The sequence below is a fragment of the Zalophus californianus genome, chromosome 6 (genome assembly GCF_009762305.2).
Source record: "Zalophus californianus isolate mZalCal1 chromosome 6, mZalCal1.pri.v2, whole genome shotgun sequence".
In the NCBI taxonomy this organism is placed as follows: Eukaryota; Metazoa; Chordata; class Mammalia; order Carnivora; family Otariidae; genus Zalophus; species Zalophus californianus.
The window spans coordinates 57,512,636-57,634,531 of record NC_045600.1 but is presented as its reverse complement, the minus strand read 5'-3'; the positions used below and the strand labels follow the sequence as shown (position 1 = coordinate 57,634,531).

The following is a 121,896-nucleotide window of genomic DNA, read 5'->3' as shown; positions in this document are numbered from 1 at the left end:
TCATATATATTAATAGGCTTTCTTTTTTCATATATTTTGGGTACTATTTTTGTATTTTAAATAATAAACATGTTGATTCATTCAAAAGAGATATGCCTAGAAAACAAGGAAGCACTAGGTATAATGACAGTTGCTTGTGAACACTAGATTATTCCAAGGTGAGGAGGCAGTGTCTGGAGGAAGAGTGAATGTCTGGAACGATGAAGGAAAGACAGATGAAGGAAAAAAGCCATTTTCTATCTTATAACTGATAGCTATTTGTCTCAACAACCAAGAATAGAGATTACAAAGCCAAACTAAAGCAATATAGGGGTTTATGAACTGTTTAATATGGGCATACTGAAATATTTTTGCATCTGGTATAGGAACTGTAAAAAGTTCTTACAGTCTATAAATTATGTTTTACCATATCAATAATGTTCTCAATGCATAATACACTTGGGTTTTGTGCTAACCAGTCTGCTTTTAAGCTTGTATTTTGCTAAAGTTAGTTAAAAAAATTAAAACCCTTCAAACTATTTAACCTAAGACTTTTTTTTTTTTAAAGATTTATTTATTTGAGAGAGAGAGAGAGAAAGTGCATGAGCAGGGGGAGGAGGGGCAGAGGGAGAGGGAGAGAGAATCTCAAGCAGACTTCCTGTTGAGCATGGAGGCCGACTCGGGGCTCAGTCTCATGACCCTGAGATCATGACCTGAGCTGAAATTAAGAGTCAGATGCTTAACTGCACCACCCAGGTGCCCCTAACCTAGGACTTTTTATGAAATACTCCCAAATTTCAGCTTTGCTGCACCAGACTACAACAGTAGCTTACATGATTATACATGATATAAAGATTAGTTTAACACTCAAAGTTTTCATGCTTTGTATACAATAAAATATATTACAATGGTCACTTTTTAATGCTTTATTCATTGATTAAAAGAATATACATTTAACATAAACCATACAACATCAGTCATCAGGTCAAACATTCAGCTGGTTTCCTTACAGTTTCTGTCAGGATTTATTTTATCTGATCACATTAATAAGATAAAATCTCACCACATCTGGCATTTACACACACTGTGCCAGTGGATTCACACTACTGATGTACATATAAAATCCTCATGGTATGTGCTCACTGGAGACAAAACAGTGCACACCTGTCAAAAGGTCATTTTAATATAAGATGGTAAAACCATTTGTAAAATACATATAAACTTTTTCCATAAATAGAATCATATCTGGACATCTGTTGCATAAATTGTGTTTCCAAAGCTTACAATAGAGCAGCCAGGTCTCAGCACTGCTGGGCACCCACGTTGGCTACTTACTTTATTATTGCAGACTGTCCTTTAACATTAAATGCACAACATTCGTACCACTTAAAACTGGGGTCAGGTGGAAGTCTCACAGAGACCACGTCTGTACCGCGGTTGCCCTGAAACAGTTAAGTCGGCTTTTAAAGCCTCTCAGATATAACAAGGTTTTAAAACATACTTCATGGAATGTTCTTCATGTATCATAGCAGCTCATACCTGTGATAGAACAAGCTTTCAGTTTTTCCTTTCTTTCCTTTACATTCACTATTCACAGTGAAACAGGTGCATGGTTTTTTTTTCTTTTTTTTGTTTTGTTTTTTCAGAGTTCTGAGGTTGCTGACTGAGCCACAGCACAGCTGTGTACCACAGGTCGAAATTCGACCTTAAATATTACAATCTAGCAGTATCTGGCTGGCCAGAGTGGGCCGGCCCCTGCCAGCATGTGGGCACTTCTTCAGTTAAGTCTATTCTTTGGCAGCTGACACGCGCGCTGACAGAGAAAAATCCAGTGACTCGTTGCTAGGGATTTCACGACTAATGTGTGTTTGCAAGCATGTGTGTTTACAACTGTGTTTTTTGATTTTCTTTTAAGGAGGTTTTTACCCTGGAATACAGTTTCTTCCTCCACTATTTGAAATCTGGCCTAAAAAGCTAATGGAATGTATAATGTAATTGATGAATAAAATTATGTCAGATGTAGTTTTAAAAAAAGTCTAACAATTTGAGTATTCATGTTTATGTAAATGCAATTTTTTAAAAAAAAGGATTAAGCAGTGTTCTAACCTAGTACTATACAAAATTCAGAATGGTAATTGGTGATATCAACTATTATATATGTAATGGAAGTTAAAGTCTTGACTTTTCTGTTAGAGATAACTCATTTGGGATCATACTATCCTCCCTTCTTCCATTTCAAATAAAAATTAATGAAATGCTATCAGAAGCATGAAAGCGGTGCATTGCATACAAATCCACCAGGCTATGGATATATATCTATATATGTATAAAAATATTTTGGCTCCTGAGCTCTGAACTCTGACACACAAAGAATAAAGACATCAAAAGGCAGAGTAACTCAGTAAAAAATAAAGTTAGCCAGCAACCTCAGACAACCTTCAGTTGTATATCCTTAAGGTTTGATAACAAGTCCATTAACCATGAAAGCCCTACACATTGTCACTTTGAACTTCTAAACCAATACCCGACTACGTTCTTTGATCAAGAAGTAGAATATACATATATAATTCTATAAAGCTAATACTGATTAAACACAGCACAAAGGGATTAATTCACACTACTGAAAAAAAACATAATAGGACCCTACTTGCATATGTAACCACAGGAATTGTACATTTAAAAAAAAGCTAAATGTCTTCGCTGAAGCTTTGCATCTCTCTGTAAAAATGACGATTTGGTTCAGTGAAGACACTGAGTGATTCGATGTCCATGACAGCGTGCCAGGGTTGACCCAGGCCCAGGGATACCTGCTCAATAAGGTTATGCACTGGATCCACATCCTGGTCGGCCAGTTCACCTTGGTCAAAATCAATGCTTTCTTCAGTGACTTCAAGTACTTTTAGATCAGAGCCACGAAGACGAGCAATGGCAATGAGGTTGTGCGCCCACACTGTGTAACCTTCAAAATAAACCAAAGACGAGCACTGTCATTTCCTTGCATTTTATTTTATCTATTTGATAAGTTAGTCTTTTCTGCAAACTTGTATCTCACTGACCACTTTGGTCCTTTTCCTTTAAAAATATACTGAGATTGGAAAAGGAAGTATGATTGTTTAGCTCAAAAAAAAAAAAAAAGACTAAGTTTGATATTGTTTCCAACATCACTGTGGTTGGTGAATTGGTAGGTGCTGTAATCCTATTCTGATATCAGTACATTTAGTAAGATTAAAGACATTTAAAGTAAAACTTTATAGCTTTGAATAGTGCTATATCATAAATAAATTTTTATTTCATATATGTATCCATTAATGATACACAGGAAACTTATTTTTAGTGAGTAAAAAATCCTCTCCTACGATGCTTCACAGTCCAAAGTTAAGAAATGACACTTTAAACTCTTAATTGCCAGTAGAAAATATGTAAAGTAAAAAACAGTCATGGATTACCTCTGGTAATGAATAAAGGGGAATGGGTATAGGGGCTTCAGCTGTATCTAATATCTTATTTCTTATTTCTTAAAAGAAAATAAAAGCTTAGATTGGCTGAAATTAACCTTTAGTATATAGTGTTGGGTAATCTCATAACAAGTTGAAATACACTTCTTTGCTGCTACCTCTGATGACTGGCCAAATTATAAAGCAAAACTTGAAAACCAAGACGCACACTTCCTTGCACTAATGCAGGCCAAAAAATTAATTTAAAAAATAAGGAAACACAGCTAATAGAGTTTAAGACATTTGTATAGTCTATTTTGTATTCTGTAAATGTCTTACATGTTCCAGAAAAGGAAGTAAAATGTTCTAACTTGTCAGAATAGCAACTCTCTCTAAATGAGAATAGTTAACATTAAGATGAAAGGCGCCAGTAAGGAAAAAGCATATACCCAATCAATGGAATCATCATTTAAAAAAATATACAAATCAATATGTTAATATCTAGAATCTAGAAGATGAGGCAGCAAGCAAGAAAGAAATCATACTTTCTCTTCCTTCTGCATTATGTTTTTAAGAGATCTTGTGATTAGAGGAAGAAATATATCTACTGCAAGTAGATATGTTTTCTTCGATAGATCAATTAATTTCAAATGCTTTTCTCATGAAATACCATCAATCACATGGTGGAAGAAAAAAGTAACATGGAAGCCGGAGCAGAACCCTTAGAGTAGAGGGACGCCTGGGTGGCTCAGTCGGTTAAGTATCTGCCTTCAGCTCAGGTCATGATGCCATGATCCTGGGATCGAGTCCCACATTGGGCTTCCTGCTCAGCAGGGAGCCTACTTCTCCCTCGGCCCGCCACTCTCCTCGCTTATGCTCTCTCCCTCTGACAAATAAATAAAAAAAAAATCTTAAAAAAAAAGAGTAGCAATATGACTTTCTACTTGTTAAGTGGTATATCTTATAAATTATTAAAAAGTATAAAAACCCGCATTTCAGCTTTTTAGATTACTCAACACTATAAATGTTATTGCTATCTTTTTACTGGTTTAAAATAGTTTAGATGTAATATAAATAACAAACTGAACAAAAATCACCTACCGTGAATTGCCAGAAGAGAGAGCTTTGTGCACCTCCATGCTAATAAAACCAATGGATCTTCATTTCGGTTGTCACTAAGATCTGGAAAACCAGATGTGTCAATCACATCATTCATTAATATAAAATGAGTGAGGAACTTATCATACTGCCTGGATATAAGATCAACAATAGCTCCTGAAACACAAGTGATGTAACTGTCAAAATGAATCCTCTCTAGTGGTATACTGGGTTTCAGAATCTTTAACATATCTTCACTCTTGATATCAAAGGCCATTATGTAGACCCGAAGGCTGGTGCTCTTCCGTGACAAGGCTTTCCAATGCTCATCATTTGGCATGTTGTCCAGAGACTTGTGCATCACGGAGACATTGTGGACCAGGAGAGACAGTCGCTGCAAAGGCACGTGGTTGCTATCGGTTAAGACTCTTGCCATCTCAGCTGTAAAGTCACAGAAATCCAGGGCAAGTGAGCGCAGATTCACGAATCGCTCCAGTTCGACTGTGGTGATAAGGGTGCTGTTACCAGGAATATTGTTGTCCAGCAAGCTCAGGTGCTCCATGGTGTTGGCAATAGAGTTTGAGAGAGATGACAGTGATGTTGGGGTTACTATTTCCAGCATAAACCCACAGGACAGCCATTTCAGTTGCCTACTATTACTCAGTATTTCTTCAAACAGCTGCTGAATTCTGTATGGAAAACACATGCCACAACGATCCTGTTAATATTTAGTGCTAATCTTTTAACACCGACTTTTGAAACTGGGCAGCAGTTAAATGGCATGCAATGTTGAGATCCATTTTCTCTCAGTTAATTTCTATCCAACCCACAAGTAATATTATCATAAACACCATTAAAATTCACATTCAAATATAATGAATAAACTGTATCAAACCCATGGATATATTAAACATATAAAAATATATTCTTCACTCAAGGAAAGCAGCATTTTGTACCAGTATCGTAGAAAAGATTGATGATATGCAATTTATGTTACAAGTGAAGGCAAGCAGAAAAATAAGTTTTAAATAGTAATAATTACCCAGCAAATTCTGTCTTAAAGATTTATGATGTAGAATAGCATATTTCATAGGTAAAACATTTCCAATTTATAGGACATACATTCTTTTTAGAAAAAATATTACTCTTCTGATTGTATCTTACAATTTCTCAGAAAAAAACTAAAATTATTATTAATATAAGCCCCCTTCCACTAACTATATAACTTACTGTTTAATTTTTTTGCCATCAGGATCCACCTTGCTGAGGTATGTATTTGACAAACTTCCTTGCTGTTGTAGAACACTTATGTCTCCAAAAAGGCTAAACTTCTGGAGGTTCCTACAAGAAAAGTAATTTAAAATAACTATCTAATATATAAAAATATAAATACTAAAAATAGAAATGTAGAAGGGATATCTACAAAAGTTTCTACCTTATAACTCACTTAAAATCCACAAGTACTTTCAGATTGCTTTTTACATACAATGAAAAGCAATATAATACAGGAGAAATAGCAAAAGCTTTGTAGAATGAGGACTGAGTATAAAGCTTAGTTCAGGAACTCAGTATTTTAATGACCATGGAAAAATGTTCATGCATTGTTTCCCCGATTTTATTTAGTTGTCTATGTTCTCTTGCAAGTAACTGAGCTTCTTTGAGATGATTACCTTGAATTATTTGTCAGGCAAATCATCTCTATTTCCTTGGGGCTTGTTACTGGAGCTTTATTAGTTTCCTTTGGTGGTTACATGTTTGCCTGATAATTTTCATGATCCGTGTAGCCTGGAATTGGTGTCTGAATTTGGAGGAACAAACACCTCTTCCAATTTTCATAGACAGGTTTCTGCGGGTAAAGATCTCCTCCTATTGGGTCTCCAGACTGATGAGACTGCCTCTAGGACCACAGTCAGGTTAGGCTGAGGCCAGGTCACATGGCTGCTGCTGGGCCTGCGCTGGGGGTCTATGGTTTGTGGACCCCATTACCAAACACTTGGGCAGGCGTGGATCCTGTCTGATCTCTTGGGGGACAGGATTGCCTCTGAGTCCTTGGTCAGTAGGGCTGGTGCTGGGACAAGGTCTGCTAGTAGGTCCGCAGACAGCTGGCCTGTTACTAGGTGTGTGGGCAGGAGTGGTTTCTGCCAGATGCCTGGGAAGGCGCCTGTTCTGCCCCTGGGTGGGTCCCAGGGAGGGCAGGAGTACCCAGGATTACAGCTGGGAGGGGCCAGAACTGAGTGTCAGGGTTGTTTCAGGCTCCAGAGCTGGGATTCTGCAGACCTGTCTCCAGGGGCACTGACAGGTATGCCATCTGCTGGGTTTCTAGATGTGTGCGACTGCCCTAGACCATGGCTGAGTGAGGACGGAGTTGGTTCACAGGGCTGTTTCAGGATCCATTTAGACCAATGTTGGTGGGTCTGCCCTGGGGCATAAATAGGTATCTCCCAATAGGTTCCTGGGCAAGTAGGAATGCTCCTGGATCATAGCTGTACACAAACCTGAATTTTGTATTGCCGTGATTAAAAATCCCTAAGGGATCACACCCCAACTGGCTATAAGAAAAAGGCAAATGGCTAGCTTGATACAATGAGATCCTTCAAAATGTGGTTCACAAAAACCTATATGGGGCTACTTACTATTTTTTTTTTTTAAGATTTTATTTATTTAACAGAGAGACACAGCAAGAGAGGGAACACAAGCAGGGGGAGTGGGAGAGGGAAAGCAGGCTTCCCGCGGAGCAGGGAGCCCGATGCGGGGCTCGATCCCAGGACCCTGGGATCATGACCTGAGCCGAAGGCAGACGCTTAATGACTGAGCCACCCAGGTGCCCCTACTTACTATTTTTTTAAAATGTAATATTATTCACTCTCCTGGTCTGCCTGGTAAACCTCTATTCAGCCTTCTATACCTGAATGCCACCTACTCTACTAAAGTCTTTTCTGAGTCCAGTCTCTCAGCCTCTGTAGATTTAGCCATTCCATGGGACTTTGTAAAATGCTTTTATTAAACTAATATGCTTTACTGTGATTTGTTACCTAACTTTCTCATGAGGGGGGTAAACTCCTGTTTCTTATAGGTACCTAGCAATACTTTTTGGCACAAGATAGGTGTTCAATGAGTATTTGTTAAACAAATGAATACTTTGGGAAGGTAAGTTCAAGAGTTACCTAGATAGAAATTGTAATCAAGACCATAATATAAATGAGAACAATGGGAAATAGATACATAAGGGGAGGTGGGCCTGGGATAGATTTTGGAAAGATAATCACATCATATGGAGCATTACCTTAAGGGTAATGTTTTCAATCAATTAAAAAAAGTTTTCTTCTGGATAGATCTATGTAAAGAGAAATTAAAGATGAGTTTATGAGTACTGACAGCTATTCCAAATAACTATGTCCTCCATTACTTTGACTGTTTCTTATTAGGAGTTCTTTTATGAAATAGAGAACTAAATCTGCCTTAAATGGGGAAAAAAAGACTAAGTAAAAGGTTAGCACCTCAAAGGGCTTAGAAACACTTCTTCATGTATTTCCATAGAATAGTAAGGCAATAAATACTCAAAAAGTGAGTAGGAAATATTTCACTAAATTTACTACCAAGATGCCCCCATAAAAGTATTTAAATTTATTATTTATAAAAAGATACTGATAAAAAATTTTTTCACAAATAAAAAGACTTTTTAAGGGACCCATGATAGATGGGAACCAACCTGAATTATTAATATCATAGTAGTAATATTCTTCCTATATTCTAAATCTGCATCATTCAATATAGGAAATTATATTAGTATTATATTAGTATTTAGCTACTAAATACTTGAAATGTGGGTAGTCAGAACTGAGATGTGCTCTAAGTCGAATCATGGAACACTACATCAAAAACTAATGATGTAAAAATAAAAATAATACATTTAAAAGACTTAGTACAAAAAAATATAAAATCTCATTAAATTTTTTATATTGATCACATAATGAAAAGGTAATACTTGGATATATTGAGTTAAATATATTAAAACTAATCTCATAATTTCTTTTTAATTTTTAATGTGGCTACTAGAAAAATTTAAATTACATGTGTGGTCTATATTATATTTTTATTGAACCAGTGCTGCTCTAAAGAATATAATGTACACATTCTAGTTTTCTGGGTAGCTTCATTTAAAAACATACTGTCATCAGCAGAAATATAATTAAGGGTATATATAGCTAATACTACTGCTCTTATGGTTAAAATATTTAGTAGAAGGTCCACACTATTTTTCAGCTTTCTTTCTAACTCTTAAGACCAGTGACTAGTTTTTAACTATAAAAAAGTAGTTGACTTCAGAAAATGTTTTCCATAATTAAAAAAAATCCTATAACCCCAAACATATCTTGATTATACTGCTAATGTATGTTGCAGATATTATAAAGTACACATAGAAAAACACATGGTCTTCCCCCATTTCTCCCATTAACTCAAATACAAACCAAATGCATCAACTTGAAAAAAAGTACAAATGATCAAGAAGACAACCATTTTGAATGAGTGGAGCAAATAAGCTCACCTTTCTTCACGTGTGATGCCATTTCTGACTTTCCGTTTACTGTAACTCATTTATTTTGAAGACATCATATTTAATCTCCACTGTCTGTATCTCAGACCTGGAAAAATGCAGCCTGCCGGCTATGGCTGATTCAAAAGCAAATCCTCCCATAGGAGAGAGGAATCCTCATTTTCTTATTCTCTTGAGAGAAACAGGAATGGAAAAACATATAGGCAGGGGAAATGAAATTAACCATGGATTATATACTTCCTCTAAAGGGCAATTTTTCTCCACTTATTTACTATAATTAGGCCCACAGAATTTAGGATGACTATGCTGGTGTTTATTTTTTTTAGTTTTCCCAAACATTTCAATCTATATCACTGGCATAGGTCTGGATGTTCCTTTTTTCCTGCATTGTGCTGTCCCGGCTACAGTGGAGAGAGAGATCATCCACATTCTCCAGGAGATCTGTCCTCTAATCTCCTCTTTTTCTACTACTTCAATCCATTTAGTCCAAAAACTTCCTTAAGTATAATATCAAAGACTCCTACTTATCAAGGTGCCACAACAGAACACAGGGAGTTCATTTAATGAACTGTGGTTTTAATTTTGCTGTACTGTATGTGGTAAATCTCCTAGTGATGGAATATAAAAGTCCTCATAAATTAAAAAAACAAAAGCAGAAGAATGGTCTTTCACAATCATGGCTAATAGCCAAGACTATTAACAAAAAGTTTTGACATTTTGGCAATTCTTGGCATAATGGTGACTATATCTCCATCATAGTTATTAGCATTTAAAATTAAAAGTAGAGTTTAATAAAACATTGCCACAATTAATTTGTTTCACAGCTGTTATTTAGATTTACTGAATATAAAACAAAAGTTTTTTCTATCTCAGCTTTCCTTTTCAACTGTGACTAAGATATTCTTGCAATGTCATTTTCCTAAGCACTTAAATTTTATTGACAAGCAGCACTGAATTTCTTCAGCTACTCATCAATTTAAAAATCCTTATCATTCAGACCACAACTCAGTGCTTCTGTATGTAATCAAGTAATCTAGATAATATTACCTAAAAATGAACTTCACAATTCCACTACAAAATTGTGTATGAAAGATTCTGTCCATTCATTGTAAGTTCCATATCACACTTATCCCTCCCTAGTCCAATAGCTTTCCCTAGCTGGAATCTATTTACCAAGTAATGCTCATTGCTAAGCTCACACTGTTAAGTAATGATGCTCAAAAGTGTTAAATATTACATTTGCTTGGCACAAATATTTAAGTATTTATAATTCTTTTTCATATACTATCCACACTGGTCTGAATGAAGTACTTAGTGTCACTTCCTGAGACAATCAACATAAACCACATTATAATCAGCAAGAATAATGTTATCCAGATTTTTAAAGGGTTGCTCAGGAGAAATAAAAGTAGTGTGGAAAGAACACTGAGAAATCAAGTGTCCAAAATGCAAAAAATCCACTGACTGCAGTTTTCTTATTTGTGAAATAAAAGTTTTTAAATTACTTAAAAAGATAAAAACCTATCACATTAGCAACCCTAATTTCTTCTAAACATGATACTTTAGTCATGTTATTTGAAATCTTGCACACAAAATTAGGTAAAAGGAGAAGCAAAATTAAGTACATTTATGTTAGGACCAACACCTAATTTATTTTGGGCCTAGAGTGCTGAGTGTTTGTAAATTTTGTTGGCAAGTCTTCAGGTTCTAAGAAAAGGACTTTTCCATCAGAAATGCCACTTTTTTAAAAAGATTTTATTTATTTGTTAGAGCATGGGTCGAGAGAGAGTGAGCGAGAGTGAGCAAGGGTACAAGCAGGGGGAGCCGCAGGCAGAGGGAGAAGCACGCTCCCGGCTGAGCAAGGAGCCTGATGCGGGACTCGATCCCAGGGCACTGGGATCATGACCTGAGCCGAAGGCAGACGCTTAACAACTGAGCCACCCAGGTGCCCCACTTTAAGTGGTTTTTATGCTGTTTTGGTATTGTTCACATTAGCTCACAAGGTAATCTTAATTTCGGATTTTTAAAAGACAATTTAAAAATATCTTCATTCACATTTAGGTAAAAATCTAAGCGAATGGGCAAATTTAATTTACATTGTTGGGTTCTTTCACAGATAACTTGGTATATAAGATTAACTTAAGGGGCGCCTGGGTGGCTCAGTTGTTAAGCGCCTGCCTTTGGCTCGGGTCGTGATCCCAGATCCTGGGATCAAGCCTTGCACAGGGCTCCCTTTTCCGCGGGAAGCCTGCTTATCCCTCTCCCACTCCCCCTGCCTGTGTTCCCTCTCTCGCTGTGTCTCTCTCTGTCAAATAAATAAATAGAATCTTTAAAAAAAAAATTAACGTAATGGAAGTCTTAAGTATTTTCTATTTTTATTTGAGAAAACCATTTTATTTGTTGAAGTATAATAAACATACAGTGTTATGTGAGTTCCAGGTATACCATATAATAATTCAACATTTCTGTGTATTAGTACGCTCATCACAGTAAGTGCACTCTTAATCCCCTTTATCTATTTCACCCATCCCCCTACCCACTTGCCCTCTGGCAACCACCAGTTTGTTTTCTGTATTTAAGAGTCTGGGTTTTTTTTTTTTTTTTTTTTACTTTGTTCATTTGTTTTCTTTCTTAAATTACACATATTGGTGAAATCATGGTATGTATCTTTCTCTAATTTCATTTTGCATTATACCTTCTAGTTCCCTCTACGTTGTTGCAAATGGCAGATCTCATTCTTTTTTATGGCTGAGTGTGTGTATGTATCACTTCTTTATCCATTCACCAATTGATGGGGCACTTGAATTGCTTACATGTCTTGGTTATTGTAAATAATGCTGCAATAAACACAGGGGTGCGTGTATCTTTTTGAATTTGTGTTTTCATTTTCTTTGGATAAACACCCAGTAGTGGAATTACTGGATCATATGGTAATTCTATTTTTAATTTTTTAAGGAACTTCCATGCAACAGGACATGAAGGTTCATTTTTCTCCACATGCTCACCACTTGTTATTTCTTGTCCTTTTGAGTCTAAGCCTTTCTGACAGGGGTAAGGTGATTATCTCATTGTGGTTCTGATTTGCATTTCCCTGACGATTAGTGACATTCAGCATCTTTTCATGTGTATCTGTTAGCCAGTTGTATGTCTTCTTTGGAGAAATGTCTATTCAGGTCCTCTGCCCATTTTTTCAATTAGATTATTTGGGGGTTTTTTTGGTGTTGAGTTGAAGAAGTTCTTTTTATATTTTGAATATTAACCCCTTATCAGATGTATCATTTGAAAGTATCTTCTTCCATACAGTAGGTTGCCTTCTTGTTTTGTTAACGGTTTCTCTCACTGTGCTTTTTTGGAGTAGTCCCAATAGTTTATTTTTTGTTTTCCTTGCCTGATGAGACGTATCTTGAAAAATGTTTCTGTGGCTGTAAAGAAATTACTGCCTATGTTTTCTCCTAGGAGTTTTATGGTTTCAGGTCTTACACTTAGGTCTTTAATCCATTTTGAATTTATTTTTGTGTATGGTCTAAGAAAGTGGTCCAGTTTCATTCTTTTGCATGCAGCTGTCCGGCTTTCCCAGCACCACTTGCTGAAGAGACTATCTTTTCCCCATTGTATATTCTTGTCCTGCTTTGTAGAAGATTAATTGACCATAAAACCATGGGTTTATTTCTGGGCTCTCTGTCCTGTTCCATTGATCTTATGTCTATTTTTGTGCCAATAGCATACTGTTTGGATTACCACAGCTTTGTACTATATCTTGAATTCTGGGATTGTGATACTTCCAGCTTTGTTATTCTTTCTCAAGATTGCTTTGGCTATTTGGGGTCTTTTGTGATTCCATACAAGTTTTAGTATTATTTGTTCTAATTCAGTGAAAGATACTGTTGGTATTTTGATAGGGGTTGCATTTGATCTGTAGGTTGCTTTGAGTAGCATGGACATTTTAATAATACTGGCTATTTTCTTTTTAATAAGGAGTCTTCTTGGCTTCTGACTGGAAGCCCTTTACATACGAAAATATTTATAAATGCAAAGAAGTACAACTAAAGTTGAGGGTCATTTGTTTCAGACTACAGTTGGGAAATGGGTGGAAAGCATGTAAAACTTACAAATTTTTTTGTTTTATATTAAGAGTACAGTCGTAATTAAATCCTGGCATTTCTAAATCTGATTTTTTTCTTCAAATAAAACCAACTCATTCTTCATGTTATGAACTAATACACAAAGTGTCTGCAATATAAACGATTTTAGGGCTAATTATCCTTTGGGTTATGGAGTTTACTTCTCTGAAACCAAATTGTCAGAAGATGCTTTACTGATATAGTCATCTTTTAGAGCAGAATTTTAAACATACGTCTCTGTGTGTGTATACACACACACACACACACACACACACCTATCTTTTAAAATTTATTTTTAGAGCAATTTTAGATTGACAGCAAAACTGATCAGAAAGTACAGATTTCCCATATACTCCTTATCCCTGCATATGTATAGCCTCCCCCATTATCAATATCACTCACCAGAATGGCATATTTTTAAGCAAGGATGAACCTACTCTGACACATCATAATCACCTAAAGTCCACAGTCTAACTTAGGGCTCACTCTTAGCGTTGTACATTCTATAGGTTTGGACAAACGTATAATGACATATATCATTATAATATCATACACAGTTTTTCACTCTTCTAAAAATCCTTTGTGCTCTGCCTATTCATCTTTCTCTTCTCCTCACTCCTGGCAACCACTGATCTTTTTATTGTCTTCAGTTTTGCTTTTTCCAGAATATCACGTAGTTGGAATCATACAGTATATGGCCTTTTCAGATTGCCTTCTTTCACTTAGTAATATGCATTTAAGATTTCTCCATGTCTTTTCATGGCTTAATAGCTCACTTCATTTTAGTGCTAAATAATAATTCCACTGCCTGGACGTACTAAAGTTAATTTATACATTCACCGACTGAAGGACATCTTGGTTGTTTCCAAGGTTTGGCAATTATGAATAAAGATGCTATAACCATCTGTGAGCAGGTTTTTGTGTGGACATACGTTTTCAACTCCTTTTAGTAAATACCAAGTAGGACAACTGCTGGATTGTATGGTTAAGAGTATGTTTAGTTTTGTAAGAAACGGCCAACTTTTTTTTTTTTTCATAGTAGCTGTACCATTTTGCACTCCCTTTAGCAACAAGAAGAGTTCCTGTCACTCCACATCTTTGCCAGTATTTGGTATTGTCAGTATTCTGGAATTTTACCTTTGTAGTGCATGACAGGATTTTGATGATGTGAAAAATGAACAAGATATAATATTAAAGGAAAAAGGTACAAAACCACACATAGATTGGGCGCCTGGGTGGCTCAGTTGGTTAAGCGACTGCCTTCGGCTCAGGTCATGATCCTGGAGTCCCTGGATCGAGTCCCGCATCGGGCTCCCTGCTCAGCAGGGAGTCTGCTTCTCCCTCTGACCCTCCCCCCCATGTGCTTTCTGTCTCTCTCATTCTCTCTAATAAATAAATAAAATCTTTAAAAAAAAAAAAAACACACATAGATTATTATTCCAGTTCTGCAAAGATACATCATGTTTGCCAGTGATCATCTCTGGTGAACTTTCTACTTTATTTTTTTGTATTTTTCAAATATTCTATTTTACAAATAAATATTACTTAGGAATTCACAAAAGAAATTTATTTATTTGAGTATAGGTGACACACAATGTTACATCAGTTTCAGGTGTACAACTTAGTGATTTGATAAGTTTATACATTATGCTATGCTCACTGCAAGTATAGCTACCACCTGTCCCATTACATCACTATTACAACATCCCTGACTATATTCCTTATGCTCTGCTTTTTATCCTTGTGACCTACTCATTCCATAAATGGAGACCTGTACCTCCTTCTCCCCTTCACCCATTTTGCCCAACCCCCTTGCCCCCTCCCCTCTGCCAACCATCAGTTTGTTGTTTGTACTGTTTTCTTCGTGCACTTCTTTTAGATTCCATTTGTGAATGGAATCATATGGTATCTGTCTTTCTCAGTCTGACTTATTTCACTTAGCATAATACCCCTAGGTCCATCCATGTTGTCTCAAATGGCATGATCTCATCCTTTTTTATGGCTGTGTAATACTCCACTTTGTACATACACACACATATATATCTATATATATCACATTTTCCTTATCCATTTGTTTATTTATGGACACTCCATTGCTTCCATTCCTTGGCTACTGTAAATAATGCTGCAATAAACATAGGGGTGCATATATCTATCTACATATATATTTATCTTCCTCAGGTAAACACCCAATAGTGGAATTATTTGATCATATGGTATTTCTATTTTTAGTATTCTGAGGAACCTCCAACTGTTTTCCACAGTGGCTGTACCAATTTACATTCCCATCAATTGTGGAAGAGGATTCCTTTTTCCCCACATCCTCACCAACATTTGTTCTTGTCTTCTTGATTTTAGCTAGTCTAACAGGTATGAGGTATATCTCACTGCAGTTTTGAATTGCATTTCCCTAATTAGTGATGGTGAACAACTTTTCATGTGTCTGTTGGCTATCTGTATGTCTTTGGAAAAATGTCTATTCAGGTCCTCTGCCCATTTTTTAATTTGATTTTTTTTTTTTTTGGTGTTGAGTTGTATTTCATACTTTATATATTTTGGATATTAACCCCTTATCAGATATATCATTTAGAAATACCTTCTCCCATTCAGTAGGTTGTCTTTTTGTTTTCTTGTTAGCTTCCTTTGCTGTGCAAAAGCTTTTATTTTGATGCAGTCCCAATCGTTTATTTTTGCCTTTATTCCCTTGCCTTAGAAGACGTATCTAGAAAAATGTTGTTATGGCTGATGTCAGAGAAATTACTACTTGAGTTCTCTTGTAGGATTTTTATGGTTTCCGGTCTCACATTCAGGTCTCTAATTCATTTTGAATTTATTTTTGTGTATGATGTAAGAAAGTAGTCCAGGTTCATTCTTTTGCATGTAGATGACCAGTTCTCCCAACATTGTTTGTTGCAAAGACTATCTTTTTTCCCATTGGATGTTTTCCTGCTTTGTTGAAGGTTAATTGAGCATTTAACTGTGGGTTTATTTATGGGTTTTCTATTCTGTTCCATTGGTCTGTGTGTCTATTTTTGTGCCAGTACCATACTGTTTTTACTACAGCTTTGATTTATAACTTGCAGTCTGGAATTATGTACCTCCAGCTTTGTTATTCTTTCTCAGGATTGCTTTTGTGGTTTGATACAAATTTTAGTATTATTCTAGTTCTGTGAAAAACACTGTTGATATTTTGATAGGGATTGCATTAACTCTGTAGATTGCTTTAGGTAATACAAACATATTGACAATATTAGTTCTTCTAATCCATGAGCTTGGAGTATCTTTCCATTTCTTCGAGTCATTTTCAATTTCTTTCATCAGTGTTTTATAGTTTTTAGAGTATAGGTCTTTCACCTCTTTGGTGAAGTTTATTCCTATGTATTTTACTCTTTTTGGTGCAACTGTAAATGGTGTTTTTTAAAATTTCTCTTTCTGCAACTTCATTGTTAGTGTAGAGAAATGCTACCAATTTCTGGGTATTAAGTTTATATCCTGCCACTTTACTCAACTCATTTAGTATTTCTAGTAGTTTTTTGATGGAATCGTTAGGATTTTCTTTGTATTGCATCATGTTGTCTGCAAGTAGTGCCAGCTTAACTTGTTCTTTACAATATGGATGCCTCATTTCTTTTTCTTCTCTGATTGCTATGGCTAGGATTTTTAGTACTATGTTGGGAGAAAAGTGGTGAGAGTGGACAACCTTATCTTGTTCCCGACCTTGGAGGGAAAGCTCTCAGTTTTTCACCACTGAGGATGATGTTAACTGTGGGCTTTTCATATATGGCTTTTATTATGTTGAGGTATGTTCCCTCTAACACTGTTTTGTTGAAAGTGTTTTTTTATCATGAATGGATGATGAATCTTGTCAAATGCTTTTTCTGTATCTATTGAAATGATCATATGACTTTTATCCTTCATTTTGTGATATGGTGTATGATGTGATTGATTTGAGAATACTGAACCATCCTTGCATCCTGGGAACACATCTCACCTGATTGTGGTGAATGATCTTTTCAATGTATTGTTGTATGCAGTTTGCTAATATTTTGTGGAGAATATCTGCACCTAGGTTCATCAGGAATACTGGCCTGTAGTTTTCTTTTTCTGTGGTGTCTGTACAGGTTTGGTATTAGAGTAATGCTGGCTTTATAGAATATATTTGGAAATTTTCCTTCCTCTTCTATTTTTTTTTTTAAATATTCTGAGAATAGGTATTAACTCTTTTTAAAATGTCTGGTAGAATTTCCCTGTGAATCCATGTGGTACTGGACTTTTATTCTTTGATTGTTTTTGAATATTGATTAAATTTCATTACTTGTAATCAGTCTGTTCAGATTTTTTATTTCTTTCTGGTTCAGTTTTGGAAGATTATATGTTTCCAGGAATTTATCCATTTCTTTTAGGCTGTCCAGTTTGTAGGCATATAATTGTTTATAGTATTCACTTATAATCTTTTGTATTTCTGTGGTATGAGTTGTTACTCTTCCTCTCATTTCTTTATTTTTTCTCTCATTTCTGATTTTAGTTATTTGGGTCCTTTTTCTTTATTTCTTAATGAGTCTGGTTAAGGGTATATCAATCATGTTTATCTTTTCAGAGAACCAGCTCTTGGTTTCATTGAGGTTTTTGTTTTTAAGTCTCTATGTCATTTACATCTGCCATGATCTTTATTACTTCCTTTCTTCTACTCACCTTGGGTTTTGTTCCTCTCTTTCTCGTTCCTTTAGGTGTAAGACTGATCATTTGAGTTTTTTCTTGTTTCTTATTTCTTAGGCCTGTATTCTATATACTTCTCTTTTAGAACTGCTTTTGATGTGTCCCAGAGATTTTGGATCATTGTGTTTTCATTTTCATTTGTCATCATGTATTTTTTTATTTCTTCTTTGATTGTTTCATTGACCCATTGGTTTGTTTAGTGTCATGTTGTTTAGTCTCCACTGTTTGTGGTTTTCCCTGTTTTTTCCTTGTGGTTCATTTCTAGGTTTATAGTGATGTGTTGGAAAAGATGTTTGCTATGATTTCAATTTTCTTAAATTTATTGAGACTTGTTTTATGGCCCAATATGTGACCTATTCTGGAGAATATTCCGTTTGCACTTGAAAAAAATGTGTATTCTGTTGTTTTTGGATGGAATGTTCTGTATATATCTGTTATGCCCAGCTGGTCCAACATGCCATTCAAAGACATTGCTTCCTTATGAGGGTGCATGGGTGGTACAGTTGGTTAAGTGTTCAATTCTTGGTTTCAGCTCAGGTTGTGATCTTAGGGTTGAGATCAAGCTCCATGTAAGGCTCTGCGCTCAGCACAGAGTCTGCTTGCGATTCTCTCTTCCTTTTCCTCTGCCCCTCCCGCTCATGTGCAGTCTCTCTCTAAAATACATAAAATCTTTAAAACAAATCAAAACAAAAACAAAGACATTCCCTTATTAATTTTCTGTCTGAATGATCCATCCATTAATGTAAATAGAGTATTAATGTTCTCTGTTATTGTATTACCATCAATTTCTCTATGTACATTAATATCTGCTTTATGTATTTAGGTGCTCCAGTATCAGGTGCACAGATATTACAATTGTTATATCTTCTTGATGGATTGATTCCTTTCTTCACTATGGAATGCCCTTGTCTCTTGTTACAATCTTTGCTTTAAAGTCTGTTTTGTCTGACATAAGTATTGCTACTCCAGCTTTTTTAAACTTTCATTTACATGGTGAATGTTTTCCATCCCTTCACTTTTAGTCTGTAGGCATCATTAGGTCTGAGGTGAGTCTCTTGTAGGTAGCATATAAATGGGTCTTATTTTTTTTTTTATCCATCCCACCACTCTATGTCTTTAGATTGGAGCATTTAGGCCATTTACATTTAAAGTAATTATTGATAGGTATGTACTTATTGCCATTTGAAACTTTTACTTATTGGTTGTTTTTGTAGTTCTCCTTTGTTCCTTTCTTCTCTTGCTCTTTCTTTCTGATTGATTAGTATCTATAGGGTTTTATTTGGCTTTATTTCTCTTTACTTTTGGTGTATCTATTGTAGGTTTTGGGTTTGTGGTTACCATGGGGTTCATATATGTTACCTGAAGTAAAGAGCAGTCCATATTAATTTGATGGTCATTTAAGTTCAAACACATTCTTAAAAAAAAAAAAGAATTTTTTCTTTTTCCCCTTCTTTTCTCTTTTTACTCCCTTCTCCACTTTTTTTTTTTTAATTTTATTTATTTGTCAGAGAGAGAGAGGCGTGTGCATGCAAGCAGGGGAAGCAGCAGAGGGAGAAGCAGGCGAAAGAGAGTGACAGAGAGAGAAAGAACACACAAGCAGGGAGAGCAGCAGTCAGAGGGAGAAGCAGGATCTCCACTGAGCAACTGAGCAGGGAGCCTGATGTGGGACTCAATCCCAGGCCCCTGGGATCATGACCTGAGCCGAAGGCAGATGCTTAACTGACTGAGCTACCCAGGTGTTCCTCCTTTCTCCACTTTTGTGTATATGTCATATTTTACATGTTTTTATTCATTTTTCTTATGTTTAATTATGGCCATTTCTTTTCCACTTAAAGAAGTCACTTTAACATTTCTTGCAACATTGGTGGTGATAAATTCCTTTATCTTTTCTTTTCTGGGAAACTCTTTATCTCTCCTTCAAATCTGAATGCCAACCTTGCCAGGTAGAGCATTCTTAGTTGTAGGTTTTTCCTTTTAGCACTTGCCACTCTCTTCTGGCTTGCAAAGTTTCCACTGAAAAATCAGCTGATAGTCTTATAGTTTTTCCTTTCTAGGCAACTTTGTGTTTCTCTCTAGCTGGTTTTACGATTCTCTCTTTATCTTTAACCTTTGACATTTTAATTATTATGTGCTGTGGTGTGGACCTCCTTGGGTTCATCTTGTTTGGAACTCTGCTTCTTGGACTTGGATGTCTATTTCTCTCCCTAGGTTAGGGGAATTTTCAGATATTCCTTCTTCAATAAGTTTTTTACACCTTTCTCTCTCTTCTGGGATCCCTATAATGTGAACATTTGTTCACTGGATTTTAAGAGATCTCTTAATCTGTTCTATTTAAAAAATCTTTTTAATTTTAAAAATTAAATTTTTTTTCTCTTTTTGGATGTTTAGCTTGTGTGCTTTCTATTATCCTGTCTTCCAGACTGCCGATATGTTCTTCTGAAACCTCTAAACTACTGTTGATTCCCTCTAGGAAAAAAAACAAACACTGACAACTCAATGGCAGCTTTCGAATATACTGTGTTGAAATCAGATTATAGATCATATAGTGAAGCCAAGAAAACTGCATATAGCCTCCAGGTGGCTCACTATTGTTTCAGATGGTAAAAACGGACTGAAAGGAACATCTGACAACAACACTAGAATAGAACATACTGAACCATGGCAATAAACAGATGCCTCATTTTGAGGCCATGAGATAATACCAGTAATAAGGGAATTGTGCCACATAATCCTTTTACTTAAATATGAAATCTGACCTACTTTTTATTTATTTAGTTTATTTATTCCTTTATTTGTTGTTGAATCAGCAAATGAACTAAAGAAACAAACAGGGTTCTTTCAGGCACAATGTCTATAACATGCACTTGCTCAAAAGGCATGTAATAAAAACATACTGGGAAAACATTACAGTTTGTTACAAGTTTTCTTTCAATTCTTTAAATTAGTTTAGCTCTGTTCCTAAGGTAATATTAATAGTATACAACCTACTTACTATTACTAGCCCTTCTTACAACACATCTTAACTCTTTTTTTAAAAAAGATTTTATATTTATTAGAGAGAGAGAGAAAGACAGTGTGCATGAGTGCGTGCAACAGTGGGAGGAGGGGCAGAGAAGAGGGAGAAGCAGACTCCCCTACGGAGCAGGAAGCCTGATTCAGGACTTGATACCAGGACCCTGGAATTATAACCTGAGCCGAAGGCAAATGCTTAACGGACTGAGCCACCCAGGCACCCCTGTAACACATCTTAGATGTGTTGTGAAAGCACAAAACCATAATGTTTGATAATCAATCTCCTGAACCATGCAATAGGCCATACTACTGCTGAAAGAGAATGAATTTCTTCAACTTAATTGCATTTTTTTAATCCTATTTCAAAAAGCCATCAGTTTTAGATCTAGAGCTGTCAGATTATTAAGTACTTACAACTTAGAAACTCAGCCTATAGATTTCTCTCCTACTCTTTGTTCATTCAATTATTAAAATATGTATTATGTATCAATGATGTGAAAAGTTATGGCAGTTAAACTCCCAGTGTCCATGAGTTTAGTTTCTTGGCATAGAAATAAAAGTTTTAAAAGGACTCATTTAAAAAAAATTGGATGAGAATAAGGAATTATTAATAACTTTGTTAATGTGTATTAATGGCATTGTGTTTATATAAAAAAAAGTCCATAATTTTCAGAGCTTTATACTGAAGTGTGTAGTGTAAAAGGACATTGATATCTTGGATTTGTTTTAAAGTGCTTCAGTAAAGATAAAAAGAATGCAAATGTGGCAAAATCCTTAAATTACTGAATCTGGGTGATAGGTTGGTTCATTGTGTCTATTTTTTGTGTGTGTTACAAAATTTCATTAAAAAAATTAGAAAACCAGGCAGTCATTTCTCTGTATAACTGGCAAGTTCACTTAACTATTCTGTGATTGTTTCAGTGTCTGTAAAATAGCAATCACAGACCTGTACCTCTGAAAAATGAAGTGTGGGAAATCAAAGGGGGAGACAAACCATGAGAGACTATGGACTCTGAGAAACAAACTGAGGGTTCTAGAGGGAAGGGGGGGATGGGTTAGCCTGGTGATGGGTATTAAAGAGGGCATGTACTGAATGGAGCACTGGGTGTTATACGCAAACAATGAATCATGGAACACTACATCAAAAACTAATGATGTAATGTATGGTGATTAACATAACATAATAAAAAAATAGCAATAATAATGGTACCTACCCTTATGGTTGTTTAATACTGTTGTTTCTCTGGGAAAACTAGTTTAGCGTTTTGTGGGTTGTTAAGAACACATCTACTCCTACATCAAAGACTAATGATGTAATGTTTGGTGATTAACATAATAAAATTTAAAAAATGCAAAAAAAAAAAAAAAAGAACACATCTACTCAGCTCTCTGCAGTCCTGGCAATATGCCTGGACTTTACCCAGGCCCATGACTGTTGTGATGACTCTAAGGAGGGGGATGGCTTCAGAAGGTGGGTCTAAGCTATGGAAGATCAGTCTCTTGCCTCAGGTGACTACCTTTCTTCTTAGCCTTGAATCAAAATTGTCCTTTTGAGGTTTCTAAGAGTGAGATTCTGATTCTTTTTTGAAGTAACTAGCAACATCTAAATAAAAGGTAGCTCAATTCTGCCCTTGTTTCTTCCCCTTTTCCTTGTCCACTGAAGAGATGTAATAGAAAAGTACACATGATGAATGTCTGGGTAGGAAAACAAATTTATCTGGGCTTACGGTTACAGGTGATGAGACCAGTGATTTGGGGCAAAGAATCCTTGTGCAGAGTACTACCTGCTTCTTCCTTTCCACTTAGTCCCATCATCTTGAGCCCATAACTCATATGAGGGCCAGACTTAAGCAAATTCAAAGAAGTAATGGGTTTATATGAAGCAGGAAGTGAGGGAGGAGAAAAGAGGGAAAGGAAAATTCCAAGTGACTGCAGTAAGGAAGACCAGGAAGTTTCTGGAGCAATTCAACAGACTGATCAAAATTTACATAAGGCCTATATGAACAGGGCACTGTTTGAAAGTACTTCGTGGTACAAGGAGCTAAACAGCAAAGATAAGCCATGTTTTCAGAAAGCAAACTGTTCAAACCCTAGGCATTTTCTTTAAAAAAAAAAATCATTAACACAAAAGGAAAACAAAACGAATAAAAATAGCCAATGGAAAAATATTTTTAGACATATTTAGGGACTAATTAAAAGGATGCTGTAATATTAAACAGTTATGTCTAATTTTTTATACTTACATTCTATTTCTAGAAGGCATCCGGATAAAAATACAGAATCAGACTACCCATCACTTTCACTGCTCCCACACTGGTCCACAGCACCATCATCCCTTGCCTGGATTACTGTAAAGGCCTCCTGACCCAGCCTGTTGCTTCTTCCCTTGTCCTGCTACAAACTATTCCCAACAGAACATCTGGAATGTTTTTTTTTTTTTTAATCCTTTAATTTGAGTAGACACACAATGTTACATTGATTTCTGGTGTACAAAATAGATTCAACTTCTCTATATATTATGCTAGGCTCACCACAACTGTAGCTACCATCTGTCAACATACAATGCTATTGCAATATCATGACTATATATTCCCTATGCTGTGCCTTTTATTCCCATGACTTATTCATTCCATAACTGGAAGCCTGTATATCCTGCTCCCCTTTACCCATCTTTTCATCCCTCCATTCCCCTTCCCTCTGGCAACCATCAGTTTGTTCTGTTAGAATGTTCCTTTTGAAATATTAGATCCTGTCACTCCTCGGTTCAAAACTTTTTCATGGCTCCTCATCTCAGAGTAAAAATCAAAGTCCTTACAAGAGCATAATAAAGGCCTACTGATTTCTACTTCATCTTCCTCTTTATGTGGTAGGCAGTGTTCTATATCCCAAGGCATTTCCTGCTATTTTACTCAAGCATGCCCCTGGTCAAAGTCCCACAGTAGAGCTTCTCCACTTACTGCTACTTACTCTAGGAATCTCTTCCCAGAGAGACACAGAAGGCTGCTCCCTCCCTTCTTTTCTCAAACAGGTTGTGTGCACTTATCTTTTCAACAACAGTTTCAATATACATAATTTTCATATACATATTTAAGTTGTATGTTTTGCAGCATGTATACTGTAAATAGGTATATTAAAATTCCACTGAAAAGAGTTATCTTTTTACTTTTTAACATAAAAATTTCCCTATGAATTAACCATCACAACTTTTGACAGCCTTTTATAAAAACTTATACATATACAGGCATACCTCTGAGACATTGTGGGTCTGGTTCTAGACCACCACAATAAAGCAAATATTATAATAAAGCCAAGTCAAAATGAATTTTTTGGTTTTCCAGTCAGGACATATACAAGTTATTTTTACACTATATTGTAAACTATCAAGTGTAAAATAGCATCATGTCTAAGTGTACATAACTTAATGAAAAAATATTTTATTGCTAAAAACCCATCATCTGAGCTTTCACCGATTTTTTTTTTTTTTTTTACTGGTGGAGGGTCTTACCTCCATGTTGATGACTGCTGACTGATCAGGATGGTGGCTGCTTAAGGATGGCGTGGATGTGGCAATTTCTTAAAATAAAACAATAAAGTTTGCCACATCAATTGACTCTTCCTTTCACAAATTATTTTTCTGTAGCACACAAGGCTGTCTGATAGCATTTTACCCACAATGGAGTCAATCCTCTCAAACCATCCTGCTGCTTTATCAACTAAGTTTATGTCATAGTCCAAATCTTTTGTCATTTCAATAATCATCATAGCATCTTCACCAGGAGTAGATTCCATTTCAAGAACCACTCTCTTTGCCCATCCATAAGAAGCAACTCCTCATTCATTAAAGTTTTATCATGAGATTGCAGCAAGTCAGTCATGTCTTCAGGCTCTACTTCTACTTCTAATTCTCTTATTATTTTTCCACCACATCAGCAGTTACTACCTCCACTGAAATCTTGAACCCCTCAAAATCATCCATGAGGACTGGAATCAAGTTCTTCCAAACTCCTCTGATGTTGGTATTTTTGACTTTTTCAAGTGAATTATTATTGTTCTTAATGACATCTAGAATGGCGATTCTTTTACAGAAGGTTTTTAATTTACTTTGTCCAGATTATCAGAGGAATCATAATTCATGACAGTGAATGCCTTACAATATGTATTTCTTGAATAATAATACTTGAAAGTCAAAATTACTCCTCAAGCCAAGGGCTACAGAATGGATGTTGTGCCAGCAGTCATGAAAACAACATTGAGGGGCATCTGGGTGGCTCAGTCATTAAGTGTCTGCCTTCGGCCCAGGTCATGAGCCCACATGGGGCTCCCTGCTCTGCGGGAGGCCTGCTTCTCCCTCTCCCACTCCCCTCTGCTTGTGTTCCCTCTCTCACTGTGTCTCTCTCTGTCAAATAAATAAATAAAATCTTTAAAAAAAAAGGAAAACATTGATTTTATTGTACAGTTCCATCAGAGCTCTTGGGTGAATGATGCATTGCCATAAGCTATAATATTTTAAAAGGATTTTTTTTTTTCTGAGCAGTAAGTAGGTCTAAACAGTGGGCTCAAAATATTCAGTAAACCATGTCGTAAACAGATGTGCTGTCATCCAGTCTTCGTTGTCCCATTTATAGAGCACAGGCAGAGTAGATTTAGCATAATTCTTAAGGATCCTATGATTTTGGGAATAGTCAATGAGCACTGTTTTCAACTTAAAGTCACCAGTTGCATTAGCTCCTAAGAGAGTCCACCTGTCTTTTGAAGCTTTGAAGCAAAGCACTGACTTCTCCTCCCTAGCTATGAAAAGTCCTAGATGGCATCTTCTTCCAACAGTAGGCTGTTTTGTCTATATTGAAAATCTGTTGCTTAGTGTAGCCATCTTCATTAATTATCTTAGCTAGATCTTCTGGATAACTTCCTACAGCTTCTGCATCAGCAATTGCTGCTTCACCTTGTATCTTGATTTTATGGAGACGACTTCTTTCCTTAACTTCTGCTAGCTTCAAACTTTTTTTCTGTAGCTGCCTCACCTCTTTCAGTCTTCACCGAGCTGAAGAGAGTTAGGGCCTTGCTCTGGATTAGGCTTTGGCTTAAGGGAATGTTGTGGCTGGTTTGATCATCTATCCAGACCACTAAAACTTTCTCCATATCAGCAATTAGGCTGTTCCACTTGTGTGTTCCCTGGGGTAGTACTTTATTATTTACTTATTTGAGAGAGAGAAAGAGACAGCAGGAGTTGAGGGAGAGGCAGACGCAGACTCCCCACTGAGCAGGGAGCCCAACGTGGGGCTCGATCCCAGGACCCCGGGATCATGACCTGAGCCGAAGCCAGACGCTTACCTGACTGAGCCACCCAGGTGCCCCAGCGCTCTTAATTTTCTTTAAGAAGGTTTCTTTTCACAGCTTGGCTATTTGGCACAAGAGGTCTAGCTTTTGGCCTATCTCGGCCTTTGACATACCTTCCTCACTAAGCTTAATCATTTTTAGCTTCTGATTTAAAGTGAGACACATGACTCTTCCTGTCACTTGAGGCCATTTCAAAGTTATTAATTGGCATATTTCAATATTGTGTCTCAGGGATTAAGAGAGGCCCAAGAAGGAAAGAAACAAGGGATGGCTGGTCATTGGAGCAGTCAGAACACAACACTTACTAAGTGTACTATCTTATGTGGAAATGGTTTGTGGCACCCCAAAATAATTACAGTAGTAACATCAAAGATCACTGACCACAGATCACCATAACAAACCTAATAATAATGAAAAGGCTTAAAATACTGTGGGAATTACCAAAATATGACAGAGACACAAAGTGAGCAAGTACTGTTGGAAAAATGGTGTCAACAGACTTGCTCCATGCAGGGTTGCCACAAAATGTCAATTGCAAAAACAAAAATAAAACAAAACAAAACAAAACAAAACAAAAAAAACCCACCTATCTGCCAAGTGCAATAAAGCAAAGCACAATAAAACAAGGTATGCCTGTGGTACTCATTGGGTTAGTTTGGGCAATTCTTTGAAAAAAAAAAAAAAAAAACTAACCACCTATAAGCCAAAGAAATATTCCTTAAGTTCTAACTACAGAAGGCTAAAGACCTTTCAGCTTTTTTTCTGGGATTCTTTTGGACTATTTAGTACAACCGGGACCTAAAAGTTTGATATCTTGGTCATAATGACCTTGTTCTCTCTTTCATGGTTCAGAATTGGGGAACTTTATCTGTGGCAGTAACTTTAGCATGTTTCCTTCTATTTCAGAGGATCCAAAATTATTATTATTTTAGATTTTTTATTTATTTGACACAGAGAGACCAAGTGAGAAAAGGAACACAAGCAGGGGGAGTGGGAGAGGGAGAAGCAGGTTTCCCGCTGAGCAGGAAGCCTGATGCGGGGCTCGATACCAGGACCCTGGAATCATGACCTGAGCTGAAGGCAGACGCTTAACAACTGGGCCACCCAGGCACCCCCCAAATTATTTTTTTGATGTAATAAATAGTATCAGTGGAAAAATGCAAAACACAGCCACCCTGAATTAAAGTTAGTACAGCCAAGTCTAATTACCTATGGAAAAATTATACATGAAAACTTGCTACTTTAAAAGAATGTTCTTAAAAAGGTTAAAACCTTTCCCAATGCGGTAAAGGAGCTCATAAAACGTAATGTTTTCATTTTCTAAACAGATAGAAGCTAAAATAATCTACATCATTGCAAGAAATTCTTCCAGGTCAATTCCATTCTTAGTCCATGTTCAATACCAAGTATATTTACATCCACATAACACTTTTTATAACATATTTCTTCCTCTCACAAATGCTAATGAATGACCACAGCCAAATGAAACAAACAAAAACAAACACTTTAAAGAAATATTGTTCAGGGACGCCTGGGTGGCTCAGTTGGTTAAGCGACTGCCTTCGTCTTGGGTCATGATCCTGGAGTCCCGGGATGGAGTCTCGCATTGGGCTCCCTGCTCAGCAGGGAGTCTGCTTCTCCCTCTGACCCTCCCCTCTCTCATGTGCGTTCTCTCTCACTCATTCTCTCTTAAATAAATAAAATCTTAAAAAAAATAAAAAAAAATTAAAAATTAAAAAAAAATATTATCCAATAGAACTCTCTGCCATGATGGCAATACTCTGTTCATGCTGTCTAATAATGGTAGCCACTAGCCACATATAGCTATTGAGCACTTGAAATGTGGCTAGTAGGACTAATCTTTAATTTTACTTAAGAAATTAAAAATTCAAAAGCTACATGTGACTAGTGGCTACCAAACTGTACAGCACAATTTTAGGGACCAGATATAAGTCATCAGCCTCTCATAGTATTCCTTTATTAGTTTTATTAAGATCTGGTAGCTAAAAGCAATCTCCTAGCATTTGGTTTACAATTCACTTACTCAGTTACCTTCTGAGAATTACCATCATCCTCCAATCCCAGATATTACACAAAAAAAGTTTAAATATGACATTTAAAATTGTTATTGAACATGCTATTAAAATATCATTTTAACAATATAAAATAGACAAGAAAACTGAGTGCTTCTTAGAGTAATGATGGGAAAATATTTGATTCTCCCTTTTCTCTACATCCAAGTAGCACATCCTCTTGTCTCTACTTCCAAAATATATTCCAAATCTATCCACTTTTCTTCATCTCCACTGTCTCCACCATACTCTAAGCTACCATCATTTCTGTCTAGATTATTGCAAGTTTCCCAAGTTTCCCTGTGTCCTCTCTTCTTCCCTCTTATAATTCATTCATTACACAGCAACCAGAGTGTCTTAAAATGCACATTAGATCACATTACTCTTGCCCTTAAATATTTTTTAGTGATTTCTTTTATTCTTAGAATGTAGCTCAAACTTCATTCCACAAGCCCACATAACCAATCCCATTCGTTCCTCCTTCTACATCTCAGAAAGCATCATGACACCCCTCCCATTTTCATTCTCATGGTCCTGCCATACTTTCTTTCCTATTGCTCCAACAGGGCAAAAATTTGGCCCGAGGCCTTGGTGCTTAGTGTTTTTTTTTCCCCCCTGCTTAAAATGCTATTTGCTCAGATCTTCAGATGGGTGACTTGTGTCATTCACATTGCAGCTCAAATGTCCTTTTCAGACATGTTTTCCCTTGCTACTCTATTGTTGCCACCTAGTCACTATTACGTAGTCCTCTTTTATTTTCACAACTGAAATAACCTCTCATTTATTTACTTGTTTCTTTCTTTCCCCTCTAGAATGCTGACTCCATGAGAAAGGGAAGTTTGTCTTCACTGTTTGGCACATAGTAGGCTCTCAATATTTGGAGGAAAAAAACCCCAGATTTTTTGATAACTATCATTTTAGGCCCTAAATAAATTGATCAATTTGGGTGAGCTCTTTCAAGGCTGCCTCAGAACTAACACATTAAAATGGAAATAATTTAATCACTTCACTCAAAAGCTACTTCACAGCTTCATTTAACACAGAAAAAATAATATTTTACTTTAACAATCTTTTGCTGAGTTTTATTTCATATCCTCCAACTATCAGTTCTCAGTCATTGTAAGAATGTACCTATGGACTAGAGAGAACCCTAATTCTTCTCAGCAGCCCTCCCAGGTTGTTAGTTTCTTTAACAGGTTAGAATCTCCTCCTTTCTCAAAGACCTCTGGAACCACTTTATACTGTCAGTTTTAAGGTAAGCAGTCTTTTGGATATGCATCATCTCACCTTTCCTCTCTATGGGCAATCACCTCTTGGACAGTATACACTGGTCAGAGTCCCAATATACTTTATTTTTTTAAAAAGATTTTATTTACTTATTTGACAGAGAGAGAGACAGCGAGCACGCATGAGCAGGGGGGTTGGTGGGGGGAGAAGCAGACTACCCGTTCAGCAGGGAGCCCCACATGGCGCTCGATCCCAGGACCCTGGGATCATGACCTGAGCTGAAGGCAGCTGCTTAACTGACTGAGCCACCCAGGCGCCCCAGAGTCCTAATATATTTTAATATTTATTCTGCAAATGGGCTTTTTACACAAATAATAAAAGCTCTCATAAAAAAGATGCTATTATTACATGTATTTACTACATTATGAGAGGGGAAAATATTTCAAGAAAAATAAGGCTGAGGGTTGCTGAACACAACACCTTTAAGGCATTTCCTACCATGGTAGATAATAATATGAAATGTCCAAAGAATTTTTAAACTATTTTAAGATGCATTTTTAAATGGCCTTATCTGTTTTTGGATCTTGGTAAACTGATGTTGAGAAAATAATACAAAGGTAAGGCTTTTCTTCATTGCACATGCCAATCAACAAAACCAAACCTAAGAATTATTCATAGAACTACTACTGAGAGATTATGTAAGCCAGCACAGCCATGAAATGGTCAATGTACATATATGTAGTTGGGAGTTGTAGCCCCGATTTTTAACAAGAGAATCTCCCCCGTACAAAATCTCTATGGCCTACTGCAATATTTATCTTTAATAAAAGTACTGCCCCCAATTTAGAATTTCATCCAACAAAGCTCAATGTAAAATACTTATACAGTCCAGAAAAGCATAAACTGGATGATGACAATATACCCATGCCTGCTGTTTAAAAATAAGTAGTTTTAGGGACGCCTGGGTGGCTCAGTCAGTTAAGTGTCTGCTTTCGGCTCAGATCATGATCCCAGGGTCCTGGGAAAGAGCCCCACATCGGGCTCCTTGCTTAGCAGGGGGCCTGTTTCTCCCTCTGCCTGCTGCTCCCCCTGCCTTATTCTCTCTCTGACAAATAAATAAAATCTTTTTAAAAAAACTAAGTATTTTTAGTAATTGAGTCTACTAGCTATTATAAATCTTATTGTCCAGGAACTCATTTTTCCTAAGCAGTCAAATACAGCATTTCAATAGGCAGTACTCAACAACCAGATTAAATCCTAAAAATGAATATCTACATGTGTTGTTTTGAACTTTTAAGAACAATTTCTTACGGAACAACTGCAGAAGAAATTCAGCCTATTTAACTTATAATACAGTTGAATGAGAAATACCTACTGCATTTTTTTCTTACTTTCTGTTTCTTACAATACTGGCAGATATTGTAGACTCCCGTAGGGAAGGGAACTCTGAAACCTAGAGGACTGTGTTTTGCCCTTTGAGAGGCATTTCTGCACCTCTTTGATCTTTAGTTGTTCCTAACATCTAAGATATCTGTAAAGAGGCTACATTCACTCTGAGAGTACACGTGCATATGAAACCCAGGAATCAAGCAAAAACTAAAATGTACCCTTAAAAAGTTCCCACAATCCAAGGTTATAGTTTTAGTTCTTTTTCTGGGGGACATGAAAATATCTGGAACACAAGAAAATAAGTCTGAGTTGTACAGATTATATAAAGGAATTCACCACAAAGCCTGGAAGCATCAGGCTTGTGAACTGGTAGGTTTCATACCCCCTTTAGTACTTATAAAAATGGGAGAAATCAAGACCCAAAACTACTGTAAATTTAGCTTGGAAGTGTAAAGAACAGTATCAAATGTTCATTTTTCTCATTAGTTATTAAATTTAACGGTTTTGGAAAACCCAAAAATCACTACATGAAATTGTTTTCTTCTTCACTGAACCTGAGCCTGTAGTTTAAGTGTTTACAGAAGGAAATAAGTATAGGCTTTAACAAAATTACCAAATAAACAACTTGATCTAAAACATTTCAAATTTGTTAAAGTTGAGAGAAAACTAGTCCCATTTATGCTTTTAACATTCATGTTAGCACTTTCAATATTACTAGAATATCTCAAGACATTTTCAAAAATAAAGGTTAAATTAACTTATTTCCAGACATATAAAGATATTTTATTTTAAAAAACCCTTTGAAGTATCACTAGTACAGATTAATACATGTAATAATACTATATTTTAATTTCAGACACACACAATGAATGTGCTACCAAAGCAGCACAACACACAGTACCACCCCTACTGTAAATGACAAGAAAACCTTAAAATCAGAGATGACAGTGTGCCGTATTTGTATAGAAGTGATAGCTGACCCAAATGGGCAGGCATAAGGTGGCATTAGAGACAGGTAGGTTGGGATGCTAATAAAACTCGTAGGTACATTTTGGTCATTTATACCTCAACAAAGCTGAAAAGAAAGTGGTAGGGGTAAGGAGAGGAGAAAGAGAAGAATTAAACAACAAAGGAAAGAGGTGATACACCACTATTTTGCCTATATAACGTTATCTATCCAACCAACCAACCAGTTATTAAGACACTTAAAAGGAACTAGGCACTCTGTAAGGCTTGTTCGTACTTGGACCAAAGGCAAGCTTTTTTTTTTTTGGATGGTTGCTCAGAAGTGCCATCTGATCTCAGAACAGAAAAATCTAATTAGTACTCACTGAATTCACTCCCACTCTTGGTCTCATCAGTAGTTTAAGCGCTCAGTGACTCTGAATCTTTAAAACTCTGGATCATTTGGTCCTCTAGTCATACATTCAACTCTGAGAGTCTCAAATTTACAGCTTCAAACCGCCTCTTTTGCTACATACAACCAAAGTAAGAAAATGGAAGGGCTTGGTGTGAAAAGCTGGGGAAATACACAGGCCACTGGAATGATGGAGCCAGGCTCCAGGTACAAGTTGGAGCTACATGCTTATCTCCCACTCTTTTGATTCAGATCCAGAAATTATATTAAATCAGTACCTTCTCTCAACCCTGTTCAATATAATGCATGATGTTAAACACAATGTATTTATTGCAAAAGGAAGGACACTGCTCTTGTAGAAAAATAATGCTGTATGACAATGTGTACATCACTTGTGTCAGTTTCTTTTCTATAAAATAGGGATAATAGCTGCCTTGCCTAACTCCCAGGGTCACTGAAAGGATCAAATAAGATGGTGTACTTGTAAGCTGCTAAACTATTATTACCAGGTAAGTTGCTCCTTTTAGAACTTGTGAAATTTTTTCCGACTCACAGTTTAATTGTAAGGTTATTTAGAACATCCAGATGCAAAAACTTAAATTAATAGGATTTTGGAGAGGACGACAAATAAAGGAAAATGCTTTTAAAGATAATAGGTCAGAACATAGGAAGTTAGTCCCAGATTTACAATAAAGTCCTGATGCAAAACCAGGACATTTACATGCTTATTCTTTGCAGACATTGGGCAGTTCCCCTAGCACACACAAACACTAAGCTGTACTGTGCTACTTTTAGGTGAATCACTGGGGACAAGTTGAGTCTAGAGGTGCAAGGGGAGGGACTTCCAACCCTGATGATCAGGCTCTTCCCCCATCCCTTTAACAAACACTCCTCCTACTCTTTGTGCCTGGCCCAGTTAATGAAAACTATTCCTGGTAAGAAAATGGCTGTCAGAGATTTCTTTTAGGGAGAGTCTTGTAACTGTGAGACACTAGCAGCATACCTACTTCTTCCCCCACCACGAACTATTTTGAATGGACAGGTTCAGAGTCAGAAAAACCAGATTATGTTTTGTTTTCTCTCAAGACTCACAGGCCTCACCCCCACAAGCTTCAGCTCTCCCATTTGTAAAATGAAGAATGACGGCGCCTGTCAGCTTCATCCCAGGGCCACAGAGAGGATGAATGAGACAGTGCTTGAAAGGCGCCAGGAGAGGTGTCTGACAAACATCAAGTCCATCACTGTTTATAAAGTATTATGATGAGTCCCGTTATGCCCTCCCGCCTCAAGTAAATCGCCGAGTTGGAACTGACACCCGCAGTCACTGAAGAAAGCAACGCTAAATCCGGCCGGGCGTATCCGCACTGAATCTATTTCGGGGTGAGAGGTGGGAAGCGCCAAGGGGCCCAGGGAGAAGGGGAGAGGGGAAAGGAGGATGGATGGAAGGTCCATGATGAGCCTACCTGTTGTTCCGGATGCTGACCAGCACGCACAGCACCAGCTCCAAGTAGGTGCGCAGCACTTCCAGCCAACGGGTTGAGAGCTGCAGGGCCTCGACTTCTTCCCCGCCAGTCCCGGTGTCCGCGCCGCTTCCATCGCCCGGGCCGCCGCCACCGCTCAGGTAATTCTCGGCGGCGAATTCAACACGCAGCTCCCGCACGAACCAGCCGCACTTGCGCATGAGGAATTCGAGCCGAGGCTGCTCCGCAGGGGAGACGCGGAGGCAGATGCGGAGCTGGGGCCAGAGAGCAGGGTAGAAGAGGCACTCGCGCCAGTGCGAGCAGGAAGCTGAGGCCCGCAGCCGGTCCGGCGCCGGCAGGAAGGAAAAGATGTGCACGATCAGCTCGCTGGGCAGCGACGCGGCGCCTGCCGCCTGTCCGCACAGAGCCATCCGGCCCCGCCGCCGGCTGCCAGCCCCCGGCCGCCCCCGCAGTCCCCGGAGCAGCCCCCGCAGCCGTCGCAGCTGCTGCCGCCGCAGCCGCTGCCGCCGCCACCACGCCACCCGGGCGGCCCCGGCTCGGGTTCGAGCTCCCGGCGGTCGGGGCTGCGGCACTGACAAGAACAACAACATCAATGACAAGGAAGAAGGGGGCGGAACCGTCGTGGGTCTTGGCGGAACCAAGTGCAGCAGAAGTTGCCGAGAGGGGGGAAGGTCTCTGAGGGTGTGGCTTCTAGATAGCCAGCTTCTGGCCCCTTAACCTGTACTCACGCGAGTCCAAGGCCTACACCCTCAGTAACTTCAAAATCCTCGCTTGTAATGTTTAGGGCCCAGGAAGCGGAGGGACTTATCGTAAAGAAACGGCAGACCTCCCCGCGCTTGGAGGCGGAGGCAGAGCAGTGGTAGACGCTGAGTTTGACGTCACCGGTGGTGGGAGGAGCCCTGCGAGGAGGAGCACGACTTCCGGAAGAGGGGAGCGCCTGGTTGCCGGTAGGGAAGGGAGACGCGGCACGTGACTTTTGACGCACGCAGGCCGGCGGGGCGGGGCGGGGCGGGAAGCGCGGTTAGTGCCGGCGCTAGGCGGTTCGTCCCATCTAGTGGCTGCTGAGTCCCATCAAGTGTGTAAGTCAGTTAGTTAATTTGGACGTTCAGGCGGTGGCATTGGGGGAACTTGGGTCAGTGCGAGGGGTCTCGCAGTTTCTCAGTTGCTGGGCCGAGGACTCAGAGCCAAAATGTCAGCATGCACGGGGTTTCTGGGCGGACCCACCCGCCCAGGGTACTGTTAAGAGTTCGTGAGAGACAGAGAGAGCCACTAAGGAGAGGGAGCGGGCGGACTCGCGGGCTAATTCGGACGGGCTGTGTCGGTAGAGGAGAAGCGCGGTGCGGGGCGGCGGCGAGCACAGACCGAGGCCGCAGGTGGAAGTTCATCACTGGTCCGACAGTGCAAATAACCTCTGCGCACACCCGGTCTGTGGGGAAGGTGTGAGGACAGCGCCACCCGTTGGATTTTGAGGGAGAGAGGGAAGAAAAGGCAAATGAGTTCGATCTCTGGTCGATCATCAGCCTCTTCTCCGGGATTTGAGGGAAGTTCTGAGTTCCCGGTTCTGAGATTTAAAGGCTCTTAGTTGAAAAGAAGCTGATGGTTATGGTAAAGGTTTTCTTTAGTTTGGCGCCCGTAATTTCAGGGAAGGATTTTTAAAAGTGTCCCTTGATCACAACTTGGGAAGTAGTTTACTGGTTGTAAAAAGCGGTGAAGTCCGAAAGGAATAAGTGATTTTTATGTAATAATTGAGGATTGCTTTAGTGAGGCTGCCGCTCCAGAGCCTTCACTATGATCTTGGAACAGCCTTGTTCTCTTAGTAAACACCAAGAAACTGTTCTAAATATTTTTAGCTCTTTGAGGGCAAAACTCTCCATTCATTCTGCTTTGATGGCTTTTGGTGCCTTGCACGTACCATGTTGCCAACGATATAGTGTTGTTGTTATCTGTGAGTTCTCATCAGCTAAGTACCTGTAAGAAAAAAAGCTATCATTCTGGTAGATCACTTCTCTGAACCTCTGTCTGCAAGTGTTCTTTCAATGTAATTACTATTATATCTTAATGAATAACGAGTACTTACGGCAACAGCAGTGAATTAGGAAGTTGAGACTTGGATTTTAATTTTTTATTTCTTAAACTCATTGACGTATTTTGAAGTGAACCACTGACCTCTAGATATTCCATTTCTAAGTTCTTCAGTATGCATCTCCATAAAAGCATATTTAACTATATAACAAAAATATTATCACACTTTAAATAACATCTTAATGTTATCTAATATTCTAATATCTAATATTGTAAGTCTTCATGTTTATCCATTTATCTCCCAAATGACCTTTACAGCTGTTTTATCCAAACCAGAATCCAGTTAAAGACCACACTTGTTTTTGTTTATGTATTTCAAGTCTGTTAATCTAGAATAGTCACCCCCCCAACACATTTTTTCCCCTTTGATTAGCTAGAGAGGAGACATTATCCAGTAAAATATCTCCCCTTCTATAATTTTTTGACTATTTTTGACTATAAATTTTTGACTATTTTCTCTTGGTGTTTAGCTTACCTCTCTAGTCCTTGAATTTCTAATAAACCTGGACATTAATGCTAATGGCTTGATTAAGTTGGTGACATCTTGATCTCCCCCCTAAATTTATGCTTTGTTTTTCTCCTTAAAGTAATCTGTAACGTGTTATTTGGCTTTCTAAAAATGTCTAACTCCCCTATTAACCATTCACTTAATGCCCTTAATAATAATTGATAATTCTTGCCTGAATCATAATTTTATTAGGGGTTGCAAAATGATAGTTTCTAATTCTTTCATTTCATCTATATTTATTAATTTGCATTCTGGGTAGAGGCTTTCTTTCATAAACTGGCAACATGTAGTTACTCCAAAATACAGCTTCTGTTGGAAAGTTAGAAAAAAAATGTTTAGATGTTTTTCTTTATTACCAATTTTGAAAGTAAGTTTTAGGGCCTCAAAGAGTGACAAATGAGTTTTTCTAGCTTTTATTTATTTTTTTAATATCATGTACTCATTGATTTTTGGTATATTTTAATTAGTTATTATTTTAAAAAATATTTTGTCTATTTATTTAAAGAGAGTGGAAGCAGGGGGACGGGCTGAAGGAGAGGGAAAGAGTCTCAAGCTGACTCCGTGCTAAGTGCAGAGCTGGTGGAGGGGCTTGATCTCAACCCTGAGATCAGATGGACCTGAGCCAACATCAAGAGTCAGAAGCTTAATCCGATGATCCACCCAGGTGCCCGTAGTTATTTTTGAGTCTCAAATTTGATGCTTCTAGAGTGCCTCTCAAAGAATTCTGTGTGATTATTACTATAATAAAAAAATTCCTTGAGCATTTTTAATAGATGTTACACTGGACTGGGTTGGAAAATGAGGCTAGATTTTGATCTTTTTTGCTTTTGCTATGATCTAGCTAGGTGACATTTAAACAATTTGCTTAACCTCTTTGGTCCTCATTTTCTCCATCTGTACAAATAGAGTTTTGACAATGTTCCCTGCAGCTCTGATATTCTCTGACCTAAGAAGACAGAACTTATTTAGACATATTTTACATATAAAATTCACCCATTTCAAGTATACAAGTCAGTGATTTTTAGTAATTTTACCAAATGGTGCAGCCATCACTGTAAATCAGTTTAAGATCATTTTAATCCCTTTAATAAGATACCTCATGCCCATTTATAGCTAATTCCCACTCCTCAGACAGCCACTAATGCACTTTGTCTCTATAAATTTGCTTTTTCTGAACATTTCATATTGATAGAATCATACAATATATGATTTGTGTCTTCTTTCACTTAGCATGACGTTTTTGAGGTTCACTCATGATGTAGCATGTGTCATGAATCCGTTCCTTTTATTGCTGAATAGTATTCCATTTTATGGATTTTTTTTTTAATCTACCCATTCACCACTTGATGGATATTTAGTTCCCAGATTTCAGCTATTATGAATAACGTTTCTGTGAACATTCATGTGCTAGTCTTTTTGTGGACATGTGTTTTCATTTCTCTTGGGTAGATACCTAGGAAAGTGTATGGTAGGTTATATGGTAGTTCTGTGTATAACTTTTTGAGACATTGTCAAACTGTTTTCCAAAGTGGCTGTATCATTTTTCTTCCCAGAAGCAATATAATGAGGATTTCCAGGCTCTGACTTTTTGAAGATCTTGAGATATCCTCTGATTGATTTGAGATTATTTTTCCTTATTCTTAGCATTTTGCTAGAAACAAACTGCATTTTTCTTGGATACCATTAATACTTTTTAATTATTAGGAATTGTTCCTAAGGGAAATAAAAATATATCAATTTGCTATAAAATAAATCAGCTTCTCAGTGTTTTTTTTTAAATTTTTTACTTTCATGTTATGTGAAGAATGGTTGTAATAGTATTATTAATGAAAATAAGCTAAGACATGAATTAATGATATGGTTTTTGGCCTTAGTTACCATAATAAAACCAAAAATTCCAATGATGGGATACAACTTGTTTATTAAGCCAACATCTTTAACATTAATCAAATATTTATTGAGTATGTGTATTCTTAGCATGTTAATTTAACGAGTTAGACTATTTCTCTTGACATATATACTAAAGTATAAACTTTATGATAAACCAACAAAATTGACTTCTGAACAGCAGAATGAAATTGCATTTTGTGAAGTTATAATGTCTGAACTAGGATTCAAAGTGTGGGAGGAAGTACTGATGTTATAAAGCTCATAAATACTCAGTAGTACTAAGCTCCTTGTTCCAAAAGTGGCATATTGTCACTATAGCAACTACCCATACTTATTTGGATCTGAAACCCAGGCAACGAATGGTGGATAAGACTATAACATCAAGATAGATGTATGCCCTGGTGGGTTAATGTGGTCTGATCTGTTGTTGGACAAGTGTTTGTTCCATTTTTCTTATATTTATTATGATTGATTCAAGTTTTATGAAGTTATCTTAATTTGTATTAATGTGGGTTTTTTTGGAGAGAAATTAAACATTTAGTATTCTTATATTCTTCCTTTTCTAACATGCCAAGCTTGGTGCTTTTTCTTGTTAGGTTATTAGGATATTAAATATATTTGTACTGTAGCCTTTTCTCCATTATTGTTTGGCAAGTTGTCAAACAGTAGTTATAAAAATATAACTTTTATTATGCTGAATCATTTGCAATATTATAGCAGAAAAAACCCATGACAGATTTTATTTTAGCTACATCATGAAAAGATGCTTAAGACTACCAATAAATGTGAAAATTGCCTAAATGCAAACATCTTTTGAAAAAATGTTTTTTTCTGAACAAGGTTTGGGTTTCAGATACTGTTGGCAAATAGAGATGACATAACTTCCTCCCAATTATCTCTTTTTTATTTTTTTTATTTATTTATTTGACTGAGAGAGACACAGCGAGAGAGGGAACGCAAGCAGGGAGAGTGGGAGAGGGAGAAGCAGGCTTCCCGCAGAGCAGGGAGCCCGATGGGGGCTCGATCCCCGGACCCTGGGATCATGACCTGAGCCGAAGGCAGACGCTTAACGACTGAGCCATCGAGCCACCCAGCCCCCCCTCCCAATTATCTCTTAGCATGCATCCATAAATTTACTTAGAGGCACAGGAGCCTCCTGGGAAAATAGAATTGGGAACCAGATTCCTTTCTCTCCACCCTTGTCAGATGGATTGGAATGGTTCCTAGTGAGGTCATATTACAGGAAAAAGAAGTGAAGGACTGAAGGGAATTTATCTTTAGGGTAGGGAAAGTGGGCCCTAGTGAGCTGGCTGCAGGACAAAGGATCGGTTTTCTTCCCCCCTGGGTGCACCGTGTTGCTGATATCAGAACTGATTCTAACCAGGCCACTCACAAATTTGTTGTGCAAGTTTGTGAATTGGAAAATCTGTTTCTAAAAGAGACAGGCAGTGAGAGAAGAATTGGGTCCTGAGCAATGTGATAGTGAGTGGGGAGGACTGTAACTTACCAGAGGATGCTTCCCCCACTGGGAAAGTTCAGAGTTTCTAGATTTTCAGAAGACACTAAAATACTAATTTTTTTTTTTAAAAAGATGAAATGTCCTGATTGCTAGCTCATTCACATTAGAAATATTCTGTGGGCTACACAAAACCAGATTACCTGTAGGATACCAGGTTACAGCTTCTTTACCTAAGAGCTCTCATAAATGTGGCCTGGAGTCACTTTGTGTTCTAAGAGCAGGCCTACTAGCTAATTCCTGTGCTTTAAGTCCACTTCCAGAGCTGGGTTTTTTTTTTTTTTTTTTATTCTTACCTTTAGAATTTAAAGGAAAAAAAAAGTTTAGTGTGTTTATTTTATAGCATTATTGATTTCTTGCCTTTATGCTACAGGATGGGTGTTTTAATGAGGTACCTTGTGTTGCTAAAAATATATTAGAAACTAAGTATTGCTGTTTTTGATGCAGTTGATTCAACCAATAGAGTTCCTTAACTTCTTGTTAAAATTAGTAACTGGCTGATTTTAATTATTTTAGTTGGAGTTGTACAGCTTACATTGTAGTATCCCACAATGGGGTACATAGGACTATTACTCAAGGGGCACTGTCTCTAAGTAATCATTTTAATTGGGTTCCTTTGGTTGCTTGTTTTCTACTTTCCTTTTGTTGTATGTATAATACATTCTTCAGTGGATTGTATTTGTGCCAATTCCTTATATTGTGGGTAGTGGCATATCACGTATTAAATTTTATAAGTAACTTTTTTTCAAATTAAGAATTTTTAAAAGCCACAATGATATCAAATTTCTAAATATAAAAATTTGTCAGCTCTTAACTGTATTCTTTAGGAATATGAACTACTTCTTTGCTTATGTTGAATATTAATAGGGGAGGGGTGGGGTGAAGAGAACTCATTCTTTTATACCACAAAGAAAATACAATAAGTTTTCCATTCAGTTGAAGGATACAGTTTCTTCCATGGTATTTACTTTATATACAGGAAGATTTTAACATCTCTAAAATCTAGCCTTTAAGCAAGAAGTTTCTAGTAGAAAATTCATAATTTTTTTTCTTAACTGAAGTAATACATGGACATGCTAACAACAACAACAAAATACTTTTGATGAAAAACGACAGTTTCTCATTCCTTGTCTGCCGCTGTGGCCTACTCCCAGAAACAAACATTTTAAACTATTTGGGTATTTTGTTCTTTAGGTAATTTTTTAAATTTTTTTTCTTTAGGTAATTTTAAGTTACATGCTTTTCCTGCATTCCTTGATTGATTAACTTTAAATATCATCTATCTACTCCCTTTTATAAAAGATGAAGACTTAGTTCAATTAATTACTCCCCCATCTTTCCTAATCTTCCTACTAATATCTGGATAGTTAATTATGAGTTTAGTTTTTCTCTTGGTTCTTAGATTAATCAGCTTTTGCTGCACAACATCACAGTCTTTTGTATACAGGAGGGTAGATTATGGCAGATTAGATAACTGTTCAGCAGTTACTCCTCTCTCATCCACTGTCATGGGAAGAGTATAATTTCCCCCATACCCCTTTTAATGATTTTAGGCTTGGTCTTACAACTTGCTTTGGCTAAGAGAATGTAGGAAGTGACAGTGTACCAGTTTTGAATGTAGGCCTTAAGAGGCGTTAAATGTTTCTAATTTGGGGGTTTCCAACCTTTGTATAATAAAACATGTCCCAGTCATCTTTTGGCCACCATTGAGCCCCAGATAGAGACATGGAGAGGATGTCAATTTGACCGACAGCCTGAAACAGAGCTGCCTCAATTCACCTGAAGAATTAATTTCTAAGTGAGAAATATATGCTTATTTTATGTATGCTACTGAGATTTTGTGCCTGCTTATTTTGCATAAAAAACTTGATTAATATAAAAATGGGTACCTAGAAGTAGGGTGTTGCTGTAACAGAAATTTAAAATATGTCATTTGTTTTGGGACTGGGTGGTGGTCAACAAGAAAACTATTATAGAAGGCTGGAAAAAATGGTAAACTGTATTATGTAGTAGCAAAACATTTTATAAAATTGTTGTCTGTAGTAACATAGAAGATAACAGATGTAACTAATGAAGTTATCATTGGGCAAGGAAATTTCAAGGCAGAATATTGAAAGCATGATTGGGTTGCCTATAGCCTTACAGGATAAGCTACAAGAAAAATTCAGTCTACTACATCTGACCTCTTGGTCGTAATTATTCATGTCACTCCCATTCCAATTACCTAGTTTGTCATCTTAATATGCATGTATGGTGGAACATGCCAGTTGGCAGTCTTTAGTGTGGGTGTGCAGAAAGCTGTCAGGCTGCTGGTCTTCCAAATGCCACAAAGAGGAATGCCTGTCTCTGAGTCACTAAAACCGTAGTGTAAAGTTAATTTTTATGGTGATATTTTTTTCTTTTTTCCTTTTAAGAGAAGGGCTCTAATTAATAAGGCTACTAGTTGCTGAAACAAATAAACCTGAAAATTTCCATGTTTTAATAAATACTTTTTCACTTGTTTAATGGTCCAGTGAGGGCCTTCCTTTCAGCAGGTAGCTTTTCTCTGCCTGCTGAGAATTCCTTCTTGTCTTGTGGTTCTGCCATCCTTAAAATGCCTTGTGATTCTCTGTCTCCTAGTGGAAGGGGGAAAGAATGGAGAAGGCACTTGATTGCCTTGGTAAGGAAATGACATTATTTCTCCTTACCTTCCATCGGCTAAATTTAGTCACATATGTCTGCCTACATGCAGGAGGGTCTGAGAGATGCTGTTTTTGGCTAAGCAGTTACTTCTTAGGGACAACTTTATACTGTAAGAGGAGGTGTATGAATTTTGGTCAACAGATGGCCATCTTTGCTGCAAAGAATAATTACAGTCTTAACTGTTTTTGGCTGGGGGTAAATATTAGGCTCCTTGTATGCTTTGTGAGTGGAGGTGGAAGAGGAGGGTAGGTGGTGTATTTGATTGGTACAATTTTTCTGTATTGAGATCTTCAATTAATCTCTGTTCTTAGCCACTCTTCTCACCCTTTTCCTAATATTCCTTAGGAAACAAGGTGTCTCTGAGCTTAGAATCTCTCTGGGCTTTCAGTGAGCAGGTCAGCTATCACCTCAGTTGCAACTTCCTCCTAGTATATTATGTTCTGTATAAGTTGTCAGTATACTCCTGTCTACTTTTTGTCTCTCAGAAACTTGTTGAAATCTCTTTCTGGCCAATGACCAACTCTTTTCCAAGTTGAGTTCTCTTTACTGTTATACAGGCTTAAGTATCTATACATTGTTTTTTATTTTAATCTTCAGGAGTCAGGTGAAGTAAAGATGGAATATCTTCAATTAGTACTTCTAATAGAATTTTAAATATTTTGTAATATGTGCTGCTTAAGGAAGATGCATTTACTACCCACCAGGGGCTGAGCACTTCTCTAGGTTCTGTAGGATATGTAAAAAAGTATGATGTATGATCCCTGCAAGTGCAGAATTTCTACCTGCTCTGCTCCAACTTTGATACCACTAATGGCTTATCTTTCTAGAACACTAATTCTATTGTGGTACTTCTGGAGAAACTTTGATGCATTGCTTGGTTTTCCCTATGTAAACCCTGCCTGTCTTTCAGTTCCCTGCCTGTCAATACCTGACTTTCTAGTGAGAGCTGTTCAGTTATCAACATACAATGTTGATTCTCATTTCTGTGCCTTTGTACATGTAATCTCTACTTTCTGGAGTTACCATCTTTTTCATACCTGAGTCCTATTTAAATATAGATGCTGGCTTAAGATTTCACTTTTTTTTTTTTAAGATTTTATTTATTTTCAGAGAGAGACACAGGGAGAGAGGGAACACAAGCAGGGGGAGTGGGAGAGGGAGAAGCAGGCTCCCTACGGAGCAGGGAGCCCAATGCGGGGCTCAATCCCAGGACCCTGGGATCATGACCTGAGCCGAAGGCAGATGCTTAATGACTGAGCCACCCAGGTACCCCATTCCCTTTTTTTTTTTAAGTGTACTGTCTTCACTACTCCAGACTTCAGTGATCTTTTCCTTTGAACAGAAACAAAACATTTATCTGTATTATTTATTATTGATTCACACTTGTTCTTTCCCACAAAATAGAGGAAAACTTACGGTTTTAGAGAAAAAGCCTATGGTATGTACCTCTTTGATTACCCTCCAGTATCTAGCATAGTGAAGAGTTTATGCTAAGTATATAATAAAGATTCATTGACTGAAGCCCTGAGTTGTTTAAATCAGTGCTACTCAAAATGCAAACTGTAGACCACTGGTGCACTAACTGCATTGTGCTGGAATTTAAGTGTGGAAATTGAGAATTAGCTTTAGAAACATTTATAGAAATTTGACAGTGGGAGCTTGGGTTACTCAGTCAGTTAAGTGTCTGACTCTTAATTTCTGCTCAGGTCATGATCTTAGGATCCTAGGATTGAGCCCTGCATCTGGTTCTGCACTCAGCATGGAGTCGGCTTTAGATTCTTTGTCTCTCTCCCCCTCCCTCCCTCTGCCTGTCCCTGCACTTGTCGGTATGCACACTCTTATCTTGCTAAATAAATAAAATCTTTAAAAAAAAATTTGAGGGGCGCCTGGGTGGCTCAGTTGGTTAAGCGACTGCCTTCGGCTCAGGTCATGATTCCGGAGTCCTGGGATCGAGTCCCGCATCGGGCTCCCTGCTCAGCGGGGAGTCTGCTTCTCCCTCTGACCCTCCCCCCTCTCATGTGCTCTCTCTCTCTCTCTCATTCTCTCTGTCTCAAATAAATAAATAAAATCTTTAAAAAAAATAAAAATAAAAAAAGAAATTTGACAGTAATTTTTTGTCTATTGAATTTATAATAAAAAATTTAAATTTTTTTTTAAAAAATTAAAAAAATTAAAAATTAAAAAATTAAAAAACTTCTATTTTGCATGTTTAAAAATTCCTGGTAATTTCATTTTATGAAAGTATCAGTCCAAAATGGATTAGAAAATTTTTAAAAATGGCATCTTACTACAGATAGTTCAGGAAGTACTAATTTAGACTACAAAGGATATGAGAATTTAGCAATGAAGTGATCAGTGTATTTTGGATTGGTAGAAGATTTCATGAAGAAGATGAGATTTCTTCTTGAAGGGTGAATAGGATTTGGATGGTTGTAAAGCGTTGCATCATTTCCACGAGGGATAAACAAGGTTTTGGACTACTACTGCTAATATGTTTTGTACCACAGAGGAGGTACGAGGGAGAAGCGCCCTGGCAGAGTTAAAAATCAAGTGCACACGCAGAGAGCTGACCAGATACTAGACACCATGAGCATTTCCTGTTTATTTGGTGACTGCTTGAGCTATTGTATGCTAAAGATCATTCATTCCCGTATGTCTGTTGCTGATTTCTCATGGCACTAGTAGTAATGAGTACATTTTAAATTTTGCCTCTTTGAGGGCGCCTGGGTGGCTCAGTTGGTTAGGCGACTGCCTTCGGCTCAGGTCATGATCCTGGAGTCCCGGGATCGAGTCCCGCATCGGGCTCCCTGCTTGGCAAGGAGTCTGCTTCTCCCTCTGACCCTCTTCCCTCTCGTGCTCTCTATCTCTCATTCTCTCTCTCTCAAGTAAATAAATAAAATCTTTAAAAAAAAAAAAAATTTTGCCTCTTTGAAACATTTCTTTTTTAATTCAGCCTTTAAAAACTTAGATGGTTGGCTTATTGGTATGTTGTTGCCAAATTTATTCTAGCTTTAATATGAAGCTAAGTAAGCAAAATAAGCAAGAATAATTCATAAAAATTATTTTGAATTAAAAAAACCTGTTTTTGGTGTGCCTGGCTGGCACATTCAGTGGAGCATGCAACTTTTGATCTTGCGGTCTTGAGTTCGAGCCCCACAGTGTATGTAGAGTTTACTTAAAAAATAAAAATTAGGGGCGCCTGGGTGGCTCAGTCAGCTAAGTGTCTGCCTTCGGCTCAGGTCATGGTCCCAGGGTCCTGGGATCAAGCCCCGCATCGGGCTCCCTGGTCTGCGAAGCCTGCTTCTCCCTCTCCCACTCCCCCTGCTTGTGTTCCCTCTCTTGCTGTGTCTGTCTCTGTCTCTGTCAAATAAATACAATCTTTAAAAAAATAAAAATTAAAATAAAAAAAAGTAAAAATGCTAAAAAAACCCATTTTCATCTTGTTCTCTGTTTTCCTTTGTCAGTTTCATCTTGGATCAAAGCTTTTTCTCTTCCTTGCTGAATTGTAGTTATGAATTCAGAGACACAGGATTAAAAAAAATTGATATAACTATATTCTCCTGGAGAATTAACATTTATCTTATAGCACAAAATATGAGCTGAACTAGTTATTTTTTTTAACTGTAGAAAAATATATATAACATGGGGCACCTGGGTGGCTCAGTTGTTGAGCGTCTGCCTTCAGCTCAGGTCATGATCCCAGGGTCCTGGGATCGAGCCCCGCATCGGGCTTCCTGCTCGGCGGGAAGCCTGCTTCTCCCTCTCCCACTCCCCCTGCTTGTGTTCCCTTTCTTGCTGTGTCTCTCTCTGTCAAATAAATAAAATCTTAAAAAATATATATATATAATATAAAATTTACCATTTTAAGTGTATAGTTGAGCGGCAGTAAGTATAGTCACATTGTACAACTGTCACCACCACCCATCTCTAGAACTTTTTCATTTTTTCAAACTGAAACTCTATACACATTAAACAGTGGCTTCCCATTTCCCTTCTTTCCCCTCACCTAATTATTTAAAATTTACCTATTTCTCTGTTTTGTTACTTGTCCTGTTTGCTGTCCGTATAAATGAATATATATCGAATACTTCTTATATATAGAACTGGGGCAGATACAGAGCAAGGTTGAATTACATTATAAAGCTGAGCAATTTGCCATGATATTAAGTGGTTTCCTAGGTGACAGTCTTGTATCATATTTTTATCTTACATCCACGCTCCATTACATGTGCAAAAGTACAGCTGTTTTTTTTTTTGTTTGTTTCAGAGGTTACCAGGAAAATGTCTCATTGTACTAGTTTGACAATTCTAAGACAAAATTGAACTGAAATTTTGCTTTGATTTCATCTGAGATTTTGAGTACCTAATGAACATATTTGCAAAATTCTTAAATATGAAAATAGATGGTAACTTGTTATTTTTTAAAAGCCAGGATAAATTTTTATAGCTGTGGCATATATATATATATATATATATATATATATATATATATATATAGTGAGATGTCCTGGTTTTATTTCTTCCTCTCAATTTTTTTCTGTCATGTTCATTTGTACCTCTTCCTCCCCCTTTCTGTAAGTTTGCCTATTTCCCATGGCTTTTGCCTTTAGTCTTTTGCTTAGAAATCTTACCTTTTTCAGTTCAGTTATCTCTCTGTGGGAAAATAACTTTTAAGTCTGTATTTCTTAACCCTGAGTTACAGCTCTGAATCTAGAATTGTGTCCTGAAATTATCTCTTGTATGGTCTGCTGTTACCTCAAACAAAATGTGTCTAATGTTGGACTTAACCATTTTTCCATCCACTTTAAACTTCCTCTTTTCTTTTCTTTTTTCTCTTTTTCTTTCCTTTCCTTTCCTTTCTCTCCCCCTCCTTTTCTCCCCCTTCCCTCCCCCTCCTTTTCTTTCTTTCTTTCTTTCTTTCTTTCTTTCTTTCTTTCTTTCTTTCTTTCTTTCTTTCTTTCTTTCTTTCTTTCTTTTTCTTTCTTTCTTTCTTTCTTTCTTTCTTTCTTTCTTTCTTTCTTTCTTTCTTTCTTTTTCTTTCTTTCTTTCTTTCTTTCTTTCTTTCTTTCTTTCTTTCTTTCTTTCTTTCTTTCTCTTTTTCTTCCTTCCTTCTTTCCTTCCTTCCTTTTTCTTTCTTTCTTTTTCTTTCTCTCCCTTCCTTCCTTCCTTCCTTCCTTCCTTCCTTCCTTCCTTCCTTCTTTATTTCTAAATGGCACCTCTATTCTTTTTATTATCTAAGCTTGACACTTAGTGGTCATGTCTTTCCCTATTCAGCTAGTCACCAAATCCTACTATTTCTGTCCGTTGTTATGATCATTATCACGTCTGATTCTTTTCCATTGTTACTGCACTCTATCTAGTATAGTGCCTGGTCACCTGATGCCTGTGTTAGTGCAGCAGTTTCCTAGCAATAGAATTTTCTCTTGAGTTTTTATACCACTTTCTTTTTTTCATTGTTAATAGTATCTTTTTTAAATTATGTTCAATTAGCCACTGTATAGTACATCATTAGTTTTTGATGTAGTGTTCAGTGATTCTTTAGTTGTGTATAACACCCAGTGCTCATCACAACATGTGCCCTCCTTAGTACCCATCACCCTGTTACTGCATCCCCTCACCCACCTCCCCTGTGAAACCCTCAGTTTGTTTCCCCGGATCCATAGTCTCTCATGGTTCATCTCCCTCTCTGATTTCTCCCCCTTCAGATTTCCCTCCCTTCCTCTATGGTCCTCTATGCTATTGCTTATGTTCCACATATGAGTGAAATCATATGATACTTGTCTTTCTCTGCTTGACTTACTTCACTTAGCATAATCCCCTCCGCTTCCATCCATGTCAGTGTACCACTTTATCTGTAAGTTTCACATGGAAGTTGTGAAAAGCTATTTTGGATTATAGTTGATTGTGTCTCTTTCTCATCATTGTCTTTTTTATCTTTGTATCCCACAAAAGACTTGCATCATGGTTGGTAGTCAACAAATGTTTTTGAGAATATGGTATTCTAACTATAACTTCTTTTCCTTATAATGTATTTTATGCAGTATTGTCATGTTCTTTTATTCATTTAACAAATATTTATTGAGTGCTTACTATGTGTCAAGGACTCTTTTAGGTGCTAAGGATAGAGTAATCAACAAACAAACAGATATGTATGACTCCTGGTCTAGTAAGGATAGAAGAATGACAAGTAAGCAAAATACATAGTGTGTTAAATGGTGATAACTGCAAAGGAGAAAAAAAAATGTTGGAGTATGAAGGGAGTATCAAGGGTGAAAGGTTGACATTTTGGATAAAGTGGCCATGAAGGCCCTTCTGTAAAGGTGGCATTCAAATAAAGACTTGAGTGGGGAGGGAATATCTGGGGAAGGAGTGTTCCAGGCAAAGGGAACAGCAGGTGCAAAGGACCTCAAGATACAGGTGTGCCTGGCATGTTTGAATACTGGGGAGGAGCAGAGTGGAAGATTAGTAGTAGGAATCAAGGGGAGAGAGATTTCAGTGGGAAGACACAGACTGTAGGTCACAATTAGGAGTGTGGTTTTACTCTTAACGAAACATACAAGTGCAATGATCTGACTTACATGTTAACAGAATCATTGTGGTACCCATATTGAGGAGCAAGGGGAAATAGGGAGATCAGTTAGGATCTTTGACATCAATCCTGGTCAGAGATAACGGTGGCCCAGACCTGTGTAATAGCAGTGGGAGTAGTGAGAGGTATTCTGGTTTGGGAATATTTGAAGTAGAGCCAACATAATTTTCTGATGGATTGGATGTGAAGTATGAAAGGAAAAGAAGAGTCAAGGATCATTTGAAGGTCTTTGGCCTGAGCAGCTAAAGGATGGAATTGCCATTAATTGGGAATGTAGGTGGCTCTGAGAGGAGCAGGTTTGGCAGGGGATTTTCGGGAGTTAAGCTTGGCACGTGCTAAGTTTGTGATGCCTGCTTGACATCCATGCTGAGCAAGACTGTCTAGGTTCATGTGGGTATACTAGACTGAAGTTCAGGAGGGAGGTCTGGAAGTCATCAGCGTAGAGATAATATTTAAGATTATGAGACCATTTGAGTCATCTAGAGAGGTAAGTGTAGAAAGAAATATTAAACATTTTGAAATACCTTACTCCTTCATAACTCTGCTTGTTGCCTACCCCCAAAGGCTGCAGGTTCTCCATGGCCTTTCACAGTGTAGTTTCATATAAATCTTTTCTTTCAGTCAAATTGAAGTACCTATGTTGCCTAAGCTCTCCTTTTGCATTGTTGCTTTCCTGTTTTTGCTCATTCCTTTTACTTAGAATGCATTGACTTCTCTTTACTCAGTTTTATTTTGCAAAATTCTGTATCTTTTATTCCATTCCCTTTATCTTGTCTGTGTTGTAAAGTTCGTCATAATTTTATATGTGTCCTTTTCTCCTAGTGAGCTAATGAGATATATCACAGGGGCCATGATTTTCAATGTTTTCTACAGAGATTAGAACCCCAGTTCTATTCCTCAGAGGCAATCTGTGGAGAAACAGTTTTTCCAAACACTAGAAACTTGGAGGAAGCAAGGATGTTTGGGAACATCTGAATATTGATTGTTTTCTCCTCTTAAAGTTGCGGCCTTATTGGCACTGGGTTTGGCTCAAGAACCAGCAGGAACCCAGATGTTTGTAATTTCTTCCCATTAAAGGATATGGCTTGTTAGGGGTGGTTCTTCCCAAAATGATGTAAGCCCTGAATTTAAAAGAGAAGTAGAACCATAACAATTCGGCTTGTCAAATATTGCTAGACCCTACCTTGCCCTCCTGCTGGTAGTGCAGGACTCTAGAGGCCAGTGGAAGCAGTGCTGAGATATTCTACATCTATTCCTGCTCTGAGTGTCTGTCTCACTACTGATGAGATTTTGGATACTTGGCTAAGTAATTGGGAACTAAATGTAAACATGTGTGAGCATCTTTGTTTCTTCATGTGTTGTGTTCTTCTAATTCATAGCTGCTACATAGGTATGTGTGTAGAGAATTCTATGTAGAGAATTCTACATTGACATTTTGGATAAAGTGGCCATGAAGGCCCTTCTGTAAAGGTGGCATTCGAATAAAGACTTGAGTGGGGAGGGAATATCTGGGGAAGGAGTGTCCTATGTAGAGAATTCTAATGCTCTACAAGTATTTACTCTTAACCATAATATCCAAATGAATTAGGCATTTTCAGATAAGGAAATCGAGAAGAGTGAGTAACCTTCTTCAGTAATGCTATTAATACTAAGTAGAGGAGTTGGGTTTTGATCCCAGGAAGTTTTGATCCAGAGCTTATACTTTTTTTTTAAAAGATTTTATTTATTTTTCTATATATTTGAGAGAGAGAGAGTGTGCACATACAAGTGAGCACGAGCAAGGGCAGAGCGAGAGGGAGAGGCAGACTGTCCGCAGAGCAGGGAGCCCCATGGGGGTCGATCCCAGGACCCTGGGATCATGACCTGAGCCGAAGGCAGACGCTTAACCGCCTGAGCCACCCAGGCACACCCAGAGTTTATACTTTTATTATTTATTTATTTTTATTTTTAAAAAATTTTAAAGATTTTATTTATTTGTCAGAGAGAGAGAGCGAGCGAGCGTGGGTGAGCACAGGGGGGAGCAGCAGGCAGGGGGAGAAGCAGACTTCCTGCCGAGCAGGGAAGCCCAATGTGGGACTCGATCCCAGGACCCTGGGATCATGACCTGACCTGAAGCCAGGCGTCCCAAGCTTATACTTTTAAATGCTGTACTATACTAGCCTGTCTGAAATGCTACAAGCAGATTTTAATTATTTTTGTCCTCTAATGAATGCCTCTATAATTTAAAATAATATACTTAACGTCACTGTTTCTTGATTCATCATCTAAGGCAATAATTGTTGGTGACCTGCCATTAAAGATGAGGATTTAGTTCATTTACGCTACTCTTGTGCTACTTCAAATTTTATGTAGTTATATATTATTGATGTTATTTCCTCTATCTTTGCAATGCCAGTATACCTAAACCTCTATTTCATGTTCCATTAACTATTAACAGTATCTCTTATTTCTCATTCTATAAAGTGAAGATATTATCACTTATACCCTTTACTTCAACTCTTTTACCTCCTTTCTGCCTTTTAACTTCTGTCAGATATCTATTTACTTTAAAATTATCAGTTGATAATAGCTATATTCTATTTAAAGAAGGCAGTATAACATTGTGGTTAAGAATGTAAACATTGGGGCCAGGCTGCCTGGTTTCAAATCCAGGCTGTAGAACATCCTAGCTGTGTGAACTGGCAAGTTATTCAATCTCTTTGTGCCTCACTTTCCTGAGCTGTAAAATGGGGATAATGTACTTATTTCACAAGATTATTATGCTTAAATAATTTAATATATGTAAAACACTTAAAATAGGACTTGGTACATAATAAGTACTATATGAATATTTTCTATTAGTGTTAATAATTTTCTGTAATTGTAGTTAACTCTTCCATGCTTTCAATTTATTCTAAAAGTTAAAACCAATAAACAGCACTTAACTGTTTAACTTATTATGATTATATGATACAGAACCAAATAGTATATATTGTGATTGTATCTCTTTGTCTATGTCCAGAGTCATCACCCTGAGGATAATGCTTCTGGGATCAAGGTAAAATGGATTATTTTTTCTTCTACATAAATTTCTCAAAATTATGTAATATTTTAATTTTCTTTATAATTGAACCTTGACTTTCTTATGTATTGTTTTTCCTTTTAGAGTTAGGACTTAACTGTTTTTCTTCTGATTAACAAAATAAGAAACCTTCATTCTGAAAATTATCTGCCTTCTCTGTCATACTGGGTTATAAAATCTACTTTCTTCTTGGTGACAGTCCTTTTAGAGCCTTTTGTCTTTCTGACCCACTTGGGATCTGTTACTCTCTAGGTTGGCTGCAGACTTACCATTCTGGATTTTTTATTTTTTTGCTATGATCCTGGGGTAGATCTTCTGTTTCTTAGATCCATTGTTTTCTTTGTTTCTCACTTCATTTTACTGAATAACATTTTCAGTATCTTCAGAACATTGCCTGATAACAAATTTTATAGTTCTTAAGTGTCTGAAAATGTTTTTGTTTGATCCTTGTACTTGATGGACCTGTGGATATAGAATTTTAAATTCGAAACATTTTTCCTTCAGAACTTTAAAGACATGCCATATTGCCTTCTAGAATTTCGTGCTGTTACTGAGAAGCTTGATGCCTGTTTATTTCTTGCCTTTCTGGGAGGTTTTAAGATATTTTCCTTATACAACTTATGCTCAGAAATCTAAAGAATATGTCTAGATATTGATCTTATTTTTTTTTTTGTCTGTTAGCCATTTGTATATCTTCTTTGGAGAAATGTCTGTTCATGTCTTCTGCCCATTTCTTGACTGGATTTTTTGTTTTTTGTGTGTTGAGTTTGATAAGTTCTTTATAGATTTTGGATACTATCCCTTTATCTGATATGTAATTTGCCAATATTTTCTCCCATTCCATAGGTTGCCTTTTAGTTTTGTTGATTGTTTCCTTTGCTGTGCAAAAGCTTTTTATCTTGATGAAGTCCCAGTAGTTCATTTTTGCTTTTGTTTTCCTTGCCTCTGGAGATGTGTCTAGTAAGAAGCTGCTGTGGCCAAGGTCAAAGAGGTTGCTGCCTGTGTTCTCCTCTAGGGTTTTGATGGGTTCCTGTCTCATATTGGTTATTTCCTCTATATTTTCTTGCTTTTCTTTCTCAGGAACTTCTCTTCGTCTGATGTTGAATCTCTTAATTTATTCTCCATTTCTTGTATCATTTGTTCTTCTATATTTTTCTCTCTTTTTGCTGTATGTTCTAGGAAATGTCCTTGTCTTTATTTTTCAGTCCTTCTTTTGAAAAATGTTTTCAGTAGTCATATTTATTTTCAAAGAACTCTGTTCCTTTAGTGTTCTTTGTTTCTGTGGCATCCTGTTCATGTTTTATAGATACATTATCTTAAAATTCTGTAAAGATACTAGTTAGAATTTATTTTTTTACATTGTCTTCTCCCTAAATATTCTTTGGGACTAATAATCTTTGGGAATGATCTCTGAAATTAGTTTCTTTTTCTTTTTCTTTTTTTTCTTTCCTGCTCCCAGTTTTCTTCATATGTTTGGAAATTCTTCAAACTTGTTTTTAAGAATAAAGAATACATTGATGATTACTGGAAGCTGATGTGAGTTTTCTCTGTTATTGAATAAATAGATATACTTCTGATAGGTTTCCTTTCTGAGTGGAAGGCTGACTGAGGGCTCTGTTTCTGTGGGTTAGTTATATCAACTGGAAAGCTTAGTTTAGGATATATGGGCAGAGGCCTGGCTGCTCTCAGTGTTCCTTCATTGCTCTTTGACTTTACTCTGGTTGTTATCATTCAGTAAATCACTAAATCTAGCTAGCTGGCCAGTATAACTCTCTGAAAAGCTTAGATAGATTTATTGGTTGTCTTTTGTTATATAGGAAACTTCTATGGTTTAGCGAAGCTTAGTGGCTTAAAACAGCAACCATTTACTTAGTTCACCATCTTGTGGATCAGGAGATTAGGCTGGGATCAACTGGATGGTTTTGGTCTCAGCCTGGCTCCCTCATGCATTTCTGTTCAGCTGTTTACCTAGATGGCTGTGTTTATGAGAGTGATGAACTCTTGGCTGAGGCATTGGGAGCAGTTGGGCCTTGTGTCTCTCGCATCCTGCAGCAGGCTAATCTAAACTTATTCACATGACAGTTTCAGGGATCTAAGCAAGGTAGCAGAATTGCAAGGACTTCTGAAATACACACTTAAAACTGGCTTAGAACTTACAGTGTCACCTCTGTTGGACTCTTGGCAAAACAAGGGAAAAGGCAGCTTAGATTCAGGGAATAAGGGAATAGACTATACCTTTTGATGGGAAGAGCAATGAGGTCATATTGCAAAGGGTATTAATTCAAACAGAGGTAGAAATTATGTTCAGCCATCTTTTCTAAGGAACTGATATACTATATATTTAAAAATTTTTTTACTTTTGAAAATAAAGTTTTATAGTTTCCTTTGTGTGTGTGTGTGTATATATGTATCTATATAAACTGTATACAGTTGACCCTTGAACAATGTGGGGGTTAGAGGTGCTGACCCTGAAAAGCTGAAAATCTGCATATAACTGTTGACTCTCCCAAAACTTTATTAATAGCCTGCTGTTGACTGGAAGCCTTACTGGTAACATAAACAATGGATTAACATATACTTTGTATGTTATATGTATTATATACTATATTCTTATAATACAGTAAGGTAGAGAAAAGAAAATGTTATTAAGAAAATCATAAGGAAGAGAAAATACATTTACATTACTGTTGTAAAAAAATTCCACATGTAGGTGGACTTGCACAGTTCAAACCATTTTGTTTAAGGGTCAACTCTCTGTCTTTGAGAGATCCCTCACGCTTATTCCCTGTACGCTATGCAGAGCCAAGTCCTGTCAGTTTTACTTTCTAATTAGTCTGCAATTCATCCTTTTTTTTTTCCTGCTGCTACCACACTAGCATAATAATAATCTAGACATATATTATTATCCAAGATTCTACTCATGTACCATTGCAATAATATTTTAACCAATTTTTACAATAGTATCATTCATCTACCCCTTGTAGCACCCCCTCCACCCCTACACATATCAGAAGTTAATTCTCCATACTACAACTGGGATCTTCCTTTTATAATGCAAATCTGATCACATCCTCTTCTCTTTAAAAAGTGTCAATAACTTTTTGTGACCCTTAAGGTGAAGATCATAATTCTTACTGTAGCCTACAAGGAAATGCTATTATTGTTGAGATCTGAGAAATGTATAAATGTGTGAGACAGTTTCTAATATGGCATGGTTTTGAACTCATTTAAGGACCTACAGTTAAGATGATACTCTTCTGGGGATGCCTGGGTGGCTCAGTCGGTTAAGCGTCTGCCTTAGGCTCAGGTCATGATCCCACGGTCCTGGGATCGAGTCCCACATCAGGCTCCCTGCTCAGCGGGGAGTCTGCTTCTCCCTCTCCCTCTGCTGCTACTGCTCTCTCTCTCTCTCTCTCTCTCCTGTGTCAAATAAATAAATAAAATCTTTAAAAAAATTAAAGATATTCTTCTAAATTAATGTTTAGTCAGTGAAGGCAAACATAGGTTTTACATAGGTGGATAAATTTGTAAAATTAATGGACATTTTTAATTGCTCATTATTTGTGTGTTATAGACACCTGTTTTTCTGTTAATTTTCTTTTTTTCCCACTTTATTGAGATACAATTGACATATAACATTGTGTAAGGTTAAGGTGTACAGTGTGATGATTTGATACAGATATCTATTGTGAAATGACTACCACAGTAGAGTTAGTTAACACCTTTATCACCTCACATAATCACTATTTTTGTGTCTGTGTGGTGAGAACATTTAAGATATATTCTTTTTTTTTTTTAAAGATTTTATTTATTTGAGACAGCGCGTGTGTGCGCATGAGCGGAGGGGAGGAGCAGAGGGAGAAGGAGAAGCAGATGCCCAGTCAAGCAGGGAGCCTGATATGGGGTCAGTCCCAGGTCTCCGGGATCATGACCTGAGCTGAAGGTGGATGCTTAACCAACTGAGCCACCCAGGTGCTCCTTAAGATCTATTCTTGTAGCAGTTTTCAAATATATAATATATTTTTAACTCTAGTCACCATACTATACATTAGATCATCAAAACTTATTCATCTTATAACTGAAGTTTGTACCTTTGACCAATATCTTCTCATTTCCCCTACCTTGCAGCCCCTTGTGGCACCTGCCAACCACCGTTTTACTCTATTAGCTTGCCTTTTTTCAGATACCATATGTAGTGAGATTATATAATATTTGTCTTTCTCTGTCTGACTTACGTCATTTAGTATAATGCCCTCAAGATCCATCCATGTTGTAGTAAATGGCAGGATTTCCTTCTCGTGGCTGAATAATATTCTGTTGTGTGTATGTGTGTGTGTGTGCGTTTGTGTGCGCATATATATATATATATTTAATTTAATATGTATAACTGACATACAATATTAGTTTCAGGAAGCAGTAGTGATTTGACATTTATATATGTTACTCAGTGCTCACAATAAGTGTAGTCACCATCTGTCATCCTACAACGTTATTAAAATATTACTCACTATACTCTGTATGCTGTACTTTTCATCTCTGTGACTTATTTTATAAGTGGAAGTTTGTATCTCTTGATCTTCTTCATTCTTCACCTGTTTGTCAATTCCCTACGCCCCTCCAGTCTGGCAACCCCCAGTTTGTTCTCTGTATTTATGAGTCTGTTTCTGTTTTGTTTTGTTCGTTTGCCTCCTCCCCTTTTTTTTAAGATTCCATATGTAAGTGAAATCATATGGTATTTGCCTTTTTCTGTCTGACTTATTTCACTTAATGTAACACCCTCTAGGTCCATCCATGTTGTCACAAATGGCAAGATGTCATTCTTTTTTTATGCTGAGTAATATTCCATTGTATATGTATATTTTCCCCATCTTTATCCATTCATCTTTTGATGGACACTTAGGTTGCTTCCATAATCTTACTGTTGTAAACAATGCCACAGTAAACATAGGTGTGTATGTATCTTTTCAAATGAATGTTTTTGTTTTCTTCAGATAAACAGAAGTGGAGTTGCTAGATTGTATGATATTTCTGTTTTTAATTTTTTGAGGAACCTCCATACTGTTTTCCAGGGTGGCCACACCAGTTTACGTTATCACAAAGAGTGTGCAAGTCTTCCCTTCTCTCCACATCCTTGCAAAATTTTTGTCTTTTTGTTACTAGCCATTCTAACAGGTGTGAGGTGTTATCTCATCGTGGTTTTGATTTGCATTTCCATGATGATTAGTGATGTTGAGCATCTCTTCATATACCTGTTGGCCATTTGTTATATGTTCTTTGGAAAAATTTCTCTTAAGGTCCTCTGCCCATTTTTTAAATTGGATTATTTTTTGCTATTGAGTTGTATGAGTTCCTTGTGTGTATATTTTAATAGTAACCCATTACCGATATGTGGTTTGCAGATATTTTCTTGCATTCTGTAGGTTGCCTTTTTATTTTGTTGTTTCTTTTGCTGTGCAGAAATTTTTAGTTTGGACTTGTCCCACTTATTTATTTTTATTTTGTTGCTTATACTTTTGGTGTGATATAAAATCATTTCCAAGACCAGTATCAAGGAGATATTCCCCTATGTTTTCTTCTAGGAGTTGTGCAGTTTCCCTTTTCTTGTTTCTTTATTGTTAGACCACTTGCCTCCAAAATGAGTAGTGCAGTTCTGTGAGGTGTCTTAGGAAGATTTTGCAGAAAATAGATTTTTTTTGGAGAATCTTTAAGCTGTATGATGGAGAGTAAGCTTTGTAGTAGGTGTCTAATGCCGTAGTTTGCAATGTTCTTTTTTCTCCCAACCTCCTCCTCCCCAGACCACTAGCCAAACACAATTGCTTTTATTTTTCTGCTTGTCTATCCTTTTGTCAATAACCAAAATATATTTGTTCACTCCTGAGAATAGATTATGCAAGATTCTAATCATCTAGTCCAAATGGTAACCATTGTAGCTCTATTGTAGCTAGAAGACCTTCAAAAGGTTTTTAGCTGAACAAAGGAAAAATATCTTCGTTTATTTTCTTTTGGATAGAATGGGGAACTTTTTGCTTATTTATTTTGGAGTGGAATGTGAGTCTTTTTAGGTGTATTAGGATTTTTTCAGGGACAATTTTGGGGTAAAGAAACTACTGCATACATCAAAAGAATATAAGGATTTGTGCTGCCCAGCAGTCTACAAGATTTTATCCAAAGATTTACATTTTAAAAAGGCTGTTAAATAGAACTACATAAATAATTAAAAGATAATTTAATGTAAATTTCAGAGGAGACTAATGTATTAAGTTGGTAAGTGGGACTTTCCCTGTTCCTTCTGATTTAGGGCTGAGGTCTTAGAGCCGAGAAGAGAATATATTAGTGCCTGGAGATTCTAAAGAGGGATACTGCTCTGTTTGTGTAGAACTTGTTATGGTTACAGTCTCTGCCATGGAAGCAGTTCTAGGCAGTTCCTGGTATATGGTGGCTCTGTGCAGTTCCATATAACTGCCAACTCATTTACAGCTGCTTGGTGATTGTTGGATCCAGTGTTCTCACTGCAGCTGCAGCCAGGTCAGGAGCCTAAAAGATGCAGCCATGAAGGCACTGCCCTCATAGGGGCCCCGACCAGTTGCCGGTCCATGAGATTCTTTCTTTCTTTGATTTTTTTTTTTATTTTTATTTAAATTCTAGTTAGTTAACATATAGTGTAATATTGGTTTCAGGAGTAGAATTTTACATGTAATACCCAGTGCTCAACACAACAAGTGCCGTCATGCATTTAGCCCATCCCCCCACCCACCTCCCCTCCAGTAGCCCTCAGTTTGTTCTCTGTAATTAAGTCTTTTTTTTTTTTTTGAGGATTTTATTTATTTACTTGACAGAGACACAGCGAGAGAGGGAACACAAGCAGGGGGAGTGGGAGAGGGAGGAGCAGGGAACCCAATGTGGGGCTTGATCCCAGGACCCTGGGATCATGACCTGAGCTGAAGGCAGGCACTTAACGACTGAGCCACCCAGGCGCCCCTGTAATTAAGAGTTTCTTATGGTTTGCTTCCCTCTCTTTTTTTATTCCCTTCCCCTATGGTCATCTGTTTTGTTCCTAAATTCCTCATAGGAATGAAATCATATGGTATTTGTCTTTTTCTGACTGACTTATTTTGCTTAGTATAATACTCTCTACCTCCATCCACACCATTGCAAATGGCAAGATTTCATTCCTTTGGATGGCTAAGTAATATTCCATTATATATGTATACACACACACACACACACACGTATAGAGAGAGAGCACATCTTTATTGGTTCATCAGTCGATAGACATTTGGACTATTTCCATAATTTGGCTATTGTTGTTAATGCTGCTATAAACAGGGTGCATGTGCCCATTCAAATCCATAGTTTTGTATCCTTTGGGTAAATATCTAGTAGTGCAGTTGCTGGGTCATAAGATAATTCTACGTTTAACTTTTAGAGGAACCTCCAAACTGTTCTCCAGAGTGGCTGCACTAGTTTGCATTCCCACCAACAGTGTAAGAGGGTTCCCCTTTCTCTGTATCCTCGCCAACACCTGTTGTTTCCTGTGTTGTTAATTTTAGCCATTCTAACAGGTGTGAGGTGGTATCTCATTGTGGTTTTGATTTGTATTTCCCTGATGATGAGTGATGTTGAGAGCATTTCTTCATGTGTCTGTTAGCCATCTGGATGTCTTCTTTGGAGATATCTTCTGCCCATTTCCTAACTGGATTATTTGTTTTCTGAGTGTTGAGTTTGATAAGTTCATTATAGATTTTAGATACTAACCCTTATTAGATATTTGCACTTGCAAATATTTTCTCCCATTCCCATAGGCTGCCTTTTAGTTCTAGTAAGAAGTTACTTCCACTGAGTCAAAGAAGTTGTTGCCTGTGTTCTCCTTTAGGATTTTAATGGTTTCCTGTCTCACATTTAGGTCTTTCATCCATTTTTTAAAAAAAAGATTTTATTTATTTTTTGTCAGAGGTAGAGAGCAGAAGCAGGGGGAGGGGCAGGCAGAGAGAAGCAGGCTCCCCATGAGCAAGGAGCCTGATGTGGGACTTGATTCTAGGACCCTGGGATTGTGACCTGAGCCAAAGGCAGATGCTTAACCATCTGAGCCACCCAGGCATCCGGTCTTTCTTCCATTTTGGAATTTATTTTTGTGTATTGTGTAAGAAAGTGGTCCAGATTCATTCTTCTGCATGTTGCTGTCCACTTTTCTCAACACCATTTGTTGAAGAGATTGTCTTTTTTCCATTGGATATTCTTTCCTGCTTTGTGGAAGATTAGTTGGCCATATAGTTGTGGGTCCATTTCTTGGTTCTCTATTCTGTTCCGTTGATTTGTGTGTCTCTGTTTGTGCCAGTACCATACTGTCTTGATTACTACATCTTTGTAATAGAGCTTGAAGTCTGGAATTGTGATGCCTCCAGTTTTGTTTTTCAAGATTGCTTTGGCTATTCAGGGTCTTTTGTGGTTCCGTACAAATTTTAGGATTGTTTGTTGTAGCTCTGCGAAAAATGCTGGTGGTATTTTGATAGGGATTGCATTAAAGGTTTGATTGCTTTGGGTAGTTTAGAAATTTTAACAATGTTTGTTCTGGGGCGCTTGGGTGGCTCAGTTGTTAAGCGTCTGCCTTCAACTCAGGTCTTGGTCCCAGGGTCCTGGGATCAAATCCTGCATCAGCCTCCCTGCTCAGCAGGAAGTCTGCTTCTCCCTTTCTCACTCTCCTTGCTTGTGTTCCTTCTTTCGCTGTGTCTATCTCTGTCAAATAAGTAAATAAAATCTTAAAAAAAAAAAAAAGTTTGTTCTTCCAATCCATGTATGTGGAATCATTTCCCATTTTTTTGTGTCCAGTTTCTTTCATAAGTGTTCTATAGTTTTCAGAGTACAAATCTTTTACCTCTCTAGTTAGGTTTATTTCTAGGTATCTTACTGTTTTTGGTGAAATTGTAAATGGGATTGATTCCTTGATTTCTTTTTCTGCTGCTTCATTAATGGTGTATAGAAATGCAACAGATATCTGTACATTAATTTTATATCCTGTGACTCTGCTAAATTTGTGTATCAGTTCTATCAATTTTTTGGTGGAATCTTCTGGATTTTCTACGTGGAGTATCATGTCATCTGTGAATAGTGAAAGTTTGACTTCTTCCTTGCTGATTCGGATGCCTTTTATTGTTGTCTGATTGCTGAGGCTAGGACTTCTAGTGTATGTCAAATAGTAATGGTGAGAGTGAAAACATCCCTGTCTTGTTCCTGACCATAGAGGAAAAGCTCTCAGGTTTGCCCCCTTTGAGGGTGATGTTAGCTGTGGAGCTGTGGGTCTTTCGTATATGGCCTTTATGATGTTGAGCTATGTATCCTCTATCTCTACTTTGTTGAGGGTGATTTTTTTTTTTTAACAGAAGTACAACAATATAAGGCTATTGGTTACAGGAGCAGAAATCAGAAAAACACATAAATAATTTAGTCATATCTGTATTGAAACGGTAAAATAGAGATCCAGCAACTTCTGCTACAGCTGCCTGAATCCAGATCTTAAAAAAAAGAAATTTTTTTTTTTTATCTGATTAGATTCTATGTAAGTTTTGTATAAGCTTGTTTTTAAGTATAAGTGAGGTTTAGGTTACGGGGAGTAGTGCTCTGGTTTGTCAGTTTAACGTGAGACAATTTTTCCTGCTTCCATTCTCTATACATATCTACTTGAAATCCTTATCTTAGTGGCTACAGTTGTTGCACCAGTGATTCTGTTTGAAGTTTCCACTATAATTCTTGTCCACTTGAGCTATAAGAACTGACAGGATCTTCTGTTGCTATCATGACTCCTTTAGGCACGGGGAGTGCAGTTAGATTTTGTATCTGTCTGGAAAGGAAGACTCACTAAGGTAGTGTTTATTTTATAGAGTAATAATCTTTTCTTAAATGTTGGTCTCACTTCTATTCCAAAAAGTGCCACTGCCAAATAAAAACTTCACTTTTAAGAGAAAACATGTACTAGACGGCCAGGATTTAGTTTAAGGTTCATGCTATTGGCTTCTGGTGGCTTTGAAGTAAGCTATTAATGTGTGGTTATGAAAAAAAAAATAAAATAGCACAGAGTTCCTATTAAAAAAAAGAAATCTAATAGGTTAAAAAGAGATTCATGTGTGTACATGGAGAGACAGAGAGAAAGGGAAGAGAGGGAGAGAGAAATACCACCTTCTTTTCCAGGTTTATGCTTTTCATCATGAACCTAAGAGAATAATCCAGTCTGTATAAATAACTGCAGGCCTCATTGAGTTTCTGTTGACTTTTTGGAGAGAAATTGTATTGAAATTCTCATAGTCACTACTACCTCTGCCTATTAAGTAGATAGCGGGAGGAGCCTTCTTTCTCTCTAAGGAAAAGTTGGGTGTTTGTGTTAGAGATACAGAATGCATAAGGGAACCCCAGCCTGACCTTGTGGCTGTTCAGCTGAAGACATTTCTTGCTTTTCTTCCTGGTAGCTTTTCTATCAGGTACCACTAAAGTGGTATCTTTTGACAACCTCTCTCCATGACAGCACTTCCTGGCATTCTTTCTTATAACTTAGGGGCCTTTCTTTAACAGCTGCCGTTCTTCACAGTTCCCAGTAGTTCCCAGTAGTTCCCAGTAGCAGCTGCTCCCCATGGTGTAGCTTCTGGTAGTGTTAGAGCTGATTTGATCCCAGGCCTCTTGCTTACTCCTATAAAAACATTGTCTGTTCCCAGCCTTCCTTGTTAGCCTCACCTCTTACTAGTTCTTTCCTTTCTGCTCTCTTTCCTCAATCGACTTATTTGTATCAGTACACTTACAGTTTTTTTTGTATGTGATCCCTTGTTTTATATTCCTTCTCCTCTTCATGTCAGCACCCAACTTTGGCTCAGTGTTATTTTTTCTGTGATTTCCCAGAAGGAATTAACCACTAATCCTTTGTGCCCCTCATATATATACTAACATCTGTTATAAGCATCTATAATTCTTTGTTGTTGTTTATATCTCCTTTGAGTGGAGCAGAAAGCCCTGCCCAAACAGATTCTTGAACAAAATAAATAATATTCTTTTTTTTTTTTTAATTTCTTTTTTAAAGATTTTATTTATTTATTCATGAGAGACACAGAGAGAGAGAGCGAGAGAGAGGCAGAGGGAGAAGCAGGCTCCCAAGGAGCAGGGAGCCCGACGCGGGACTCGATCCCAGGACCCTGGGATCATGACCCGAGCCGAAGGCAGACGCTTAACCATCTGAGCCACCCAGGCGCCCAATAATATTCTTTTAAACCCCTAAATTTTGGGGTAATTCATTATGCAGTTATAGAAATTGAAATAATTCTGGTATTTGGAAGTGGGGTGCCATGTAACAGAAACCTAAAAATATAGCAGTAGCTGAAACCAAACTAGGACTAGACAGTGGGTGGAAGATGGGAGGGTTTTGAAAAGACTGTTGGTGGAAACCTGATAGCCCTTGAGGAAGTAAGTGAAGGTTTAAAGGAAAGTGAAAAAATATAATTTGAAGTTAGTGAAAAGATCCTTGATATGTAATAGCAGAAAGTTCAGCAACATTGTCACCTATGGTAATGTGGAAAATAGGAAATGGTTTGCATGATGACAATGAATTGCATGATAAAGGTATTTCCAGGGGGTATTTTCTGGCTTTTTCTTGCTGCTTGTAGTAAAATATGATAGAAGAGAATATTATGGTATGAATGGTTGTGTCCTCCAAAATTCTTAGGTTAAATCTTAATGCCCATGTGATGATATTAGCAGTTGGGGCCTTTGGGGAGGTGCTTAGGGTCATGAGGCTGGAGCCCTCATAAAAGTGCTTTTATAAAAGAGACCCCCACAAAGCTGACAGGCCCCTTCCACCATGAGAGAATACAGTGACAGTTTGGCAGTTTGCAATGTAAAAGAGGGTCTTCACCAGAACCCAACCATTTTGGCACCCTGATCTTGGGCTTCTAGCCTCCAGAACTGTGAGAAATAAATTTTCGTTGTTTATAAGCCACTCTGGCATTTTGTTAAAGTAGTCTGATTGGAGTAAGAAAAACTGAGGAGAGAATTGTTAAATATAAAGGAACCAGAACTTACTGAGTTCAAAAATAAAACTCTCTTTTCTAGTTTCTCCAGATGGCAGACAATTCTCAAATTAAGAAAAAAAAAACTTAAAAAGAAAAAAGAAAAGTCTAATGAAAAGAGATCAAATCTAGAGTATTGTCAGAAAGAGATCAAATCTAGAGTATTGTCATTTAACAATGAAGCCAAGGGAGTGATTATAAAACTCTTTTGAGGCTTCAGGAAATTTAATGTCATGCTTCACAAAGACAGTATTCTCTTTAGGGACCTGAGGACCTGCAGTGCTTCATAGATCTTCTTTATTAAAAGTTTCTCTAAGAATTTTAAGAGCACTGTCCCTCAGGACCTTATAGGAAGCTCAAGGAGTTATTTTGAAATTTATGGGTGTGGCTTTTTTCTAATGGAGTGGATTATGAATTGATTCATAAGAAATCCATATGGTTTTAAAAAAAAGACTTTTTAGAGCAGTTTTAGGTTCAGAACAAAACTGAGCAGAAAGCACAGAGTTCCCATATTCTCTGTCCCTCTCATACACTGGTATGGTACATTTGTTAAAATCAATGAGCTTGCATTGACACATCTTTATTACTCCTGGCCCATAGTTTACAACAGGATTCACTCTTGGTGTATGTTCTGTGGGCTTGGACAAATGTATAATGACATACATCCACCATTATAGTATTATACAGAATATTCTTACTGCCCTAAAAATCTTCTATGCTCTGCTTATTCATCCAGTCCTCCCCCCAGCCCCTGACAAACTAATCTTTACTCTTTGCATAGTTTTGCCTTTTTTAGAGTGTCATACAGTTGTAGTCATACAATATTAATAGCCTTGTCAGATTGGCTGCCTTCACTTAGTAATAATATGCATTTAAAGTTCTTCCCTGTCTTTTCATGGTTTGATAGCTCATTTCTTTTATTTATTTATTTATTTATTTTTAAAGTATTTTATCTTTATTTTTTTTTAAAGATTTTATTTATTTATTTGAGAGAGAGAGAGAAACAGCATGAGAGGGGAGGTCAGAGGGAGAAGCAGGCTCCCCGCTGAGCCGGGAGCCTGATGTGGGACATTTCTTTTATTTCTTTTTAAAGATTTTATTTTTTTATTTGAGAGAGAGAGAATGAGAGATAGAGAGCACGAGAGGAAGAGGGTCAGAGGGAGAAGCAGACTCCCTGCTGAGCAGGGAGCCCGATGTGGGACTCGATCCCAGGACTCCAGGATCATGACCTGAGCCGAAGGCAGTCGCTTAACCAACTGAGCCACCCAGGCACCCGGGACATTTCTTTCAAACACTGAGTAATATTCTTTTGTCTACATGGTTTATCCATTCACCTCCTGAAGACCTCTTGGTTGTTCCCAAGGTTTGGCAGTTATGAATAAAGCTTCTATAAACTGTGTGCAGGTTTTTGTGTGGACATAAGTTTTCAAGCCTTTTAGGTTAATACCAAGGAGTGTGATGGCTGTATTGTATTATAAGAGTATATTTGGTTTTGCAAGAAACTGCCAAATTGCCTTCCAAAGTTTCTGTACCATTTTCCATTTCCACCAGCAATGAATGAGATTTCCTGTTACTTCATGTCCTCACCAGCATTCAGTGTTGTTAGTTTTCTGGATTTTGGCTATTCTAGTAGGTGCATAGTAGTTACATTTTCCTAATAACATATGATGTTTAGCATCTTTTTATGTGCTTATTTGCCATCTGTATATCTTCTTTGGTAGGTCTTTATGCAGATCTTTTGCCCAGTTTTTAATCTGGTTGTTCATTGTCTTACTGTTGAGTTTTAAGAATTCTTTGTGTATTTTAGGTAATAGTCCTTTATCAGATGAGTCTTTGCAAATATTTTCTCTGAGTCTATGGCTTGTTTTCTCATTCTCATCCACATAGTTTTTAAAAGGATTATATCAATTTAGACTGAAAGGCACAGAGACAATACAAAATGAAAAAAAGGCCTTTGGATCTCAAAGTTGTACAGTCAAGAAATGTGCCAAGCACATGGCTAATTACCATGAAACCTACAGCCCAGAATGGGGAGACATGAGCCACACGGTTCATTCCTTAGTTGAGGAACTAGCAGCATATGCCCAGCTGGGTTTTAAACTTTTAATGGACCTATGCCTGCTCCATCACTGTGTATTCATGTTTGTGGAGAAAAGATAACGTATCTTTTTTGTTTATAGCTCTTCAGATCAAGAGGAACTGTACTCAAGGAGCTATATTTAAGGAACTGTACCCAAGAAGTTCATCCATACCTGGATCTCAAGCCTGAGCCTGATCGTTGTGGGTATTGGGGGAGAGAACAAGTATATATTTTTTTGCATGTGGAGGGATGTGAACTGCTGTGACCAGAAGGTGGACTGTAGCATATAGTATTTTTGAAAATTGGTTTCAACAATATTTGTGGTCGTACGTGTTCTTCTAGAACCATGCCACTTAGAAGCTGAGTTTATTTCCTCTCCTCTTGAACCTGGGCTGGCCTTCGAACTGATTAATAGAATGTGGAGGAGCTGATACTGTATGACTGACAAGGCTAGGTCATAAAAGGTGGTACTGTTTCTGGCTGGCTCTCTCGGGAGACGAACCATGAGAGACTATGGACTCGGAGAAACAAACTCAGGGTTCTAGAGGTGAGGCGGGTAGGGGGATGGGTTAGCCTGGTGATGGCTATTAAAGAGGGCACGTACTGCATGGAGCACTGGGTGTTATACGCAAACAATGAATCATGGAACACTACATCAAAAACTAATGATGTAATGTATGGTGATTAACAAACATAAAAAAAAAAAAAAGATGCTTACCTTTGGAACCTAGCCACCATAGTGTAAGGAAGCCTAGGCCACATACAGAAGCTATGTGAAACCAGCCAAGATTTCATCTGACCGCATCAGCCACTGGATGTGTTAGTGAATGAGCCTTTATTTAATTTTAGTCCCCAGCCTTTGAGCCACCCCAGTTGATCCTAAGTGGAGCAGAGACAAACTATCTCCTCTGAGGCCTGTTTAAATTGCAGATTCATGAGCAAAGTAAGTGGAGTCTTGGTCAGTAAGTATTAGGGTTATTTTTTTTATATAGCCATAGTAACTGAAATAATTAGGAAGGTATATAGTTTCAGAGTTTGTTTTTTAATTAAGTTTTGGTAATAAGGTTTTGCTGGTTTCATGAAATGAATTGGGAAACATTTCATCTTTTATTTGGTATGGAATAATTTAAATAACATTGTAATTATTTGTTCCTTAATTGTTAGAACTCAGATTTAAAGGTTTTTTGGGTGTGTTATTTAAAATAATAGGGGAGGGTGCCTGGGTGGCTCAGTTGGTTAAGCGACTGCCTTCGGCTCAGGTCATGATCCTGGAGTCCCGGGATCGAGTCCCACATCGGGTTCCCTGCTCAGCGGGGAGTCTGCTTCTCCCTCTGACCCTCTTCCCTCTTGTGCTCTCTCTCATTCTCTCTCTCTCAAATAAATAAATAAAATCTTTAACCAAAATAAATAAATAAATAAAATAAAATAATAGGGGAAGGGAGGGAAAAATGAAACAAGACGAAACCAGAGGGGGAAACAAACCATAAGAGACTCTTAATCTCAGGAAACAAATTGAGGGTTGCTGGAGTGGAGGGGGATGGGAGGGATGGGGTGGCTGGGTGATGGACATTGGGGAGAGTATGTGTTGTCACGCTCTGGGTGTTGTGTAAGACTCATGAATCACAGACCTGTACCCCTGAAACAAATAATACAGTATATGTTAATTAAAAAAATAGCTTTTAAAATGGTGTAAAAAGGGATCCCTGTTTCTAAAAAATAATAATAATAATAGTCACCGGGTGGCTTAGTTTACCGTCGGACTCTTGATTTTGGCTCAGGTCATGATCTCGGGTCATGGGATTGAGCCCCCACATCAGGCTCTGTGCTCAGCTTGGAGCCTGCTTGTCCCTCTCCCTCTGCTCTTCCCAGAGCTTGGGTGTGTGCTGCACCTGTCTCTTTCTCTCTCTCAAATAAATAAATAAAATCTTTATAAATAAATTAATTAATTAAAAAAATAGTGGTCACCTTTCCAGTCTCTTCATTGGTAATTAGTCAGTTTGGCTTTTCTACTTGGTTTAATTTGGGCTATTTGTATTTTCTAGGAAATCATACATTTCTTCTATTCCCAGTCTTGCTAATATTTGTTTTGCTTTATATCTTTAGGCAGTTAAAAAAACATCTTTCGGAATTATCAATTCTCCTACTTTTTCTCTGTATCACCAATTATATCTGTTATTTTTATTCATTCACTCTTTATATTTTCTTTTGGTTAATTTTGTGCTTTTTTTTTTTTAAACCTTAAGATAAATATAACATACCTGTAGTTGTAGTCATTTGTCTTCATAATGAAAGGGTTTAGGGACATAAATTTTTATCTAAGTATGGCTTTTGCTGTGTTCCGTACATTTTTATGTACTTACCTTTTCATTAGTTTCTAGGGAGTTTGTGATTTTTTCTCTTTGATCAACAGTTAATTTTCAAGTCTTAAGATATTTCAAACCATTTAAAAATTATTTCTAGCATTATTGAACTATGATCAATGACTATGGCCTGTAATATACTTACTTTTAAATATTTGTTATAGTTTGCTTTATGGAAATTTTTATAAAACTATGAACAAATTAAAATGTAAATTCTCTCATTGAGTGAAGTAAGATTGCATATTGTTTTAGTTTAGACTGCTGTAAGAAAGAGGCAGCCTCACCCTTTGAAGCCATTCTGTCCCCTGAGTTCTTGCACTCTGGGCCTGTGATGGCAGTGGCAGCTCTGATGATTTCTGATTTACCCTGATAGTGGGTGGTGGTGTTAGTCTTTCCTTGTCTTAAAGAACAGCACCTGGCTTCTGTTGAGATGCATGTTTTAGGTCTGTGGTTTAGGTATTAATCTCCTTATCAAATCGTCACTTTGCTATACCTTTAGTATCCTCTTCCAAAAATACGTTTTCATTTTTTGCAGTATGGATAGGCTGAAATTTTCTAAATCTTTATGTTCTAGTTCAATTTTTTTTTTTTTTGCTTAATTAATAATTCTGTCTTCCAGTTATTTCTGTCTTCTCACATTTTACTGTAAGTGGTCAGGAGGAACCAGGCCACTCCTTCAATACTTTGCTTAGAGATCTCCTCAGCTAAATATCCAGTTCCATTGCTTGTAAGTTCTGCCTTCCATAAAACACTAAAACATGAACACAGTTCAGCCAAGTTCTTTGTCACTTTATAATAAGGATCATCTTTTCTTCAGTTTCCAATAACATATTCCTCATTTCCATTTGAAACCTAATCATAGCAGGCTTTGTGGTCCATATTTTTACCAGCATTCCGTTCAGGATTATTTAAGTATTTTCTAAGATGATTGAGGTTTTCTCTCCGACTTTCTTCTTTTCTTTCTGGGTCCTCACTAGAATTACCCTTTAATGCTCATATTTTGAGCATGCACCTCTAAACCTTTTCAGCCACTACCCATTATCCAGTACCAAAGCCACTTCCACATTTTTAGGCATTTGTTATAGCAGCACCCCACTCTTGGTTCCAAAATCTGTCATAGTCAAGGTTCTCCAGAGAAACAGAACCTGTGAAGGCTGAGAATTCCCACGATCTGTTGTCTGAAGCTGGAGGCCCTAGAAAGCCAGTGGAGTAATCCATTCCAAATTCAAAGGCCTGAGAACCAGAGGAGCCAGTGGTATAAATCCCAGTCCAGGGTCAGGAGATGAGATAAGAGGTTTCAGCTCAAATGATGAAGCAGGAAAAAAGGAGCAAATTCCTCCTTCATGCATCTTTTATTCTGTTTAGACCCTCAACAGATTGGATGAAATTCATCCACACCGAGAAAGACAATCCACTGAGTCCACCAATTTAAATGCTAATCTCTGGAAACAGCTCTCACAGATACACTCAGAAATAATGTTTAATATGGGCACCCCATGGCCACTCAAGTTTACATATAAAACTAACCATCAGTAATTCATCAGTAGATGAATTTAAGGAAGAGTTACTCTGGAGATCTGCCTGAATTAGTGGGTTGGAAAAATCAAGAGGAAGAAATATCTAAAAACTAAGAACAAATACATACCAAAAAAAAAAAAAAATGAATTAGGACAAAGACATTGACTTAAAGACTCAATTTTCATATACTGTTTCTGTGGAAATTACTGGAACTTGTGCATTATCAAAATAATGATGTAAACCAAGGGAGAAGAAAACAAAATTTAAGATAGGATCTAACAGAAATAGAGGCAAAAGAATTTACTGAGTGTTGGTAAAGATAGATACCAAATGACAGCTGTGCAGCAGGCCTGAAAATAAACCAATTTAGACTGAAACAGGTCAGAAAACTCAAGGAGAGACTTCTTTAAGAAGATGAAATTAGTAAAATACCTGATGGGTTTGCATGTATTGAGAAAAGATTTACACAAATTTTAGAGAACATGAGGGATTTGAAATGTGTGGGGCCTGATGTTTTCTGTAACAAGTCTTATAGTTTTAAATGATGCACAGGTGTAACTGTTAATAAAATCCCCAAAAACCTAAATAAAAGGAAATAATGAGAGAAGACAGACTTGATAGATCCAAGAGATACAATATTAGGAGTTCCACAAAAACTAAAAAACTTAAAAAAAAAAAAAAGAGAAAATAGACCTTGTATCAGAAGAAAGACCTAAGTTTGCATCTTGAGGGGTACCCTATTTCCTCACCCCAACCTGAGTTTTAATTAGCGCTAATGAGAAAAACTGATTATTAGTTATATGCCTATAAAATTTTCAAACTCCAAGAATAATGATAAAATCTTATTGGATTCTAGATTAAAAAAAAAACATGTTACTTGCAAAGGAAAAAAATTCAGACTGAGATTGAGTTTCCTGTATGCAGCTTTGGAGAATAGAAGCTGATAGGATAATATGAATGGAATAGTGAGAGAATTCTACCCCATGAATCCTATAGTAGGCTAAATTGTCAATTACGTGTCAGGGAGAAAGATATTTAACAGATGTGCAAGGTTCAGAGATTAGAGAATTCTTGAGAAAATACTCTAACAGAAGTGAATAGTAACTGTAGGATATGAGAAGATAAAAAAGAAATAGTGGTAAGCAGTAAAGTTGACAGTATATACATGGTTCAATCTCATTGAATAATGACAAATGGAAAATGCTTACTGTAAGTTCTAAAGAAGCATTCAGATTTCTCCAGCCTTCAATTTGAAGATTTTTCAAATACAAATTTGAAAGGCTTTTAACTAGATTCACCAATTTCTCTTACAGTCTTTTTCTTCTAATTCAGGAATACTACTTCTTTAGAAATGACTAATTCCAGGGCAGGAAAAGTAGAAGGTGAGCCTGCATTGTTTTAACATGCCAGGAAGCAAGGAGTTGCTCAAAGATGAATGGAAACATGTCAAATAGAGTGCATGCAGAATATCTACTGGGGAGTACTTTGGGAAAAATTCACACCCGTAAAGGAGTGAATAAGGCAGGATTGGAAGAGAGAGAGAAGTTGAACTGTGATGCAGTTCATCTTCTAAATGTGGAACTCTGGACCTGAGATGGCTCTTCAGAGTTCTTCTGAATTGAGGCAAGGGGGCTGACTCTTGTACCTCTCATGGTCCATTTATTTGATGTGGGCTTCCTCTGGAAAGGGGGCATACCCTCAGGTGAGGAAGCTCCCTTCAATCGAGGACAGTTCCTGGGGAGATGCCAGTTGTGAGCTGCTGCATACAGTATTTTCGTACCTGGGGAAGAGTGCCTTGGTCCTTAAGAAAGTCCTGGATAGTGCATCCTGACAATTTCCATTATCATCTGTTTGCTTCATATGATAAGTTTATCCCATCTGGGAATAGCTCCTCTAGGATTATGGTTGATCTCTTTCTGGAAATAGGAGTGGTAGGTAAGTAGGACTTAACTCCTTAACTCCAGTTTTTCTTATACCTCTGGTCTTGGGGCCACAGCTAATAATTCATTATATCCTTTTGATACCAATTCTAGATTTCCCCTTACCTTTGGCTTATACCTCTGCTGGTCTAGGCAGATTACCTGAGGTCATTGAGTCCCTTATATCTGAGAGGTTCTGAGGCCTAGTCATCATGCTAACCATAGTCTCCAGACTGTGGCTGTTGTATTCATCCATTTGTTGTCAAAATTAGGCAAAGGAGTATGAAGAGACACCTTTCATATATATTCTTCTTATGACAAACATGTTTATCATCTAGGTGATAAAAATATATTTCCCTGGCTGATAAAAATATAGAAGTCCTATCTCTTCCTGATGACTAAAGTCAGTTACTCCTCCCAGATTGGTGACGTCTTTCCTTGCCCTCTGATCTCTTGGCCCAAGGTGATTGAAGTGACCAGGTGGCAGTTGTAACTTAAAGTTTAATGGGCTGTGTCCCTTGATAAGAACAGGAACAGGACCTGTAGGTTCATAGAACCTAGCATTGCTGGGAAGGGACATATAAATTGCTAAATGGGTCACTGGGAATGATGGCAAGTGAGGCCATTCCTACTTCCCCCCCACTTTGTTTCATGGCTGTATGTATTTTACTTATTACAGATGCAGCAGCATATATAATGGTTATTGATTTAGAGTTTAACTGCATCTTGGAGGAGAGTGGATACTATCCACGTGGTATCTCCAAAGGAGTGCTTCAGTCATGCCTTTAGAATGCTCTTCCATTGCTCTTAGGCTGGCAGCTTCTGAATGTTGCAGTATGTGATAGGACCGGTGGATCCCATGGTCTTTGCTTATATCCTTTGCTATAAAGAGGATCCCTTAGTCTGAGGTAATGTTACATAGGATATAAAGTGGACCTGAAATGTTGTTAGCTCTCAGGAAGTGGTGCTAAGGCAAATCCATACTACTAATATGTGTTGATTCTTGTCAGGTGAATCACTTCCTTCCAGAATGAAAAGGGTTCAATGTAATCAATTTGTGCTAAGTGTCTGGTTGATCTCTTTGAGGCAGTGTGCCATATTAGGGGCTTAGCTTTGGTCTCTGTTACTGGCAGGTTGGATAATCTGCTGTAATAATTGGCTAGATCAGCCTTGGTGAGAAGGAGCCTGTACTGTTGGAGCCTGCCACCATGGCTACTTTGTCCATTATGCCAGCACTAAGGTGACAGTGGCAGAAGCCACATGATTTTGGTTGGTTAGTATTCTGTGTACTTGGTTGTTTTGTGCCTCTTTTTTGGTAGGTGTTCTCTAGTGTAGTATTAATATGTGACATAAAGATCCTCATACTTTGTGTCCACTCCCACTCGCCAGTCTTCATACCCTGTCCCCAGGAAAACCAGTTAAGAGACTTTGTAATATTTTAGATGAGAGTTAAAGAAGTCCTCAGCGGAGTGCCAGTGAATATATAAATAAGCATATCTGAGCAGTGTTTCAGGTTAGGTTTGTGACAGTTTGGAGACTTCAGAGTTTTCAATCTGATTAGGAGGATCAGAAATCCGTTTTAATGATGGGAGGGATTTAGGAAAAAGTTGGTCTGTAGGTGGGAGAGATACATTTTGTTTTGGACCACCAGACTATTAGAGATCCTGGTCTGGAACTCAAGCAGGAGGTCAGAATTAGAAACAAACATGTAGCCATGTCATAAGTTTACATAGCCATTTCAAAACTCAGAACTGCAGGGAGGAGTTTATGTGCTATCACTGCTCTAATATACTATTTACAGACCTCAACCAGCTGCTTACTGGGAGAATGGGAGTATGAGGGAGCAAATTAAACAACAGCAGCAAAAAAATACAAGGAGATTGTTTTAATCAGGTTTAAAACTTAGGCTTATGTAAGAATTTTAAAATTTCGTTTCAACAATGCTTAATGTCTTAACTGCTTGGGGTCTCAGTCAGCCTGTCACTTTAAGATAGCATCTGGGGTTGTGATGGAGGGGTGACTTCTGTGATCTTATTGCTTGAAGAAGTCAGGATTCTCAGATTCACATATTGTCTCAAGGCCCCCAGTGTTGCCGTGGCGATATCCTTTGTTGGTTGCTGCTCTCCCTGTCAGCACTTGGGACTCCTCTCCTGCAGTTTTGTCAGAGCCTAGTGATGTTTCTTGGCTGGCATGGCCTTTAGTGTTAAGAGAGCTGGCCAGAAGTTAGAGTCAGCTCAGCTTAAGTGGACTCATTTTGAGCTGTGATCCTCTCCCATACTCAGAAACCTCGACTGGCAAGCTCCCTAGCTAGATGTTCTGGGGCTGGCTGATCTATGCCAACCTTGGGAACTAAACTGAGAGGCTTTTTCTGACAGGCTTAGAAATGTATTTTGATACTTTCTTACTCATTTGCTTTTTAATTTGTTCAGTATCTGTAACTACCCACCCTTCCCTTCCAACAAACATGCAGACTAGAATATCAGTGGATGATAATGGGGATCTTGTTAGTTCTTATTCATTGCTAAATCACAAGCTCTAAGGAAAGTACTTGTCACATGGTTGACCTTTAATAGATCTTTATCAGATCAATGAAGGACAGAAATAATAGGTGAAATCCCTAAGAATATGTCATGTGAAAACAAGATGAGGATTAAACTGTTTAGTACATCTTTTACCTTCTATTTTAAGGGTAGAAGGCAGAGGAGCTTCCAGGGAAGGAAACTGAGAAGAACTGATCTGGAGAAGTAGGAAGAGAATGGAGTGCAGAAAAGTGGGAGAAAGTATGTGTCAGTAAAGAGCAATAATCACTGTTGTCAAAGGCTTCAGAAATAAGAGTAGGAGTAACTGAATATGACAACTTGGAGGTTATTGGTAATTTTGGGTAAAGTACCAACACATGAATCTGCAAAAAATCAGATCTCAAGGAATTGCACCATAAGAGGGAGAAGAGAATTGTGGCAGCAAGTAAAGTCTTTTATGAAGGTTGACAGTGAAGGGAAGAAGAGATTAAGATATGTCACTGGGGTTTTCAGAAACAGGACTCATGGAGGACTCTCTTCCTTCAAGACAGAAGAGATTTGGTGTTTCAATATGTAGGGAGACCTGGTGGAGGAAATGGAGGAAGACTAAAGAGATGGTTTATGAATTAAGGTCTCAGAACTTAACTGGGAAAAGATGAGATCAACCTTAGGAAGACAAGAAGGAAAGAAGAATGGATGGAAAATAGAAAATCTAAAGCAAATGGGAAGAACATGAAGGAATTTGCATTAGATTTTGCGTAGAGTAGTAAGGTGTCCAGGTTATCTGCTTGACAATGCATGTGTGCAGAGCCCTGTGAAACATTGTGAAACAGGGCTGTGTCATAAGGCTTGGCCCCCTGCCACTTCTTTTGCATATTCTTTGACCGTATCTTTTTTTTTTTTTTGAAAGATTATTTATTTATTTATTTGACAGAGACACAGCCAGAGAGGGAACATAAGCAGGGGGAGTAGGAGAGGGAGAAGCAGGCTCCCTGCTGAGCAGGGAGCCTGATGCGGGGCTTGATCCCAGGACCCTGGGATCATGACCTGAGCCAAAGGCAGATGCTTAACGACTGAGCCACCCAGGCGCCCTTGTTTGTCCCTATTTTGACTGAAGGTGAGTGGCCGAAGGTGAGTGGCCATGTTCCCTGGAAATGCCCTCCCAGAGAATTCTGAAGGAGAGAGTTCTTTAGTTCTTATTCAGACTCAGGAGGCTTAGTCAAGGGCCAATTATCTTTCCACATAGGGAAATTAATTTCCAGGGAGAGACTTCGGTGATCTGCAGTTCCCTAGAATTGATAGGATCTTAATAGATCTCAAACCCAACTCTGTGATCCTGGGTTATGTAATTAATATGGATAATTCAGGTAGAACACGTTTCAGATTCCTTTATACCTTAGCAGTGCTGACTCAATATCAGATAAAATTTATTTACTCTGAATGTTTCTTGTTAACTTGGTTCTCTTAAGAGCTGATGACAGAGCCCACTAGTATCTTATTTTAAAATATATTTTTTTTAAGATTTTATTTATTCATGAGAGACAGAGGGAGAGAGAGAGAGAGAAGCAGAGGGAGAAGCAGGCTCCCAAGGAGCAGGGAGCCCGATGCAGGACTCGATCCCAGGAGCCCGGGATCGTGACCTGAGCCGAAGGCAGACGCTTAACCATCTGAGCCACTATCCTGTGATAATTAAGAGTTTATGGATTATAAACTGATGGGAAAATTATCTGATAAGGTAACTTTATGTTCTTTATTCTACTGATTTCATGTATATGGATTTTGTAAAATGTAGTTCTTTTGGACAAGGTAAAAGATACCACATACACAAAGAAGTACATAATGTGCACATCTGGAGTTAAAATATTTATTTAAAATTGTTTTTAATTAATAAAAGTTTTATAGAGTGCTAGCTGCCTCTGCTTTTTGATTGTCATTAATTTATTCATTTATCATATATTTATTAGCTATAAGGTACAGGTTCTGTTCTAGGTGCTGGGAATATACATGTGGAAAGGATACAGTACCTGAATTTTAAGGAGCTTATGGTCTGATCTGGGAGACAGACAATTGTGATAAAATAAGTACAGTAGTATATAGTATGTGTTAAAAAAGAAATGTGTACAGGTTGGAGTAGAGCCCAAGGGAAGGGGAGTAGTCCATTTCTGCCTCAGAAGGATGGGAACCTGCTGTCAAGAAAGATTTTCCTGATGAAGTGATGCCTGAATCCTGAAAGGTAAGAAGGTGTTTTTATTAAGTTTTCCATTAAATAATATAAAGTCTTTGAGGACAAAGAACCTTATTCAAATTTGGGTTCCATCACAAAGGAAGAGTTTGTCAGTAAATGAAAGACAAAAGTTCCCCAGTTCTCTGTTTGCAAGTTTAAAACTATTATAAAATATTTTTTGAGATTAAGAATTCCTTATAATTCTTAATTATGGAAACAAACTGAGGGTTGCTGGAGTGGTGGGGGGTGGGAGGGATGGGGTGGCTGGGTGATAGACATTGGGAAGTGTATGTGCTATGGTGAGCGCTGTGAATTGTGTAAGACTGATGAACCACAGACCTGTACCTCTGAAACAAATAATACATTATATGTTTAAAAAAAAAGGAAGGGAAAAATGAAGGGAGGGGGAATCGGAGGGGGAGACAAACCATGAGAGACTATGGACTCTCAGAAACAAACAGGGTTTTAGAGGGGAGGGGCGTGGGGGGATGGGTTGGCCCGGTGATGGGTATTAAGGAGGGCATGTATTGGATGGAGCACTGGGTGTTACTCACAAACAATGAATCATGGAACACTACATCAAAAACTAATGGTGACTAACATAACAATAAAATAAAATTAAAAAAAAATTTTTTTCTTTTACAATCACCAGTAGGTGGCAGTGTTGCCCCATGAAAAAAGATGATCACCAAAAGTTGAAAATGACTCCTGAATTTCCAAACCTGGTAATGAGGGTATTCTGGGTTAAAAATGGATGAGAAAAAGTGAGTTTGAATTTTTTTCTCTGCAGGCCAGCTTTTCCTTGAATAAACCAATGTCTGCCCTCCCTCCTTCCGATTCATCCTGAGCCCTAGAGATTTCTGTAAAATTGACTTACACACCTCTCATTCCAAGGCCTGTGGGAATCTGAAGCCTCCTCAAGATTTCTGCACTCCATTGACCCAGAAACAAAACTGAACTCCCTGCCTAAAAGCCTATTCACATTAAACATTCATGAGTTTAAGAGCCTTTAGTGAAGATTTGGAAGAAAGAATAGCAAGCAGAGTTTATATAGCAGCAATGCAAACAACCTCCAGTGAATCAGGCAGCTTCTCAGGTCTCAAAATGTCCTTTGGCCACCCACCACCATGTGGTTTTACTGAATTCATTTGTTTCAGCCTTTATCTAGTGGGTTCCTCTTTTTCTCTTCTTGGCCCTGGAACTTCAAATTCTTTTCCTCTCTCCTTCATCTTTTCATATTTCTCATCTCCTTCATATTTCTCTGTTCCTTTTCCTTTCCCTCTCCCACCTTTTCTTTCCCTGTCTTACCCCTACCTCCAGACCTACCCAAGGTGCTCTACAGTAGAGGGCCCTTCACTCAATGTGATCCCCCTCCTTTGAAGGTAGTAGTGGCAGTTTATTACCCTGAAGTAGAAAGCAAAACAATCTTTCTGTTTTCAAGTGTAATAAAAATACTTTAAAAAACACCCTGCAGATATTTTTGTAAGAACTTCCATCAGGGTTTTCAGCTGGTGGTTGCAGGTTTGTCTTTAGCAGGGTGTTATTAAATGAACTTCTTATGTTCTTTCCTCCTCCCTCCATCTTCCATATGCCTAGAAAATAAATCCATTCTTTCCATGATCTATCATATTTGTATTATTTTCTGCTGCTGTTTTATTTTTTCATAGGGTTATTTGTGCAACTCAGTGTCGTCCCAGGATTGGTACCAATTTGCAAATTGTGATTGGTCTGCTGTAGGGGACCATTCCCTCCCCCCTACCAAACTTTCATGAAAATTCTCAACATAAAGAAAATTGAAAGAGTTGTTGAAAGAATCTGTTTACTTAGATTCTGTGATTCTTAACATGGTGTTATATTTGCCTTCTACCCATCCATTTTATTTATTGATGCATTTCAAAGTTCAGTTCAGGTATAAGTATACTTCATTCCTAGACATTTTAGCATGCATGTAATTAACTGGAGTTTAATATTTATTTTCAATTTGTGTGTGTGTGGGGTGTAAAATTTATGTCACAGTGATACCCAAATCTTAAGTGTACCATTAGATAAATTTTGACTCATGCAAAAGCCAGGGTTATCCAAACCCCTGTCAAGATACAGAAAATTTCCGTAGAGGATTTATTTGGTTGTTAGTTTTTTCACACATAGGGAGTATAAAATGGTTAAACTCTAGACTTTTTCAGGTCTGCATAAATTATTGGGAGGAAATTACACTAAAAGAGATTTTAGCTGAGTTTTATTTTGTATGTGTAACACAGAAACATTTCAGATTAAGGTCTGCATCTGTGCCTTTTGTTTCATTTCCATCACAGTGACATTATAAGTAAGCAGAAACAGAAACAAAATGCTCAGTGTCTGTTAGTTAAGAGCAAGAACTAGGTCTGTTTATTTTACTTTTTTATTTATATTTATATTATCTATCTCTATCTATCTATCTCTCTCTCTATCTCTCTATCTATCTATACCTATCATCATCATCTATCATCTCAGCTACCTGGAATGCTTTATATTTTGGCACTCAATAAGTATTTGTTGTCTCCAGACTATCTACTACAAAAATTTACTGGGTCTGTTTTATAGCTATAGCTTGTTCACCTAGAAAATGATCATGAAGTCAAGGCCACAGAAAGTGTCACACGTCTTCCTCAGCTGTTCATCAGTCACTACTGAAGTAGGGTAGAGGATGTGATACTGAGAGCCTTTCAAGGGCACAGAGGTGAAGAAAGAAGGGCAGCTAAATTCAGACAGAACAACTTTGAAGTCCCAGCAATAAAGAGACCTGGATTCTGAGTTCTCTTATGCTTCCTTTTGGGAGTTCAGACTCAGTCCTTGACCTTTCCAGGTTCTACCGGTGCATGCAGATGAGTAGTTACCGTTCCTTGAAGATTTTTTATATGGAACAATCCTGATACATGCTTATAGGAAGGAATATATAGCAAAAAAAACAGCATGTTTTTTTATTAAACTAAGTTATAGTCAAGGAATTCAGATATATTTTTAAAAGCTACACCAAATTTCAATACCCCAAATGCCTGCCAAAGCACATTACAAACCATTGCTTGCCATTCTTTGTTTATGAGTGTGGTTCCCACTTCACTGACTTCTGTCTCTGAATTGCCATCTTGGTCACAAATCATTTTCTTCCAGATGGAAATTTTCTCCAGAAGAAATAACAATAGTATTTTGGTCAGTGTTCAGTTGTGGAGAATAAAAATTCACTCTGTTTAAGCAGAAAGAGATTCATCATGGAGTATTAAATGGTTTACAGACTGTAGGTTGAGCTTCCAGGAATGGTTCCCAGATCCACATTGGCTGAAGAAGGATTGTTGCATTTGCCACAATTGGGATGTGGTAAAGCAGAAAGACACCACCACGACTATCAGCTCGTGTTTCTGCTATGAACAAAAAAATAGCCTGCCAATTTAGGAAGCTGCACTTAAAGCTGCCGTCCCAGACTATGCCACTGCTGTTTCAAGTCATCAATGCAAGTGGATCCCAAAGTCAAGGTTAACATCTGATTGTAGGAACTTAAATAAAATCTAGAGCCCTAAGTGCAAGAGATTGGGCAATAGTTTTTAAGCTTTTTAGCCCCAGTACTAGAAGAAGGTGTTTGAACATGTACTGAATGAGCCATTCCACAGTTCTAGTAGAAATAGCCAGCATTTGGAGATTTGACCAAGGTGGCCATATAGGAGGCTCCTGAACTTTCTTCCTTTCGTGGATGCACCAAATGTACAGCTACACTGAGAAGAAGTACCCTCTGAAAGAAATCCAAAAACTAGCTGTGCCAACTCCACATGTTGGGTGGAAGAGAAAATACCCGTTGGATTGGAAGGGCTGAGACACACTCACCACAAATCATATCCCTGTCGAATGTCATAAAATTGAGAGGGAACCCCCAAATCCTAGCTTCTCTTTGGGGAACAAAGATTTTGGACTGCACATCTAGCACCCCAACTTCTGACTCCCAACTGAGGGACTGACTGCAATCCTCCTCTTTGTGACACAGATGGATCTTGCACACCCTTGCCTACTGAGAGCTGCTAAGAACAAAGGTGGTGGCTTGGATAATCATAAAGGTTTGAGAGTTTACCAGGAGCTTGGGCTAAACTGATTAATGAAATTCATCTACATGAGACCACTCTATCAAATTGGGAGAGGTGGCTTTTATATCTAATTTGCAGAAACCAGCAGAGTCAAGACATCTAGATCTGAAAGCCAACAGGGCTTACCTCTACAAGACCCACAAGACTATTGCATACAAAGAAGCAGTTCTTAATGGGTATGTGACCACTTGACACAACTGTTGCCCTAGGCTCAGAGTAGAGGGAGCAGGAAAAAACACCCATCTTCTAGTCTTTCCCTGAAAGGGGTCTGACTGTATACATGCTATTGTTTGAGGGTCTGGCTTTTTTATTTTTTTTTAAGATTTTATTTATTTGAGAGAGGGTGTGCACCAGCAGGGGTGAGTGGGGGGGGGTGGGCAAAGGGAGAGGGAGAAGCAGACTCCCTACTGAGCAGGGAGCCCGATGCAGGGCTGATCCCAGGACCTTGGGATCATGACCTGAGTGGAAGGCAGATACGTAACTGACTGAGCCACCCAGGTGCCCTGAGGGTCTGGCTTATTAATTTAGCATGTATCTAGTGGCTGGCTGTGATATCCTCTAAAGACTGGGGAAGCTATTGGAAATTTCTACAGCCTTCTCCATCCAGTTTGCTACAACAGTAAAACTTAGTGGCCAAGATCTCTCTGGAAGAAGCTTGTACACATGTATGGACCCCCAGCTTTTGTGGCTACAGCCTGAGGGATGGGCCCCCAAGCCACATAGCCAACAGGGTTGCATGCATGAATCCCATAGGATTATAGCAAACGAGCAGTTTTTACATGGGTGCAGAAATACCCCTCTCTGGCTATAAACCTGTGCTTGGCACAAAGGGGGCAGGCAAAAATGCCCATTATCCAGGTTCTTCCTGAAAGGGGCTGAACTACATACTTTTATAGTTGCTGCCTGAAGGTCAAGGTTGTAATCAGCCTGCATCTAAGTGCTGAGTATAATCCTCCCCTTTGTGACACAGATGGGTCTTGCATACCCATACTGGGAGCCACTAAGAACAGAGGTGATGACTTGGGCAGTCATAAAAGTTTGAGAGACAGGAGGCTGGGCTGAACTGATTGACAAGCTTCATCTACATGAGACCACTCTGTCAAACTGGGAGAGAAAAGTCGATATTATAATGATAAAGGAGCCAATTCATTGAGAGGATATAACATCTGTAAATATGCACCTAGTATAGGAGTACCTAAATGTGTAAAGCAAATATTAACAGATCTGAAGGGAGAAATAGACAGCAATACAATAATAGAAGGGGACTTCAACATCCCTCTTTCAACAATAGATTTTCCAGACAAAAAGTCAATAAGGAAACTTGGATTTAAATGACATATTAGACCAGATGGACCTAACAAATATACAGGACATTTTATCCAAAGCAACAGAATCCACATTTTCAAGTGCACTCGGAACACTCTCCATGATAGATCACATTAGGCAACAAACAAGTCTTAATACATTTAAGAAGATTGAAATCATATCATCTTTTTTGGCCACAGTAGTATGAAAGTAGGAATCAATCACAATGAGAAGATTGAAAAATTTACAAGTATTTGGATATTACAGCATGATTCTGAAGAACAAATGGGTGAAAGAAATTAAAGGAGCAATAAAAGTATCTTGAAACAGTGAAAAAGGAAACAATATACCAAAACTTTTACAGGATGCCACAAAAGTAGTTCTAAGAGAGATGTAGTGGTAAATGTCTGCATTAAGAAAAAAGATCGCAAATAGCCTACTTTTATACCTCAAGGAACTAGAACAAACTAAGCCCAAAGTTAGTAGAAGGATGGAAATAACAAATATTAGAGTGGAAATATATGAAACAGAGACTGAAAACATGATAGAAAAGATCACTGTAACTAAGAGCTTATTTTTGAAAAGATAGACAAACCTTTAGCTGTACTCATCAAGAAAAAAAGATTGAAAATCAGAAATGAAAGAGAAGACCTAACAACTGATACACAGAAATACAAAGGATCATAAGAGAATTCTACCAATAGTTTTACCCCGACAAATTGAAAGAAACATTTAAATAGATAAATTCCTAGAAACATACAACCTATCAGTACTGAATCATAAAGAAATAGAAAATCTGAGTAGAACAATTACTGAAAGGAAATTGAGGCAGTAATCCAAAGCCTCTCAGCAAAGAAAAGTTCAGGACCAGATGGTTTACTGGTGAATTCTACCAAACATTTAAAGAATTAATACCCATCCTTCTCAAACTCTTCCAAAAAAATAGGGGTGGGGGGAACACTTCCACACTCATTTTAATAGGTCAGTATTACCTGATATCAAAGCTGGATCATGACACTACAATAAAAGAATATTACAGGCTATTATCTCTGATCAGTATAGATGAAAAATCCTCAATGAAATGTTAGCAAACTAAATTCAACAGTACAGTAAAAGCATTATACACTGTGATCAAGTGGGACTTACTCCAGGGATGCAGTGATGGTTCCACATCCACAAATAATGTCATACATCACTTTAAAAATGAAGGATAAAACTATGATATCTCAATAGATGCAGAAAAATCATTTTATAAAATTCAACATCCTTTCACCATAAAAACTCAACACACTAGGTGTAGCAGGGAGATACCTCAACATAACAAAGATCATATATGACAGGCTCGAAAGCTAATATACTCAATAGTAAAAAGCTGAAAAATTTTCCTCTAAGATTGGGAGCAAGACAAGGGTACCCACTCTTGTTGCTTTTTATTCAACATAGTACTGGAATTCGTAGCTAGAATGATTAGACTAGAAAAAGAAAGTAATCCAAATTGAAAAGGGACAAGTAGTCTTTTTTTGTGGATGTCATAGGAAACCTAAAGATCCAGTCTGAAACCATTAGAACAAACGGATTCTATAAAGTTGAATGATGCAAAATCAAAATACAAAAGTTAATTGCTTTTCTATACACTAACAAACTATCAGAGATAGTTCCACTTGTGAAGCTTTTGTCTACTCTCACCCTTCCAACATAGTTATTTATATCTTCTTGACCATTTCATTACTGTATATATTTTTCTATTGCATGCACTGAGCACTGTTATTGTTTTGATTACTAGATTATGAATTTTTTCAGTTCAGTGTTATACATACCTCTATCCTCAATGCTTAGTATTGCCTGATACGCAGTAAGCACTTAGTAAATGAAGTACATTTGTCAAAAGGGGTGATTGGAAAGGAGTTAAGATGGCAGAGGGGTAGGGGGACCCTGCACTTGGCTCGTCCCTTGAACCCAGCTAGATAAATATCAAATCATTTTGAACACCCAAGAAATCAGTCCGAGGACTGAGAAAACAAAACTGCACATCCACAAGTAGAAAAACAACCACGTCATGGAAGATAGGGACTGAGGAGAGTTGATTTGGGGGGGAAAAACTACAGGTGCTGTGGAGGGGAGGGAGACTTGGTTGTAGAGAGAGGAGTGAGAGAGAGAGAAAGTGAAGCAACAGGCAGAGAATTAAAAACTTCCCCCAAACCATTGACTGGGAAAAGGAGAGGGGCTGCCTACCTCCAGTTATTATAAGCAGTGGGAGTGCAAAGTCTGAAGTTTTAGAAGTCTGAGCCATGGGGTCATCTGGTGGGCTAAATGGTGCTTTTGCAGGGAAGGAGGGCAGAGACCCGAGAGCAGGCAGCATGGTCTGAGAATCTCCTGGGTTGCATGGGGAGAAAGAGTACCCCTTCCTGGAGTGCATTTGGGAGTGGTGGCACGGCCTCTCCAGGGACAGAAGACCTGGCAGCACCAACATGCTGCCCATTCCCTACCATAGGAACAAAAACACCAGCTGAGGGCAGCAAGCCTTGGTGCCAGCTTATTGCTGTGCTTTGCCATAGACTCTGAACCACTGCTCGGCTGTGTGACTGCTTTTCTGGGACAAACTGGCAAATGGCAAAAGTGCAGCAGGACCCTCCCCCAGAGGATCAGTGCAGGTCTGTGTGGCATGGGTCCATAAAATTTGGTTTTGAAACCCAACTGCACAACTGAGATAAAACACAAGAGAACTGTGCCACCTGGCAGGCAGACAGGTGGGACATAGGGTGAAGGCAGGGATCTGATGGAAGCCTGGGACACAAGAGGGGTGATTGCTCTTCTGTGAGGGCTTCCTGAAGAGTGGTGGGCTCAAACCCCTTGCTCCAGGGAGGAGAGAGCAGGGTGATGCCTTTTCCCCACTGTCCATCAGCAATGACCAGGGAGCCTCAGAGAGTAACACAGCACCTCCCCAGTGGAGACTGGAGTCACTTACCCCAAGTCCTGCCCCACTGCACCCTGCAGATGCATATCCACTAGAGCAAGTCGGCCTGAGAATCAGCTCAGCAGGCCTCTCCCCCAGAAGAGCAGCATAAACCCTTTGCATGTACCACATCTACTGATCATAGAGTGCTGCAAAGCTTCAGCTCTTAGGGAAATAGAATCTAGCTTTTTTGTTTGTTTTGTTTTTTGGATCTAGCTCCTTTTAACAGTAGACCAAAACAGACCTAGGATCTAGCTTCCTTTTTTTTTTTTTAATCTCTTTTTATCTCTTTTTAATATAACCATTATTCTTAGGGGCAGGAATACAACAGGCTTTCTTAATCACACACAAAAAACAGTGACCCAGGCAAAATGACAAGATGGAGGAATTCACCCCAAAAGAAAGAACAAGAAGTCACAGCCAGGGATTTAATCAATACAGATACAAGTAAGATGTCTGAACCAGAATTTAATCGATAATCATAAGGATACTAGCTGGGCTTGAGAAAAGCATAGGAGACACTAGAGAATCCCTTACTGCAGAGATAAAAGAACTAAAAACTAGTGAGGCCGAAATAAAAAATGCTATAACTGAGATGCAAAACAGAAGGGATTCCATGACAATGAGGATGGATGAAGCAGAGAAACAAATCAGTGATACGGAAGATAAAATTATGGAAAATAATGAAGCTGAAAAAAGGAGGTAAAGAAAGGTATTCAATCCCAAATGTAGATTTAGGGAACCCAGCAATTCCTTAAAGTGTAATAATATTTTTATCATAGGAGTCCCAGAAGAAGAAGAGAAAGAAAAAGGAGCAGAAGGTTTATTTGAGCAAATTATAGCTTCCCTAATCTGGGGAAGGAACTTCTCTAACCCGGGGAAGAAACTTCTCTAATCTGGGGAAGAAAATAGACATTGGAATCCAAGAAGCACAGAGAACTCCCTTTAAATTCAATAAGAGCCAGCCATCACCCAGACATAGTCAAATTCACAAAACACACAGGGAAAGAATCCTGAAAGCAGCAAGGGAAAACAAAAGTCCTTAACCTACAAGGGAAGATAGATCAGGCTTGTAGCAGATTTGTCCACAGAAACTTGGCAGGCCAGAAGACAGTGTCATGATATATTCGATGTGCTGAATGGGAAAAATACACAGCCAAGAATATTTATCTAGCAAGGCTGTCATTCATAATGGAAAGAGAGATAAAGCGTTTCCAGGACAAACAAAAACTAAAGGAGGTTGTGACCACTAAACCAACCCTGCAAAAATATTAAAGGGGACTCCTTGGGGAAAAAAAGACCAACCGAAACAGACTAGAAAGGAACACAGAACATCACCAGAAACACCAACTTTACAGGTAACACAATGGGACTAAATTCATATCTATCAGTAATCATTGTGAATATAATTGGACTAAATGCTCCAATCAAAAGACATAGGGTATCAGAATCGATTAAAAACAAAAACATCTATATGCTGCCTACAAGAGACTCATTTTATTTTGTATTATTATTTTTAAAGATTTTATTTATTAGAGTGAGTGAGAGCACAAGTAGTGAGGGATAGAGGGAGAGGAAGAGGGAGAAGCGGACTCCCTGTTGAATGGGGAGCCCAACCCGGGGCTCAGTCCTGGGACTCCATGATCATGACCTGAGCCAAAGGCAGACACTTAACTGACTGAGCCAACCAGCCCCCAAGAGATTCATTTTAGACCTAAACACATCTGCAAATTGAAAGTGAGAGGATGGAGAACCATCTATCATGCTAATGGATGCTAAAAGAGAGCTGGAGTAGCCATACTTATATTAGACAAACTAGATTTTAAACCAAAGACTGTAACAAGACTGGGGCATCTGTGTGGCTCAGTTGGTAAGTGTCTGCCTTTGGCTCAAGGTCATGACCCTGGAGTCCCAGGATCAAACCTTGCATCGCGCTCCCTGCTAGCTAGGAGTGTGCTTCTCCCCCTCCCTCTGCCCCACCCCCTGCTCCTCTCTCTCAAATAAATAAATTAAAATCTTAAAAAAAAGCACCGATGGTAACGAGATGAAGAAGGACATTATATTGTAATTAAGGGGTCTATCAAGAAGATCTAACAATTGTAAATATGCCCCAAATTGGGAGTACCCAAATATATAAATCAATCAATAAAAAAACATGAAGCTCATTGATAATATTACAATAATAGTAGGGCATTTTAACACCCCACTTACAGTAATGGACAGATCATCTAAGCAGAAAATCGACAGGGAAACAATGGCTTTGAATGACACACTGTACCGGATGGACTTAACAGATGTATTCAGAATATTACATCCTAAAGCAGTGCAATACATATTCTTTTTCAGCGCACATGGACCATCTCCAGATTAGAACACATACTGGGTCCCAAATCAGCCCTCAACAAATACAAAAAGATTGAGATCATAACATGCATATTTTTACACCATAATGATATGAAACTTGAAGTCAACCACAAGAAAAAATTTGGAAAGACCACACATACATGGATATTAAAGAACATCCTACTAAAGAGTGATGGGTTAACCAGGAAATTAAAGAAGAAATAAAATACATGGAAGCAAATGAAAATGAAAACATGATAGTCCAAAACCTTTGGGATGCAACAAAGGCGATCAGAGGTAAGTATATTGCAGTACCAGGCCTACCTCAAGAAGCAAGAGAAGTCTCAAATACACAACCTAACTTTACACATAAAGAAGCTAGAAAAGGAACAGCAAGTAAGGTCTAAAGCCACAGAAGTAGGGAAATAATAAACATCAGATCAGAAATAAATGATATAAAAACAAACAAAAAAAAAAACCCAGTAGAACAGATCAACGAAACCCAAAACGGGTTCTTTGAAAGAATTAATGAAATTGATAAACCCCTAGCCAAACTTACCAAAAAGAAAAGAGAAAGGACCCAAATAGATAAAATCACAAATGAGAGAGGAGAAATAACAACCAACACCACACAAACACAATTATAAGAGAATATTATGAAAAATTATATGCCCACAAACTAGGCAATGTGGAAGAAATGGACAAATTCCTAGAAACATACAAACTACCCAGTCTGAAACAGGAAGAAATGGAAAATTTGAACAGACCCATAACCAGCAAAGAAATTGAATCAATAATCAAAAATCTCCCAACAAACAAAAGTCCTGGGCCAGATGCCTTTCCGGAGGAATTCTACCAGACGTTTAAAGAAGAATTAATACCTATTCTTCTCAGACTGCTCCAAAAATAGAAATGGAAGGAAAACTTCTAAACTCCTTCTGCAAGGCCCCCATTACCTCAATTCTGAAGCCAAAGACCCCACTAAAAAGGAGAATTACAAGCCATCATCCCTGATGAACATGGATGCAAAAATTCTCAATAGCACTAGCAAATCAAATCCAACAGTACATTAAAAGAATCATTCACCACGATCAAGTGGGATTTATTCCTGGGCCGCAGGGATGGTTCAATATTTGCAAATCAATCAACATAATACACCACATTATTAAAAGAAAGGATAAGCACCATATGATCCTGTCAATAGATGAAGAAAAAGCATTTGACAAAATCCAGCATCCATTCTTGATAAAATCCCTCAACAACATAGGGATAGATGGAACATACCTCAACATCATAAAGGCCACATGCGAAAGACCCACAGCTGATATCATCCTCAATGGGGAAAAACTGTGAGCTTTTCCTCTGTGGTCAGGAACAAGACAGGGATGTCCACTCCCACTATGACTATTTAACACAGTACTGGAAGTCCTAGCCTCAGCAATCAGACAACAAAAAGAAAAGGCATCCAGATCGGCAAGGAAGGAGTCAAACTTTCACTGTTTCCAAACAACATGATACTCTATGGAGAAACCCCGAAAGACGCCACCAAAAAATTGCTAGAACTGATACACGAATTCAGCAAAGTTGCAAGATATAAAATCCATGTGCAGAAATCTGTTGCATTTCTAGACACCAATAACGAAGCAGCAGAAAAAGAAATCAAGGAACCAATCCCATTTGCAGTTGCACCAAAGTCCATAAGATACCTAGGAATAAACCTAACTAAAGAGGTAGAAGATCTGTACTCTGAAAACTCTAGAACACTTATGAAAGAAAGCAACTAAAGAGGACACAAAGAAATGGGAAAAAATTCCATGCTCATGGATTGGCAGGACAAACATTGTTAAAATGTCTCTACTACCCAACACAATCTACACATTTAATGCAATCCCTATCAAAATACCATCTATACCAAAATGGCATTTTTCACAGAGCTACAACAATCCTAAAATTTGTATGGAACCAAAATGGACGCCAAATAGCCAAAGCAGTCTCCAAAAAGAAAAGAGGCAAAGCTGGAGATATCACAATTCTGGACTTCAAGCTATAGTACAAAGCTGTAGTCATCAAGACAGTATGTTACTGGCACAAATACAGACACACAGATCAATGGATCAGAATAGAGAGCCCAGAAATGGACCCACAACTATATGGTCAATTAATCTTTGACAAAGCAGAAAAGAATATCCAGTGGAGAAAAGACAGTCTCTTCAGCAAATGGTGTTGGGAAAACTGGACAGCCACATGCGGAAGGAAGAACCTGGACCACTTTCTTACACCATACACAAAAATAAATTCAAAATGGCTGAAAGACCTCAATGTGAGACAGGAAAACCATCAAAATCCTAGAGGAGAACACAGGCCACAACCTCTTTGATCTCGGCCACAGCAACTTCTTACCAGACATGTCTTCGGAGGCAAGGGAAACAAAAGCAAAAATGAACTGTTGGGACTTTATCAAGATAAAAAGCTTCTCCACAGTGAAGGAAACAGTCAACAAAACTAAAAGGCAGCCTATGGGATAGGAGAAGATATTTGCAAATCACCTATTTGGAAAAGGGTTAGTATCCAAAATCTATAAAGAACTTATCAAACTCAACACCCAAAACCCAAATAGTCCAGTAAAAAAAAAAAAAAAAGAAAAGAAATGGGCAGAAGATCTGAATAGATATTTTTCCAAGGAAGACATCCAAATGGCTACAGACACATGAAAAGATGCTCAACATCACTCATCATCAGGGAAATACAAATCAAAACCACAATGACATACCACCTCACACCTGTCACAATGGCTAAAATTAACAACACAGGAAACAACAGGTGTTGGTGAGGATGCAGAGACAGGGGAACCCTTACACTGTTGGTAGGAATGCAAACGGGTGCAGCCACTCTGGAGAACAGTTTGGAGGTTCCTCTAAAAGTTAAACATAGAATTATCTTACAACCCAGCAATTGCACTGCTAGGTATTCACCCAAAGAACACAAAAATACAGATTTGAAGGGGTACCTGCACCCCGATGTTTATAGCAGCATTATCAACTATAACCAAACTATGGAAAGAGCCCAAGAGTCTATCCATCAACTGATGAATGGATAAAGAAGAGGTGATATGTATACACACACACCCTGGAATATTATTCAGCCATCAAAAAATTGAAACCTTGCCATTTGCAATGATGTGGATGCAGCTAGAGTGTATTATGCTAAGTGAAAGAAGTCAGTCAGAGAAAGACAAGTACCATATGATCTCATTCATATGTAGAATTTAGGAAACAGAACATATGCACTTAGGGGAAGGGAGGGAAGAAAAAAAGGAGAGAGGGAAACAAGCCATAGGAAACTTTTGTTTAAAGATTTTATTTATTCATTTGAGAGAGAGACAGAGCATGAGCAGGGGGAGGGGCAGGGAAAGAGAGAGAAGCAGACTCCCTGACAAGCAGGGAGCCCAATGGGGGGCTCGATCCCAGGACCCTGAGATCATGAGCTAAACTGAAGGCAGACGTTTAACCAACTGAGCCACCCAAGCACCCCAAGCCATAGGAAACTCTTAGCTATAGAGAACAAACTGAGGGTTGATGGAGGGAGGGGGGTGGGGGATGCACTAGAATGCACTAGATGGGTGATGGGTACTAAAGAGGGCACTCGTGAGGAGCACTGGGTGTTGTATGTATGTGATGAATCACTAAATTCTACTCCAGAAACCAATACTACACCAAATGTTAACTAACTTGAATTTTAAAAAAATCTTGGAAGAAAAAAAAAACACTTTTGTTTAATATTGAGCAAAAGTGATATTGTACTGTACATACCCAATTTTAATCTTTTACTCATGACATATATGCACAGAATTTGAGTTCAGATACACACACACACACACACACACACACACACACACATATTTAGATCCGATGGAGAGGTTATGAGAATACTTAATAGTACCTGTGTTTCTTATAGCTTTCCAGTTCCTAGTTCTAACCTCTTGTGTTTCCTGGATTCATTGCAGCCATTTATTTCTGTATGACACCCCGCATCATTTTAATAAATTTCACCATTTTTGCTTAAGCCAGCTCAAGTTATTTTTTGTTCTTTCTGTCTCTTAATGTATAATGCCTATCAACCAATGCTGTATGGTGTGTAATATTTAACCTCTATTCTTTCCAACACAAGATCATTACTCTTTTTAATCTTTACCAAAATGACAGGTAAAAAATCCTTATTTAAAATTGTATTTCTTCCATTATAAGCATATTTTGAACAAAGTATTTTCCATTTGTATTGCTCATATCACATGTATTTAATTCATTTTGTAATTGTTTCACACAGTCGTGGTATTCAAGTTTTCCTATTTATTGTTCATCTATAGAGGCCTGCTTTTAGCCTAAGAGAAGTTATGGGTGTATTCTCCTTGACTTGACTTCATATTCTGTTTTAACTTGGCACTTTCTCAATTTCTCCCTTAGAATTTGAACTGGATTTGAGCTGGAGGCCTTGAAACATCTGACTTATAATCTTTGTTCTGGCCTTCAACCACTTGGTAGTAAAGGTTGCTATCACCTGGTTTCTAAGGTTTGAGTGGGTTGAATCACATCCCCTGAACATACATCATTTCTGGAAGTGCTTTCTCTGAATGTTGGTCTACTTTCACATCAAGAGAAGCAGGTTGCTGCAGGAAGTGAAGGGACCAATGCGAAGCTGTGTGGCCTATGGGCATTTTATTTGGTGGCCATCACAGTGCTTATTTCTTTCTACTCGGGTTATTTTTTATATATTTCATTCTTAAGGTATTGTTTCCCTACTTCCATGAAAATACCCTTTTCTGTAATTTAATGATGAAGAGAAGAGGGAGGTAGCAACAGACACAATATTTGGGAGGTGGGTAGGCGGGTAGATGAGGTGAGTTTAATCATTTGCAGAAAATCTAAGACAAATGAACCAGTAGAGAAGGTAAAATGTAAGTTAGTCAAGGCCAAGGATCTTTGTTTTGTCCACTTACACATCTCATGCCTCTAGAACAGTGCCTGGCACATAGTTTATTTTCAATATTCAATGAAGGATTGAAGACAGAAGAGAGACTGATGAAATGAAATCCTGAAGTGAAAAATGGGGGTAGAATTAAGGTGGATCTCCTTCCTTTCAGACTGGAGATAAGAAATAAGAAATAGCACATGTAGATATATTTAGAGGTAAGGGAGAAAGAAATTATGCCTAATGCTATCTATATTCTCAGTGAAGTAGAAGATTAGGCCCCAGGTTGAGAGTGAGGGTGAGAATAGAATAGAATAGAATAGAATAGAATAGAATAGAATAGAATAGAATAGAATAGAACTAATAGAATAGAAAATATAGGTTGAACAGAGGGTTAAAGCTTTGGAACTCCAAACGTGGGAAAGAAATCTAACTTCGGGTGAATACAGGGGCTACTGAATACAATTGCAATTCTAGCTTAGGAATGTGAGCCAAGCAATTTGATGATGCATTTTTTTTCTATAGTTATGTGATTTATTTTTTAGTAGTGTGAAAACCAGTGAAGAAAAAATATGCTCACAACTGGCTAAGTGTTGTGGAATGTCAAAGGAAATTGAAGGCATGGCTATAAAATGGTAGAAATAACTGACTATGAGATTGTAGCAGTATCTTCTTTGTCAGGGTGTTGTGAGAATTACATGAGGTAATATTCATACAGCACTTAGAATAATGCCTAGTAGAATAAGCACTCAATCAATGTTAATTATAACTCCTAGTTAAATTGGAAAGACATAATTAAAGGGAAGGGGCTGGTAGATTGGGAAAGTGGTTAGAGCAGTGGGCTCACTAATAGGTAAGCCTTGAGATGATTAGAGAAATTAGGTGTTGTCTAATTTCACAGTTCAGTATTCCAGAAATGCAGTGATTCTGAGTGATGACAAAGTTTTGAGTATTTCCTGAGAGAGGACTGCTGCAGTAGAGGCCAAGTTTGTCATAGCAGTCCAGTCAGGCAACTGTGCAGTTACTATTTAGTGGATCCTCCATATGAGTAATTAAATCAGGTAGAATGTGACAGGACTTCAGGTGTGAAGAATTATCCTGAGCCAGATGCTGGAGATCTTTTTTTTTAAATTTTTTTTTATTTATTTGACAGAGAAAGACACAGTGAGAGATGGAACACAAGCAGGGAGAGTGGGAGGGGGAGAAGCAGGCTTCCCGCTGGGCAGGGAGCCCAATGTCGGGCTCGATCCCAGGACCCTGGGATCATGACCTGAGCCGAAGGCAAACGTTTAACGACTGAGCCACCCAGGTGCCCCCAGCCGCTGGAGACCTTAACATGGGGGAGTGCTTTGGAAGTTGGTAATGATGGTGAAAAGAATGGGACAAGAATAGTGGTTAAATATAATGGTGGGGGCTTCAAGTGAGAGGGCATTGTTGAAGGATATTAAAAGAAAAAAAAAGTTCTAGTTTTAAAGTGCTAGCATGGAGCCTGGAGAGTAGCCGTACTCTGAGAGTGCTCCAGCATCATTCTTTCTGATCACATGGATACAAAAGTGAGAGATGGCATGTTTGCTTTCTCCCAGGGTCTCTGTCACTTCATCTTCTCTAATCAGTCTCTTTTTTGTTAAATTAGGTTCAGAATTGCAATTTCTTTATTGGTAACTCTGTTTCCTGAGAAATGGAATTATCAACATAACAGAGAAATCTGGGGATATTTCAGGTTATTTGTTATGTGAGAACCAAATGAGACTGTGTATTTGAGAATGTTTTGAAGAGGGTAAAGTCTTCCAAATATCTTTATGCTTATAAATCACATTAAAAATAGGATGAGAACTGACATTCTCATAGTTTCTACAAATGATGTCACTAAGTTGTATTTTATAGACAAGTAAAATTTTAATAAACAAAGATGAACATTGTTGTGCCATTTATTAAGTTCTTAAGCCCTCTGTATTCTGCTTTGTGATGCTGGGGCTTGGACTCTGTAAAGCATTTCTGCTGTTAACTGTCTCCCTGTGAGGCTCTGCCAGTAGGTGGCATTAGAGGGAGAACAGGAGATTGAAGGAGAAAGAAGGGACTTGCTCCATCCTGTTGGCTTCTAGTTTTCTTCCTTTCTGTTCCTGTGAGCATTAGTTCATGACACTTCACCTAGCAGCTGCAGTTCCCTTCTACACTGTTAACTGAGACCGTTTGCAGGCTTTCCAACACAGCTCCCAACGTAAGCACCAGGCATGCAACATCCCCTCCTCAGAAGTTGGAGTCCCCATAAGGTCCCCCCTCTACATTTCCAGATTTTAACAACCACTTTCTTTGTTCCCCTAACCCTAAGGGTGGTGCTAGCTGCTCCCTGCAGTTGCTATTTCTGTAATATTTTTGAGTTCTTTTTTTACTCTTCTAGTTGCCAGTTCTTTGTTTTAAAATCCCTCTGTTCAAATAACTGGTGTGGTTTCTGCCTCCTGACTGTACCTAGACTGATGTAATTGTCTTACTGATTTTTAAATTTGTGGACAATTTAGGGTTATATCTTAATTGTATGTAACATGCATTTATTATATAATGTTATTTAATGTAAATATATTTTGCAAAAAAATTAATTTTAACAAATATTATAGATAGAAATGAAAAGCAAGTAAGTTTAATTTTATGAAAAACTTGATGCATCGCCCTTATTTTTTTTTTCATTTTACTGCAGGATAATGAATATTTCATCAGAGCCTCACTGGCCTGTGGACAGCCATTTGGGAACTACCTACATAATACAAAGGATTAGGTTTTAAATTAAAATGTTTCACTTTGGCCCAGACTCACACATTTAGGTGATATAATTGACATTTCTAAGCTCCAAATAAAACCAGATTAAGTTCTAAATTTACTTTTGAAAGATAGGATATAAATGCCAATCATAAAAATTCAATTTGAGGTGGTTAATTTGTAAATCTCTGAGATCAACCTTGCTCCTTTGGTATCTTTCATCCCTACAGAACTCTTAAATTTAAGATAAAAATCTTCAGTTTGGTCTCAGTAATGTACTTTCTTCCTTTATCATTTACAAACCCATAAAGTTAAAGATGAATAAGTTATTACATGTAAAAGACTTCTGGGAAGGAGACTCCTTCCTGGGACTCAACCTGTGCTGGGGGTTCTGGTTTTAGCTCTGAATTAAAAATAGATCCGTTCTTGGTAGCCAAGGGCATCACTCATTAGTCTGCCTCTATCTACCGTTCTTGGTAGCCAAGGACATCACTCATTAGTTTGCCTCTATCTATCAATGGATTGTCCGACTGACCAATCGAAAGAATGTAGGAATGAGTAAAATAATGAATTAAAAAAAACCCTCTATCCCAATCTTTCCATTCTACTTGCTTATCTCAGAGCACCACACTATTTCCATTATTCATGCTCACATATTCTTTTCCTCTTTTTTCTCATCACACCTCTTAGTGATCTAGAGCATCTTATCTTCTGTATTCTATATCCGTAATTTTGCTTTTATCTCTGAATTTCCAAAGTAACAATATTTACCTCATAAAAGGCTAAATTATATGGTCTCAAGGGTTGATCTAGCATGGATGTGGTCTCACAATAACCTAATTTATTGGACAGGGATTACATTTTGATTAACACCAATATTTAAAATTTTTATGTATGTGGTAATAGTGAGAGAGCCAGTAATGATTTTGTTTTTTTTCTTTCCATAGAGTACGTCTTTTCTGGTTAGATAGGAATACTTCAGTGAACATAAAATTGTTTTGGTGAACATAGATTTTAGGTATAGGGCAATAGTATGATCCTAAAACATATTTAAACCAAACGGTTTCAAATTGTCCAGTTAAGCCTTCCAATTTCTGGGATGTGTTATTTTGTTAAACCATAATTATATTGACTCTCCTTTTTTGGGAAATGATATAAATAATACTTTAAAATTTTTATTACCATTTTCTTTGTTGGAACTTGTCATTTTGAATTACATTTATTTCAACCAAAGATAATTAATTTTCTCTGAACTTTGTTTGATCTCACCTTCAGTGTAATTCTAGAAACATGCCATATTTTGGTTGTCTCAAATGGATACAATTTTTTTTAGCTATTTCTTTTTACTTATTTATAAAACCTTTTGAATGTCAGAAAAAAATCACAAATGATCCTTAATGATGAAAAAAGTCAACAAAAGTTAGAAAGTTCCATCAATTTACAACAAATAAATGAGCAAAGGTGGTTAAGTCTATGATGATACCTGTGGTGGACACCTCATGTGATTACTGTCTAACGTCCAACTCAGATCATTACCTGCAATGATCTTCAATACATGGAGTGGGTACCCAGTGACTATATCTATATACTGACCTTGACTTCCTATCTAATTGACTTATCCAGGATGGTTTATCTGATTTGACCTTGCTCAATCAGATTCTTTCTCTCAAGAATTTAAAATTTGGAATTGAGACATAAAGAGTAGAAATTTTAGGAACTGGATCAGATCAATAGCAGCTTAAACACAGTTTGTGAACTCCTGTGTTTGAGATCTCTGGTTCCTTTGCTCTTGCCTTTTCTTGGTATATGTTTTCAAGTTATTCTTGAATTCTGTGAGCTATCCTAGTATACTATAAATAAGGGTATATTTTGGTTTAGACTAATCAGGACTGACTGTAGTTTCTTGCAACAAAAATACCCCAGTGGAAGAAAAAGGAGATGAACATTGAGTGAAAAGGGGTGTTCTTAAATTACCAGAAATTAGAAAGTAGAAATATGCTGATTAAAACTAGGTTGAAAATAAAATCTTAGGTTGTTAAGGCTTGAGGAAATTTATTCTTTATTTTTTTTTAAAGATTTTATTTATTTGAGAGACAGAATGAGAGAGAGAGAGCACATGAGAGGGGGGAGGGTCAGAGGGCAAAGCAGACTCCCTGCTGAGCAGGGACCCCGATGCTGGACTCGATCCAGGGACTCCAGGATCATGACCTGAGCCGAAGGCAGTCGCTTAACCAACTGAGCCACCCAGGCACCCAGAATTTATTCTTTAAATGTTGCCTTTAATTAACTCTTTTGTAAATAGTAAATGCTATTCTGCTTTGATTTAAACGGCTCATTCCTGTAACGGCAGCATATCATTAACCAAAAAATACCTTTTAGTCCAATTCATGATTATTAGAACTGCTGAAAAATAGGAGAAACATATTTTATTTGACAACTGTATTATAAACAAACAATCTTGCAGTCTCCCAGAGGGGAGAGGTATAACTTTAGTTACTTTCAGAGTGTTTCAGAGTAATACCAATCTAGATTTGGGGAGAAATATGAAATAGTTCACCATGTTTGACCCACATAACACCTAGCTTTTCAAACTGTTAAACCTGAACACTCTTGTATTGCCTCAATCAGAAAATGTGGAAAAAGGGCGCCTGTGGCTCAGTCAGTTAAGCGACCGCCTTCGGCTCAGGTCATGATCCTGGAGTCCCTGGATCGAGTCCCGCATCTGGCTCCCTGCTCGGCAGGGAGTCTGCTTCTCCCTCTGACCCTCCCCCCTCTCATGTGCTCTCTCTCTCAAATAAATAAATAAAATCTTAAAAAAAAAAGAAAATGTGGGAAAATAACTCACTTTGGTAAATTTTGGTGGTATATGTTGCTGGATAATAACTTACCTTTATTCATTCATTCACTTATTTTGTAACCATTTATTGCACGCCTATTATGTTAGGCTCTGTACTAGTGTCTGAGATTCATCAGTTAAAAAATAGATAAAGATCTCTGCTCTTGAGATGCTTACATTCTAGTTTTAGAATGGATTTACTTTTTTGTTGTTAATTCAGGTATATTTCTGTTGGCTTTTAACCAGTTTGAAGCTCATTCAGATTGTATCAGTCAGGATTATTTAGATAGTGGACAAGCACCCACTATACAGACATCAAAAATTATTTAAAATGTCTATTATTTTGTATTGGAATTCATTGAATTGTAAAACAATGTTCATATTTTGATTTTGGTTAAAAAGAGGAAATTAATATGGCAAATTAAGGAGACTAGGAGACTCATGAATACATATGCATATTTATAGATGCCAAATATCCATTTGCCCCCCCATACACACACACACACACACACACACACGCACAATATTGTATGAATGGTCTTCATTAGCTATTTGTCAGATCCAGCTCACAGGCTTATTTAACTATTCTTAGGAATTTTATTTTATTTTTTTAAAGATTTTATTTATTTGAGAGAGAGAATGAGAGAGAGAGAGAGCATGAGAGGGGGGAGGGTCAGAGGGAGAAGCAGACTCCCCGCTGAGCAGGGAGTCTGATGCGGGACTCGATCCCGGGACTCCAGGATCATGACCTGAGCCGAAGGCAGTCGCTTAACCAACTGAGCCACCCAGGCGCCCCTATTCTTAGGAATTTTAGCACATAGATATTTTAAACAACACAAGATGAACAGAAGCACAGTTTATCACTTTTATAAGTTACAGTACTGATATGTAATTAACTCTAATGAATTCAAAAGTCATGAAGAAATTGTTAATTGATTTTTAAAACTAAGACCATTGTCATGGTTAACTAATTGCTGATGGGCATTTTCATTTCACAAACATTACTTCTGCTTATGAGAGTATCCATGCTGTGTTGTTACTGGTTCAGTCTGTGGACTTGAACTGTGTGTCAGGTTGGAAGCTGCAGACCTTCCTTGTTTTTAGTCATTGGGCCTGGGCTCTTTGTGAAAACTCTAAGAACTGGCATGGTTCATTCTCTGATCATTCTCCTGAAAACTGCATTTTCTTCTTGATAAATAGACAAATTCAGCTTCTACCAATAAGCAAAAGATTTAGAGCAGCAGTTTTTTTATTGTTAATTTAAATTTTACTTAGTTAACATTTGGTGTAGTATTGGTTTCTGGAGTAGAATTTAGTGATTCATCACATACATACAACACCCAGTGCTCCTCACGAGTGCCCTCTTTAGTACCCATCACCCATCTAGTGCATTCTAGTGCATCCCCCACCCCCCTCCCTCCATCAACCCTCAGTTTGTTCTCTATAGCTAAGAGTTTCCTATGGCTTGGGGTGCTTGGGTGGCTCAGTTGGTTAAACGTCTGCCTTCAGTTTAGCTCATGATCTCAGGGTCCTGGGATCGAGCCCCCCATTGGGCTCCCTGCTTGTCAGGGAGTCTGCTTCTCTCTCTTTCCCTGCCCCTCCCCCTGCTCATGCTCTGTCTCTCTCTCAAATGAATAAATAAAATCTTTAAACAAAAGTTTCCTATGGCTTGTTTCCCTCTCTCCTTTTTTTCTTCCCTCCCTTCCCCTAAGTGCATATGTTCTGTTTCCTAAATTCTACATATGAATGAGATCATATGGTACTTGTCTTTCTCTGACTGACTTCTTTCACTTAGCATAATACACTCTAGCTGCATCCACATCATTGCAAATGGCAAGGTTTCAATTTTTTGATGGCTGAATAATATTCCAGGGTGTGTGTGTGTGTGTGTGTGTGTGTGTGTGTGTGTGTGTGTGTATACATATCACCTCTTCTTTATCCATTCATCAGTTGATGGATAGACTCTTGGGCTCTTTCCATAGTTTGGTTATAGTTGATAATGCTGCTATAAACATCGGGGTGCAGGTACCCCTTCAAATCTGTATTTTTGTGTTCTTTGGGTGAATACCTAGCAGTGCAATTGCTGGGTCGTAAGATAATTCTATGTTTAACTTTTAGAGGAACCTCCAAACTGTTCTCCAGAGTGGCTGCACCCGTTTGCATTCCTACCAACAGTGTAAGGGTTCCCCTGTCTGCATCCTCACCAACACCTGTTGTTTCCTGTGTTGTTAATTTTAGCCATTGTGACAGGTGTGAGGTGGTATGTCATTGTGGTTTTGATTTGTATTTCCCTGATGATGAGTGATGTTGAGCATCTTTTCATGTGTCTGTAGCCATTTGGATGTCTTCCTTGGAAAAATATCTATTCAGATCTTCTGCCCATTTCTTTTCTTTTCTTTTTTTTTTTTTTTTACTGGACTATTTGGGTTTTGGGTGTTGAGTTTGATAAGTTCTTTATAGATTTTGGATACTAACCCTTTTCCAAATAGGTGATTTGCAAATATCTTCTCCTATCCCATAGGCTGCCTTTTAGTTTTGTTGACTGTTTCCTTCACTGTGGAGAAGCTTTTTATCTTGATAAAGTCCCAACAGTTCATTTTTGCTTTTGTTTCCCTTGCCTCCGAAGACATGTCTGGTAAGAAGTTGCTGTGGCCGAGATCAAAGAGGTTGCTGCCTGTGTTCTCCTCTAGGATTTTGATGGTTTTCCTGTCTCACATTGAGGTCTTTCAGCCATTTTGAATTTATTTTTGTGTATGGTGTAAGAAAGTGGTCCAGGTTCTTCCTTCCGCATGTGGCTGTCCAGTTTTCCCAACACCATTTGCTGAAGAGACTGTCTTTTCTCCACTGGATATTCTTTTCTGCTTTGTCAAAGATTAATTGACCATATAGTTGTGGGTCCATTTCTGGGCTCTCTATTCTGATCCATTGATCTGTGTGTCTGTATTTGTGCCAGTAACATACTGTCTTGATGACTACAGCTTTGTACTATAGCTTGAAGTCCAGAATTGTGATATCTCCAGCTTTGCCTCTTTTCTTTTTGGAGACTGCTTTGGCTATTTGGCGTCCATTTTGGTTCCATACAAATTTTAGGATTGTTGTAGCTCTGTGAAAAATGCCATTTTGGTATAGATGGTATTTTGATAGGGATTGCATTAAATGTGTAGATTGTGTTGGGTAGTAGAGACATTTTAACAATGTTTGTCCTGCCAATCCATGAGCATGGAATTTTTTCCCATTTCTTTGTGTCCTCTTTAGTTGCTTTCTTTCATAAGTGTTCTAGAGTTTTCAGAGTACAGATCTTCTACCTCTTTAGTTAGGTTTATTCCTAGGTATCTTATGGACTTTGGTGCAACTGCAAATGGGATTGGTTCCTTGATTTCTTTTTCTGCTGCTTCGTTATTGGTGTCTAGAAATGCAACAGATTTCTGCACATGGATTTTATATCTTGCAACTTTGCTGAATTCGTGTATCAGTTCTAGCAATTTTTTGGTGGCGTCTTTCGGGGTTTCTCCATAGAGTATCATGTTGTTTGGAAACAGTGAAAGTTTGACTCCTTCCTTGCCGATCTGGATGCCTTTTCTTTTTGTTGTCTGATTGCTGAGGCTAGGACTTCCAGTACTGTGTTAAATAGTCATAGCGGGAGTGGACATCCCTGTCTTGTTCCTGACCACAGAGGAAAAGCTCACAGTTTTTCCCCATTGAGGATGATATCAGCTGTGGGTCTTTCGCATGTGGCCTTTATGATGTTGAGGTATGTTCCATCTATCCCTATGTTGTTGAGGGATTTTATCAAGAATGGATGCTGGATTTTGTCAAATGCTTTTTCTTCATCTATTGACAGGATCATATGGTGCTTATCCTTTCTTTTAATAATGTGGTGTATTATGTTGATTGATTTGCAAATATTGAACCATCCCTGCGGCCCAGGAATAAATCCCACTTGATCGTGGTGAATGATTCTTTTAATGTACTGTTGGATTTGATTTGCTAGTGCTATTGAGAATTTTTGCATCCATGTTCATCAGGGATGATGGCTTGTAATTCTCCTTTTTAGTGGGGTCTTTGGCTTCAGAATTGAGGTAATGGGGGCCTTGCAGAAGGAGTTTAGAAGTTTTCCTTCCATTTCTATTTTTGGAGCAGTCTGAGAAGAATAGGTATTAATTCTTCTTTAAACGTCTGGTAGAATTCCTCCGGAAAGGCATCTGGCCCAGGACTTTTGTTTGTTGGGAGATTTTTGATTATTGATTCAATTTCTTTGCTGGTTATGGGTCTGTTCAAATTTTCCATTTCTTCCTGTTTCAGACTGGGTAGTTTGTATGTTTCTAGGAATTTGTCCATTTCTTCCACATTGCCTAGTTTGTGGGCATATAATTTTTCATAATATTCTCTTATAATTGTGTTTGTGTGGTGTTGGTTGTTATTTCTCCTCTCTCATTTGTGATTTTATCTATTTGAGTCCTTTCTCTTTTCTTTTGTTAAGTCTGGCTAGGAAGCCACAGTTTCAAAGTAGTTCTTGTCTTCAGGGTGTCTGCAAGGTCAAAACTCTTTCTATAATAATCCTAAGACTCTTCTTTCCCCCTTTCCAGAGGGTACATGATGTGATGGCATAGTTGCTCTAATGTTAACATATGGTGAGTTTATTATGATTTTTAAATAAGTAAATTGATACATACTTCAATATTTCCTAAGTTTTAATTTCTAACATGGTAATGATTGATTGATACGAACAAAAGCTCTTTTGTTTATGGGGTCTTCCATAATCTTTAAGAGGGCAAAGGGATGCTGAGACCAAAAAGTTCAAATACTGCTTTTTAGAGTAATATAAGCAGTTATTTGAAGAAGTTAGTGTTCATAGATTTATATTGTAAATGCACTTGTGGATATTTAGATATTATTTTCTGGGTCCTATATAGTTGCCACAAACTTGTGCTGTATGAGTATGTAAATACCTACTGTTCAGTTTTTTTTTTCAAGCATCTCTATTAAAATCGTACATGATTCTTGTGACACATATTTACAGTTGATATCACTTGCCATTCATTATGAAATAATTAATTTGCCAACTTGAGGTTTTAAATAGTTGTGCATTCGTCATTGCAGATTGAAGTTCACCTTATAACAAATAGCTGTGAATCATTCTAAACAATTGATAAATAAGCTTTCAAGTCTTAAAATTGTGACAAATCTTTTCTGAATTTAGACATTTATCTTGATTTATTTGGATTATAATACTTTGTATCTGTAGATTGCTTGTATTTCCAAATTAATAGCTCTATTTACCTCACTTATGGAATCCGCAAAAATGAGTAAGATTCTTCAAAACATGCTGGTGGAAGTAATTTAAGTTTAAGATAACAAAGATAGCGACATGTAAAAACTCTTTTAATGGTATAGTGTCAAGGTTTAAAAATTTTTCAGAGTTCCCATATTTCCAATATTTATACCAACATTTAGGATTTGAATAATGTTTATGTCAAGTGGCAATTGAAATAATTGTATAAGTATGGAAATTCATGTATGTTTATTTTGATTATTGAATATCAATAACATGCTAATATTGAGCTAAATTATATGCTTGAAAACTTGAAATATTGAATTATATGAATGCTCTTTTTAGATAGGCATTATAGACAAGGGAAAAGAGTATACTTTGGGGAAGAAGATTATTGCAAATTGTAAAGCATTCAATTATATACATTTTCAATTATTAAATGACTATAGTGAAAGTTTTATCACAAATATTTCCAAGTGTCAAAGTATTTTTATGTGTTGGAGGACATAACAAAAGCTATTTATTTAGTACTCTAAAAATTAATCTGAGTATATTAAGTAAAATCCCAGTTAACTGCCATGATACGATATTCTTTTGATTATTAGAACTTTTCACATGTCTATGAAAGCTTATGCCTTAATCATGATAACTTTTTTGCTTTGAAGATCTAAAGCTGAAAAAATGGAAAACCAGTGTCATGGAGTACATATGGAATTTACACAAATTTTAATTAACTTTTTTTGTATTGGCACAGTATTCACATAGTTTATATTAAAAAAAAAAAATCCAGAGTGAAAATCCTTCCTTCAGTCCTTTGCTTCAACCACCAGTTCCCTTACCTGGAGTCAACTTGGAGTCTTTGGGACAAGTCACCACCACCTTTTGTCTAGATTACTGCAAAAGCATCCTAATGGATACCCCGCTTCCTCCTTTGCTCATATATTCTCCACAGTACAGCCAGAGTGGTGCTTTTAAACATGATCACATCATATCACTCTTCTTTGAAGACCCTTAGTAATTTCCTCTCTTATTCAAAGTAAAAGACAAAATCCTTACTATTGTTGACTAAGCCCTACAGAATCTGCTTCCTCCCCCCGCCATTACATGTGTGATATTGTTTCCTCCTTCCTCATAGTATTCCACCCATCTGACTTCCTTATTTTGTTCCCTGCTCCTTTGTACTTGTTTCTTCTACCTGTAATGTGCTTACTCTGATATCTTCAGGCCTGTTCAGGCTTCTGAGCAGATATCTCCTTACCAGAAAGATCTTTCCTGACCATTCTGACCACCCAGTGTTCCCTAGCCCCCTTCTCTGAATATTTTTCTCATAAAACTTACGTTGCTGTTTATAAATATACCAAGAATTTTTAAATTCAGATGTAGTGAGGCCAATAGAGGAGAGAAGGTTGTCACTGAAAAAATAGTTTGTTACAGTTTGCAAGAGGAAGAGGCATTCAGTGCTATGCAGGGCCATATGGGGAAGGATGGCGGCAGTGGGGGTGCTGTCAGGATGCAGAAAGTGTGAAGGGAAAGCATGGGCTAGAGCCATTATTGTTTTTATGGGAAGAAATGGTAAAGACAGAGCAAGCAGTGGAGCAAGTTTAGGATTGGATAGTTTGAATAATTTTGGCAGGCTCTAAGATATGCCTGGTCCCTAGATTCTGAACTGATTCTCAGGCCCTTACTAACTCTACCTGGATTATCAATGTAAGCATGAACTTTGTATTTTATACCTTTTACTTACCTGTTTTAAGGTTTATACAGTATGGTGACATTCCTTATTTACTTTTGACTTTCACAGCAATCCTACAAGGTCATTATTTCAGTTATCTCCACTTACAGCGACTAAGACAGCTCCAGGAAGACAAGTAATTTTGCCTGAGATTAGTGTAAGTGGCAGAGCTAGAACATGAATCATTTTCCCCCATCTTCTCTTCCTTATCATTCTTTTGCTTTAGAACTTCTTGTGGGTTTTCCTGGCTAATAGACAAAATTCAGCCAACTTAGCTGGCATTTAAGGCTTTTACTATTTGTTTCCTATCTATCTTTTTTTTTTCTGCAAAGTTATGTCCTAGGCAAAGTGATCTCTGTACAGTAATTTGGACACATGGCACTTTGTCACCTCTGTACTTGTGTATGCTGTTCTCACCACTGGGACTGTTCATCTTGGCATGACTGATCATTCAAGGGCTACCTTTTCTGTGAACCATTTTCATTGCCTTCTCCCTCTGCCCACCCTAGCTGTATAGAAATTTCTCCTTTTTCTTAACTCTAACCTTTTCACCTAAAACTCATATAGCACTTAGAAAAACAATCTTGTAATAAATATAGTTACTTGTATTTTTTATTTTCCTGTGGGTTTATTTTATTGCTTATAGTTTCTTCTATACAGTCAAAATCAGCACTGAAAAGTTTTTGTTAACTGTGGCTTACTCCTCTACCTCTCAACATCAGCAAGAAGCACATTGCTTTGTATATATTCATACGTGATAAGTATGCATTGAATAAAACATTAATCTTTTGGGTGAATTGGATATATTCATTGAGAATACAATATAATAATTAGCAGAAGCATTCTTATGAAGATAAGTGGATTAATGAATTACTGTAAGGCACTTAAGTTTTATTTGAGAACCTTCTGAAATCTCAGTGTGTCCCTGTATACTTGCATTTTAAGTAATCCTTAATCAATTAAATAAGTGTCCTTTATACCCTTTGAGTTTTTTTAATTTTATTTTATTATGTCATGTTAGTCACCATACATTACATCATTAGTTTTTGATGTAGTGTTCCATGATTCATTGTTTGCATATAACACCCAGTGCTCCATGCAGAACGTGCCCTCGTTAATACCCATCACCAGGCTAACCCATTCCCCCACTCCCCTCCCCTCTAGAACCGTCAGTTTGTTTTTTGAGCTACAAGCTACATTTCATATTTCATACCATTTGAAGTTTTAAGTAGTATTAAAGCCCTTAGCAGACAAAAGATACTTTGGGACTAGAAACATTGCAACATATGTTTTAAGATCCTTCTGATGTACCATATATCATTCCATATTTGTCATATCTTGCCACTTGCTGTGAATATCTCTATGTTATGTAAGATGCCACAATCAATTGGGAAATTGGGAAGATACACTTACTGGACAAATTTGAAAAAAAGGGTATTATTTCTAGAGGTATTACACAATTTTCAGTGTCTAACGGTTTTGCTAAATAGAGATGGGGTTGATATTTAGTACCTGTATTATTTTCTTACAGCTGTTGTAATAAATTACCACAAACTTGATGGCTTGAAACATCAGAAGTTTATTCTCTTACAATGCTGGAGGCCTGAGGTCCAAAATATTTATCACTGGGCTGAAATTAAGGTGTTTGCAGGGTGACACACTCCCTCTGGAAGTTCTAGGAGAGAATACATTCTTTGCCTCTTCCAGCTTCTGTTGGCTGTCAGGGTTCTCTGGCTTGCAGCCACATCATTCCGATCTTCAGGGTCAGCATCTTCAAATCTCTCTCTGCTCTGTCTTTATATCCTTCTTTTCTGTGTGTAGTCAAGTCTCCCTCTTTTTTTTTTTTAAGATTTTATTTATTTATTTGACAGAGAGAGACACAGCGAGAGAAGGAACACAAGCAGGGGGAGTGGGAGAGGGAGAAGCAGGCTTCCCACTGAGCAGGGAGCCCCACATGGGGCTCGATCCCAGGACCCCGGAATCATGACCTGAGCTGAAGGCAGACACCTAACGACTGAGCCATCCAGGCGCGCCTCAAGTCTCCCTCTTTTAAGGATACATGTAATGGCATTTAGGGTCCACCTGAATAATACAGGATGATCTTTCCATCTCAAGCTCCTTAACTTCGTCATATCTGCAATGACCTTTTTTCCTTATAAGGTAACATTTACAGGTTGATATCTCATTTGTGAGTTTGATTTGCATTTCTCTGATGACTAATGAAATTGAATATCTTTACATATCTATATAGGCTATTCTTATGTGAATCATTTGCTCATAATTTTTCCTATTGGTTGTCTGTTTTCTTTTTATGAGAAATTGATTTGTACTTGGTGCAAATTCTTTGTTAGGTGGATGTGTTGCCAATATCTTTTCCACTCTGTGACTTGCCTTTTCATTTTCTTAGTTGTGTCTTTGATGACTGGAAGGTCTCAAATTTTTTTAAAGATTTTTTATTTTTTATTAGAGAGAGATGAGTACAAGCAGGGGGAGCAGCAGGTAGAGGGAGAGGGGGAAACAGGCTCCCTGCTTGGCAGGGAGCCCAACGTGGGTCTGGATCCCAGGACCTGGAATCATGACCTGGTCCAAAGGCAGCCGCTTAACCTACTGAGCTACCCAGGTGCCCCTGGAAGGTCTTAATTTTTATGTAGTTCAATTTAGCAATCATTTCTTTTATGATTAACACATTCCGTATCCTGTTTAAGAAATCTTTGCTTGCTCTGAGGTCATAAAGATGTAATCCAGGGGCGCCTGCCTTGCTCAGTCAGTAGAGCATGCCACTCGATCTCAGGGTTGTGAGTTCAAGCCCCACATTGGGTGTGGGGATTTCTTAAAAATAAAATCTTAAAAAAAGAGATGTATTCCAAATTTATCTTGGAAACTTTATTTTTTTATTTTTTTAAAGATTTTATTTATTTATTTGACAGAGAGAGAGACAGGAGAGAGGGAACACAAGTAGGGGAAAGGGAGAAGCAGGCTTCCCGCTGAGCATGGAGCACGATGTGGGGCTCGATCCCAGGACCCTGGGATCATGACCTGAGCCAAAGGCAGCCACTTAACCGACTGAGCCACCCAGGTGCCCCTTGGAAACTTTATTTTTTAAATCACATTTAGCTTTATAATTCATGTGGAATCAATTTTTGCATATGGTGTGAGGTAAGGACAAGATACACTTTTTCAGATGGATATGCACCATATTGTCTCCTTTTTCATAAATCAACTGGCCATATATGTACAAATTAATTTTGTTTTATAAAGTTTTATAAATTTGTTTTATAAAGTTTTATATATGTGCTAGGAATTGTATTTGTTACTAATGATATAGATAGAAATAATAGAGGTTATCTGTTCTGAAGATGGTCTTCATTGAATGAGGAAGATAAATAAGAATAATGAAAAACACAGTAATCATATTAAAGATTGTATGTTGTGAGTTAGGGAATAAGTTTTTCTGTGAGGAGATGAGGAAAACTCTGCTAGAGGAGGCAGAATTTGAGCTGGGTCTTGAGAAATGAGTTGGAGTTTGATAAATGCATCCCATGTAGTGGGAAAAATAGTGAAAAGACCCAGGATTGTCAAAGAGCAGGTGTATTCATAAAATGGTGAGACGTTTGCTATAGGAAGCAGTGTGCAAGAAGGTGAGAGGGAGGGGGACAAGGAAGGACCAAGAGTTGATGGATACAAGGCTAGAACATGTTAGGCAGAGAAGATTACATGTGTAGAATTAAGTAATTATAAAGGAACATGGTATAGTTATCAATGGTGAGAAATTCAGTATGGCTAGAAGATAGATTGTGTTTGCATGGGAGAGCGGTGTGAAGGAGCATCAGGGGAGATGAGGAGCTAATGAAGATGAGGATGAAATTTGGGTTGGGCTTTATTTTGAAGGAAATTAGGGAGAAGGAAAGTTTCCAATCAGCAAGTAGTTTTAGGAAAACCATTTTAGGAAAATGAGCCTGGGGGCATAGAGGATAGGTTAGAAGGTGGGAGATTGGTAGATGGAAATAAGAAAAATGAGGGTTGGGCAAGGGGTGGCAGTGGTGATGGTGAGACAGTGTCACATGTGGAACAAGTTGGATATATAGTCAAGAGGACTTGGTGACCATGAGTGGTGAGGAATAGGCAAGTGTGACAGATGACAAATTTATAGTTTGAAAGACTGAGTGAATGGTTACACTATCAACTGATAGAGGAAATATGAGGAGAAGCCTTAGTGGTAGCAAATAATAAATTTTGGACTTAATAGATTTGAGATGCTAGTGCATTAAATAGTTGGAGACATCTAGGAAAATTAAAAATATGTGTGTGGAACTCAAGAGGGAGGTAGGGAGGTCAAGGCTCTAAGTATATATTTGAGAACCATCAGCACAGAGAAGATACTTGAAGCCATAGGAATGGATGAAGTCATCCAGGGAGAGTAAAAGGAGGATTAAGAAAATAAGTCTAGAGTCAATTCAGAGTAACTTGAACACCTAAGAGGAGTAGAGGAAAATGAGCCTGTGAAGGTGGGATTTTTCCACTGCCCCATCTGTGGTTTCTAATTTTCAACAATAGCATTATTTCTTGTGTAATATAAAATAAAATGAAAAGAAACAATTGGTATAAAATTTAGGAAAAACAAGAAAGAGTTATGTCAAGAAGTTAGGGATGTTCACAGCTTTAGATGACACACAAAATAAAAATAAACCATATAATTTGTTAATGAACTTCCCTTTTCCTTTTTCTTTGCTTTTATCGGGATAATGTATGTATAGGGTTAAAAAATCAGATATGCTTTACATAAAAGCATTTGATAAAAAGCAACAGTTTTTCTTCCTGCCCAGATCCCCATTTCTCAAAAGCAGCCTATGTTTAACTCTGTTTTTTTTTAGTTGTAAAATGTCTAAATATAAGTATGCTTGTTCCTCTGTATTTTGATTTACCTACTTTAGATCGTGACTGTTGTGCTTGGCAGAATTCTAACATGGCTCCAAAGATTCTCTCCATGGTTTGCATGCCTTGTATAGTCCTTTTCCCTTGAGAGTTGGTTATGCCTGTGAATATTATGGGCTGTTACTCTAATGATTAGGTTATTAGTCGGTTGACTTTTAGTTAATGCAAAGATTATCCTGGGTGACCTATTCAGATGAGCCCTTTAAAAAGGGACCCGGCCTTTCAAAAAAAAAATTTTCCTACCATACTTGAAGAAGAAAGCTGTCATATTTTGAGAGAAGAGGGCCATCTGGCTAGGACCTAGCTGTGGAAAGCGAACGCTGGCTGACAGAAGCAAGAAATCGGGGACTTCAGTCAAACTGCAAGATGATGAATTTTGTCAACAGAGAGTTTGGAAAAGGGCTCCAAGCCTCAGATGTGATTGCAGCCCTGGCTGACACTTTGGTTTCAGCCTGATGAGATCCAGAGCAGAGGATCCAGCTAACCTGTGCCCAGACTCCTGACCCACAGAAAATTGTGAGATAATAAATTTGTGTTGTTTTAAACTGATAAATTTGTAAGAAGTTGTCATGCAGAAATAGAACACTAATACAAATTTTAACTTCCAATGAAAAGATATAATTTATTTACTTTTTCTCGTCTTCATTTCCCCTCTCATTATTTAAATGTTATAGTGACTTTAGTTCTTCAAATGGTTTATTTTGTTTGTTTCACTGCTATTTCTTATTCTTTTAAATTTTAGTTAGAATTTTGATTCCTATTAATGTGTGAAAGAAGGATATTAACAATTGTCCTCCTGATTTCTGCCTTTCGTCTAGAGTGAGACATAGTGAAGCCTGCTGGTAGGAGAAACCTGGCTCTAGTCTGGGGCATCTAAGGATGTGCAGCTGCGCAGTGATGGAAATATTGTATAATAAAAACACAGAACACCTGCTCAGAGTGAATTATTATTAATCTATAAGGGATGTGAGTTAATTGAAAAAGGGTATATGCTCTTGCCAGTTGATAAAACTCAGCTGGGTTTCTCAGGCATGCTCTGCCCTGCCTATTGAAACCATCCCCTGAGATGCTTAGGGAAGACAAGTAAAAGCTGCCAGGAAAAGGCTGAGGGAAATTAAGTGTAGAAACTCTGCCTAGGAGGCTAAAGGATAATTTAAGTTTATCAGGTGTTGAGAGACTTAGGTATAATTTAATGCTGGGAAGATAAACAACAGTTTCATCTAATTGGGAAGCCCCACTATCATTGGGTTTTCTGATCCTCTTCAATCTGTTTGAATATTTGCTGTTAAGGAAGATGTATTTTATAGAGAGATCTTTGGAAGTGTGGTAATGTCTTGCAACACTACCTTCTACGCATTCCAGGTTATTACCATTGAGTCTCTTCTATAACCCAAATTATGTTCTGGGTTTAGTTTAGGTTGAATAGAAAAGTTTAAAAATTATAAACAGTATTTCCAATGTTATGAACCTGTCACTGGATTTGAGTTGCAAGTAGAAGAAACCAATTTTAGTCACCTTAAGCAAAAGAGCTTTTTTTTTGTTGGGAAGGATCTCAGTTCCCAGGATTGATGGAAAGTGTGGAGAACCCAGCTCAGAAACATGGTGCTATAACTAAAGTAAATGTATGGGAGATTGAAGAACCAGGATAGGGGATCTGAAAGGCTGCACCCCCAGACTGTGGGGTGGTAGGTAGAAGAATCTCACCTCTCAGAGGGACTCTTCAGGGACTTCTTCGAATTTCGTCAAAGGTTGAGAGTAGGACACATTGATTACAGTTCCACCAAGACTCTACCCCGTGAAAGAGAAAGTTTCCCAAAGGAGATGGGGGAATTGTTGGCAAGGATGCCTGGGTGTCGGGCAGTGGAAAAAAGTTCTGAGGATCACAGGGTGTTTAGAATTTGCAAGCCTGAAGGGAATCTAGGTCCTTTTCAGGGCTGTGAAAGGCTAAACTGAAAAGGGATGTGGGGGGAAAGCAGGGATGTCATCAAACATTAAGCTAGACTAAGAAAAGCAATGTCCTTATTCACTAAGCTAGATCAAAAAAGCACCTCTAAATCTGGGAATTTAGACCTTTCTGCTTTAAAATGGTCATAATCCAAGTTGTAAAGGGAGATGGGAGAGGATTTTACAGTGTTTCCACTTGCCTGCAAAGTTTCTCCACCTTGTCCAATTAATTTCAGATCCAGTGTTCAGAATATTATTATAATATTATTTCTCTTTACTTGTGTCTATGTAATAAGTCTTGTCTATGTTCTTTTCTATATCCAGTTAAATGAAGAATGGGACATACTCTGTTTATTCCTGATTGCTTTCTAACCAGAAACCATGCCTTCCTTGTTCGTTGTATTATTCCTCCTAGTGTTCTTCTACTCTGTTATAGAAAGTGCTACTTGGATTGCAAAGTCCTCCTCTTCATGTTACAAAATGTATAGGAAACTGCTTTCTGAATTTCTAAGAGCTTGTTTTTTGAGACCAGTTCCTCCCTGGGACAATTATAGCTGAGATTTGATAATTATCTTGATACTTCAATAGGAAAATTCTCTTGCCTCAATTACATAAAAGTGGATTACTTCACTATAATTTGGACAGCTGTATTTGTTCTCCCATCACTTGGCCACTCAGGTCCTTTGCATAAGTTTCTTTAGAAGGATGGTAGATGCTGAAGAGGGCAGCATCCTTTCAGAGATTGTGAACATCCAGTTGGGATGTGGTTGTGTTGTAAGCCTGAGGAATGGTTACCATGAAGATAATGTGACTGACTTTTCTATCATCACTTAAAAAATAATTATGTGCTTGACTGCTACTTGAGGAAAGAAAATATTCTCAAATTAGATTTTCCTTTCCATTTAAAAGTGGAAACCTTTCTTAATTGCTCAAGAAAAGTGAAGCCTGTATGATTCCTTTTAGGCACATATAAGCCTAAATGTGGAAGACTTGGTAGTTTTATCTAACTGCTTATTTAAAAGTCAGTAAAAACTTAGTAAAGGTATATATGATTAGATTTTAATGTTCTAGGTTTTTCAGCTTTATAATTAAATTTAAAGTGTCTGTTGAAATTTGTTTCAGTGATATTAGGGAAAAGAAAAAGTTCTTTTGGGGATGGGACAAGGGAATCGATTCCTTCTTTAGCAGGTTTCTCTCACTTTTGTGCCTTTTTCCTTTTGAGCCAATTTTTTTTTCTTTTTCCTTTAGAGAAACCTGAAGTTCATCCTTATTTTTCCATTCTGTCTCATATTCCACAGCCATCAACTCTTGTCTCATATATATCTCTGGAAACCATCCCATTCACTCCTTTCCCACTGCCCAAGTTCAGACTTGCATCATCTATTTTGGAGACAACAGTTTCCATTCTTGACATCTTCCATCTCAATTCACCTTTCCTATTGCCATGAGAATTATTGTCCTAAAATACAAAAGTTTCTTGCTTAAAACCCTTCTGCAGTTCTCTTTCAATTGTGCATTAAAACCCAAATGTAGGATCATAAGGTCCTCAGTGATATATCTTCTGCACAGTTCTTTCTCACCAACCACTCCTATCCATACATGTTCCAGGAACACTGAACTGTTGGGTGTCAAATCAAAAAAATCATTGCCAAGACCAATGTCAAGGAGCTTACCAGCTGCATATGTTTTCTTCTAGGAGCTTTATGATTTCAGGTCTTACACTGAAGTCTTTAACCTGTTTTGAGTTAATTTTTGTATATGGTATAAGACAGTGATCCAGTTTTATTTTTTTGCATGTGGCTGTCCAGTTTTCCAGCACCATTTATTAAAGGGACTTTTCCTTTCCTCTTGTGTATTCCTGGCTTTTGTCATAAACTGGTTGACCATATATGCATGGGTTTATTTCTGGGCTCTCTTTTCTATTTCAGATCTATGTGTCTGTTTTTGTGCCAGTATCATAACATTATCGCTTTCTAATGTAGTTTGAAATCAGTGAGTATAATGCCTCCAACATTGTTCATCTTTCTCAAGATTGCTTTGGCTATTTGGGGTCTCTTATGGTTCTACACAAATTTTAGGATTGTTTGTTCTAGTTCTGTGAAAAATGCCATTGGAATTTTGATAGGAATTGCATTGAATCTATAGATTGCTTTGGATTGTATGGACATTTTAAAATGTTAATTTTCCAATTCATGAGCACAGAATGCTTTTTCATCTATTTGTGTCTTCAGTTTTTTTTCTTAATGTCTTACAGTTTTCAGTGTGGAGGTTTTTTATCTCCTTGGTTATATTTATTTCTAGATATTTTATTCTTTTTGATGTAATCATAAATGAGATTATTTTCTAAATTTTTCATTATTTTTTTAAAGATTTTATTTATTTGATAGAGAGAGACACAGCAAGAGAGGGAACACAAGCAGGGGGAGAGGGGTCGGGAGAAGCAGGCTTCCTGCTGATCAGGGAGCCCCATGTGGGGCTCAATCCCAGGACCCTGGGACCATGACCTGAGCCGAAGGCAGATGCTTAATGACTGAGCCACCCAGATGCCCCTAAATTTTTCATTCTGATATTTCATTACTAGTGTATAGGAATGCAGCAGACTTTTGTTAATTAATTTTGTATCCAAAACTTTACTGAATTCATTTGTTAGTTTTACCAGCTTTTTGGTGGAGTCTTTAGGGTTTTCTATATATAATAATCATGTCATCTGAAAATGCAAGTGAGAGTTTTACTTCTTGTATTTTCTTGCCTAATTGCTCTGGTCAGGACTTCCAGTACCATGTTGAATAAAAATGGTGTTAATTCTTTTTTTTTTAAGATTTTATTTATTTATTTGACAGAGAGATAGAGAGCACAAGTAGGCAGAGCAGCAGGCAGAGAAAGAGGGAGAAGCAGGCTCTCTACTGAGCAGGGAGCCCAACTTGGGGCTCAATCCCAGGACCCTGGGATCATGACCTGAGCTAAAGGCAGACACTTAACGACTGAGCCACCCAGGCACCCAAAATGTTGTTAATTCTTAAATGTTTGGTAGAATCCTCCAGTAAAGTCATCTGGTCTTTGACTTTTTGAACTTCTTAATTACCAATTCGATGTCCTTACTCATTACTTGTCTGTTCACATTTTCTGTTTCTTCATGATTCAGTTTTGGTGGGTTGTGTTTCTAGGAATTCATTAATTTGGTCTAGGTTATTCAGTTTCAGTCTCTTAGAGTACAATTTTTCATAGTATTCCCTTATAATCCTTTTTGTTTCCATGGCATCTGTGTTAATGTTCCTCTTTTGCTTATGATTTTAGTTGAGTCTTCTCTTTTATTAATCTAGCTAATAATCTGTCAATTTTGGTAATTATTTTTTAAAACCAGCTCTTTTGTTGATTTTGTCCTTTGTTCTTCTGTTCTTTTATTTTGTTTATCTCTGCTCCAAACTTTATTTTATTCTTCCTTCTGCTAATTTTGGGTTTAGTTTGTTCTTCTTTTTCTAATTTCTTGAGGTGTTTAAACTAGGTTGTTGATTTGAGATATTTCTTTTTTTAATGCATGCATTTACATCTATAAACTTTAGCACTGCATTCACTGCATCTCATAAGTTTTGCTTTTTCATTTGTGTAAAGGTATTTTCTAATTTCCCTTGTGATTTCTTCTTTGACCCACTGGTTGCTTAAGAATGTGTTAATTTCCATATATGTGGATTTTCCAGTTTTCCTTGTGCTATTGATATCTAGTTTAATTTCATTATGATTGAAAAAGATACTTGTATGATTACAATCTTCTTGAATTTGTTAAGACTTGTTTTGTGGCCTACTATGGTCTATCCTGGAGAAGGATCTCTTCACTTGAGAATATGTATTCTGCTGCTGTTGGATGGAATGTTCTTTATGTATCCTAGATTCATCTGTTATAACATGTATTGTAAGTCCAATATTTCCTTATTGATTTTCTGTCGTGATTCTATACATTATTGAAAGTGGGGTATTGCTTTGTATTCTCCCTTCAATCTGTCTTTGCTTTATACATTTAGGAGCTCTGAGGTTTGGTGTATAAATATTTAGAATTGTTATATCTTCTTGGTCAACTTTTGTATAATGTCATTCTTGGTCTCTTGTTAACAGCTTTGATTTGAAGTCTATTTTGTCTGATGTTAGTATAGGCACTCCTGCTTTCTTTTGGTTGCCATTTGCATGGATTTTTTTTAATCCTTTCACTTTCAGCTTATGAGTGTCCTTGTATCTAAAATGAGACTCTTGCTAAAAATGTAATGATCCGAAGTGGCACATACATCCTGATGTTTATAGCAGCAATGACCACAATAGCCAAACTATGGAAAGAGCCAAGATGTCCATTCACAGATGAATGGATAAAGAAGATGTGGTATATATATATGTATATATATATATATATGTATATATATGTATATATATGTGTATATATATGTATATATATGTGTGTACATATATATACACAATGGAATATTACTCAACCATCAGAAAGGATGAATACTTACCATTTACATTGACATGGATGGAACTGGAGGGTATTATGATGACTGAAATAAGCCAATCAGAGAAAGACAATTATATTTCACTCATATGTGGAATCTAAGAAACAGTGCAGAAGATCATAGAGGAAGGGAGGGAAAAGTGAATGGGAAGTTATCAGAGAGGGAGACGATGAGTAACTCTTAACTATAGGAAACAAATTGAGGGTTGCTGGAGGGGAGGTGGGTGGGGAGATGGTGTAACTGGGTGATGCGCATTAAGGAGGGCACGTGATGTGATGAGCACTGGGTGTTATATGCAACTGATGAATTATTGAACTCTACATATAGTACATTATATTGAACTAATGATGTACTGTATGTTGGCTAATTGAATTTAAATAAAAAAATAAGGAGTCTCTTGTAATCAGTATATAATTGGATCCTTTAAAAAAATCCATTCAGCCAATTTATGTCATTTGATGGGAATTTAATCCATTTATATTAATTACTGATAAGGAAAGATTTACTATTGCTAATTTTGTTAATTGTTTTCTGTGTAACTTTTTTGTTTATTTGGGGGAGAAGAGAGGAAAGCAGAGAGGGAAAGGGAAAGAGAGATTATTATTATTATTTTTTAAAGATTTTATTTATTTGAGAGAGAAGAGAGGGAGCATGAGTGGGGTGAAGGGCAGAGGGAAAAGCAGACTCCTCACTGAGCAGGGAGCCCAATGCAGGGCTTGATGCCGGAACTCCAGGATCATGATCTGAGGCAGTCGCTTAACCAACTGAGCCACCCAGGCGCCTTGGAAAGAGAGATTATTAAGCAGGCTTGATCTCAGGACACTGAGATCATAACCTGAGCAGAAATCAAGAGTCAGATGCTTAACCAACTAAGTCAACTAAGTAACCAACTAAGCGTCCCGGTTTTTTGTATATCTTGTACATTTTTTTCCTCTTCTTTCCTGTCTTTCTTCCTGTGTTTCATTGACTTTTGGTAATGATGTGTTTTGATTCCTTTCACATTTCCTCTGGTGTATATTTAATAGGTATTTTCTTTGTGGTCACCATTCCAATTATATAAAAAAATCTTAAAGTTATAGCTTCTATTTTAAACTGATAACAACTTCAATTACATACAAATAGCCTTTACTGTTCCACCCCTCTTTTTTGTTATTGTCACAAATCACATCTTTATATATTATATACTCATTGACATAGACTTATGGTTTAAAAAAAATGTTTTTGTCCTTTAAACTCTATGCTCCAAAATTACAATAGGTCAGGCTACTGTATTAGTCCATATATTTACCTTTACTGGAGAATCTTGTTTTTTTTCATATGGCTTTGTGTTACTGTCTATTGTCGGTATGTTTCAACTTGAATAACTCCCTTTAGCATTTCTTGTCAAGCAGGTTTATTGGTAATGAATTCCCTCAGCTTTTGTTTAGGAGCATCTTAATATCTTCTTTCTTTAAAATTGAGATGTGTTTGAGGGGCACCTAGGTGGCTCATTAGGTTAAGCATCTGCCTTGGCATCAGGTCATGATCCCAGTCTCCTGGGATTGAGCCCCACATTGGGCTCCCTGCTTCGTGGGGAGTCTGCTTCTCCCTCTCCCTCTGCCCCTCCCCACTGCTAGTGCTGTTTCTCAAATAAAATCTTTTAAAAAATAAAATTGAGATCTACTTGCCATATAATATTGTATTAGTTTCAGGTGTACAGCATTGTGATCCAATATTTGTATACATTGTGAAATGATCATCACAATAAGTTTAGTTAATATCTCTCCTTAATTTTTTTTAAGATTATTTTTATTTATTTGACAGAGAGAGTGAGCGAGCAGCTTCCAAGATTCTCTCTTGTACCTTCTTTGGCAGTTTCCAAGATTATCTTTTGGTTTTTTACTTTAGACAGTTTGGTTATAATATGTCTTTGTGTGGTTCTTTTTGGATTTATTCTAGTTAGAGTTTTTTGAGATTTTAAAATTTGTGTGTCCATTTCTTTCCTCAGATTTGTGGAGTTTGGCCCATTATTTTTTCAAATAAGCTATTTGCCTCTTTCCTTTTTCTCCTTCAAAGATTTCTGTAATATATATGCTTATCTGCTTGTTAGTGTTCTATCAGTTTGTTAGGCTCTCTTCACTTTTTTTTTTCCATTCTCTTTTCTTTTTGTTTCTTGGAATTGATGATTTGAAATGGCTTGTCTAAATTCTTTGATTTTTTTCACCTGATCAAGTATGCTGTTGAAATCCACTAATGAAATTTTCAGTTTAGTTATTGTATTTTCCAGCTCTAGAATTTGTGTTTGGTTCTTTTTTTTATAGTTTCTGTTTCTTTGTTTATGTTCTCATTTTGTTCATGCATTATTTTCTTGATTTTTTTTTTGACGATTTCATTTATTTATTTGACAGAGAGGGAAACAGCGAGAGAGGAAACACAAGCAGGGAGAGTGGGAGAGGGAGAAGCAGGCTTCCCACGGAGCAGGGAACCCGATGTGGGGCTTGATCCCAGGACCCCGGGACCATGACCTGAGCCGAAGGCAGCCGCTTAACGACTGAGCCACCCAGGCACCCCTATGTTGCATAATTAAATCTTTGTAAATGATTATCAAAGATGTGCTATATCCATAACTGTAAACACATCCTGAGCTATATGTAGGTTTATGTTAGTATTGTCAATGCTTGAGAGTCTTCCTTTCAATCTAAAATTTTTCTACTCTTACCTCACTCAAATGTTTTAACATTTATAGTGTCGGCCTGTAGACACACAAGGTTCTTTTATGATCTTGGGGACAGTATTTGGTAGAATAAATTGATAACTTTGTGTGAAATCTTTTAGAGTCATCATCAACTCTGTTTTTCTCATAAGAGATGTTTGGGTAGGACTTAGACACCCTAATAATTGTGTAAAGAACAATTTTGGAAGGGGAATTGTGGCCAAAGAAGAAAAATGAGCAATTTTGACATGTCTGGTCCTAGTTTTAGTTTTTATTTTATTTTTTTCTCTTACAAGGATTTTACTCGTCAAATCAGGCTTTTCCTTTAGAAATTATTTTGCAACATGGATTCGTATCACTTTAACTCATTCAACTCTGGGGTAAATCAAATTTGCTGAGCAAGGTAATATAGTTATTTGTGTGTGCAATAGTAAGGGAAAGAAGAGTGAATGGCTTGTAACAGATGCTGTGCTTACAAATGTCAGAGTTTTCAATGAGCCCACGACTTTAAAAGGTCATACCATTTTATAGTTTAACATTTTAAACTCAGTAATAAATACAGGGTATGTGTTATACTTCCTACTTTAAATGGATTGGTTTTCCAATTTTCTGTGTCAAAGATGGCTTTACCATCTGCTGCTGTTTTATAACATTCCTTCAAACCCAAGCCTTTCCTCTTTCCTTATGTGCTTGTTAACTTTCAGGAGGTGCTATCACCGAGACCTCACAATATGGAGCTTTATAATATTTGTCCAACAGTGATATGAGTGATTGATTTGGAACAGCCCTCAATGCCAGAAATATATTTGAAGTAGAATTATATGAATTCTAAGATCATTGTTAAAATTCTGGTCAGCATGACTTAGTAAGCAGATCATTCTATAGTCCTTTTCTGCATATCAATTTGATCAGGCCTTGTTTGTTCGAATCATAGTTGTTTTATTAAAAATTTCTATATCTCTAATATTTTTGTGTACTTTATTTATCATGAATTGAGAGAAGAATGTTGTAGTCTACTGTGATTATAGATTTATTTTTGCATTTCTATCAGACTTTATATATTTTAAGACTATGCCTAATTTCATGATATATCTTGACTGTATGCTTTATCATATGAAACATCCTAATTATATATATACATACTCACTTGATATTTTGAACTTTAATTATAATATGTCTGATTACTCTTTTTATTTTGAATTGTTTAAATTTAATTTTTTTATTTTTATTTATTTATTTTTTTAAAAGATTTTATTTATTTGACAGAGACACAGTGAGAGAGGGAACACAAGCAGGGGGAGTGGGAGAGGGAGAAGCAGGCTTCCCGTAGAGCAGAGAGCCTGATGTGCCGCTCGATCCCAGGACCCTAGGATCATGACCTGAACCAAAGGCAGCCGCTTAATGACTGAGCCACCCAGGCACCCCAAATTTTTAATTTTTAAATTGAGGTATAATTGACAAATTAGTTTTGGGTGTACTTTACTTTTTTTTTTCTTCAAATTTTTATTTAAATTCTAGTTAACATACAAGTGCAATATTGGTTTCAGGAGTAGAATTTAGTGGTTCATCACTTATATAACACCCAATACTTATCATAACAAGTGCCCTCCTTAATCCCTATCACCCATCTAGCCCATCCCCCACCCACATCCTCCATCAACTCTCTGTCCTCTATCGTTAAGAGTCTCAAAAAGCTAAAAATAGAGCTACCCTATGACCCAGAAATTGCACTATTAGGTATTTATCCAAAGTATACAAACATAGTGATTCAAAGGGACACATGCACCCCAATGTTTATAACAGCAATATCTGCAATAGCCAGAATATGGAAAGAGCCCAGATGTCCATCAACAGATGAATGGATAAAGAAGAGGTGGTGTGTATACACACACACACACACACACACACACACAATGGAGTATTAGCCATCAAAAAGAATGAAATCTTTGCCATTTGCAATGACATAGATGGAACTAGTGGGTATTATGATAAGTGAAATAAGTCAATCAGAGAAAGACAAATACCATATGATTTCACTCATGTGGAATTTAAGAAACAAAATAGATGAACATAGGGTATGGGAAGGAAAAATAAAATAAGATGAAAATAGAGAGGAAGGCAAACCATAAGAGATGCTGAACTCTAGGAAACAAACTGAGGGTTGCTGGAGGGGAGGTGGGTGGGGTGAAGGGGTAATTGGGTGATGGGCAATAAGGAGGGTACTTGATGGAATGAGCACTGTTATATGCAACTGATGAATCACTAAATTCTACCCCTGAAACTGATAATACAGTATATGTTAACTAAATTGGATTTAAATAAAGAATTAAAAAAAGAGTCTTTGGTTTGTTTTCCTCTCTCCATTTTTATTTCCCTTTCCATATGTTCATCTGTTTTGTTTCTTAAATTTCACATATGAGTGAATTCATATGGGGTGTACTTTATTTTTTAAAAACATTTAATATCTACTTATTTTTATTCTGAGTCATTTGGTTTGGGATATGTCTGGGATAGACAGCTTATAGCTGAGTTTAATAATGCAGTATGACTTTCTACTTTTAATAGAGTAATAGAGTACCTAACTTGCCATTTATTATCATTGTTGATATGTTTGGGATTATTCTTGCAATGTTACTTTGTAATGTATTTTATATACTTCCAAATTATGATTTTTTTCATCTTCCCAATTTTCTGCTCTTGTTTTGATCGAAATATTTGTGTTCTGTTTTCCCCTTCTTATGGTTAGGAAATTATACATTCTATTCCTTTGGACTCTAGAGGTTATTAACCTTTACTTTTTAA

General features: G+C 37.5%; 1 protein-coding gene and 1 long non-coding RNA gene across 3 annotated transcripts; one reads left to right on the top strand and one right to left on the bottom strand.

Moving 5' to 3' along the window:
• Positions 1–890: 890 nt before the first annotated feature.
• Positions 891–34,576, bottom strand: FBXO33 (F-box protein 33). Of its 2 annotated transcripts, XM_027571985.1 has the most exons (4): positions 33,761–34,572; positions 5,742–5,852; positions 4,515–5,200; positions 891–2,938 (listed from the first exon to the last, which is right to left on the bottom strand). In XM_027571985.1, exons 1-4 carry the CDS (start codon positions 34,366–34,368, stop codon positions 2,667–2,669), a joined length of 1,677 nt encoding a protein of 558 aa, XP_027427786.1. In that variant the 5' UTR covers positions 34,369–34,572; the 3' UTR covers positions 891–2,666. The 2 variants fall into 2 exon arrangements, with proteins under 2 accessions (XP_027427786.1, XP_027427788.1); XM_027571987.1 differs by lacking the exon at positions 5,742–5,852 and having other exon boundaries at positions 33,761–34,576.
• Positions 34,577–34,769: 193 nt separating this feature from the next.
• LOC113910413 lies at positions 34,770–67,459 on the top strand. The gene is made up of 3 exons (XR_003516031.1): positions 34,770–34,857; positions 52,047–52,082; positions 66,328–67,459. It is a non-coding gene; the product is annotated as an uncharacterized LOC113910413 (long non-coding RNA).
• The last annotated feature ends 54,437 nt before the right edge of the window (positions 67,460–121,896 follow it).

Bases quoted from the DNA above. Each gene is read 5' to 3' on its own strand.
- FBXO33 (XM_027571985.1), bottom strand. From the start codon at position 34,368: ATGTTGTTGTTCTTGTCAGTGCCGCAGCCCCGACCGCCGGGAGCTCGA. The intron at 5,853-33,760 runs GTAGGCTCATCA...CTTTTCTTGTAG, and splicing joins GTCAGCATCCGGAACAACAG to GAACCTCCAGAAGTTTAGCC. The intron at 2,939-4,514 runs GTAGGTGATTTT...TTTATTTTGAAG, and splicing joins CTCTCTTCTGGCAATTCACG to GTTACACAGTGTGGGCGCAC.